At 43.4% G+C, this 144,179-nt stretch overlaps 5 protein-coding genes, 1 long non-coding RNA gene and 1 pseudogene across 11 annotated transcripts; all 7 read right to left on the minus strand.

The window, feature by feature from the left end:
* Positions 1 to 50,814: 50,814 nt before the first annotated feature.
* LOC139535218 (uncharacterized) lies at positions 50,815 to 59,243 on the minus strand. The gene is made up of 3 exons (XR_011667081.1): positions 59,047 to 59,243; positions 53,217 to 53,306; positions 50,815 to 51,065 (listed from the first exon to the last, which is right to left on the minus strand). It is a non-coding gene; the product is annotated as an uncharacterized lncRNA (long non-coding RNA).
* Positions 59,244 to 69,576: 10,333 nt separating this feature from the next.
* LOC139535496 (hyaluronidase-2-like) lies at positions 69,577 to 74,794 on the minus strand. The gene is made up of 4 exons (XM_071334938.1): positions 74,475 to 74,794; positions 73,005 to 73,986; positions 71,843 to 71,932; positions 69,577 to 70,800 (listed from the first exon to the last, which is right to left on the minus strand). Exons 2-4 carry the CDS (start codon positions 73,938 to 73,940, stop codon positions 70,408 to 70,410), a joined length of 1,419 nt encoding a protein of 472 aa, XP_071191039.1. The 5' UTR covers positions 73,941 to 73,986; positions 74,475 to 74,794; the 3' UTR covers positions 69,577 to 70,407.
* Positions 74,795 to 78,425: 3,631 nt separating this feature from the next.
* Positions 78,426 to 80,541, minus strand: LOC139535498 (tumor suppressor candidate 2-like). Of its 5 annotated transcripts, none has more exons than XM_071334944.1 (4): positions 80,306 to 80,541; positions 79,442 to 79,683; positions 79,053 to 79,173; positions 78,426 to 78,935 (listed from the first exon to the last, which is right to left on the minus strand). In XM_071334944.1, the coding sequence occupies exons 2-4, from the start codon at positions 79,588 to 79,590 to the stop codon at positions 78,870 to 78,872; spliced, it is 336 nt and encodes a 111-aa protein (XP_071191045.1). In that variant the 5' UTR covers positions 79,591 to 79,683; positions 80,306 to 80,541; the 3' UTR covers positions 78,426 to 78,869. The 5 variants fall into 5 exon arrangements, with proteins under 5 accessions (XP_071191045.1, XP_071191042.1, XP_071191044.1 ...); XM_071334941.1 differs by having other exon boundaries at positions 80,084 to 80,307; XM_071334943.1 differs by lacking the exon at positions 80,306 to 80,541 and adding an exon at positions 80,106 to 80,298.
* A 246-nt stretch (positions 80,542 to 80,787) lies between these two features.
* On the minus strand, positions 80,788 to 98,800 carry LOC139535497 (ras association domain-containing protein 1-like). 2 transcript variants are annotated; one of them, XM_071334940.1, is made up of 6 exons: positions 98,470 to 98,800; positions 91,835 to 91,959; positions 82,838 to 82,945; positions 82,366 to 82,657; positions 82,104 to 82,219; positions 80,794 to 82,003 (listed from the first exon to the last, which is right to left on the minus strand). In XM_071334940.1, exons 1-6 carry the CDS (start codon positions 98,783 to 98,785, stop codon positions 81,839 to 81,841), a joined length of 1,122 nt encoding a protein of 373 aa, XP_071191041.1. In that variant the 5' UTR covers positions 98,786 to 98,800; the 3' UTR covers positions 80,794 to 81,838. The 2 variants fall into 2 exon arrangements, with proteins under 2 accessions (XP_071191040.1, XP_071191041.1); XM_071334939.1 differs by lacking the exons at positions 91,835 to 91,959; positions 98,470 to 98,800 and adding an exon at positions 89,334 to 90,119 and having other exon boundaries at positions 80,788 to 82,003.
* Positions 98,801 to 99,980: 1,180 nt separating this feature from the next.
* On the minus strand, positions 99,981 to 110,175 carry zmynd10 (zinc finger, MYND-type containing 10). The gene is made up of 12 exons (XM_071334947.1): positions 109,998 to 110,175; positions 109,711 to 109,819; positions 109,448 to 109,564; positions 108,018 to 108,071; positions 107,744 to 107,896; positions 107,511 to 107,599; positions 107,299 to 107,393; positions 103,110 to 103,282; positions 101,701 to 101,826; positions 101,470 to 101,591; positions 101,193 to 101,318; positions 99,981 to 100,964 (listed from the first exon to the last, which is right to left on the minus strand). The coding sequence occupies exons 1-12, from the start codon at positions 110,084 to 110,086 to the stop codon at positions 100,829 to 100,831; spliced, it is 1,389 nt and encodes a 462-aa protein (XP_071191048.1). The 5' UTR covers positions 110,087 to 110,175; the 3' UTR covers positions 99,981 to 100,828.
* A 195-nt stretch (positions 110,176 to 110,370) lies between these two features.
* LOC139535500 (GATOR1 complex protein NPRL2-like) lies at positions 110,371 to 116,005 on the minus strand (annotated as a pseudogene).
* Positions 116,006 to 138,079: 22,074 nt separating this feature from the next.
* LOC139535504 (cytokine-inducible SH2-containing protein-like) lies at positions 138,080 to 142,393 on the minus strand. The gene is made up of 3 exons (XM_071334957.1): positions 141,846 to 142,393; positions 139,258 to 139,418; positions 138,080 to 139,082 (listed from the first exon to the last, which is right to left on the minus strand). Exons 1-3 carry the CDS (start codon positions 141,863 to 141,865, stop codon positions 138,586 to 138,588), a joined length of 678 nt encoding a protein of 225 aa, XP_071191058.1. The 5' UTR covers positions 141,866 to 142,393; the 3' UTR covers positions 138,080 to 138,585.
* Positions 142,394 to 144,179: the final 1,786 nt, after the last annotated feature.

The raw sequence follows: 144,179 nt of genomic DNA on the forward strand, positions 1-144,179 counted from the left end.
AAATGTTTTACATACAGATCTCATATTACTATATTGGATTTTTTTTATATATATTTTTTTTTTGGACTGTATAAAAGCTAGCAGAACTACTTATTTCTCTAAGAGTGAGGCAGATATACAGTACCAGTCAAAAGTTTTAACACACCTACTCATTCAAGGGTTTTTCTTCATTTTTACTATTTTCTACATTGTAGAATAAGAGTCAAGACATCAAAACTATGAAATAACACATATGGAATCATGTACAGTAGTAACCAAATCAAAATATACTTGATTTGATTTGAGATTCTTCAAAGGAGCCACCCTTTGACTTGATGACAGCTTTGCACACTCTTGGCATTATTGGTGTTAGAGGTGAATTCCAATTTAAGGCCAGCTGAACGCCAAGAGGCCAGAGCCTTTTGATTGGCTGGATTGAGGGAGAGGGTGGTCCTGTCTGTGCCTCCTCTTTCGACGCTATCCGTACGCAGAGTGAAAAGCGTGTCAGGCTCAGAGGCTCTTACCCGCCCTTCCATCACATTAAAGAGCATCTTAATTAGCATTAAAAACCAGTGATAAGGGCTTAATGAAGGAATTAATAGATAAGACAAAGTCTGGAGCTTATTATTCAACACAGTCAGATTCAGACAGACACGCAAACACGCACAGACATGCACACACTGACATCATAGTACATTCAGAAGTCATGTGGGAAAAGCCTGATTAGAGGCAAATGTACAGATATACAAAAATGACTTGGAATGAGCTCATGCTGAATAAAATGCAGATATAAACTGGAGGTTGGTACCCTTCTTTAGACGCTCTGCTCATAGCTTTAAACTCTCCAATCATTGTCGAATGATTTGCTGGTGGACATGGTAGCTATGTGTTTTATCCCACAGAAAAGTGATGTGCCTACAGGCTTTCGTGCGAGTCTGTCTCTGACACTGTGACAATGACACCCGGCATGCATCTTTCTCTTTCCCTCTGCAACCTAATCTCATAGTTTCACTTCGGGATTTGACGTAATTGGATGAACAACGATTTTTGACCCGTTAATCAGGTGTGGTTACATGGTTCATTCCGTGTGGTTACCGGGTTAGAACGGGAACAACTCAAAGGGTTAAGTTTATAGTATTCATTCCGAGTGGTTAAGGTTAGGGCTATGGTTTGAAAAAGCATAAAACAAAAAGTGAGCCCCAAGGACGGCATATATCAACGTTCTCAGGAACTTTTCAAACGGCCCGAAATCGATGTGTGTTTCTCGTGACCAGCCTGCCCTCTCTCTCACACACACCTGTCTCTCGTTGAAATGAAAATGAGGGGTCTGTTTCAGACTGGCTGTATGCTCTCACTGAGTTGATCTCGCTCTCTCTCATCACCGGTTTGAGCTTTTTTCAAAGGAATGTGTAGGACAGACAGAGGGGGGCAGATGTTTTCCTCCCAGAGGAGCCTGTCACACACGGGGAGAGTGACTGTGCTGGTCACATTAAACACACCATGTGCATTGTGTGAGCGCGTGTGCGCAGTGATTTACAAATGTTTATTTTTCTTCGTATACAAATCGACAACAAAATTGTATTTTATTAAAGTGTAGGAGCCTACATTTCGATAAAGAATCCCCCATTTTGCCAGGAGGTGCGCATTCATCATTTGGTCTTTACTGTGTGTCAGTCTGGACGTTTCAGCTCTCTGACTATGATACCATAGTTCCAGTTGTAATAACAATAGATCTTTCTGTTGATGGTGATTAATTATCTGTCAAACAGCCAGCAGTATGACAGGGTCTGCTGGACAAATGGAGCCATAAAATATAACGAAACCCAAGTGGAGATTGTGTCAGATTGTAGGCCACAATGCCTACCCCTTGACATATTGCACATTTTGTTGTGTTACAGCCTGAACTCAAAATTGATTAAAAAAAAGATTTGTTTTCTAACCCAAGACCCCATAAGTGAAAACATGTTGACAGTTTTTCGTGCAAATTTATTGAAAATTAAATACAGAAATATCTCATTTACATAAGTATTCACAACCCTGAATACATGTTAGAAGCACCTTTGGCCGCGATTACAGCTGTGAGTATTTCTGGGTAAGTCTCTAAGAGCTTTGCACACCTAGATTGTGCAACATTTGCCCATTATTCGTAAGCAACTCCAGTGTAGATTTGGCTTTGAGTTTTAGGTTATTGTCCTGCTGGAAGGGGAATTCATCTCCCAGTGTCTGGTGAAAAGCAGACTGAACCAGGTTTTCCTCAAAGGATTTTGCCTGTGCTTAGCTCTATTCCGTTTCTTTTGTATCCTGAAAAACTCCCCAGTCCTTAACGATTACACCAGTGGAGGCTGCTGAGGGGTGGATGGCTCATAATAATGGTCGGAATGGAGTGAATGGAATGGTATCAAACGGCCATTATTATGAGCCTTCCTCCCCTCAGCAGCCTCCACTGGATTATAAGCATACCCATAACATGATGCGGCCACTACTATGCTTGAAAATATGGAGAGGGGTACTCAGTGATGTGTTGTATTGGATTTGCCCCAAACATAACACTTTGTACTCAGGACAAAAAGTGAATTGCTTTGCCACATTCTTTGCAGCATTACTTTAGTTCCTTGCTGCAAACAGGATGTATGTTTTGAAATATTTTTATTCTGTACAGGCTTCCTTCTTTTCTCTCTGTCATTTAGGTTAGTATTGTGGAGTAACTACAATGTTGTTGATCCATCCCCAGCTTTCTCCTATCACAGCCATTAAACTCTGCAACTTTAAAGTCACCATTGGAATCATGGTGAAATCCCTGAGCGGTTTCCTTCCTCTCCGGCAACTGAGAGAGGAAAGACGCCTGTGTCTTTGTAGTGACTGGGTGTATTGATACACCATCCAAAATGTAATTAATAACTTTGCCATTCTCAATGGGATATTCAATGTCTGCTTTTTTATAAAAAAAACATTTTTTAAATCTACCAATAGGTACCCGTCTTTTCCGAAACATTGGAAAACTTCTCTGGTCTTTGTGGTTGAATCTGTGTTTGAAATTCACTGCTCGACTATGGGACCTTACTGATAATTGTATGTGTGGGGTAAAAGAGATGAGGTAGTCATTCAAAAATCTCATTAAACACTATTATTGCACACAGAGTCCATGCCAATTTCTACTCCTGAACTTATTTAGGCTTGCTATAACAAAGGGGTTGAATTGACTCAAGACATTTCAGCTCTTCATTTTTAATTAATTTGTCAAAAATTTGACAACATCATTTCACTTTGCCATATGGGGTATTGTGAGTAGGCCAGTGACAAAAAAAAATCTACATTTAATCCATTTTAAATTCAGGCTGTAACACATCAAAATGTGGAAAAAGTCAAGGGGTGTGAATACCTTCTGAAGGCACTGTATATCGCCTGTGGTCAGTCTGATGTTTTCACAGGCCTGGTTGTCTCTCACTCTCCATAGACAGCTACAGTGGGGAGAACAAGTATTTGATACACTGACAATTTTGCAGGTTTTCCTACTTACAAAGCATGTAGAGGTCTGTAATTTTTATCATAGGTACACTTCAACTGTGAGAGAAGGAATCTAAAACAAAAATCCAGAAAATCACATTGTATGATTTTTAAGTGATTCATTTGCATTTTATTGCATGACATAAGTATTTGATACGTCAGAAAAGCAGAACTTTATATTTGGTACAGAAACCTTTGTTTGCAATTACAGAGATCATACGTTTCCTGTAGTTCTTGACCAGGTTTGCACACACTGCAGCAGGGATTTTGGCCCACTCCTCCATACAGACCTTCTCCAGATCCTTCAGGTTTCGGGGCTGTCGCTGGGCAATACGGACTTTCAGCTCCCTCCAAAGATTTTCTATTGGGTTCAGGTCTGGAGACTGGCTAGGCCACTCCAGGACCTTGAGATGCTTCTTACGGAGCCACTCCTTAGTTGCCCTGGCTGTGTGTTTCAGGTCGTTGTCATTCTGAAAGACCCAGCCACGACCCATCTTCAATGCTCTTACTGAGGGAAGGAGGTTGTTGGCCAAGATCTCGCAATACATGGCCCCATCCATCCTCCCCTCAATACGGTGCAGTCGTCCTGTCCCCTTTGCAGAAAAGCATCCCCAAAGAATGATGTTTCCACCTCCATGCTTCACGGTTGGGATGGTGTTCTTGGGGTTGTACTCATCCTTCTATTCCTCCAAACACGGCGAGTGGAGTTTAGAGCAAAAAGCTCTATTTTTGTCTCATCAGACCACATGACCTTCTCCCATTCCTCCTCTGGATCATCCAGATGGTCATTGGCAAACTTCAGACGGGCCTGGACATGCGCTGGCTTGAGCAGGGGGACCTTGCGTGCGCTGCAGGATTTTAATCCATGACGGCGTAGTGTGTTACTAATGGTTTTCTTTGAGACTGTGGTCCCAGCTCTCTTCAGGTCATTGACCAGGTCCTGCCGTGTAGTTCTGGGCTGATCCCTCACATTCCTCATGATCATTGATGCCCCACGAGGTGAGATCTTGCATGGAGCCCCAGACCGAGGGTGATTGACCGTCATCTTGAACTTCTTCCATTTTCTAATAATTGTGCCAACAGTTGTTGCCTTCTCACCAAGCTGCTTGGCTATTGTCCTGTAGCCCATCCCAGCCTTGTACAGGTCTACAATTTATCCCTGATGTCCTTACACAGCTCTCTGGTCTTGGCCATTGTGGAGAGGTTGGAGTCTGTTTGATTGAGTGTGTGGACAGGTGTCTTTTATACAGGTAACGAGTTCAAACAGGTGCAGTTAATACAGGTAATGAGTGGAGAACAGGAGGGCTTCTTAAAGAAAAACTAACAGGTCTGTGAGAGCCGGAATTCTTACTGGTTGGTAGGTGATCAAATACTTATGTCATGCATTAAAATGCAAATTAATTACTTAAAAATCATACAATGTGATTTTCTGGATTTTTGTTTTAGATTCCGTCTCTCACAGTTGAAGTGTACCTATGATAAAAATGACAGACCTCTACATGCTTTGTAAGTAGGAAAACCTGCAAAATCGGCAGTGTATCAAATACTTGTTCTCCCCACTGTATGTGTGGACTGCAGGGCTGAGTTAGTCAGTATGTATCAGTTTACAGTGCTTATCTCAATTAAGCTAATGGGCCTATAATGAAGGCATCTGCACCAGCACACGTGTACTGTTTATCTACTGAAAACATCAGGCCTTTTCATTTTTGGAAAAACATCCAATTCTGATTGCCCCCACCATTACACAGCCCACTATCTCAGAGATATCAAGCCTCAGTCAACCAAATGTCTTGTTCATCTTAACTGACCAATCATAGCCTGCTGTACTGTATATTACTTAACTGGTTGGGAGGCGGGACTTCATTGCATAGATGCAGACTGGAGATTAAGACCTGAATCAAAAGCAGATTAAATTGTGTGTGTGTGTGTGTCTGGGGGGGGGGGGGGGGGTATTTGTGTGTATGTATACTACTATGTGATGTCAGACATTAATGCACTATGTATGCACACTAGTAACCATATACTGCTGTAAAATCATCCAATCTAAAATCCACTCTCCTCCAGTGTTGTACACATAAACGCATACACACATAAACACATGTTTACCCACTTAATAAGACATGTTTTCATCAAGAAATTAAACGTTCACACACACGCACACACACCGTGCAGAATAAATCCCACGCAAATAAGGCTTACATGTTTATTATGCCTGCTTTAGCTCATAGTCTAACAGCCCCTCTGAAGTGACATTCAAGCATCTCGGTGAAGATGAATCAACAGGTTCTGACAGACTGTGGTGTCAGAGGTGATCGTTTCAAGACAGACTTCCCACAACAATGAGAAGAAGGTGATTGTTGGGTAGCATCAGTCAGTCAGTGTGTTATCCCTGAGCAAGCCTCCTCCTGAGAGTGTGAATCCTTCTCACTTAGTTGAATTAGTGTGCCAACTCCGTATCCAAGAGCAGCACTCCTAATCATCTCCCGCTGATCAGCACAGAGATATCGTCAGGGAAACCTCCCCCGCAACAACCAGAAACAATCCTGCCACCGAGATGGAGCAATAGAGCATAAACAAAGAATCCCACCCAAGATGCCTTGGATAATATTCACCTCAACTCCATTCACTTGTGGGTGAATTGTGATTGGAAGCGGAGAGCTTATCACAAAGCCCCCTGTCTGAACCTAAATCTGTGCCCAGGGCAACAATGAACTGACTCCCACGGGTTATATTGTATTGGGAGAACAGGAGCACAACTCAAAAGGAACCAGAGTCATGAGAGGATTTATTCAATTCAAATAAACATCCTGCAATTAAAAAATATTGTTGTACCTTGGGGAGAGCACACAGGCAAAAATGTAATCCGAATGTTACTGAAAGTGTTTAGACTAACATTGGGTAGATCATCATAGCAGAGTCGTTTATCATATGCCTCTTAGCTTTTCCTTTCTGGCATCTCTCTGGACATCCCACTAGTCCAACCAGCAGAACCCGCCAGTCTTTTAGTCTGTGCCCACTCACAGCAGCTGAAAGTGTTTTTCTTGTGGTACCTGCTGCTGTGTTTGGGTTGTTGCTAAGCTCCCTTTATCGCATGCACTGACCGTAGATCATTCTAGATAATAGCAAGAACAGTCCTAATGTCAAATAGTGGCTGATGAATGGGCAGGATGTGGCTGCTGGGTGCAGATGGAGCTGAGATCGTATTGCTCAGGAGTGAGGGCCCCATCTTAGGCAGCATGGGAGAAAGGAAAGCATGAAATCATGATGAGAACTAAACCATGCTGAGTTAAAAATGGCTTGTCTTGTTCAGTGGGGTTGGGCATAGATTTTTTTTCATATTAAGTATTCTGCTACAACAATAAAATGGGTCCATGAATGATAGAATGAATTAGAATGATATCTGGGTGTTGTATCTTCCTGCCTGTTAATGTTGTAAATATTCTGTTTCAGTACAATGTGGTGAGATTGCGGAGCACTATCACAAACCCGGGCATTCACACAAACACACTGACACCCTCCCATGTATTAAACAAGAGGAAAATGAAGACACATACAGACATTATCCCGCTGTTTTGTCCTTGACTTATCCTGGGGGGGAGGGGAGATTTCGCCCTTGTTTGTTACCCTATGGACGATGCACAACGACTAGCTGTGGCAACAGCAGAATGTAAATCAGTAAATAAGGAGATAATGGGCTTTGAGCCCACTGTCATCTCCAGTCTAGTGTTCGCTATCACCCAGGATATTAGCAGATACATCTGAATGGCTTCCATCTGAAGGCAGCGCCACAATAGCTATTGATCACATACCCCCGGCCAGTAGGGAGAGAGGCGCAGAGTTTATTAATTAGGGATTGACAGCCAATTCCCTCCTCTTATTCAGAGACGGACAGCGACCTGAATCCTGATGAGGTATACCCTCTATGGTCTACTCGCCTGCCAACACTATCCAGGCCTGCAACAATACACCCACAGCCACAATGCAACCAAACACATTGAGTATTCAGCCCATGATGAGTCCTCTGTTCATAAACCTGCAGCGAAATCTGTCACTCTATAAAGTGTAAGTCGGCTAACTAAGCCCAACTTTTGTTGTTCACTCTTTTGCACTCTGATCATGATGTCTGATGTCTGGCCTATGTCCTTTATCTAGCTATTTATCTATGACTCGGGACTTTCCTGAAGAGATGTGACTCCCTACAATGACACCTTTACCTCACTGTTTTCTCTCCATCTTTCTCTTCGTCCCCAGCAGCCTCCCTCTCCCTCTCCCTGTCCCCACACATCCCCTGTCCGCTCTAATGAGCATATGAATGACTTTATTGCCTTTCTCCAACAGCACTGCTCCTTCTCCCCAAACTTGACTCTATTAGGATACAGGGCCCTTCCATTGATTGGGTTACTAGAGAATAAAATTGGCTCTTAACTGTACCTCAGTGCTGAGCGAAGCCTAATCCAGCCACTCTGGGCTGCCAGGCTCTCCCCCACTCTCCCACACGCTCCGATACGGATCTGATCCCCAACGCAATTTCATGCCTGCTTTGCCCCTCTTCTCCTGCAGCAAAGCATCAATTACCCTAATAAAACAAATTCTGCCCCCTTCAAACTCCTTCCTCCAAACTCCAAGCTCCCCCCCCACTCACACATCTCCACACAACTTCTCAACATCCAACACATTCTAAACTGAACTGTCGGCACAACTCCATGTCTTACACATGCACTGAGTGTACAAAACATCAGGAACACCTTCTCTTTCCATGACATACACTGACCAGGTGAATCCAGGTGAAAGCTATTGATGTCACCTGTTAAATCCACCTCAATCCGTGTAGATGAAGGGGAGGAGACAGATTAAAGGAGGATTTTTAAGCCTTGAGACAATTGAGACTTGGATTGTGTTTGTGTGCTGTTCTTAGGGTGAATGTGCGAGACAAAAGATGTAAGTGCCTTTGAACGGGATATGGTAGTAGGTGCCGGGCGCACTGGTTTGAGTGTAAAAAGAACTGCAAAGCTGCTTGGTTTTTCATGCTCAACAGTTTCCCGTGTGAATCAAGAATGGTCCACCACCCAAAAGACATCCAGCCAACTTGACACAACTGTGGGAAGCATTGGAGTCAACATGAGCCAGCATCCCTGAATGCTTTCCACTACTTGTAGAGTCCATGCCCGACAAATTGAGACTGTTCTGAGGGCAAAAGGGGATCCAATTCAATATTAGGAAGAGGTTCCTAATGTTTCGTATTACTCCTATTTGCATATTAGCCTTTATAACATAATGTGCCTTTCCTAAAATGTCAACAAAATCCCTTCTAATCTCATGTGCCATATCAAATCTGAGCAATATCACAACCCTCACCTTCCCTCATCTTTACAGATATCTTTCTAAAGCCTTTCTTGGCAAATACTCACAATAAGATACAGTATCAATCCAATCACACACATATTGAATCCTCACACACTCTCTCTTTCTCTCTCTGTCTCTGTCTCTCGCTCTCGCACACACACACACACACACACACACACACACACACACACACACACACACACACACACACACACACACACACACACACACACACACACACACACACACACACACACACACACACACACACACACACACACACACACACACACACACACACACACAAAGACCTTTTAGCCAAGGGGGAATTTCCATTTCATAAAGATTACAGGGAACCATTAAGTTTCAATTTCAGGATTGCTAATACCATCTTCTGCTGGCTGGGTGGCTCTCCATCCCTCTGACCTCTGACCCCTAGCTCTGCCAGGCTAATCCCAGGTTAATGACTGGGCCAGATCACACCTCAAGATTACAGAACACTCCTCTGAAACACAAACGCACGCCAGACACATGCACACACACACACTCCACCTTGGTCTCAGATTGTACTTCTCTCTGCTCCTTCTTCTCCATTCCACACAAAGTTCCTTCCCTGGATTTGAGGAACCATGCTTGTTTAAAAAAAAAATTGAATTACATTAACAGCTTTTCTAAGTAATGAGTCTAAGGGGAGAGGTGGAGCATATGAATAATACACAGCGTTCTTATCACGGCACTACAAAAAGGAGCAACGCTGCCAGACAGAGGACCTTTCCTGTGACCTACAGAGCCTCAGCAAGGAGGAAGAGAGTTGGGGCACTGAGGAAGAGAGGTGGGACACTGAGGAAGAGAGTTGGGGCACTGAGGAAGAGAGTTGGGGCACTGAGGAAGAGAGGTGGGACACTGAGGAAGAGAGGTGGGGCACTGAGGAAGAGAGGTGGGGCACTGAGGAAGAGAGTTGGGGCACTGAGGAAGAGAGTTGGGGCACTGAGGAAGAGAGGTGGGACACTGAGGAAGAGAGGTGGGGCACTGAGGAAGAGAGGTGGGGCACTGAGGAAGAGAGTTGGGGCACTGAGGAAGAGAGTTGGGGCACTGAGGAAGAGAGTTGGGGCACTGAGGAAGAGAGTTGGGGCACTGAGGAAGAGAGGTGGGACACTGAGGAAGAGAGTTGGGGCACTGAGGAAGAGAGTTGGGGCACTGAGGAAGAGAGTTGGGGCACTGAGGAAGAGAGGTGGGACACTGAGGAAGAGAGTTGGGGCACTGAGGAAGAGAGGTGGGGCACTGAGGAAGAGAGTTGGGGCACTGAGGAAGAGAGCTGGGGCACTGAGGAAGAGAGCTGGGGCACTGAGGAAGAGAGTTGGGGCACTGAGGAAGAGAGTTGGGGCACTGAGGAAGAGAGTTGGGGCACTGAGGAAGAGAGTTGGGGCACTGAGGAAGAGAGTTGGGGCACTGAGGAAGAGAGGTGGGACACTGAGTAAGAGAGCTGGGGCACTGAGGAAGAGAGTTGGGGCACTGAGGAAGAGAGTTGGGACACTGAGGAAGAGAGTTGGGGCACTGAGGAAGAGAGGTGGGACACTGAGTAAGAGAGCTGGGGCACTGAGGAAGAGAGTTGGGGCACTGAGGAAGAGAGTTGGGGCACTGAGGAAGAGAGTTGGGGCACTGAGGAAGAGAGTTGGGGCACTGAGGAAGAGAGTTGGGGCACTGAGGAAGAGAGTTGGGGCACTGAGGAAGAGAGGTGGGACACTGAGGAAGAGAGTTGTGGCACTGAGGAAGAGAGTTGGGGCACTGAGGAAGAGAGTTGGGGCACTGAGGAAGAGAGTTGGGGCACTGAGGAAGAGAGGTGGGACACTGAGGAAGAGAGGTGGGACACTGAGGGAGAGAGTTGGGACACTGAGGAAGAGAGGTGGGACACTGAGGAAGAGAGGTGGGGCACTGAGGAAGAGAGTTGGGGCACTGAGGAAGAGAGTTGGGACACTGAGGAAGAGAGGTGGGACACTGAGGAAGAGAGGTGGGACACTGAGGAAGAGAGGTGGGACACTGAGGAAGAGAGGTGGGACACTGAGGAAGAGAGTTGGGACACTGAGGAAGAGAGGTGGGACACTGAGGAAGAGAGGTGGGACACTGAGGAAGAGAGGTGGGACACTGAGGAAGAGAGGTGGGACACTGAGGAAGAGAGTTGGGGCACTGAGGAAGAGAGGTGGGACACTGAGGAAGAGAGTTGGGGCACTGAGGAAGAGAGGTGGGACACTGAGGAAGAGAGGTGGGACACTGAGGAAGAGAGTTGGGGCACTGAGGAAGAGAGTTGGGGCACTGAGGAAGAGATGTCGGACACTGAGGAAGAGAGGTGGGACACTGAGGAAGAGAGGTGGGACACTGAGGAAGAGAGTTGGGGCACTGAGGAAGAGAGTTGGGACACTGAGGAAGAGAGGTGGGACACTGAGGGAGGGACTGACCCGCTATTATTAACAATTTTGACTCAAGAATAAATATAACCTTTGAGAATGGTAATTATGGGGGCCAGTGGTTAGTGAGGGGTTCATGGATGCAAGTAATGGAGAGTAAGGTCTTTTTAAGAAAATTCCCGTAGAGTTATTAATTTAGCCTCATGCTGACGTATTTTAAAGAATGTATGTATGGCCATTTGTTTCTTCTTAATTGGATGGTAATGAATCTTTGAGAGGCTAGTTGAGTGGTTGATATGTCCTGATTTAGCCAAAGGCAGAAGTCATTTTCTATGTTAGCAATGTACTGTGTGTATCACGTTTAAGGTAAGACCCAGATTCAGACAACGTCGACGGAACAGCAGTTTAGTAAGCGAACAGGGGCAGGCAAAAGGCACATCAAGGTCAGTTTAATTGTACCGTTATTTAACTTGGCAAGTCAGTTAAGAACAAATTCTTATTTTCAATGACAGTCTAGGAACAGTGGATTGTTCAGGGGCAGAACAACAGATTTTTTTCCTTGTCAGCTCAGGGATTCGATCTTGCAACCTTTCAGTTACTAGTCCACTAGGCTACCTGCCGCCCCAGTAATCCAGATAGGTGGGGCAAAGGTACAGGACGGCAAGCAGGCTCAGGGTCAGGGCAGGCAGAATTGTCAACACCGGGAAAACTAGGAAACAGGAAAAATCGAGAGACAAGAGCAGAGGGAAAAACGCTGGTATGCTTGACAAAACAAAACGAACTGGCAACAGACAAACAGAGAACACAGTTATAAATACACATGGGGTAATGAGGAAGATGGGCGACACATGGAGGGGGGTTGAGACAATCACAAAGACAGGTGAAACAGATCAGGGTTTGAGAGTAAGTGTGTGTGTGTGTGTGTGTGTGTGTGTGTGTGTGTGTGTGTGTGTGTGTGTGTGTGTGTGTGTGTGTGTGTGTGTGTGTGTGTGTGTGTGTGTGTGTGTGTGTGTGTGTGTGTGTGTGTGTGTGTGTGTGTGTGTGTGTGTGTGTGTGTGTGTGTGTGTGTGTGTGTGCGTGTGTGTGCGTGTGCGTGTGTGCGTGTGTGTCTGTTTGCTCTCTTCTATCTTGTGATATGCTTAATCTGTTCACTCTCTCTTGAGAATTAATTACTGAGATATAACAAGTTAAATAATCAATTCCTTACATATTTAGATTGGGATTCAATCAAAAGAGATAGCGCTTAGAAATGAACAAGAATGTATTTTCAAAAGAGTCATTTAGTTGACATTCACTTTCATAATGACTTATTGAGTGCCTTCTCTCATCAGTTAATTAGAATTTGAATAGCAAAAGTCCCAACCTGTTTAGTAATGACCTAGTAATTGACAGGTCTTCAAGAAACAGTCATGTCCTTTTTGTTGAAGTCTGCAAGGATGCTCGGTATCCTTACTATGATTGTGTGATGTTGAAATAGTTAGGATGTGCGCTGTGTGTTAGCGTGTGAATTGTTAAACCTGAGTGTATTTATACTGTGTGTGTGTGTGTGTGTGTGTGTGTGTGTGTGTGTGTGTGTGTGTGTGTGTGTGTGTGTGTGTGTGTGTGTGTGTGTGTGTGTGTGTGTGTGTGTGTGTGTGTGTGTGTGTGTGTGTGTGTGTGTGTTTACCTTTGTGCGGGGTTGGCTTTATTTCCTCCCAGTCAAGCAGGCAGATGTCTAGAGGCAGGTGGACAGCATCTCTTGTGTAAAGTCAGCCTCTGATTTAAAGGAAACAATAGAACGCAAGGCATTTCAATCAATATCCACACACACACATTCCCTCTCAGTGACAACCCACCCCAACCCACACACAAACACACAAACACACACACGCACACACATTCTGCCAGTGTTGGTAAAGCTATTCTGAAAATATAGTTTACCAAGCTACCAATTACTTCACGCTGGAAGGAGTTAAACTACGCTAAATATACCCTTAAGAAAAATACAATTTACTTAACCAAAGTTACTTTGTAAAGGTAGTTCACCACATCCAAACATCTTCGTGATAAATGATCATCTCCCTGTAATGTGAAACCCCTGAAGTCAAACAAGACTATTTCAACACACAGATGGCATGTATAGCAGTGAGGTCTAAGGAGTGCCAACAGATCATGCACCTTCCATGATTGAAGACAAGTTGTTCCCTATAGGAAGAGATAAACAGGAAGCGTTTCCATAGTAGTTAAGCACCATGGTCTTATCAGCATGCACTCTGCATTATCTGCCCGAAATCCCAAGAACACTTGCTGGAAACGCCTCGAGATTTCAAAAGTTAATTACAGCTTCAAATTAAGTGCATGACAAGTGCCAACACGAGACCAGGGAAACGGTCTTTAATCCGTCCCTGCCCCCTGCTCCCCTCCTCTCAGCACCTCAAATGGCTGCACCACAGCCACTGTTTACCAAATAAAAAAATCCCAACTGTAGCAGGCAATCAACAAGCACATGGATTTACACAATTTCCTCCCCCTTGCTCGTTTGTTTGTGTATTGAAAGGGGGGGGGGGCTCATGATTGAATTGAACAGAGGCCCTTTTGCAGCCAGTTTAAGGGAGAAATGTGATTGCCGTTTTAATTAACAAACATAGCGTGCTCTTTCATTGGCACTAAGGATTACAATTATGAACACAATGCAGCAGCATCCATGTGGTGATTTGGTAATTTGTACTTGAGTGGAAGCTGTTCAGCTGGGCCTTTAAAAATGCTATTCGGGAGCAGTGGAAAGACGGCTGAGGTATGAATGAGGTGCTATCTGGCCTGTGTGAAGAGATGGCTGTTGTGTATCTATAGGCTTTAAAGGTTGCTGGGATGTTCATGGGGATGGTTTGCAAAGCTGTATCATGTTTTTATTTGTTTAGCTATTCATGTTGGTTAAACCATGACATCAAAATGTGTGGTCCACCATTCTCTTTCACACCCACACCCAACATTCCAAGTTTGATTTTAAAATGAACTTCTTTTAAAATGAACTTTTTCCTGTTTGGATATTTCACCATCTAACATTGTTGACCTCTGACCTCTGATCAGTTATAGAATTAATTTTAATTCTTCAAATTATTAGCCCACTGGATTATTTTAGAAAAAGAAGGAGCAGGATTGTAACAAACAGGTCTCAGAATATCTTTGTTTATCATCGTGAATATCTTTGTTTATCTTTGTCGTCAATGGTGAGAGGCCATCATAGGAAGGGACATGACAGGAATGGCCCTGTACAAAATCATAATGACGTCCTAAACCATCACCTCCTTCCTGTCCTGTTTAGCTGTGCCAGAAGTCTGCCTTTCATCAGTACACAGTCTGCTGGCTTGTTTGGCCATGTTTCTATCTGTCTCTGAGTCAGGCGAGAAAGGCTTGAATATCAACACAGGTGAACCAAATTAGCTCAGTCACACCACAGTCTCCTTCCTGAGCTATAGCCTTTGGAGGGGTTGGTTGGGCAGTTGAGCACTCACATCGCAGATGAAACCCACAGCAAGGATTCATGTTAACAAGCTTTCTCCACCTTTATCTTATCAGGCCCAAAGCTGACAATGAGCTCCCACCATAATTGAAACGGCCAGCCATCCGTACTCACTCTCTTTCTAACCCCTAACCCCTCTCTCTCTCTCTCTCTCTCTCTCTCTCTCTCTTTCTCTCTCTCTCTCTGGCTACTTTCTCTCTATTTGTCTCTCTCTCTCCATTTCTCTCTCTCCATTTGTCTCTCTCTCTCTCTCTCTCTCTCTCTCTCTCTCTCTCTCTCCCTACTCTCACACACTCTCTCTCGCTCTTCTCCTGCTTATCTTCAACGAAGAGAGGGAGTATGCTGTGATGACTTAAGAATAGAACTGGGTGGATAGTGGCCACTTACTTCTTAACAAGGTTCTTTATCTCATTATAATTCTATTGACTTGCTAGGATACGTTGAGAGTGCAATTACTCAAGTAAACACAACATAGCCAGATTGTGTTAGATACTGCAGTAGTGCTTCAGCTCAAATGGCCATTGTCAATATTCAGATAATACTGCTACAGCAGATGTACGGTACTGAACACTACGGTATAAAACGTTCACTTTAGTCACATTCACCCTCATTTCCTTGTGTACTAAACAGATACCTCGGTTATTTTTTAGCTCTAGCCAGGGCACTTAAACACGATTTTAAGAATCTCTTTGGTTGAGCAAAATAGCATCGCATAAATATATACAGTGCACTCGGAAAGTATTCAGACCCCTTGACTTTTTCCCACATTTTGTTACGTTACGGCCTTATTCTGTTTTTAATTTTTTTAAATGTCCTCATCAATCTATACACAATACCTCAAAATGACAGAGCAGATAAACACGATTTTAAGAATCTCTTTGGTGGAACAAAATGGCGTAGCATAAATATCATTCATTACTGTACGTTTTAGATGACTTATCACCCCCATTCAACAGATGAGTCAGGAGTCCATTATAATATGAATTGTTATAAGCACATCATAATTGTTTTCGAGGAAGTTGCGCTTGAGCACACACACACACACACACAGAGGAAGGAGACGAAGAAGCTCACGCACACAAACACACAAACAACACACAGACGTAGAGGACAAATGGTTTGTGTCAGCACACTGAGAGAACATCACCATGCTGCTTATTTTGGACCGGCACACCACTGTGAGGAGCAAGCTAATGCATGCCACCCACCGAACACACGCAGGCACGCACTCACACAGACACACACACACACACAGGCACGCACACACACCAACACACACACACCATATACAATGAAACGTAACACTTCAGAGACAGAGGTTGATAGATAGAGGCAGCCAGAGGGTCAACAGAATTTAGCTACAGATAATGATAAGATTCAAGTCAGGCTGGAATTGCCACCAGAAGACAGTTCTCATCTCAAACAAACACACTGCCCGACACATAGTAAACAAGTACACACACAAATATGCACACAATAATGTCGTCTCCCGCACAGTCCCACAGCCAGTTGCACACTCTCTCTCCAATTCTCTCTCTGTCTCTCTCCAACACACACTCATACAGCACAAGGCCCTGGTGACCATGTGGGTTTAATGGCATTACTGATGAGGTCAAAGAGAGAGGGGAGCCCGGGTTAATTGGGAGCTGCTGAGCAAATCTCAGGTTGAATTATGATTACAAATTCTCTGAATGTTAACAGGGAAAATATGATAAATATAGCTTCCAGCTGGGCTGAATGTGGAGCTGTGCAGGAGGAATCTTTTCCCCAGGAGAAAATAATGTGGTTATGATACCAGATAGAGGACAGGACAATTATCACATCTCCAAATCCAACAGGAGTTATAGGCACAGATAAGAGCCACTACAGCTTTGGCGTGAGTAAGCTGCTACGGCTTCCTCAGTTCTGACTCAGAGAATGTGTCCTGCTTATGCAACATGGTATCATAGGAAAACATCATCCTGTCATGTTTTAGCATATTAATGCTTATGTCAATTGGCCACGCTCCCAGCAGGCTTAGCGGTTCCAATGGGAAAAGATTGACGCTTATGTGAATACATCACAGCCAATGGGAAAAGATGAGTGTCACAGACAGACAGACAGACAGTCAGGCAGGCAGGCAGGCAGGCAGGCAGGCAGGCAGGCAGGCAGGCAGGCAGGCAGGCAGGCAGGCAGGACATCTCTCTCACTCTCTCTCTCTCATCACCGCTTTTCACCTCTCTCTCTTATCTCTGTCCCTCCCTCCGTCTCTCTCCTTTCTCTTTGCCTCGCTCTGTCTCTCTCTACCTCCTCTACATCCCCCTTGGTCACACTTTATTTGGAGACCCCGGATGGTCCATCTGTAGATGTTCTACAGATGGTCATACTATCAACAAACTACCTGTTGATAAGCAACAGATGGTCATACTATCAACAAACTACCTGTTGATAAGCAACAGATGGTCATACTATCAACAAACGACCTGTTGATAAGCAACAGATGGTCATACTATCAACAAACGACCTGTTGATAAGCAACAGATGGTCATACTATCAACAAACTACCTGTTGATAAGCAACAGATGGTCATACTATCAACAAACGACCTGTTGATAAGCAACAGATGGTCATACTATCAACAAACTACCTGTTGATAAGCAACTGCTTGCTAAGGTTACGGTTAGGGTTAGGTTTAGAATAATGGTGAGGGTAAGGGCTAAGTTTAGGGTAAGGGTTAAGGTTAGGGCTAGGGTAAGGGTTAGGTTTAGGGATAGAATAAGGGTTAAGGGTTATGGTTAGGGCTAGGGTTAGTAAATAGTTCGTTGAAATGTTACTGATAGTCTGTAGATCGGGGATGGGTAACTCTTTTAAAGGCCTTCGGATCAATTATTATAGTTATTTTTTTAGGAACTCAGTTGGAATAGTAGAATACACAAGGTGCAATATCAACATTTGGTCGTGCATTAGCAGTTTTTCTCTTGTTATGTCAGTCACTGATAGTCAGTCAATTAGCCCATGCCAGCTAAAAGTTAGTTTAGCGGCCAGCTATCTAAACTTGTTATCACGGTCGAATTACCGGCCTGGGGGCCCTCATTGACTTTGTTAGTCAGTCTCACTAAGATATCAGTGAGACTTGCAGACGTGTTGCTGTGCGTTTTGTTGCTAACCTTACTTTGCTACCTGACAACTTTACGGTTTTTACTTTTTAATTACCGTTTATATTTTTAGTTTTTCCCTCACAAATTTTTTTTTTCATTCAACTTTTTCACTCCGGACGCTTAATCTGGACACGGTTCGTCAGGACCTCCAACAGCCGAAGCTAAGTAGTAACATTAACATGATGCCTTCTAATTGCAGTCGCTGTACTCATAATATACAGGAGAACGATCGCCTTACGGCGAGGATAGCTGTGCTGCAAGCCCAGCTTCAGACGCAATCGTTAGGCAAGTGTAATTTCAGTGTAGGAAAGGATGAAACAGCGTCTGTGCCACCAGTAAGTACAGAGAGTAGTATAAATCCCCTCGCACAGTCCCCGCAGCCGGACAACTTTCTCATGGCTTCTGGAGGGAAATGCTGTAGGAATGCTCAACCGGTGTCGCTCATTCAGCCGACAGAAACTTTCAACCGGTTTTCCCCAATAAGCAGCGAGTCGGAGTCTGGGGCTGAGCCTTCTCTTGTCTCTACTCCTCCCGTTACGGGGTCTGAGACGCCGAAGCTTCCCACCATTGGCTCTGACAAATTGAAAACCCTAGTCATTGGCGACTCCATTACCCTCAGTATTAGACTTAAAACGAGTCATCCAGCGATCATACACTGTTTACCAGGGGGCAGGGCTACCGACGTTAAGGCTAATCTGAAGATGGTGCTGGCTAAAGCTAAAACTGGCGAGTGTAGAGAGTATAGAGATATTGTTATCCACACCAACGATGTTAGGATGAAACAGTCAGAGGTCACCAAGCGCAACATAGCTTCAGCATGCAAATCAGCTAGAAAGATGTGTCGGCATCGAGTAATTGTCTCTGGCCCCCTCCCAGTTAGGGGGAGTGATGAGCTCTACAGCAGAGTCTCACAACTCAATCGCTGGTTGAAAACTGTTTTCTGCCCCTCCCAAAAGATAGAATTTGTAGATAATTGGCCCCTCTTTCTGGGACTCACCCACAAACAGGACCAAGCCTGGCCTGCTGAGGAGTGACGGACTCCATCCTAGCTGGAGGGGTGCTCTCATCTTATCTACCAACATAGACAGGGCTCTAACTCCTCTAGCTCCACAATGAAATTGGGTGCAGGCCAGGCAGCAGGTTGTTAGCCAGCCTGCCAGCTTAGTGGAGTCTGCCACTAGCACAGTCAGTGTAGTCAGCTCAGCTATCCGCATTGAGACCGTGTCTGTGCCTCGACCTAGGTTGGGCAAAACTAAACATGGCGGTGTTCGCCTTAGCAATCTCACTAGGATAAAGACATCCTCCATTCCTGCCATTATTGAAAGAGATCGTGATACATCACATCTCAAAATAGGGCTACTTGATGTTAGATCCCTCACTTCAAAGGCAGTTATAGTCAATGAACTAATCACTGATCATAATCTTGATGTGATTGGCCTGACTGAAACATGGCTTAAGCCTGATGAATTTACTGTGTTAAATGAGGCCTCACCTCCTGGTTACACTAGAGACCATATCCCCCGTGCATCCCGCAAAGGCGGAGGTGTTGCTAACATTTACGACAGCAAATTCCAATTTACAAAAAAAATAAAATGTTTTCGTCTTTTGAGCTTCTAGTCATGAAATCTATGCAGCCTACTCAATCACTTTTTATATCTACTGTTTACAGGCCTCCTGGGCCATATACAGCGTTCCTCACTGAGTTCCCTGAATTCCTATCGGACCTTGTAGTCATAGCAGATATTATTCTAATTTTTGGTGATTTTAATATTCACATGGAAAAGTCCACAGACCCACTCGAAAAGGCTTTCGGAGCCATCATCGACTCAGTGGGTTTTGTCCAACATGTCTCTGGACCTACTCACTGCCACAATCATACTCTGGATCTCGTTTTGTCCCATGGAATAAATGTTGTAGATCTTAATGTTTTTCCTCATAACCCTGGACTATCAGACCACCATTTTATTACGTTTGCAATCGCAACAAATAATCTGCTCAGACCCCAACCAAGGAGCATCAAAAGTCAGACAACACAAAGATTCCTTGATGCCCTTCCAGACTCCCTCTGCCTACCCAAGGACGTCAGAGGACAAAAATCAGTTAACCACCTAACTGAGGAACTCAATTTAACCTTGCGCAATACCCTAGATGCAGTTGCACCCCTAAAAACTAAAAACATTTGTCATAAGATCATCATCATTTGTCACTAGCTCCCTGGTATACAGAAAATACCTGAGCTCTGAAGCAAGCTTCCAGAAAATTGGAACGGAAATGGCGCCACACCAAACTGGAAGTCTTCCGACTAGCTTGGAAAGACAGTAGCGTGCAGTATCGAAGACCCCTCACTGCTGCTCGATCATCCTATTTTTCCAACTTAATTGAGGAAAATAAGAACGATCAGAAATGTATTTTGGATACTGTCACAAAGCTAACTAAAAAGCAGCATTCCCCAAGTGAGGATGGCTTTCACTTCAGTAGTAATACATTCATGAACTTCTTTGAGGAAAAGATCATGATCATTAGAAAGCAAATTACGGACTCCTCTTTAAATCTGCATATTCCTCCAAAGCTCAGCTGTCCTGAGTCTGCACAACTCTGCCAGGACCTAGGATCAAGAGAGACACTCAAGTGTTTTAGTACTATATCTCTTGACACAATGATGAAAATAATCATGGCCTCTAAACCTTCAAGCTGCATACTGGACCCTATTCCAACTAAACTACTGAAAGAGCTGCTTCCTGTGCTTGGCCCTCCTATGTTGAACATAATAAACGGCTCTCTATCCACCGGATGTGTACCAAACTCACTAAAAGTGGCAGTAATAAAGCCTCTCTTGAAAAAGCCAAACCTTGACCCAGAAAATATAAAAAACTATTGGCCTATATTGAATCTTCCATTCCTCTCAAAAACAATTGAAAATGCTGTTGCGCAGCAACTCACTGCCTTCCTGAAGACAAACAATGTATACGAAATGCTTCAGTCTGGTTTTAGACCCCATCATTGCACTGAGACTGCACTTGTGAAGTTGGTAAATGACCTTTTAATGGCGTCAGACCGAGGCTTTGCATCTGTCCTCGTGCTCCTAGACCTTAGTGCTGCCTTTGATACCATCGATCACCACATTCTTTTGGAGAGATTGGAAACCCAAATTGGTCTACACGGACAAGTTCTGGCCTGGTTTAGATCTTATCTGTCGGAAAGATATCAGTTTGTCTCTGTGAATGGTATGTCCTCTGACAAATCAACTGTACATTTCGGTGTTCCTCAAGGTTCCGTTTTAGGACCACTATTGTTTTCACTATATATTTTACCTCTTGGGGATGTCATTCGAAAACATAATGTTAACTTTCACTGCTATGTGGACGACACACAGCTGTACATTTCAATGAAACATGGTGAAGCCCCAAAATTACCCTCGCTAGAAGCCGGTGTTTCAGACATAAGGAAGTGGATTGCTGAAAACGTTCTACTTTTAAACTCGGACAAAACAGAGATGCTTGTTCTAGGTCCCAAAAAACAAAGAGATCTTCTGTTGAATCTGACAATTAATCTTGATGGTTGTAAAGTCGTCTCAAATAAAACTGTGAAGGACCTCGGCGTTACTCTGGACCCTGATCTCTCTTTTGACAAACATATCAAGACTGTTTCAAGGACAGCTTTTTTCCATCTACGTAACATTGCAAAAATCTGAAACTTTCTGTCCAAAAATGTTGCAGAAAAATGTATCCATGCTTTTGTTACTTCTAGGTTAGACTACTGCAATGCTCTACTTTCCGGCTACCCAGATAAAGCACTAAATAAACTTCAGTTAGTGCTAAATACGGCTGCTAGAATCCTGACTAGAACCAAACAATTTGATCATATTACTCCAGTGCTAGCCTCCCTACACTGGGTTCCTGTTAAGGCAAGGGCTGATTTCAAGGTTTTACTGCTAACCTACAAAGCATTACATGGGCTTGCTCCTACCTATCTATCCGATTTGGTCCTGCCGTACATACCTACACGTACGCTACGGTCACAAGACGCAGGCCTCCTAATTGTCCCTAGAATTTCTAAGCAAACAGCTGGAGGCAGGGCTTTCTCCTATAGATCTCAATTTTTATGGAATGGTCTGCCTACCCATGTGAGAGACTCAGACTCGGTCTCAACTTTTAAGTCTTTACTGAAGACTCATCTCTTCAGTGGGTCATATGATTGAGTGTAGTCTGGCCCAGGAGTGTGAAGGTGAACGGAAAGGCTCTGGAGCAACGAACCGCCCTTGCTGTTTCTGCCTGGCCGGTTCCCCTCTCTCCACTGGGATTCACTGCCTCTAACCCTATTACAGGGGCTGAGTCACTGGCTTACTGGTGCTCCTTCATGCCGTCCCTAGGAGGGGTGCGTCACTTGAGTGGGTTGAGTCACTGACGTGATCTTCCTGTCTGGGTTGGCGCCCCCCCATTGGGTTGTGCCGTGGCAGAGATCTTTGTGGGCTATACTCGGCCTTGTCTCAGGATGGTAAGTTGGTGGTTGAAGATATCCCTCTAGTGGTGTGGGGGCTGTGCTTTGGCAAAGTGGGTGGGGTTATATCCTTCCTGTTTGGCCCTGTCCGGGGGTATCATCGGATGGGGCCACAGTGTCTCCTGACCCCTCCTGTCTCAGCCTCCAGTATTTATGCTGCAGTAGTTTGTGTCGGGGGGCTAGGGTCAGTCTGTTATATCTGGAGTACTTCTCCTGTCTTATCCGGTGTCCTGAGTGAATTTAAGTATGCTCTCTCTAATTCTCTCTTTCTCTCTTTCTTTCTCTCTCTCGGAGGACCTGAGCCCTAGCACCATGTCTCAGGACTACCTGGCATGATGACTCCTTGCTGTCCCCAGTCCACCTGGCCGTGCTGCTGCTCCAGTTTCAACTGTTCTGCCTGCGGCTATGGAACCCTGACCTGTTCACCGGACGTGCTACCTGTCCCAGACCTGCTGTTTTCAACTCTCTAGAGACCGCAGGAGCGGTAGAGATACTCTTAATGATCGGCTATGAAAAGCCAACTGACATTTACTCCTGAGGTGCTGACTTGCTGCACCCTCGACAACTACTGTGATTATTATTATTTGACCATTCTGGTCATTTATGAACATTTGAACATCTTGGCCATGTTCTGTTATAATCTCCACCCGGCACAGCCAGAAGAGGACTGGCCACCCCTCATAGCCTGGTTCCTCTCTAGGTTTCTTCCTAGGTTTTGGCCTTTCATGGGAGTTTTTCCTAGCCACCGTGCTTCTACACTTGCATTGCTTGCTTATTGGGGTTTTAGGCTGGGTTTCTGTACAGCACTTTGAGATATCAGCTGATGTAAGAAGGGCTATATAAATACATTTGATTTGATTTGATATCATGTAAAAAACTGCAAATATTTCTCTCCACCCTATGGCAAATGTGTAGAATTGCAAGAAATGAACTCAAAAACTTCAGAAATTGTATCCCCTCATGATGAGTTTAGATTGTTTTGTGGCCCCCACCCCCATCAAAGTTGCCCATCCCTGCACTAGATGGTTGAAAGTAATTTTGTTGGATGAAAGCAATAAGTAAATTCACACTGTGATAAGTATAATCTTTTACTCTTTTTAATCTAGTTCAGGGGGATAAACTGATGGCTTTACCTGGGTCACAGATATGAGGACAGCTGGACAACAATACAGAGGATACCTGGGAGAGAGAGATAGACAGAGAGAGAGAGAGAGAGAGAGAACCATGATCATTAGAGGAATCATTCTTTTATTTTGCAACAACAGAATATTCCAGTTCCCAGAGTGAAGTCCAGCCATGATGTAGAAGACTTACTTTCCCTCAGCCCTCTGGCAGTAATCTCTCATGGACAGACTATGAGAGTCTGACAAAATTCTTGCTCTAGATAAACCGAGATTACTCTGCCAGTAAACATATGATGAACCTGTAGATAGTCTGTAGAGCATTTACAGATGGACTACCCAAATCAAGTGTTACCCTCTTTTTCTCTCTCCTTCCCTCTCTCTCTCTCTTCTATCTCGCTCCCCTCCCTCCTCACTCTCCCCCTACCTCCTTTAACCCCCCTCTCCTCTTATCAATTCAATTCAAGAGGCTTTATTGGCATGGGGAACATATGTTAACATTGCCAAAGCAAGTGAAGTAGATAATAAACAAAAGTGAAATAAACAATAAAAATGGACAGTAAACGTTACGCTCACAGAAGTTCCCCCCCAAAAAAGACATTTCAAATGTCATATTATGCATATTTACAGTGTTGTAAAGATGTGCAAATGGTTAAAGTACAAAACATTAAAAAAACTAAAACATAAATATGGGTTGTATTTATAATGGCGTTTGTTCTTCACCATTTGCCCTTTTCTTGTGGTATTTTGCCCACACTGTGGTATTTCACCCAGTAGATATGGGAGTTTATCAAAATTGGGTTTGTTTTCAAATTATTTGTGGATCTGTGTAATCTGAGGGAAATATGTGTCTCTAATATGGTCATACATTTGGTAGGTTAGGAAGTGCAGCTCAGTTTCCACATCATTTTGTGGGCAGTGTGCACATAGCCTGTCTTCTCTTGAGAGCCAGGTCTGCCTACGGTGGCCTTTCTCAATAGCAAGGCTATGCTCACTGAGTCTGTACAGTCAAAGCTTTCCTTAAGTTTGGGTCAATCACAGTGGTCAAGTATTCCGCCACTGTATACTCTCTGTTTAGGGCCAAATAGCATTCTAGTTTGCTCTGTTATTTAGTGAATTCTTTCCAATGTGTCAAGTAATTATCTTTTTGTTTTCTCATGATTTGGTTGGGTCTAATTGTGTTGCTGTCCTGGGGCTCTGTGGGATCTGTTTGTGAACAGAGCCCCAGGACCAGCTTGCTTAGGGGACTCTTCTCCAGGTTAATCTCTCTGTAGTTGATGGCTTTGTTATGGAAGGTTTGGGAATCGCTTCCTTTTAGGTGGTTGTAGAATTTAATGGGTCTTTTCCGGATGTTGATCATTAGCGGGTATTAGCCTTTCTCTCGCCCCTCTCTCCCTCTTCTCTTTCTCTCCCTCTTCTCTCCCCCCCCTCCATTCTCTCTCCTTCCGTCCCCCCCCTCCCCGTCTCACTCTCCCGCCTCTTTCTCTCTCCTCTCTCCCACCTCCACAGACAGGATATTGACGCATAAGTCAATACATTACATTCAATGTAAAAAAGTTGGTGATACAGCTGCAATGGCTAAATTGGTGAACACCTCAGACAGACAGACAGACAGGCAGGCATGCATGCAGGCAAAAAGACAGGCAAACAGACACACAGACAGAAAGAAAGACACACAGACAGACAGAAAGACAGACAGACAGGCAGGCAGAGACAGGTTTCATTTTAAAGTCAATAAAAAATGACAATATCTCTTCAGAGTTCCTTCTAATTAGGCTCTTAGCTTTTAGGACTGCAATACCATTGTGTCCAATTGAGGTGAAAAATGCTTTAGGATCAATTGACTTCAAAGTTTCAACCTTTTTAACCCTTTGAAACTGCCCATAAGACCCCAAATTAAGTAACTTCCTGTAATTGCAGGAAGCTGAAATTCTCTGTACAGCCTCCTGGGGACACTGCCCTGAGTTTCAAGTCTTTACGTTAAGAATTGAGCTTTCTACAGAGGATGAAAGACAGTGTTTTTGTGTAGCTGCAGGGAGAGAATGAAGCACCATGTTGAGGATGAATTAAGCCATTTCCCGTTGCCACAGTAAGCTGAACCTCTACATAGGGCATCCCTATAAGGTCACGATGGGTTGTGTCGAAGGACGGTTAGCTAGCTCAATTGCAGTCCACGGGTGCGTCTTGATTATGTGAGGGCTGTAGGTAATGGTTTTTGAACGAGCCCATGCCTGAATTTTGTTTCTAGCCTCAACTGTTCAAAAGCACATTAACTCTAGGTCAGGCTTCATGTGTGACCTACCTTTCTGCAATGTAGTGGTGGATGGGGCGAATTATACAGAAAAAATATATGAATGCAACATGCAAAATTTTCAAAGATTTTACTGAGTTACAGTTCATATGAAATCAGTCAATTGAAATAAATTCATTAGTCCCTAATAATATGGATTTCACACTACTGGGAATACAGATATGCATCTGTTGGTCACAGATACATTTTTTGAAAATGGGCCTCACAATGGGCATCAGGAATTCGTCACAGTATTTCTGTACCTTCAAATTGCCATCGATAAAAATGCAATTGTGTTCGTTGTTTGTGGCTTTATCCCTGCCTGCCCATACATAACCCCAGAGCCACCATGAGGCACTCTGTTCACAACGTTGACGTCAGCAAACTGCTCGCCTTCATGACGCCATAAACATGGTCTGCAGTTGTGAGGCCGGTTGGATGTACTGCCAAATTCTCTAAAATTATGTTGGAGGTGGCTTATGGTAGAGAAATGAACATGGGCCGTTCTTAGGGTATTCTCCCTGTACACCAACTCTTAAAATATTCAATGATGTCATTTCTCAAAAACAGGTTATAGGCTACATGTGCACCATGTCAGAACAGTACGCTCATTTATGAAAAGAATAGGGAACACATTTTTAGGCAGAAGGGCTACTAACAGCTTCTGGCAAATTACATAATTTGTGCAGCAGCATACAAGACATTTTTGGACTTGCCTTTTTGTGCTGTGCTCACTTGAACAGTATGGTGGCGCAGGGGTCCTTCGTGGGCAAATTTTGTCATCAAACTTTGTCTTCAAAGTCTGCCATTCTCTGGATTTATGGTTCGTTCAAGACAACTGGGGAAAAAACAAGGTTGAATCGTGACGTCAGTGATCTTTAGGTCGCAGCTCTAGAAAGAGGCCCAAGTCCCCCACTTGGAATTCTGAGTTGGATGACCATTCAAAATGTACTTTCCCAGTCAAAGCTCGTTTTTTTTCAGAGTTCCCAGTTGTCTTGAACTCACTGAAGTCTGAGATTTTCCAGTTGTTTTGAAGATGGCAGAAGTCATGCTGGATTGACAGCATGGCCAATGTTGAATGTTGATCCTTTTAAGTTTGGGAAAGAGACACTTAAACCCAGACTTGGACCACACACCCACTGAAGAGCATGCTAGTGATTGATTTGCAATGCTTGCAGTTAGCCACTGATTCCTTCCAAACCACTCATTGTTGAATTAGAGATTTACAACTTGTTGTGTAATGTTTAAATCCAATGACACTGATACGTTTTTATCTATAATTTCTCTTCATAATTTCTCTACATATGACAAGGATTGAAAAGGATTTACCAGTAGATTTTCAACTTGATTCATGGTGATGACTGCTAGCTTGCTAGCTAAGATTTTGAAAGTATGATGTTGACAGTCCAATCAATGCAGTGCATTCGTAAAGTATTCAGACCCCTTTCCTATCTCCACATTTTGTCACGTTGCAGCCTTATTCTAAAATTGATTAATAACCTCTTGACGCTAGGGGTCAGATTTTTTTTTTTTTAATAACGTTCCCAAGGTAAACGGACTATTTCTCAGGTCCAGATCGTAGAATATGCATATAATTTACAGATTAGGATAGAAAACACTCCAAAGTTTCCAAAACTGTCAAAATATCGTCTGTGAGTATAACAAAACTGATTCTGCAGGCGAAAACCTGAGAAAATCTAACCATTCTTCCATTTAAAGGAGTATCAAGCAGATTCCTTTTCCAATGGCTTCCTCAGGCTGTGACCAGGCTTTAGACATAGTTTCAGGCTTTTATTTTGAAAAATGAGCGAGATTTTTAAAAAGTAGTCAGGTGTCCTCTGATTAGTTCCTGCGCGCGAGAGGGAAGCTCACCATTTTCTTTTTCTCTCTTATTGAATAGGTTATGGTCCGGTTGAAATATTATCGATTATGTTTGTTAAAAACAACCTGACGATTGATTATAAAAAACATTTGACATGTTTCTACGACCATTACGGATACTTTTTTGAATTTTCGTCGAACAGAACGAGGCTTTGGTTTTCTGAACACAACGCGCAACCCAAATTTTTGTTATAAAAGTAATATTTATCAAACAAAAATAACATTTGTTGTGTAACTGGAAGTCTCGTGAGTGCAAACATCCGAAGATTATCAAAGGTAAGCGATTAATTTATTGCCTTTCTGACTTTCGTGACCAAGCTAACCAAACTAATATAAAGCTAACTGTTCTAGCATCGATTGATACACTCACAAAAGCTTAGATTGCTTTGTTGCAAAGCATATTTTCAAAATCTGACACGGTAGGTGGATTAACAACAAGCTAAGCTGTGTTTTGGTATATTTCACTTGTGATTGCATGATTATAAATATTTTTAGTAATATTTTTGAATCTGATACGTTTGGGAATTTTCTTCTGCCTTTCAGGACCGGAACAAGGCTGTAGTTTTCTGAACATAACGCGCAACCCAAATGGCATTTTTTTGTGATAAAAGTAATATTTATCTAACAAAAATAACATTTATTGTGTAACTGGGAGTCTCGTGAGTGCAAACATCCGAAGATTATCAAAGGTAAGCGATTCATTTTATTGCTTTTCTGACTTTCGTGACCATGCTAATTTGGGGCTAGCTGTTCTAGCATTGATTGATACACTCACAAAAGCTTGGATTTCTTTCTCTGTAAAGCATATTTTCAAAATCTGACACGATAGGTGGATTAACAACAAGCTAAGCTGTGTTTTGGTATATTTCACTTGTGATTGCATGATTATAAATATTTTTAGTAATATTTTGCGCCCTGCAATTCAGCGGTTGTTTAGGAAAATGATCCCGTAAAAGGGATCCGTAGCGCAGAGAAGTTAAGTTAAGTCATCAATCTTCACACAACACCCCACAATGACAAAGCGAAAACAGGTTTGTAGAAATTTTAGCAAATGTATAAAAAATAAATAACAGAAATACCTTATTTACATAAATATTCAGACCATTTGCTATGAGACTTAAAATTGAGCTCAGGTGCTTCCTGTTTCCATTGATCATCCTTGAGATGTTTCTATAACTTGATTGGAGTCCACCTGTGGTCAATTCAATTGATGGACATGATTTGGAAAGGCACACACCTGTCTATAAAAGGTCCCACAGTTGACAGTGCATGTCAGAGCAAAAACTAAGCATGAGGTTGAAGAAATTGTCCGTAGAGCTCCGAGCCAGGATTGTGTCGAGGCACAGATGTGAGGAAGGGTACCAAAACATTTCTGCAGCATTGAAGGTCCCCAGGAACGCATTGGCCTCCACCATTCTAAAAATGGAAGAAGTTTGGAACCACCATGACTCTTCCTGGAGCAATCGGAGGAGAAGGGCCTTGGTCAGGGAGGAGACCAAGAACCATATGGTCATTCTGACAAAGCTCCAGAATTCCTCTGTGGAGATGGGAGAACCTTTCAGAAGGACAACCATCTCTGTAGCACTCCACCAATCAGCCCTTTATGGTAGAGTGGCCAGACGGAAGCCACTACTCAGTAAAAGGCACATGACAGCCCGCATGGAGTTTGCCAAAAGTCACTTAAAGGACTCCGAGACCATGAGAAACAAGATTATCTGGTCTGATGACACCAAGATTGAACTCTATGGCTTGAATGCCAAGCGTCATGTCTGGAGGAAACCTTTTACCATCCCTATGGTGAAGCATGGGAGAGGCAGCATCATGCCGTGGGGATGTTTTTCAGCGGCAGGGACAGGGAGACAAGCCCGAATCGAGGGACAGATGAACGAAGCAAAGTACAGAGAGATCTTTGATGAAAACCTGCTCCAGAGCGCTCAGGACCTCAGACTGGGGCGAAGGTTCACCTTCCAACAGGACAACGACCCTAAGCCCACAGCCAAGACAATGCAGGAGTGGCTTTGGGACAAGTCTCTGAATGTCCTTGAGTGGCCCAGCCAGAGCCCGGACTTGAACCCGATTGAACATCTCTGGAGAGACCTGAAAATAGCTTTGCAGCGACACTCCCCATTCAACCTGACAGAGCTTGAGAGAATCTACAGAGAAGAATTGGAGAAACTCCCCAAATACACGTGTGCCAACCTTGTAGCATCATACCCAAGAAGACTCGAGGCTGTAATCGCTTCCAAAGATGCTTCAACAAAGTACTGAGTAAAGGCTCTGAATACTTATGTAAATGTGTGATTTAGGTTTTTAAATCTTTATAAATTTGAAAAAAAATCTACAAACCTGTTTTTGCTTCGTCATTTGGGGGTATTGTGTGTGTTTTGATGAGGGAAAAAACTATTTAATCCATTTTATAATAAGGCTGTAACAAAATGTGGAAAAAGTCAAGGGGCTGAATACATGGAACCCAAATGCACTCGGCCATCGTTCATCCATATACTTATGTGTACATATTCTCATTCACCCCTTTAGATTTGTGTGCATTAGGTAGTTGTTGGGGAATTGTTTGATTACTTGTTAGATATTACTGCACTGTCGGAACTAGAAGCACAAGTATTTCGCTACACTCGCATTAACATCTGCTAACGATGTGTATGTGACCAATGAAATTTGATTTGATTAGATCTGGCAAAAGATAATACAAAGACAAAAACAGGCGTTTATAATTTAAAAAAATGTTTTACCATCATCTTTGAAATGCACGAGAAAGGGCATAATTCATAATTCCAGCCAAGGCGCAATTTAGATTTTGGCCACTAGATGGCAGCAGTGCATGTGCAACGTTTTAGACTGATCCAATGAACCATTGCATATATGTTCAAAATGTTGTATCAAGACTGCCCACACCGATCCCATAGAGGATGAAACAAAGATCATGTTAAACACTATTCATGCACACAGAGTGAGTCCATGCAACTTATTATGCGACTTGTTAAGCAAATATTACTCCTGAACTTATTTAAGCTTGCGATAACAAAGGAGTTGAATGTTTATTGACTGAAGGCATTTCAACTTTTCATTTTTATTAATTTCTTAAAATTCTATAAACATAATTTCACTGACATTATGGGGTATTGTGTATAACCAGTGTGTATTCGACAGGTATTGTGTATAAACCCTTTTTAATTCAGGCTGTAACACAACAGAATGTGGAATAAGTCCAGGGGGTTGTTAAATATTTATTTATGGTACTACTTTGAAAAATAATTTTCTCAATTAAACTAATTTTTTTGTGGATTTCCTGGTGATTTTACAGTATTTTATGACCAAAAACTACAACAAAAAAATACCTGTTGCCTCCCCCTGATGTAAACTAACCTAGGTGGCGTAAAACAAACGCCTAAGCGGGGTCCCCACATTCAGTTTTCAGGGGTGGTTGGTGAGAATTGATTGGCGAGTGAATAATCTGCCTTTACCATCCATCCTACTGGTGAACGTGCAATCACTGGAGAATAAACTGGATGAGCTCCGTCCGAGACTATCCTACCAACAGGACATAAAAAACTGCAATATACTATGTTTCACTGAGTCATGGCTGAACGAGGACATGGATAATATACAGTTTCGTGCATTGGCAAGACAGAACAGCAACCTCCGGTAAGACGAGGGGTGGTGGTCTGTGTCTATATGTCAACCACAGCTGGTGCGCAATCTCTAATATTAAGGAAATCTTGAGGTTTTGCTCACCTGAGGTAGAGTACCTCACGATAAGCTGTACACCACACTATTTACCTAGAGAGTTTTCATCTATATTTTTCGTAGTGGTCTATTTACCATCACAAACTGATGCAGGCACTAAGATCGCACTCAACGAGCTGTATAAGGCCATAAAAAAATCAAGAGAACGCTCACCCAGAAGCGGCACTCCTAGTGGCTGGGACTTTAATGCAGGAAAACTTAAATCCATTTTACCTCATTTCTACCCGCATGTCATGTGCAACCAGAGACAAAAAAACTCTAGACCACCTTTACTACACACACAGAGACATGTTCAAAGCCTCCATTTGTCAAATCTGGCCATAATTCTATCCTCCTGATTCCTGCTTACAAGCATAAACTCAAGCAGGAAGTAACAGTGACTCGCTCAATATGGAAGTGGTCTGATGAAGCGGGTTCTAAGCTACAGAACTGTTTTGCTAGCCTGGAAAATGTGTCTGTCTGTCTGCCTGCATATTTATGCGTCAATATCCTGTCTGTGGAGGTGGAAGAGAGGAGAAGAGAGAGGAGAGAGAGGGAGAGAGAGATGAGAACAGGGAGGGATGGAAAGAAAGAAAGAGGGAGAGAGAGAAGGGGAAGAGTAAAGGAGGGGGAGAGAGAAAGGGAGAGTGTGAAGGAGGGAGGAGGGAGAAAGAGAGAGATGCGAGGAGAGGAGAGGAGGAGGGATGGGAGAGAGAAAGGGAGAGAATGAGGGAGAGAGAAAGGGGAGAGGATGAAAGAAGAGGGAGGGAGAGAACAGAATGGGGGGATAAAGAGAAGGTAAAGAGAAAGAGGGAGGCAAAGAGAAGGAAAGAGGAGGGAGGGAGAGAGACAGAGATGAGGAGAGGGGCGATTAGAGATGACTGTGACTGTGATGTATTGACAACAAGTGTCAATTGGTTGGCATTCAACGTTTCCCATTGAATGCAATGTATTGACATAATCTTCAACAGGTGACACTTATATTTTACCATTGATTGCAATGTATTAGCATAAGGGTAAATTGGTTGACACTCATTTTTTCCCCCTGAATGCAATTTATTGACAAAAGGGTCATTTGTTTGACGCTTTTCTTTTCCCATTGACTGCAATGTATTGACATAAGCTTCAACCCTGTGACACTCATCTTTACCCATTGACTGCAATTTATTGACGTAAGCATCAATTTGTTGACGCTCATCTTTTCTCATTGACACTGCAAAGCCTGCTGGGAGCATGACCAGTTGACATAAGCGTCAATTGGTTGAAGCTTACCCTTTTGCAAAAACATGACAATGTGACGTTTTGATGCTCATAATGTTCTGGGTTAAAAGGTTATAAAGTGTACTAAGGAATGAGTATAGACACACATGCAGACACACACACACACACACAATACTGATGAGCGGAACAGATACAGTAGGCATTTAAATGAAACATATTGAAATGAAAGACCTTCTCCTTATATCAGCTGAATCCACTGACTGCTTCTGCAATTTAGCAAAATCATCCATATGATATTTTTCAACCTCCCTCTTCTCCTCCTGTGTGGATCTCTCTCTGCTGTGGTTCCGACATCAGAGAAACATCCAGAGGAAATGTGTGCAGAGCGCCCCAGTAGAGGCCTTATCAGTGAGAGGTGTTTGTGTGACAGCACTCGCTGGCAGGCACAAGGTTCCTCCGAGTCACTCTTTCTGGGACAAACAGAGAGAAGAAGAGAGAATTTAAAAAACAGAGGACAGGAGGACAGGGAATAGAGAACGTAAATAGAGTTTTGGGTGTGATCACACAGCGAGCTACCTCTGTGATTTTACAGGGGTTTTCTTTTCTGCTACTAATTCATAGACTGACAGAGGCCTGCCACACAAACCACACAAACCAATCATACTTTCAACCAAACAACATATCCATGTACTTATGTGCTGGAAAGAACCTGTGGAATCCCCTCAGAACACTGCTCCTCTCATTTTTCTCTGCCATTGCACACGCACGCACGCACGCACGCACGCACGCACGCACGCACGCACGCACGCACGCACGCACGCACGCACGCACGCACGCACGCACGCACGCACGCACGCACGCACACACACACACACACACACACACACACACACACACACACACACACACACACACACACACACACACACACCACACACACACACACACACACACACACACACACACACACACACACACACACACACACACACACACACACACAAATGTTAGAATTTGGAAAATAACCCCCCTCCTTTCCCTCCACTCTGAGATAGCAGGACATGTATAATTGCATTGTGCAACAGTGCGCACCTTAGAGGAAATAATTATCTACACAAAAAGAGCAATTACTAACCTGGCAGAGAGTTGTAGCGGATTTTAATGTGTCTGCCTGTAATATCTGCTCATACACTCCTCTTTGTTTATTTGTCTGGCTGATGGTCTCTTTTGAAGGATACATAACCATAGGGGAGAGGGGGGTAAGTTGAGCCATTTTTTACATTCGCCATCACTCTGTCAAGGGAAATATAGTATTCGTTCTAACAAAGATATTTACATATATTTCAGGATGTTGTGTATCTCTGTAAATAACCCGAATTCAGGCAAACATTACAGTTTTGAAAACACAGCTTGTCCAAAAAAAGTGACCTCCTGGCACAACCGTGGGTATGGCGTAAGTTGAGACACTGAACTACTGAACTAAATATGACCTTTTTAAAACCATGTGTATCTTTATTTCCTAAACACAATTCAACACAATCACAATCGCTTTTTTGCATTTGAATCATTTTACGAATCTTTTAACAGAGGCTTAACACGTAACACTTTGTACTTTTTAAAACACTTTTAACATTGGCCAGGCCCTGTTGTTACCTCATATCCCAGCGGTAATGCTCAGCTTGCCATTGGCTCAACTTACCCCAAGGCAAACATTTTGACTACAGTATATCAGCCCACACAGCTACAAGGATGCACTTTCATGTTAGGTTTAGGACCTCAAGCTTATAAAGACCCCAACTAATGTATAGAACAATCATAAATGACCTACTTTGGTTTAGATACAAGCATCATGGAACCTTGAAGAAAATAAATTCATTTGACATGGTGAATATAATTTTTGGGGATTAACTTGCTTACCACTTTTTCCATGTGGATTCATTCTTCACAATGATACATTTTGTGTATGGTTTCCTAGAAACAAGGGTGGCTCAACTTACCCCACTCTCCCCTACTTACAAATATCAACCTTTATTATGCCCATAGGTAATGGGGTGGTTCAGTGAACCACATTTATGTGTTGAGTAACCTTCACTGATACCTGGGGACTAACACCGTCTTAGAACCTGGTGAACACCGTCTTTGACCCTTTGAACCTGGTAAATCAGGGTCAATTCCAATCAGTCAGTAACAAACACTTAAAGACATACGACATACTGGCATAAGTCTACAGCAACAGAGTAACTGCTGCAAACATTCATGATGAAAGGGATTGAATTAAAAACTATTGTATGAAATAGTGTTAGAGCACAATATTGGAGTGAATGTATGGTGTTCCTAACCTTACACAAAAGCTTTATTATAATTCACAAATGACAGACGTCTGCTTCCTTTCAGTAGCTAATCTGCATTTTCTAATAGGTGATGTCATTTCAGTTCATTGAAGAGCTTGTGAATAAACGCTCTCCGATGTAATTCATTTTCATCTGAAACGTCATGAAAAAAGAATCATTTGAACGATATGGACGCGAGAGTCAATGGTTTTGTCATTTGCATTACAAGCGGTGGGTTCTGTGTCACGAGAAAATGAAAAGATGCATTAAGGTGCTTCGGGGTGTAAACTGTATCCAAGTCTTTGCCGATTCCGGGACATTGCTCTGTCAGAGAATTAATCACAATCTGCTCCATCCCTCCTTTTGAGAATATAGCCATCTATCAAAGCCTTCACTCATCCTGATCTCTCTCATATCACTCACTATTCGCGCTCACCACTGCGCTACTCTCCTTTAAAACTTCAAAAATGTGAATTTGCTTGATTGTGTGGGGAAATGATTGAAGATCATACTTTTCCATATTCTTTGTGGATATTTACAGGGCACTGTCCAACCTATCCAGTCTAAGCAACAATGAGGAGGATGACAACTTCTTAGAACTGTCAATGTTGCCTGTGCCTCATATACAAGGAGTTCTATGAATTTCGTTTTCCCCCTCTCTGTATCACTCTCAGTTCCACGTAGTACATAGGCTAAAGGGGAATGGGAAGAATACAGGCGGCATGGAAGAAGCCACTAAACCAGCGAGATCACACCAGATAGACTTCAGCATTCAACGTTTGTCCGGGTCCCCAGGACGTCGGGAGATGCCTTCAATTCAGTCCACTAGAGGCAACTTGAGCATGTATTACCATCTAGTAGGCTCGAGGCTTGCTAGGGCGTTTCGGCTCCGAGGATCGTGGGTTCAATCCCAGTGCTAGGCACTCATTAAAAATGTTTTCTGTTTTAACCTGATCCCTTACCTTAACTAGTCAGACTTAATGCCTAAACTCAACCGTCAAGCTTTTTATGCTTAACTGTCAAGTTTTGTCTGTTTTAACAACCTTACCCCTTACCTACTTTCACTTCCCCCATAGACGTTTATCCCCCTGGACAAATGTTGAATTCTGAAGTGACACTGTGAAATCCTGCTGACTAAACAGGCATCTGCATGCAGCAACGCCAACAACTGGTGCGTGCGTGGAACTGTCCATGTGGCCTTGGTGCTGAATCGTCTTCCGATCTTGCGGTGCTGTCCATGGTGCTGAATTGTTGTGTAGTGCACGCATGTGTTCCTAGTGCTGAATTGTGGTCCGACCTTCATATATATCACTGTGCATTGCTGTCAATGGTGCTGAAATGTTTATTGAATTTGGAGAACCTACAGGTTAGTGATAGCAACACATTGGCTACACGGAACAGCAGGCTAAGTCATGTTTCAAGACCTTGATGATTCATGGCCTGTGAAATGAAGATGAACATTTTTTATGATCTCATATTAACAGACTTGGAGTACAGTCATCCAAAAAGAACACAACAGCTGACCTCCTCTCTGTATGTCAATGTCTTTAATGCTCTGGGTTAAGTAGGGTCAATTATGTAATATGTTAGCATTGGATCATGAAATGGTCATGGATACATTGCACATGTTAAGTTTACATGTAACTCTTATCATTATCATTATTATTATTTATGATGTGAACTGGTACTTCACTAAATGATGTTGAGTGCAGTGGCAGTCAGTGCCGTCTAAGATCAGGGAGGACGATCATTTTTTTATGAGCTTGGCCTTATTTCTATTACAGCATATTGGACGACTCTCATTCATATTCCATTCACTCAGCTTAATGTCACATTGATAGGTTTAGGCTACTACATGATACTCAAACCTTCCCTGTATCCACCATGAGGTTGCTACAACCTAGCCTATGAATGAAAGTTTACAACGTAGGTGCACAGGTCGAGAGAAAAATATGAGTATTCAAGATGAAAGACAGTGACATATTCAGAACTGCCTTGCACACTCTTGCCTGCATCTAGCTGATCTAGGGTGTAATCATAAGTCCAACAGTAGCAAACGAGAGTTTCTATTGGACAAATTCAGGTATGTTTATCCCCATTTTGTTACGTTTGTTTCCGTTTAAGATTTGTTTTTCAACAGAATCGGCGGAATGAATACACCCCTGTCACACCCAACATAGTTCACTTTCACAGCAGCCACATACAAACAGCATGATCATTTTGCTCATTGTAGAATTCTTTCTCTCATCTACGCCCTCTCCTCCTCTTACCTTTTCCCTTCGCTTGTGGACTTCAGTGCACAACACATCAGCTGACTGTGACCATGCAAAAAAAACTTTCCAAGCCAAATCTTCATATCATAACCTCTAACCGCTACACATAGCCTACATTGCTGTCACCATATTAGCTAATGTCATAGTCAACATTGCTACTATGACTAACACGTTAGTAAACCTGCTACAATCGTGAGGTACAGTGTACAGTCAGCAAGCACTTTAGTAGTTACACCCGCAGGCCCCCGGTGCCAATAAACTAATAAAACATTCGCTAGCTAAGTGAAAGTGAAAGAGCAAAAAAATACAATGAAATATAGCTAGCTCTCTCTCTCTATCTATCTCTCTCTTGCTTCTCCGTAATTTGTACAGAAATTAATTTGCTCAAAACTGTTCAACTATTGTCTTTCTCTCTCTTTGAGTCAACTACTCACCACATGTTATGCGCTGCAGTGCTAGCTAGCTGTAGCTTATGCTTTCAGTACTAGATTCATTCTCTGATTCTTTGATTGGGTGGACAACATGTCAGTTCATGCTGCAAGAGCTCTGATAGGTTGGAGGACGTCCTCCGGAAGTTTTGATAATTACTGTGTAAGTCTATGGAAGGGGACTGGAACCATGAGCCTCCTAGGTTTTGTATTGAAGTCCCAGAAGAGGATGGAAACTAGCTGTCCTCCGGCAACACCTTGGCGCTACCCTACAGAGTGCTGTTGAGGCTACGGTAGACCTTCATTTCAGAACAGTGTGTTTTAATCAATTATTTGGTGACGTGAATATATTTAGTAAAGTCTTACTTAAAAAGGATACATTTTTTGTCTCACTATTTTTATTTTTATGAAATTCACTGAGGAGGATGGTCCTCCCCTTCCTCGGAGGAGGAGCCTCCACTGGTTGAGTACCACGTACATCCATCGCATTAAAAGTTTGACCTTTTAACAATGAAAAGCTGACTGTTTTATAGGTAATTCTTTCCATCTGAGCTGTGTTCATTTCCAGACATCATTAACCAAAATATGATTTTATCCAAAATAGATATCCCAAAATCTGATTTGTTGATTGCTGAGTACATGTATGCACTGTCTGAGTGCAAATGCTACAGTGGGGAGAACAAGTATTTGATACACTGCTGATTTTGCAGGTTTTACTACTTACAAAGCATGTAGAGGTCTGTAATTTTTATCATAGGTACACTTCAACTGTGAGAGACGGAATCTAAAACAAAAATCCAGAAAATCACATTGTATGATTTTTAAGTAATTAATTTGCATTTTATTGCATGACATAAGTATTTGATCACCTACCAACCAGTAAGAATTCCGGCTCTCACAGACCTGTTAGTTTTTCTTTAAGAAGCCCTCCTGTTCTCCACTCATTACCTGTATTAACTGCACCTGTTTGAACTCGTTACCTGTATAAAAGACACCTGTCCACACACTCAATCAAACAGACTCCAACCTCTCCACAATGGCCAAGACCAGAGAGCTGTGTAAGGACATCAGGGGTAAAATTGTAGACCTGCACAAGGCTGGGATGGGCTACAGGACAATAGGCAAGCAGCTTGGTGAGAAGGCAACAACTGTTGGCGCAATTATTAGAAAATGGAAGAAGTTGAAGATGACAGTCAATCACCCTCGGTCTGGGGCTCCATGCAAGATCTCACCTCGTGGGGCATCAATGATCATGAGGAAGGTGAGGGATCAGCCCAGAACTACACGGCAGGACCTGGTCAATGACCTGAAGAGAGCTGGGACCACAGTCTCAAAGAAAACCATTAGTAACACACTACGCCGTCATGGATTAAAATCCTGCAGCGCATGCAAGGTCCCCCTGCTCAAGCCAGCGCATGTCCAGGCCCGTCTGAAGTTTGCCAATGACCATCTGGATGATCCAGAGGAGGAATGGGAGAAGATCATGTGGTCTGATGAGACAAAAATAGAGCTTTTTGGTCTAAACTCCACTCGCCCTGTTTGGAGGAAGAAGAAGGATGAGTACAACCCCAAGAACACCATCCCAACCGTGAAGCATGGAGGTAGAAACATCATTCTCTGGGGATGCTTTTCTGCAAAGGGGACAGGACGACTGCACCGTATTGAGGGGAGGATGGATGGGGCCATGTATCGCGAGATCTTGGCCAACAACCTCCTTCCCTCAGTAAGAGCATTGAAGATGGGTCGTGGCTGGGTCTTCCAGCATGACAACGACACGAAGCACACAGCCATGGCAACTAAGGAGTGGCTCCGTAAGAAGCATCTCAAGGTCCTGGAGTGGCCTAGCCAGTCTCCAGACCTGAACCCAATAGAAAATCTTTGGAGGGAGCTGAACGTCCGTATTGCCCAGAGACAGTCCCGAAACCTGAAGGATCTGGAGAAGATCTGTAGGGAGGAGTGGGCCAAAATCCCTGCTGCAGTGTGTGCAAACCTAGTCAAGAACTACAGGAAACGTATGATCTCTGTAATTGCAAACCAAGGTTTCTGTACCAAATATGAAGTTCTGCTTTTCTGATGTATCAAATACTTATGTCATGCAATAAAATGCAAATTAATTACTTAAAAATCATACAATGTGATTTTCTGGATTTTTGTTTTAGATTCCGTCTCTCACAGTTGAAGTGTACCTATGATAAAAATTACAGACCTCTACATGCTTTGTAAGTAGTAAAACCTGCAAAATCGGCAGTGTATCAAATACTTGTTCTCCCCACTGTATATGCCTGAGTTATTGTGTCTGTGTGTATGCCTCCATGCCTGCTCCTTCCTAACTGGGTTTGCAGAGGTAAATTGAGTGTATGACTGCATATAATTTACTCGGAGAACAGACCCATTTCCCTCTGCCTGCCTGCTTGGTCAAACTAATTCAATGCAACAGTAGCAGCACAAAATCCATACCAGTACATTTCACATCAAGAAGGAAACTGGTTGCCTGGTAACCCAACACAGTTGGTTACCCCAACACACCTTAACCACATAACTAACCCCAACATGACTGTGGAGTCTAAGTCAAAATAACAACCAGGCTGGATAACACATAGCCAATGTGGCTAATGCCTGGGATAGCCATCTCATTTGGCCGGTAATGGCAGGACGACACACTGGCTGTCGCTGTGATGAATTCTGCTTATTTGATGTGAATCTCCAGCAGGGTCAGAGTTCACCGTTAGATCAGCCACAGCAGTTAGACCTCAATACTCTGATATGATCCATGCACCATTTCCAAAAGTAACAACCTGGCTTTAATATATAACAATCCCTTCACACACCATTAAACGGGCCTCAGTGTTCATGTCATTATCGATTCTCAAAGGCTACATGGGCTGTGAACGTTCCAGATGCCCTTCAGAGATAACAGTCCACATCAGTCTTATTATGGGCTGTGATGCTTAGAGAAGGCTTTCCTCTGTACAATGGTAAATCAACCATAATCATATTCATCTCATCCTACGTTTACAGTAACCAAAACGGAGTTTTAGCAATAACATACTTGTCATGTGACAACCTTCACAGCTAGTTGCTTAGGTTAAGTTTCAGTTGAGTTTATTCATGCTGTACATAATGGCAGCTAAGCACCGAATTGCTGTGCACAGTACTACCGTAATGTTTTAGCTAATACAGAGATGTAATTACACTATCCTTTAGATGGGACATCAGCCAAAGATTCTGTTGAAAAAACATTGGAGATCTAAGTAGTGAGGTACTTAAAGCTTAGTGCTCCGATTCGTCCTTCCCAGATCTAGTTTGGCGTTATTTCAGTATGGCATTAAAAGAGCTGTATATTTCAGCTTGGCCTTAAGAGCAGTATCAAGGTGCACATCAGGAGAGGGGAAGTGACAGAAATGCTGTGATCCTCATTAAAATTCACTGAAGAGACTAAGGTTTAGCAAAACATTATCACTGCTGATGAACTGCGGGTCACAGCGAGACTGGGGATTTTCCATGCGTTTTGGTCCCGTGTTTGATTTTACAAGCATGTTAACTCTAGATATGGTGTCTCGCTGAGGCAGTAATTATTGGTAATGAGTCTAATTGTGCGGAGTGAGGCTAATGGTTGTGTCTGACTCTACCATATCCTAACAACACTCCCCTGAACCAGTACCATAGTATTATGGTGGTGTAGCAGATGGCTAAGTTACCATCGTTACTGACTTCCTGAGACATGAAGTAGTGCTGCCCCTGATCGCTAACACATTGGCTTGTAAAGTATGTTCTGGCGTGGTGTGGGTTCGAATCCCAGGTCCGCGGGGGCTGGGTTGGACCGTATTATACATAAAGCCATAAGAGTTCCCTATAGGGTTATCTGATTCAAGGCCACTATAACAGGATTGCCCTCTGATAAGAGGGCTGTTGTTTCAGACCATATCAGTACCTTTGAGACATCAACAAACATCTTGGGGTCAGAGACATATACAGTTGAAGTCAGAAGTTTACATACACCTAGCCAAATACATTTAAACTCAGTTTTTCACAATTCCTGACATTTAATCCTAGTAAAAAATTCCCTGTCTTAGGTCAGTTAGGATCACCACTTTATTTTAAGAATGTGAAATAATAGTAGAGAGAATGATTTACTTCAGCTTTTATTTATTTCATCACATTCCCAGTGGGTTAGAAGTTTACATACACTAAATTAATATTTGGTAGCATTGCCTTTAAATTGTTTAACTTGTGTCAAACGTTTTGGGTAGCCTTCCACAAGCTTCCCACAATAAGTTGGGTGAATTTTGGCCCATGCCTCCTGACAGAGCTGGTGTAACTGAGTTAGGTTTGTAGGCCTCCTTGCTCGCACATGCTTTTTCAGTTCTGCCCACAAATGTTGTATAGGATTGAGGTCAGAGCTTCGTGATGGCCACTCCAATACCTTGACTTCGTTGTCCTTAAGCCATTTTGCCACAACTTTGGAAGTATGCTTGGGGTCATTGTCCATTTGGAAGACCCATTTGCGACCAAGCTTTAAGTTCATGACTGATGTCTTGAGATGTTGCTTCAATATGTCCACATCATTTTCCTTCCTCGTGATGCCATCTATTTTGTGAAGTGCACCAGTCCCTCCTGCAGCAAAGCACCCCCACAACATGATGCTGCCACCCCCATGCTTCACGGTTGGGATGGTGTTCTTCGGCTTGCAAGCCTTCCCCTTTTTCCTCCAAACACAACAATGGCCATTATGGCCAAACAGTTCTATTTTTGTTTCATCAGACCAGAGAACATTTCTCCAAAAAGTACAATCTTTGTCCCCATGTGCAGTTGCAAACCGTAGTCTGGGTTTTTTATGGCGGTTTTGGAGCAGTGGCTTCTTCCTTGCTGAGTGGCCTTTTAGGTTATGTCGATATGGGTCTCGTTCTACTGTGGATATAGATACTTTGTATCTGTTTCCTCCAGCATCTTCACAAGGTCCTTTGCTGTTGTTCTGGGATTGATTTGCACTTTTCGCACCAAAGTTCGCTCATCTCTAGGAGACAGAACGTGTCTCCTTCTTGAGTGGTATGATGGCTGCGTGGTCCCTTGGTGTTTATAGTTGTGTACAATTGTATGTACAGATGAACGCGGTACCTTCAGGCGTTTGGAAATTGCTCCCAAGGATGAACCAGACTTGTGGATGTCTAAAAATTTGGCTGATTTCTTTTGATTTTCCCAGGATGTCAAGCAAAGAGGCACTGCGTTTGAAGGTAGGCCTTGAAATACATCCACAGGTACACCTCCAATTTACTCAAATTATGTCAGTTAGCATATCAGAAACTTCTAAAGCCATGACATCATTTTCTGGAAATGTCCAAGCTGTTCAAAGGCACAGTCAACTTAGTGCATGTAAACTTTTGACCCACTGAAATGATGATACAGTGAATTATAAATGAAATAATCTGTCTGTAAACAATTGTTGGAAAAATTATTTGTGTCACGGACAAAGTAGATGTCCTAACCGAGTTGCAAAACTATAGTTTTAAGAAGAAATTTTTGGAGTAGTTGAAAAACTAGTTTTAATGACTCCAACCTAATTGTATGTAAACTTCCGACTTCAACTGTAGATATGTTATTATATGGCTCTACATGGGGTGTGTCAAGTTCAAAACATGAAACGCTTGATAGATGTGGCTGGTTAGAGATTCCAGAATTGGGCCTGGTCGCTAATCGACCAATAAACAGCATAAAGGGAGACGCTCCAGCCTCTAACTAATGTTTTTCTCCTGTTCCACTGACCAGAGTGATGCTCTGTTTGCCCTCATCACGCCTCAGCTCAAGTCCTGCCTGCCCATCGACATTATGGACAATTTCCCTTATAGATGTCCCACATTACTCTTGTGGGCAATGAGCCAACTAATAGTCAATGAAGGCATGTCATACAGATAATGGCCTCTCAGGGTATCACCAATAGGCTATTAGATAATACTAATATTACCTAGAACTACAAGACGAATGTCTGCAGATAGCTTCCAAAAGCTGGCGTTTGAGTCACAGCTAGGGCCAAAAGGAATTGTAGTTCAGTCAGTCAATACACTTCTAAGTCGATGGTGTGTGTGTGTGTGTGTGTGTGTGTGTGTGTGTGTGTGTGTGTGTGTGTGTGTGTGTGTGTGTGTGTGTGTGTGTGTGTGTGTGTGTGTGTGTGTGTGTGTGTGTGTGTGTGTGATGTAGCAAATTGTCCATTTGCGGTATATCCGATGGGCTCAGGGATATCATTAGTCACAGCGTGCTCCCTCTCATTAAATGGCCCAGTCGCCATGGCAGCCTCACAAAGGCCAGCCCCTCCCCCCAGCGCATGGAGAGTGACAGGCCAATTAGAGCAGGGCGCAGTGACATGCAGTCTGCCGTGATTACAGCTCTAAGGAGAGGAGAGCCACGCAGAGGAAAAGCACGCACCAGCATGCCTCTCTACAGATCCCTCTGTCTCCCTCCAAACAAGCACAGTGACTGTCGGTGTGCCGGCCAGACCCTGGAGGCTGGAGGTTATGTCTGCTGAGAGAGTAAGCAGGGCACCCTCATCCTTCTATTAACACTCCCCACCTGTCTGCTGCCATCAGGAGAGTTTAGCTAGGTTTCCTGCAGAGAGAGGGAGAGCAGTAATTAACTACAGTACTCAAAACACGCTGTGAAGCAGATCCTGTAGGTAAGTGGGTAACTGTCAAATTTTGGGAGAATTGTGGCTTTTGACGATAGAGGCACCAAATTTCACACACAGATAGGGAAAGTCCTTAGAAGTGTTTTAGCTATAGAGGCATGGCAGATTGTTAATATTACCCCCCTGGTGGCCATTTTTCTTTTTCTTTTTAAGGACTTCAGGAGATGTTTCCAGTGGTTCTGTGTTTCACCTGTGAGGTGGCCATTTTGTTGTGTCCATGGAGACAGACGAGGAGAGTGAAAAGACCCCTCGAATCAGACCAATGAGGAGATGATCACAGAGAATATTTCACATAGTCATTCATACTCATGCAGATTTTTCGTCTCACACACTGGACACTATAAAAACCGAAAACAGACACACCTACGCACTGACACGCCCACACATACACAGACAGCAGAGCAGAGGGCAGCTCCTCCGGGGCTATTCTGAAGCAAGCAGCAGAGTTAAACGGCACTTTAAGTTTTTTTTGGTGGGCCACAAAAGAGAAACGAGGAGAAAATAAAAGAACATTCTGTCTGGGTAGATGGAGCCATTGGTCTCTCTCTGCGTACATCTTTGTGTTTCTGGGTAAACGGATCACAATGCTCTGCTCACACTGACCCCAACACAAACAAGGATGCCGGACAAAAAGCTGGGAATTCATCTTACATTTGTACTGAGTGTTCCTTAAGAATAAAGCTGCATCCATTTGCCAATTCTTCTCTGTTACTTATAAGTAAAGAGGGGTATTATTTTCCCTTTACCCTGAGGATATGGGGGAGGGAGGGAGAGGAGATATGGAATGCAGTAACTGAGTAATGAGTTAATAGCTGGTAAATTATCTGTGCGGAGGGAGAGGGAGAAAAGAAACGGAAGTAAAGCTATAAGCAGTGTATTTATTTTCTGATAGTTATCTTTAGTCACACAACATTAACCCCAAAGAATGGGGGGGGGGGGGGGGGGGGGGGGGCGTAAAAATAATACACATAAACACTACACACACTTGCAAATAGAAACACACTTAACCACACACACAAGCACAAACACATCAACATAAAATAATCTGATACCAGACACAATGGCACCTGTGCTGCTTGTTGTAATTTCTGTCACGACTTGAGGAAAAACATCTTTCTCTCTTTCTCCCCCTCTGTTTGCATCTCTCTCTCTCTCTCTCTCTACCTCTGTATCTCTTTCGCTCTACCTCTGTAGCTCTCTCTCTGCATCTCTCTTCCTGTCTCTCTCTCTCTCTCTCTCTCTACCTCTGTATCTCTTTCGCTCTACCTCTGTAGCTCTCTCTCTCTGCATCTCTCTTCCTGTCTCTCTCTCTCTCTCTGGGCTCTATTTTAACAAACCTAACGCAATTGTAAATATTAGAGCTGGCGGTAGAGTTATAGGTTTTTTTCCTATTTTCACAACAGAAATTGTGAGAGCAGTAGCTGGCAGTGGCGCGAAAGGGCTGGGTTTTGAAGAATAAACAAGTTGGGGGTGTGTCGACTGTTGGCCCCCCATTGGCCAATCAGAACCTGCTCCATGGTTAAATAGGTGGTTGCTTCAAGTTGTGTATTTACAGTCTTTTGTGTATTGCATTGTCATCAACTCCAACTCGAATGTTAGTCCGTTATAGCCTAGTTCATTAAATAGCCTGCCCCATATTTGCTAAATACTGTATATTGAACAGTGTTCTAATTGAAAGAGAGAGGAGAAAGAGTGGGTTGAAGGGTAAGGGGTGAAGTTGTGACTGTATCAAAGCCACAAGAGCAGCAGAGAAAAGCTGTTAGCAGGAGCGCACTGTGCCTTAATCGATTGTGAACCGTGCTGCAGAGCACAACCAATCACAAGGGATCCCAGAGACTTCTCTGGGTTAAAGCACTTACACGCTGTCTGCCGCCCGATCAGGGAAAGGAGAGAAGGAGAAGAGTGAAAGAGACAGAGGCAGAAAAAACAAAGAGATGGAGAGAAAGAGGGCGAAGGAGAAGATTTAGGCTCAGCTATTCTATTTGAGTGACCTTGACTTGAGAGAGTTGGTTTGGGTTCCAAGCTCAGATTGTGTGTGTGTGTGTGTGTGTGTGTGTGTGTGTGTGTGTGTGTGTGTGTGTGTGTGTGTGTGTGTGTGTGTGTGTGTGTGTGTGTGTGTGTGTGTGCGTGTGCGTGCGTGCGTGCGTGCGTGCGTGCGTGCGTGCGTGCGTGCGTGCGTGCGCATGTGTGCGTGAGTGTGTGGGGGTTTTGTGCAGTCGGCATCAGAATAGTCCAACTCAGAGATTACCTCTGAGAAACCTCATGTCACACTGTCTAAAACCGAACCGGCTCATGAAAGTTCATTACATTGAATTCTAAACATGAAATAAGATAAAGGAGCGATCTGAAACCTACTGAGGCTATTTCTGGGTTGACAACCAATAGGCTATTAATGACAAGCAGCCAGCCTAAGAGCCAGACAGACAGCACTCAAACACAGCTGCAGAGCAGCGCCTTCAAAAACAAGACACTATCTTCTTCTGACACATGCCATTTACATTTCTCTGTCTCTTCCTCTCTATCCTGCTCCTTTCTAGTTGTAAAACCCAACATGGAGGTGGTTCTTCCTGACGGAGTAAAGTTGTGACACTGATGGGAGAAATCCCATTAGTCTTGCTCGACTGGGTTCACCTTTTAGAACCAGCCCAGTGTTGTTATGAGCGGGAAAGAAAAGATGGGATGCCAGATTAACACATCAGGCTCTGTGTTGATATTAGGAGAGAAGGCAAAGCGAGAGAGAGAGCTCCATAGGGAGATAGAAGAGGGTTTGAATATCCCCCAATGGCAATGTGATATACCTGTCATCTCAGAGAGGGTGTAGATTTCAACAAGTAATACCATGTATTGGTATACTGTCACGCACTTAAACAAACATGATTCCTGGTGAATGTAAAAAGCAATAGAGCCACAATAGGCATCTACCATCAATCATGGAGCGCACTCAGACAAGTTGGTTGATGCCAACTTGACGATAACACAGGGATAACCCTACCTCTTTGGCGAAGTATGCAGGGTATTTTTTACATGGAATGCCATGCTACGCTGCACCTTCCACAAGGATCTGAAGTGCCATAAAAAAGGGCCTAATCACAGCTTCAAGTGTGAGTGTGGTTCTGGTCAAGGGTATGCGGTCAATAAGCAGAACTGCCCATTTAAAATGGTTGTCGGTTGTCTAGGAAACAGGTGCAGAAATCAAGGATCTGTATGGTGGCTGGGTAGAGCAGCCTGTGAGGGAGCATTTAGCAGCAGCCCTTTAGAACAACAGCAAGGAGACAGAATGTTACATAGTCAAACACAGGAGCCCCCAACATAACAGTCTCTAGCAGAACCACTGCAGCACTGGTAACAAAATCCGACCGTTATAGAGATGTTTATGCTCCACATAAGAGACACCAGTGGGGTCAAACTGTAGAATGCAGTTCCTACATTTAAATATATATATCTTTTTTCAAACAAAACATTTTATCTCTGGGACCCTGAAGATGACAAATCAGAGCAAGATTACTGAATGTAGGTACATTATTTACCTTCAGAGGTGAATGTATCAAACCAGTTGCCGTGATAAAAGTGTTTTGTTGTTGTGCACTATCCTTAAACAATGGCTTGTTATTTTTGTTGTTGTAATCGCTAGGGTTAGGGACACCGATCCCATAGATGTTAAAAATGTTTGATTTTAAAAGTACATTGAAAACTAGATCTCTATTGAAATTATGAGGATAACCGTTCCAGGCTAAAACCTCTTTCTACCAATTCATCTGGTATATACTTCACAACATATAGTACGAGTAACATATGGCTGATCTTTGATTTTGGGTATTAACATCCGTTTTTGCTATGGGGCCATCAACAATTGTTTTTTAAATTGGAGTCTCAACTTACTGTTGAGAGTTAGAATAGTAGAATTCATGGGTTGCATGTTTCTTCACAATATTGTTTTTTATACGTTCGTTTTGGACTGATGCCCAATTGAGCATTCTGCTCAATGCATCGTCAATGAGCGCTGATGAAGATTTCATCAAAAGTGCATTACAGTGGCTTGGAAATACTATGACATTCAAAAGGAGGCAAATAATTAGTACGGAAAGCTTTTGTCATCATTTTGATGTTGCCAGATTGACTTTAGATGCAGTATAATGTTAGCTAGCTAGCTAAGATTGAGGGGAGGCCACCGTATTTTAGCTAGCTAACGTTAGCATTGCTAGCTACTGTATTTCTGGCGAACTTTGCTAGCTAATGACAATTTGCTAGCCATCTGTCCAAATCTCGCTTAGGGCCCCCAAAAAGCTAGGGCTGGCCCTAACAGGATGAGCATCAATACTAATGCTCCGACATTGCTTATCCTAATATTTCTTTGTTTCTTAATTCCACTCTTTTACCTTTTAGATTTGTGTGTATTGTTAGATATGAATGCACTGTTGGAGCTAGGAACACAAGCATTTCATTACACCCGCAATAACATCTGCTAAATATGTGTACGCGACCAATAACATTTGATTTGACTTGGAAGAAGAGGAAGAATACTTTATTGTACATCTTCTTAGAAGTACAAAGACGTTTTCGGAAGTGCTTTGATCGGTCATATAAGAAGCCTTTCTGGAGGCTGTCCATTTGGACTGACATCCATTTTGACACTTTTGACATGATGACAAAGCCAACATTTCACGGTATTTTCTGCACAATCCACAATACAAAATAGACTCAAAAACTATATCTGAGCTCTAAATATATGAACTAAATAAAATGTATAACAATCTTGATCCATGCGATAACATGTTGATGTATTGTGGGTATTTGAAAGACGAGGCGGCTAATAAATCACACAGCCATGACTGGCAACTAAAATGGCTGGAATAAATGTAAGTATGGACCTCGCCCACGCAGCACTACTGAGAGAGACTATCCACCTGCAGGAAACATCAGCACCCAGTTCTACCTGTTGGGTTACATTAACTACTACTGCCCTCTGGTGTGCAAATAGGAGTGGACTGAGATGTGTACCTGCTGGGATGGTGAACCTCAAGTAAGAATATGGAGAGAGAAAAAACCTTTCAAAGTCATAAGCATCATGTAAATTAAATAGAATGATAATCTCAGTCATCACTGATAAATTGACAGCGCTCGATATTTTTTTATGTTGAAGAATTACAAATAAATACTGTAGCACCAATTCTCCGTCATTAAATTGGAGCTTGAAGCTTCAACTGAACAGTTACAACAGAGCAATATTTTCATCCATCAATCACAACTTTCTGGCAGGGCTTTTGAGAGATGTTTTTTGGTTTTATTCTGACACTCACTTTCCTTCTGTAGACATATTGGCTTCAATGGGGAGACACACGTTCACGATAACGTTTTAGAAACGATAACGTTTAAATCTAAAACATGAATGTTTTATGACCCCCTAACTCGTTCATGGGAAAATAGAAAATGGCTGCTCACCCAGGAGGAACTTACATTATATTTACTGTACAGCTGAACTAACAGTTCTTCTATCTGGAAAAGGCTGACATTCCCCTGAGTTTCATGTCCCTGTAGTGACAGGGAGACATGTCAGCACTTCCAGAAATTACCCTGCTGCCTTCTCCATCCTCCCCATCCTCTCCCAACCCCGCTCTCACTCACACAGGTCAGCTATCACGAGGACGACAGTGAAACATCCATACTCAGGCCATTGCTAAGACTGTGGCAACGTCCCAGAACAATGTGTACCTTTCCGCCGACAACCTGGTCCCTCAACCTTCAAGATGACTCTTTTAACAATCTATCACTGGGAAAGAAGTAGGCTTTTGAGAAGCCTCTAGCATTCAACCTGCCTGAGGCTACATCTACTGCTAAGACCAGGATGTGTTAGCTAAGATTTCTAGTAACACTAATTGCATCCTTGTAGGCTAATGTCTCCCCCTCCTTCTCTCTCACACACACAGACGTACATGAATTGGATCTTGTATTCTCAAGGCAGCAACAGTAGATGAATTGAGTGCTGATGCTGTGCGAGAGATGCAGATGCACTGGGTCCGATCAGATCCTTGTAACTTTACAGAGTGGCGTGTGGTGTGGACGGCTTGCCGTAGCGCTGGTGTTGCTGATCTGTGAAGGGGAGATAGCCCATGGGCATGACATCGACGGGCACGTTTCAAATCCAATTGTGTCGCCATGATCCCGTCCCAGCCTGGCCTCGCTATCAGAGCAGATAACGTGCTCTAGTAAAGGTTACAATGTAACCGTGACATTTCTGTTGAGACTGAACAATAAGCATTCCTGGGATTCCTGGACTAATACTAAATGTATATAAGGATGTGTGTTCATGTGTGTATTGTGTGTGTGCAAGTGTGTGTGTTGAATTAAATTAAATAGTACATTTTGTACAATGTAAAATGTGTGTGTCAATGGTTACTGTACTCCATAAAAGTCATAATTACTATACAAGACATGTGGGGAATAGTCCATGAAAACCTAAACAGCTGTGCTCTCTGCTACTACAAAAAAAGCTTATTTGTTTTCTAAAAATTTATTTTTCTCTCAGAGTCATGTTTGGAGGGTCTTCAAGTTAATTAAAAGCACAAGGCCAGCTGAATCTCCAAGAAGGAAATCAGAAATATGATAAGACAGACAAAAAATTGTGTATAGAAGAGGATAGGTATAGAATGATGCAAATATTTTTTTTCCTAATCTCTCTCATCTTCTCTCTTCCTCTCTGTCCCTGGTTGGAGCTGGATCCGCTTGTGGGTTGAGATGAATGAGTTCTTTAAAAGACAGAGCATACGTATTATAGGAAGCAGGAGGGATGCTACAGAGCTGTTTACATGTTGGAAGCACATTTGGCAGCGATTACAGCTGTGAGTCCTTCTGGGTAAGCCTCTAAGAACTTTGCACACCTGGATTGTACAATATTTTCCCATTATTCTTTTCAACATTCTTCAAGCTCTGTCAAATTGGTTGGTAAAAATTGCTAGACAACCATTTTCAAGTCTTGCCATAGATTTTCAAGCTGATGTAAGCCAAAACTGCTGAAAGACGAATTCATCTGTCTGGTGGAAAGCAGTCTGAACAAGGTTTTCCTCTCTGTGCTTAGCTCCATTCCGTTTCTTTTTTATCCTGAAAAACGTCCCAGTCCTTAACAATTACAAGAATACCCATAACATGATGCAGCCACTACTATGCTTGAAAATATGGGGAGTGGTACTCAGTAATGTGTTGTATTAGATTTGCCCCAAACATAACACTTTGCATTCAAGACAAAAAGTTAATTGCTTTGCCACATTTTTTGCATTGTTACTTTAGTGCTTAATTTAGTGACTTGTTTCAAACAGGATGCATGTTTTGGAATATTTTTTATTCTGTACAGGCTTCCTTCTTTTCACTCTGTCAATTAGGTTAGTATTGTAGAGTAACTACAATGTTGTTGATCCATCCTCAGTTTTCTCCTATCACAGCCATTAAACTCTGTAACTGTTTTAGAGTCACCATTGGCCTCATGGTGAAATCCCTGAGCGGTTTCCTTCCTCTCCGGCAACTGAGTTAGGAAGGACGCCTGTATCTTTGTAGTGACTGGGTGTATTGATACACCATCCAAAGTGTAATTAATAACTTCACCATGCTCAAAGGGATTTCAGTGTCTGCCTTTTAATTTTTGTATGGTTGTGAGGTATTGTTTGTTTTTGACTGCCTACCTGTGTTTGACCTTCTCCTGCGACCACGATTCATGCCTTCTGTGAAGGCGAAATAAACATCTGCAGCGCTCTAGGTGTGAATCTACACCTTTTTCTCCCAGAAACATATTTTTTATAGTTTCTATGTGGAATTTAACACAGTTTCAAAGTATACATAGTTTGTGATTATGTTGAAATTAGATTGATGTAACAACCTGTTAGTCAGGTTAAGTCATTTTATTTAAGTTTAACCTTATTCAACCAGTGTGTGCCCAGTGGGGTAGATATTGCCATCTAAATGCTCCCAAAATTTGTCAGGTTGATAATAACGTTCAGAGACTGTTTTGAAAAAGAAACACAAAACACTTGGCAATGTCAGTCATCTGACAATTGTTTACATACGTGGCATTTTCAGGCCTATGTGACTGGATAGTGATGGTAAGATATCCACCACTCTATACTCTTCCAACTTTGTAGTAAATCACAAGCCATTATTATTATTCTTCACTGGCTCCCATCTAAAATCCAATCAGCATTTCCTTATGGTGAGATGACCAGCATGTCAGTCGTTTATATTGTGCCACCACCGAGAGCCTCCTCTCTTTACAAAAGCATTTCTCTTCTGAGATCCACTACATTACCCAGACTAATATGGAGAAAAATGTTTATTCAAATGAGCTTAGATCAAAATGCAGCAGGAAAATGATCTGCTTACAAAAATAAATTACATTTAAATTAATTACAAAATAAATGACTCTTTGGCTGAACGGCCAAAGGGTTAAATGAAGGCTTAAACTGGAGTTATTTTTTAAAATCATTTATTTACTTATATATGTATTTATTCACGCCATCCATTACTCACCTAGTGTCATCTGTTTGTGTCCATGGAAACCGTGTAATTACATTTTATGGAGAGCAACATTATAATGAGACCTTGTGTGAGCGATTGATTGGTGGTTGCTAAGAAGAGATGGCACATTGTGATCACTTGATTGGCCACTGCTAAGAGGAAAGGCTTTCTATTAGCAATTGATTGGCTGTTGTAATTTTCCACCTGAAGGAGTACCAGCCAGACACCGTAATTGTGTGACTTTAGTTGAAGCCACTTGTGTGTGTGTGTTTCTACAGATTGACATGGACTATTGACTATGAAATAGCTGGTTCCAATCCCTATCACCTCCTCCCTCCCCGAACTAATTGATAAAGACGCCCCAGAACTAGACACAAAAGGAAATGGACACTTACCTTCAAGGCGCCGTTCGACCGTGAACCTCTCCACGGACGGACATCTGACTCCTCGCTGCTCCACGACCGCTGTCCCTCTCTGCTGATTGCCTGTGGGAAAACTACTCTGTTACATTGCTCTCTATAGCACTACTAAAGGAGCGTGCTTATTTCTAATGTGTGAGTGTGATTCCAAGTTGTAGAGCAGTACATGCTTTAATTGTATGTTTGTTGTCCTCCACGTCTACAGAGGACACGGCCGACGCAGCTGTGAACAGCTATCTACGCTACAACTTGGACTCCCGGCATGGAGTCAAATGAAGCCAAATCAAATGTTACTTGTGCGGAATGCAACTGGTGTAGACTTAACCTTGACATGCTTGCAAGCCCTTCCCAACTATGCAGAGTTTAAAAATATAATGGCAACACGAGAAATAAAATAAAATACACAAGAATGGAGCTACAGTATATACAGGCAGTACCAGTACCAGATCAATGTGCAGCGGTACGAGGTCATTTGAGATAGATATGTACATGAAGGCAGGGTTAAAGTGACTAGGCATCCAGATAAATAATGATAAGAGTAAAATAAAGAACAGAATAGCAGCAGCAAATGATGAGTGGAAACGTGTGTGTAACGTGTTTGTTTTGTGTGTGTGTGCATATGTTGTGTGTATGTTTGGCGTGGGCGTGTCAATATAGTGTGTTTGAGTGTGTATATGGTGTGCATATTTAGTCTAGTGAGTGTGCGTAGGGTCAGTGCAAGAGAGTCAGTGCAGATAATCGGGTACCATGCATTTACTATTTAGCAGTCTTATGGCTTGGGGTAGCTCTCGGAGCCTGTTGGTCCGAGAGCCGATACTTCGGTACCATTTGCTGGAAGGTAGCAGAGTGAACAGTTTATGGCTTGGGTGGCTGGGGTCATTGGCAATTTTTCAGGCCTGGATGGCAGGGAGCTCGGCCCCAGTGATGTACTGGGCTGTCCGCACCACCCTCTGTAGCGCTTTGCAGTCAAGTGTGGTGCATCACCAAGCGGTGATGAAGCCAGTCAAGATCCTCTTGATGGTGCAGCTGTAGAACTTTTTGAGGATCCGAGGGCCAATGCCAAATCTTTCCAGCCTCCTGAGGGGGAAGAGGCACTGCCGTGCCCTCATCACGACTCTGCGGGGGGGGGGGGGGCTATGTTAAGTCCTTAGTGATGTGGACACCAAGGTCCTTGAAGTTCTTGACCTACGCCATCAGCACTGTCGATGTGGATGGGGGCGTGCTCTCCCCTCTTTCTCCTATAGTCCACGATCAGCTACTTGGTCTCACTGACATTGAGGGAGAGGTTGCTGTCCTGGCACCACTGCTAAGTCTCTGACCTCCTCTCTGTAGGCTGACTCATCGCTGTCTGTGACAAGCCTACTACATCATGTCGTCAACAAAACTTGATGATGGTGTTGGAATCGTGCATGGCCACGTAGTTGTGGGTGAACAGGGAGTACAGGAGGGGACTAAGCACACACCCCTGAGGAGCCTTGTTGACTACCCTCACCACCTGGGGCTGGCTTGGTGATGAGCTTGTAGTCTATGACCAGCATTCTCACATAGTTATTTCTCCTCTTGTCCAGGTGGGAGAGGGCAGTATGAAGTGTATTTGAGATTGCGTTATCTGTGGATCTGTTGGGGCGGTAAGTGAATTGAAGTGGGTCCAGGGTGTCTGGGATGATGGTGTTGATGTGAGTCATGACCAGCCTTTCAAAGCACTTCATAATTACAGATGTGTGTGCTACAGGGCGATAGTACTTTAGGCAAGTTACCTTGGAGCTCTTGGGAACAGGGACAATGGTGGTCAACTTGAAACATTTTGGGATTACAGACTGGGACAAGGAGAGATTGAAAATGTCTGTGAAGACAATTCCCAGCCACATACGATGAGCGTCAGGGCAGGTGTAATACGGCCCAGTACATCACTGGGGCCAAGCATCCAGGATCTCTATACTAGGCGGTGTCAGAGGAAGGCCCAAAATATTGTCAAAGACTCCAGCCACCCACATCATAGACTGCTTTCTCTTCTACCGCACGGCAAGCGGTACAGGAGTGCCAAGTCTAGGTCCAAAAGGCTCCTTAACAGCTTCTACCCCCAAGCCATAAGACTGCTGAACAATGAATCAAATGGCCACCCGGACAATTTTAATTGACCCCCCCCCCCCACCCACAGTACCCTCTGTATATAGCCTCGTTATTGATATTTATTGTGTTACTTTTTTATTTTGTTTATTTAGTAAATATTTTATTAACTCTTTTCTTAACTGCATTGTTGGTTAATTAAGGGCTTGTAAGTAAGCATTTCACAGTAAGGTGACACATACATTTTTATTTGATTTGAATAGGATTCCACCTTCCTCCTAAATTGTCCTTTCGCATGTTTGATGTGTCGTCGGAGGTTGTAGCGGGCTTTTTTGTATCCGTCCATGTCTGTGTCACTTTCCTCATAAGCGGTAGCATTAGCCCGGCGCGGATATTCATGGTTTTTGGTTTAGATATGTTCTTAGTCACTGGGGGGATGACATTTATGCACTTATTGATGAAGCCTGTGACTGTAGTGGTAAACTCCTCAGTGCTATCAGATGAATCCTGGAACATATCCCAGTCTGTACTAAGAAAACAGTCCTGTAGACTTGCGTCTGCTTCGTCCGACCACTTGCATATTGAGCGCGTCACTGGTACTTCCTGTTTGAGCTTTTGTTTCTAAACAGGAAGCAGGAGAATGGAGTCATGGTCAGGTTTGCCAAAGGGAGGATGAGGGAGGGCCTTGTATGTGTTTTTGTGTGTAGAATAAAAGTGATTGAGAGTTTTAGTGCCCCTAGTGGTGCAGGAGACGTGTTTGTAGAAGTGAGGTAGGACTGTTTTAATTCTCCCCTCGTTAAAGTCTTCACCCACCAGAAACGCTGATTCTGGGTGTGCAGTTTCTTGCTTGTTTATGGCGCTATACAGTTCATTGAGTGCCAAAGTGGTGATGGCTTGTGGAAGGATGTAGACATCAGTAATAATTACGGATGAGAACTCTGTTGGTAGATAAAAGGGTCTGCAGCTTACCATGAGATATTCTATATCAGGTGAGCAAAAGCTTGAGATTTTCTTCACTGCAAAGCAGCAAACCAGTTGTTATTTATAAAAAAAATAACAACTTGGGTTGAGCCGAGTGGGGACAGTAGAGCCCATCCATTGACTGCCAAATTAGCCATCGAGTACCATACCAGCCAGTGACTAACGAATCCCTGCTCAGGAAGTAGAGCCATATGAACCCTGCTTGGGTAGACCTGAACGAATGAACGAACATCAACCAACGCTCTGTGAGTGAACTAACTGTTGTGTTAGTCTTTTCCTGTGCTCATAGTATAGCTTATGGTCCTAACTCATAGTCTCCTTAAACAGTTCTAACTGGGCACTTAGTAGTTTAAAAACCCTTTCCTGCAGGCGAATGACCAAAGCACCCTCTGGTGGCCTCATGGGTGGAATGTTATTCTTTATAATTTCATAATCAACTTTTTCATTTTTTACACAGAAAATCCAGTGTTTCTATGTCAAAAGGTTTTGCTATATTTCAGTCTTCTGTAATGTATATAAAGTGTAATATTGGGATGCAAAATACATTTTTAAAAAGTCAACTCTATATCTGACATGGTACAGTTGTCGTCTTTTTATTAAAGCCCATAACCGTGTGTGAGGAGTGTAATTTTGTTTCAAAGTAGATTTGTTTAAGACTACCAAGAAACTCTGTGTGACGCTGATTTAGCCCACTGCAGTAAAAGGTTAGACAGAACTAATCAAACAAATGCTTTTTAAGATATTGTCACTATTGTACAATCTGAACTTGTTATAAAGAACCTTTGATTGTACTTTCTCTGTCTCTGTGGTTGTTTGCCGTGGGATCTTAAAATTCTGCTTTTGACATTTTGGCGTAGTCGGCAGGATCCCACCTGCAAACACACTGCTTGGACATTTGGAACAATCAAAAGTCAGTGACACCCCCAGGCTGTAGTTAGCCATATTTATACTACACAGGTAGTCATGCCTTGGTTCATGGTAGTCACTTGGGTCCCCAAGTTTGGAGACGAGCAAAAATGGTGGTTTGCGGGCTCAGGTGGAGGTAATGTTGTAAACACAAAGGCTTACATTACAGCACAGCAGCAGGTAGACTTTATTTGTACTGTCACGCCCTGACCTTAGAGATCCTTTTTATGTCTCTATTTTGGTTTGGTCAGGGCGTGAGTTGGGGTGGGCATTCTATGTTTTGTGTTCTATGTTTTCTATTTCTGTGTGTTTGGCCTGGTGTGGTTCTCAATCAGAGGCAGCTGTCTATCGTTGTCTCTGATTGAGACCCATACTAAGGTAGCCTTTTCCCACCTGTGTTTTGTGGGTAGTTGTTTTCTGTTTTGTGTCTGCACCAGACAGAACTGTTTCGGTTTCGTACGTTCTCGTTGTCGTTTTTGTTGTTCAGTTTTATGAATAAATCATGAACACTTACCACGCTGCGCTTTGGTCCACTTCTTCATGCAACGATGGCCGTTACAGAACTACCCACCACCAAAGGACCAAGCAGCGTGGCCAGGAGAGGCTTCCCCAATAATCTTTTTTTGGGGGGGGGGCACACGGGACGGTCGCCGGAGCCGAGGATGGAACCAGAGCCAGTCGGGGTGAAATTGGAGGTGAGCGAGGGGAGCGAAGCAGAGACAGTGAAGGAGTTGATGGGGAGGTTGGAGGAGTGAGCTATGAGAGAGCTGCTGTGTTGGTGCATGAGGCACGACATTCGCCCTACGGAGCGTGTCCTCGAGTTGATGTCACCTGAGTCAGCTCTCCATACTCGTCCTGAGGTGCGTGCTAGCCGTCTGGTGAAGACTGTGCCAGCCCCACGCACCAGGCCTCCTGTGCGCCTCCCCAGCCCTGCACGTCTTGTGCCAGCTTGGCGCTCCAGACCTCCAGTGCGCTGCCACAGCCAGGTGAGTCCTGCGCCGGCTCTAGGCACGGTTTCCCCAGTTCGCCAGGAGAACCCAGTGCGGCCTGTTCCAGCTCCCCGCACGTGCCGGGCTAAGGTGGTCATGCAGCCAAGAGGAGCGGTGCAAGTGCTAAGCACCAGAGCTCCAGTGCTCCCCCACAGCCCAGTTCGCCCTCCAGTCCGGAGCCTCCAGCGACGGCCTCCAGCCCGGAGCCTCCTGCGACGCCCTCCAGTCCGGAGCCTCCAGCGTCGCCCTCCAGTCAGGAGCTTCCAGCGACGCCCTCCTGTCCGGAGCTGCCAGAGTCGCCCTCCTGTCCGGAGCTGCCAGAGTCGCCCTCCTGTCCGGAGCTGCCAGAGTCGCCCTCCTGTCCGGAGCTGCCAGAGTCGCCCTCCTGTCCGGAGCTGCCAGAGTCGCCCTCCTGTCCGGAGCTGCCAGAGTCGCCCTCCTGTCCGCAGCTGCCAGAGACACTTAAAATCGTGGTCGGGACCATATTTCAAGGGGGGGGGGGGGTCACAAACTGACTCTTGCTAAAGTAGACTGTCATTCTGCCTTATATTTATATTATCAGCAGGTTTATTATATTACTTATCAGCATGTATTATTTGACCATCAACCCCTAATTTACAAGTGCCTTTCACTCATGTGTGCTGTGTTATGTGATTGCCTTCACTTAACTCCTTACATTCTCACGTGTGAAATTCAATTGAATTGCATGAACTATTTGCTCATTTTGGACGGTGTGCTGTGATTCTACAGATTGCCATGGACTTTGGACCATGAGCTGTTGCCAATCCCTATTACCTCCTCCCTCCCCGAACTAATTGCTAAACACGCTCCAGAACTAGACACAAAAGGAAATGGACACTTACCTTCCAGGGCGCCGTTCGACCGGGAACCTCTGCAGAGACAGACATCTGACTCCTCGCTGCTCCTCGACCCCTGTCTCTCTCCGCTGATCGCCTGTGGGAAAAAGACTCCATTACAACGCTCTCTATAGAACTCTAAAAGGAAAGTGCTCATTTCAAACGTGTGCTTGTGACTCCCATTGTAGATCAGTACATACTGTAATTGTATGTTTGTTGTCCCCCATGGCTACAGACATGGGGGACACGCCCAATGCAGCTGCGAGAGGCTATCTCCGATACAACACAGCCGGCACGGCTTGGAGTGGGGGAGAAGAGATCTCAGCAGCCTACCATGGACTACCAAACTAGTCATGGACTACCGTACCAGCCAGAGGTTGATAAACAAATCCCAGCTCGGGAAGAAGAGCCAAATTAACACTCCTCGGGTAGAGCCAAATGAATGAACGAACCCTGCTGGGGTAGAGCAAAACGAACAAGCATCAACCAACTCTCTGTGAGTGAAGCAGCTGCTGTGTTAGTTTTGCCCTGTGTCATAGTGTATGGTCCTAACTCCTAGTCTCCTTAAACATTTCTAACTGGGTACTTAGTAGTTTTAAACAGAACCAATCAAACAAATCATTTTTGAAGATATTGTCACTATTGTAAAATCTGAACTTGTAATAAAGAGCCTTTGTTTGTACTTTGCCTGTCTCTGTGGTTGCTGTGGGATCTTGGAATTCTGCTTTTGACGTGTGTGTGTGTGTGTGTGTGTGGTTTTCACTGTGCTCTAATGGGGTCTGGCAGGGTGGAGGGGTTGAACAGAGCTGCTCATCGGAGGATAAGTCACATGTGACAGTCTGTCAGGACACCTCTCATCAGGACACATACTGCAGAGACAGCAAATCCTCAACACACACACACACACACACACACACACACACACACACTCACACACACACACACACACACACACACACACACACACACACACACACACACACACACACACACACACACACACACACATATATATATATACACAACTACATACACAGACAGGCACACACACAAACCCATATGCACACACCTGCACGCAAAGAGATACACAGACGCCTCTCACATCAAACCCCAAAGAGGGCATTCATTTATCTTCATGAATAAAGAAAATGAATATCTTCAAACAGTCTGCATTTAGCCGTTGGGTTGATACGACATGCATAACAGCCGGATAGGATTTGTCTGCCATTCAGAGGGAGTCAGCTGTTAGAGTAACAGCTTTAGTGAAGGGAGCCCCATCTCAAAGAAATAGGACATTGTGACCTGTCCCACAACGCCCCCCCCCCCCCCCCCCTTTCACTGTCTCTCTCGCTCTCTAGGTCTCTGTTCTGATGTCATTTACTTACATTTCATGGATATATGAGATTGGAGTGTCTGTCAGAGAACATGTTGTGTGACAGTCTCCACAACTACCTCAGCCTGTGTTAAGGAAACGTGTACTATATCAGTGTACATAGGAACAGGTTTTGATTTTGTAAAACAATCACAAATAGTGCATAAGCCTACTGTGCAAATACAGTATCATTTTGAATGACATTCGCACAGATCATTGGAGCCAGTGTGGTCACAGTTGGTATACAGTGCAACCACATCAGACAGCTTCTGATTTCCCCTGCCCGCCCATGATGAAAATCAACGATCAATGGACAAAAACATAGACTTGCTCACTTATATATGGGACAACAAATCTTTGCAGCGATATAGAGGAACATCAGATATCTATGGAGCCTGATCAGAGTCTTGATTCTTTTGAGGGACACGGACAGAGAGTGTGACAAACCGCTTATTATACCAAGAGCCCCCGAGACAATCTCTAGACCAAGCGGCAGTGGAGGGGAGAGGAGGAAAGGGGAGATGTGACCACAGAGAGGTGACAGAGCGAGACATCAAAATGAGCAAACGTGGAGATGAGAGGATAGAGAGATGGAGAGCCAGGGCCCGGCTCACTGGAACTGGCAGACGGGTTAGTCAGTGGAAGAGAGAGGGCCACTTGTTTGGGGAGCTGTTTGCAGCAGGAACCAGATAAATGTTCACAGTGGCCAGTCATTATAGCTTATCTCCCTATGGGCTGCTCTATTCAGTCTTGGAGGAAGACATGATCAGAAAATATAACAGCCGCAAGTTGCATTGGCATTGTCATTATGACTGTTATAACATGAAGTAGTTCTCGTCTGTTTACCTATTTTTGTGTAATTACACAATATAATGTGTGTTTAAAGTCAGTGGTGTCTAAAACCACAGTCCTGGCGATTCTAAAGGTTCCTAGTTGAGCACAGTATCCATATATGGGAAAGAGATTGTGTGGAATCGGCAGCCTTTGTTTATCTCTCTCCTACTTTGATAAAATACCTCATATCTGTACCTCATTTCCCCCAATCCAGTCGGCTGTGATAAAGAGGGAAGTGGGACACAGTGGGCCTGATGGGAGTCTGTTTCTCCACTCCGCCCATCCTCCAGGGAGCAAGCCGAATTACAGCCAACCACACCGCTTCGGAGCAGCAGCTATCCGATGAGACAGTCTTACATGCTGCGTGAAAATCAACCAAGGTCATCAGGGTCGTCACGTGTTCCTAAAATGAGACTCAGACTGTGGCTGTCGGTGGCGGTTAGTTCAATACAGTGGATAAGCACAAACACGTAGCACTTTAAAACTGAGGCATGGAATTACCCATACATTGTTGTGGGCCAATTATCTTTAGTAAAGAGCCACTTAACCCACTCTGTGCTATAGTGGCCAGTACTAGCTGCAGTACATGTAAAGCCTTGTAAACTCTTGTTTTAATTGGATTATTCCATACTACCACCTTGTGGTCACAGACCTGCAATAGAATACCCAGAGAATCCTGTCAGGACTCAACCAAACTCCTCCTTTGTTAACAGCTCACATGCTGTGTTAAATGAGAATACAAATAACAATGTTTTTCTAAATGAGAGTGTAGGCACAAGGTATCCAAAATAGCTCCACTGTGATGAGAGATTGGGGTGTTACAAGCAGCTGTGCTGAAATGTTTTCAGGCCACATTCTATGGTGGTTTACATTTTTTTAAATATTGTACAGAAATGCATTCCCGCGAGATGTTTTAATTTGGGGGTGCTGTTGACTGGGTGTGGGAAGGGGGAGGATTGGGGTGCTGAGGAGAATTTTTTTTCGCTCATACATGAGTAATACATTTCCTAGTTTGTAAATTAAAAAATAAAACAAATTTGGTTTATTTGTTCAAATACACTGCCGGTCAAAAGTTTCAGAACACCTACTCATTCAAGGGTTTTTCTTTATTTTTACTATTTTCTACATTGTAGAATAATAGTGAAGACATATAAAAACTATGAAATAACACATGGAATCATGTAGTAACCAAAAAAGTGTTAAACAAATCAAAATACATTTTATATTTGAGATTCTTCAAATAGTCACCCTTTGCCTTGATGACAGCTTTACACACTCTTGGCATTCTCTCAACCAGCTTCATGAGGTAGTCACCTGGAATGCATTTCAATTAACAGGTGTGCCTTGTTAAAAGTTAATTTGTGGAATTTCTTTCCTTCTTAATGCGTTTGAGCCAATCAGTTTTGTTGTTACAAGGTAGGGGGGGTATACAGAAGGCCAAGTCCATATTATGGCAAGAACAGCTCAAATAAGCAAAGAGAAATGACAGTCCATCATTACTTTAAGACATGAAGGTCAGTCAATAAGGAACATTTCAAGAACTTTGAAAGTTTATTCAAGTGCAGTGATGAAACTGGCTCTCATGAGGACCGCCACAGGAATGGAAGACCCAGAGTTACCTCTGCTGCATAGGATAAGTTCATTTGAGTTACCAGACTCAGAAATTGCAGAGGAGACTGTGTGAATCAGGCCTTAACGATCGAATTGCTGCAAAGAAACCACTACTAAAGGACAACAATAATAAGAAGAGACTTGCTTGGGCCAAGAAACATGGGCAATGGACATTAGACCGGTGGAAATCTGTCCTTTGGTCTGATGAGTCCAAATTGGAGATTTTTGGTTCCAACCGCTGTGTCTTTGTGAGACGCAGAGTAGGTGAACGGATGATCTCTGCATGTGTGGTTCCCACCGTGCAGCATGGAGGAGGAGGTGTGATGGTGTGGGGGAACTTTGCAGGTGACACAGTCATCCCATCTGGTTTGCGCTTAGTGGGACTATCATTTGTTTTTCAACAGGACACTGACCCAACACACCTTCCGGCTGTGTAAGGGCTCTTAGTAGTGGTTTCTTTGCAGCAAGGCAATCATGAAGGCCTGATTCCCGCAGTCTCCTCTGAACGATTGATGTTGAGATGTGTCTGTTACTTGTGTCCAAACTTTTGACTGGTACTGCATATATATATTTTTTGATTTATCAGGAAGTGCTGCAGCACCCCTACTTCTTGCGCCTCAGCAGATATGGCAGTTCACTGAAAATATGCATACATCTTTTATTTAACATAAAAAACATCAACAATGAGGTTAAAGTATCTGGTAGACAATACATTCACCCATAGAGTCTCAATCATGAGTACATTGCATCACATTTGAGTCACGTACTGTAGACACTCACAGGGCTCTGGTAAATTGCTGAGTATAATTGTGGCACTCAACAATCACTTTGCCATTAGCTAACAGCTGAAATTGGCAGTCACTTCTCCAGTTGGTGCGGCTCTCCTTAGTTCTAATAGGCTTAAAAACTTAAAGCCCCGAAATGAAGCATTATTTTAAGCTTATACGCTGATTTTCTGTGAAATGTTTGAAACCAGTATGAATAATCCCAGGTCAAAAGCTGTAATTTAACGAAATGACATATCTACTTTTGTAAAATGGCTGGAAACTATTTTCTAAACAGTCATGTTGCTTATGCTATCAGTCCCGAGACTCCAGCAACATTTTTATTTTCATTGACCTGACTTTCATTTATCTGAATAAACAGCCCTTATATTTAGCCTCACAATGAAGTGTTTTACCATTTTACTTTCAAGACAACCAGGGCTACAAGTAGAACACAAAACAATTTGACATAAACATTTGCATTCATGAGTTTTACTGACAAAAGTCTGCAGCAGCAAAAAAAAAACTGATACAAATCAATGGATATGAATGCTGTAAGGATAGAACTTGTTTGCACAGTGGGAAATGAATACCCAACTAGTCAGTGTCAACTGTGTGGAATTTGCTGTGAGCTTTTTACAGTTTTATAGACACTATGTCCTGGGATTTCCTATGATCTTCTATGTAGAAGAACCCCTTACCTTCTATCGACTCTTGTGTAGCTTGTGAGTGTCATAGAGCAAACCATGTTACCTGTGCGTGTTCGTAATAGCTTTTAACAGTTTCAAACCATTCAGAGTCCACAGACGTTTTTGTGAAAAGACCCGGCCCGGGCCCCTTTGGGAATGTGCCCTTGTCTCACAAACACTGCTCTAGCTCAGCCCCCGTTAATCACACAGACTAATGGTGCAGAAGAAATAGATTCTTCCTATGGTACAACCCAGAAGTCTGTAGCTCAAACACAGCGGACTCATTGGGTTAAATGTCAAGGTCAACTGTGAATTATGTCTGGCTTTCACAATGATATACAAATAAACTGTTCATAATGTCATATAATAATATCTCATGACCATTTGTCCAAGTTATAATAGTAAGTACTATTATCCCCCCCGGAGGACACAGGTACGGAAGTATCTATATCCACAGTAAAACGAGTCCAATATCAACTTAACCTGAAGGGCCGCTCAGCAAGGAAGAAGCCACTGCTCAAAAACCGCAATAAAAAAGCCAGACTACGGTTTGCAACTGCACATGGGAACAAAGATCGTAGTTTCTGGAGAAATGTCCTTTGGTCTGATGAAACAAACATAGAACTGTTTGGCTATAATGACCATCGTTATGTTAGGAGGAAAAAGGGGGACAATGACCCCAAGCATACTTCCAAAGTTGTGGCAAAATGGCTTAAGGACAACAAAGTCAAGGCATTGGAGTGGCCATCACAAAGCCCTGACCTCAATCCCATAGAACATTTGTGGGCAGAACTGAAAAAGCGTGTGCGAGCAAGGAGGCCTACAAACCTGACTCAGTTACAGCAGCTCTGTCAGGAGTAATGGGCCAAAATTCACCCAACTTATTGTGGGAAGCTTGTGGAAGGCTACCCGAAACGTTTGACCCAAGTTAAACAATTTAAAGGCAATGCTACCAAATACTAATTGAGCATATGTAAACTTCTGACCCACTGGGAATGTGATGAAAGAAATAAAAGCTGAAATAAATCATTCTCTCTACTATTATTCTGACATTTCACATTCTTAAAATAAAGTGGTGATCCTAACTGACCTAAAACAGGGAATTTTTACTAGGATTAAATGTCAGGAATTGTTAAAAACTGAGTTTAAACGCATTTGGCTAAGGTGTATGTAAACTTCCGACTTCAACTGTAGTATGTCTTACATAGCACACTCCATCCTTACCTAACAGCAGTGGCTCTCTGTGTCAGCTGGGTTAGGGGACTCCGTGCTATGGAGGTGGGAGGGTGCACATAAGTAGTCAGCAAATTATGCAAATCATCAAGATATTGGCAGTCTCTTTTTATGTATCCTGCTGGGTCTATGTGATGTCATTCTGTCAGGTGTTGCCTGTACCTGGTCATGTGGTCATGTGGTCATGGAACCATAGAAGGTAGAACATCCAGGTAGAAATCTGGGTAGAGGGCAGAGGAGACGTTCCACAGCCAGAACAGAGCATCGTTCCTCCTCAACTCTATCTGGGGACACTCCCCTGTGTAGTTATCTGTTGTGTTTTTGTAGTCGTTATCGCAGGAGGGGAAACCATAAAATAGCCACATCCCTTTGGCCTCTCCTGGGCCCTTGGAAGTCTCTGCCGGGCATGTAGGTCTGGAGGATCTCAGCGGCAGACCTGAAATGCTCCAGCAGGTTGGCATTCTGTGGCACCCCACCGTTAACTGCCTCTGCTTGGTTGTATCCAGTTTAGTCTTGTAGAAGATGGTGATGTTGTCCCCCATGAAGCTCCGGTTCTAATTCTTCACTATGCTGAACACTCACAGGTCCAGGTCCACTCCCCATAGCGGGTCTTACACTGGGCTGTAGGCGCATTCCACACAGTGAGGAAGGGCACCTGGGCCAGTGTGGGGAGTGCTTCTGCTTCATGCTCCCTGCCAAGAACAATACTGGCCACAATCACGCATAGAAGAAGCGCCCCCCAGGTAAAATGCACGTTATACCTTCAGAAAAAGAGAACACAAAATGTAATATAGTATTTTGGCAAATTGACATTGTCAGAACATAAGGTTCCTGATTCTGGATAGGTTCTTTACTACTCTACTTTTTTTTATTGTGAAGTCACAGGACTTTGAGTGTGCTCCTCAAAAAGAGGACGACAAATGTATCTCGGAATCACCTTTGCGAATCAAATGGCTAGTGTGAAATGTCAAGCCTAGGAAAGCAAAGTTTCCTGTAGCCTAGTTACCTAGTGTAAATGAGAGGAGGGGCTGTGTATTATATAAATTATTACAAACTATTCCTCTCAGAATGGGTCTATACTTTCTAGAATAAATTAATTAATTAGATAATTAAAATATGCAGGCTGCAGCCATGAATTTACTTTTAAGCAGACCTGGCTATCTGCAATGTGTCTGAACACATATAACACTTAGGAACTATTGCTGTAGACTTCAAATTATCACAAATCATTTTGCCTCAAGGCAACCTATAATTATGGAAAGGAGGGCCATTAAAGTTTTATTTGACCCCAAAGCCTATAGCCCACCAATTTGGATGTAAAAACTCAAAACAGTTTTTCAAAAGATAAATACAGTGCATTCGGAAAGTATTCAAACCCCTTGACTTTTCCACATTTTGTTATGTTACAGCCTTATTCTTCAATGGATTTAAAAAAGTAAAATTCTCATCAATACACACAATACCCCATTATGACAAAGCAAAAACAGGTTTTTATTTATTACAAATAAAAAACAGAAATACCTTAAATTGAATTCAGGTGCATCCTCTTTCCATTGATCATCCTTCAAATGTTTCTACAACTGGAGTCCACCTGTGGTAATTTCAATTGACTGGACATGATTTGGAAAGGCACATACCTGTCTATATAAGTTCCCTACAGTTGACAGTACATTTCAGAGCAAAAACCAGGCCATGAGGTCGAAGGAATTGTCCGTAGAGCTCCGAGACAGGATCGCGTCAAGGCACAGATCTGGGGAAGGGTACTAAACAATTTCTGCAGCATCGAAGGTCCCCAAGAACACAGTGGCCTCCATCATTCTTATAAGGAAGAAGTTTGGAATCACCAAGACTCTTCCTAGAGCTGGCTGCCCGGCCAAACTGAGCAATCAGGGGAGAAGGGCCTTGGTCAGGGAGGTGACCAAGAACCAGATGGTCACTCTGCAGAGCTCCAGAGCTTCCTCTGTGGAGATGGGAGAACCTTCCAGAAGGACAACCATCTCTGAAGCTCTCCACCAATCAGGCCTTTATGGCCAGATGGATGCCACTCCTCAGTAAAAGGCACACGACAGCCCGCTTGGAGTTTTCCAAAAGTCACCTAAAGGACTCTCAGACCCTGAGAAACAAGATTCTCTGGTCTGATGAAACCAAGATTGAACTCTTTGGCCTGAATGCCAATCGTTACGTCTAGAGGAAACCTGGCACCATCCCTATGGTGAAGCATGGTGGTGGCATCATCATGCTGTGGTGATGTTTTTCAGCAGCAGCAACTGGGAGACTAGTCAGGATCGGGGGAAAGATGAACGGAGCAAAGTACAGAGAGATCCATGATGAAAACCTGCTCCAGAGCGCTCAAGACCTCAGACTGGGGAGAAGGTTCACCTTCCAACAGGACAATGACTTTAAGTACACAGCCAAGACAACGCATGAGTGGCTTTGGGACAAGTCTCTGAATGTCCTAGAGTGGCCCAGCCAGAGTCCGGACTTGAACCCGATCGAACATCTCTGGGGAGACCTGAAAATAGCTGTGCAGCAACGCTCCCCATCCAACCTGACAGCGCTTGAGAGGATCTGCAGAGAAGAATGGGAGAAACTCCCCAAATACAGGTGTGCCAAACTTAGCGTCATACCCAAGAAGGCGTGAGGCTGTAATCACTGCCAAACGTGCTTCAACAAAGTACTGAGTAAAGGGTCTGAATACTTATGTAAATGTGATGTTTCATTTTTTTTGCTTTGTCATTATGGGGTATTGTGTGTAGATCGTTTTTCCCCCCTCATCAATTTAATACATTTTAGAATAAGGCTGTAACATAACAAAATGTGGAAAAAGTCAAGGGGTCTGAATACGTTCCCGAATGCACTGTACATCTGTGGAGATTTGCCCTGAGAGAGTTCTATGAGGATGCACCGTCTTTCTACAATGTTAGGTAATGTGTCTGCTTCCTGGAAACTTGTATTGCTGAAAACTTGAAATAACCTTTGGCTGGCAGCACCCAACAATTATAGGGGGGAAGGGGTAGTCCTTAAGAAGCATTTTGTACCAGACAAACCTCTTGAAAGCAGCCACTCTCAAAACTTTTGGCCCACTGCCACTATGTGTACATTGTGATTGTTGAATCGATCAGGAACCGAGGAGAGACAGATAATTGTATAATTAATACAAACACTGATACACAAGTGATCATCACACTGAGAAATCCATTTGTGGACACTGTACTGTGATAGTATTGGATGATGTTATACAACCGATGGGTCTAATCCTGGATGCTGATTGGTTAAAACCACATTCCAGCCGGTGTCTATTCGACAAGTTACCACCGGTTAAATCTATGATGTTGAAATGTCTCGTTGTTCCATCTCACTGCGCAAACCACTGTCTCATCAACTCAGCCAGGCAATTTACATACTAGGTCTACATCTACACATTATCTCCCATTTCCTTCACACTAGCATTTGGTTTTCAACAACAGAGATTTGTAGTAAACTTGCTGTCGGTCTCCGACATTTGCAACATTATTGAAATTCGATCTCCAGCTGTCCTATGGTAATTAACGTGTCGATAGTCGGGACGAGACAGACAGGCTGGCAGCTTTTCTCAGCCAGTCGAAATCATGAATCAGCATCATTTTTATGGATATATACAAAGAAATGTCAATAGAAAAACAGGAAATACAGCTAGTTTGCTGTCATTCCAGCTTCAGTTTATCGTGATTGTGTTAGCTGTGTAGTTGGCTATCTCTTCTGAACAGTGGCCTGGTGAGAGAGCAAATGTCCTATGCCAGGCGAAATCGCACATAATTAGTTCATTGCTATGGATGTATCCCCCCAACAATCATTAGAAAACAGCTTTAACAAACGTAAATGCAGCCACTTTGCTGATATTTTGGCTACACTGTTTGACGTGACTGTTAGCCAAAGTTGGCTAGCAAGGGATAAGAATGATGCCAGAAAGAACGAACGACCAGGCGGCTTGGGAAGCAACCATAGATTTGTGTCGGTACTATATCTCGTGGAAGGATGAAATAGTATGAATAAATTAATCTAAATAACGTTTTTAATTAAAATATGTCAATCATTATTTGAATATGTTGGTAACCCGTTGTATAAAAGTGATAATGTGCTCGAAGCTGGTGTTTGGAGGATATATTGGCACGGTTTGCAGGCCCTTGATGAAACAACACCTGTGCCAATATATCCTCCAAACACCGGCTTCTCTGGCAGTATCACTTAATTACAGCTTTGATTTATTTTGAGTGATTGAAACATTGTACACAGTAAGAGAGACGCACAATTTTGGAACGAAAATAGTAGTCTTGTTTTTGCCATAAAATAACAAAAGCTTTTTAACAAACGTGAAAATACATTAATATAAATATTGAAAACTAAAGATAAAAATGTCAGAGGTCAGGCAATAAGAACTGTTTTGTGCTATTCCAAGAATCAAGTGCATCGGCCCCATTTTGGCTCACACATAACACAAAACTGTACATACATCAGAAGCACAACACACATTTCCACACAAAAACATAAACTTTGGGATCATGAGAAAATGACACCTTGAAAGAGGGGGGAAGGGTTGAGAGAGATAAATTGTGGGAAGGAGACTGAGAAAGAGATCAATGTAAACAAAGTTATTTCCAGCGAGCCCTCCAATGTATGGGAAACAAATCAACACACAAACAACCACATAACTCAGTGTTCCACATAGATCCACCAACCTTACAGCAATCTGGACCACAGTGAATACATTTGCCCCAAAGTGTATTTATATAATGTTTGCGCATGTGTGTAGATAATGTCATGTGTATACCAGTACACGTTCAATTATTTGAATGTAGCTGTATGCCTGTGTATGTACTGTTTGCACTCAGAGCAGGAGTGTGATGAGTAGCAGGAGCAAACAGTGCACCCATGACGCCATGATTGGAGCTGCGATGCCTCGTTGTTGTTGGGGGTCTCTCTGGCCACAGCCCTCTCCCTGGTAGCCACTATAGCACTGGCACTGGAACTCCCTCTGAAAGCCCAATATGTCGTCTTCCCCAAGCTGACCTTGAACCTTGAGTTTTCCATTTGCCAGGGCCTCTATTCTGTGGGTGCGTGTGCTGAGGTGCAGGTAGGCATCAGTGTCAGGGTGTTTACGCAAGCAGCGTCCAAGGGAATCGCACAGCGTCTGGCTGCATAGCTCTGCTGCCGTGGTAACGTTGAGCAGGTACCGGCCCAGCGGACCCCGCAGGTACTCATTCAGACTAGAGCAACTGGCCTGGAGGGACACACACACACACAGAGTTTAAAGGGTGGCTGAACTTCCTGTTTTGGTCTCGTTTCAGATTTAGTTCATTAAGAAATGACTGAATTCAAATGTGAGTTGGTTTCGAGGTGTGGTTTGATGTGGGTGTCTCTTGTGTGTGTTCGCAGGTGGGAAGAGTTAGCCCAATTATTTAGCCAATTAGCTTCAGCCAGCTGGTGTGCAACCGTGGCAATTATGGTTTGACTTTGGATAGCCTATCTCCGGAGCTAGCTAGGGACAATATTTGAGACAATATAAATAAGACAATATTTTCATGTTGCACACCTTTTAGTTTTCTCATGAAATGCTTTCAATATTTGAATATGAATTTCTACAATTTATAGTTGTTTTGAGGTTCTGGACCTACTGGAATTTTTACATATTGTCCCATGTAAATTGTGTAATTTACCAATGGTTCCTAACTAGCCCCATAGGGATATCCAAAGGCAACCCAAATTCACCACAGGCATTACGATCGGGTCGCATGCAGCTGCAATCCAAATTGATGATTACTTATGTACCACCAGCTGTGGGCAGGATTGAAACAAACCCAACCTTAATTTACATTGTGATGCAGTCATGACCACAAGTCTCACAAAACTGTTTTGGACGAGACTGACTTTATGACCAAAGTTTTCCTATTTACCCTTTGTAGTCAATTTTGACAGTGGAATAAATGTTTCTGACTCATATCAATGCCACATAGGCTGTTTTCTAAATGAGAAGTAGTTTTTTTGGGGCAGTTGCTCTTTAAAGGTAGATTTACATCAATGTCATTCCTGCGTCTCCTCAATTTAAATTAAGCTTAAGATCCACTACAAACACTTTCAAATCATAATAACAAATGGGATATGAAGAGGGGCTGCTACAAAAACACAACTGATAATCAAGTGAATGAATGAGTGTGACTGACTATGACTCCGTGACGTGCAGTGAGGTCCTGTGAGTTGGTCATTCAGTGATCACGTGATTTGTTGTGATTTTATGAGACTTGTGTAATTGCGCGGACACTTGCCTTGCTGCTGGCATAAGCGTGGTCTCCCCAGAGGATGATGCCTGCGGCCCCAAGAGCCACACTCTCCCCGATGGTGGAGACCAGGTCCGTCTGCAGGGAGAATCATTCAAAATCTTGACCAAAGAAGACGTACAGATTCATCACAAAGCCGATTTGCACAGTCAGCACAAATCAGCCAATGAAAATACAACCAAAATGACACCATGTACAATTGTTAAGTGTTGTTCAATTGTTGTTCAATTGTTGTGTGTGAGTGGGGGGGGGGGGGGGGGCACTGGACTATATAGACTTTGTGTATGTGACCACCTCTTATCTGCTCACGCCCTCGTAAGGAAATGTACTATGGGGTGTTAGCGAGTAACATGACCAACACCCATCCTGCTCACACATATACACACAAAAGAGAGGGAGTATTTGGGGTATGTGCTGATTAGAGCAGGAAAGGGCTGCAGCCACAGATAAGGACAGAGGATCATGGTCATGGGTAGAGAGATTGAGCTTGATCTGTGAATCAGGGTCTATCAACACAGCACACACAAACAGAAAAAAAGAGTGGTTATAAAACACACCCATTGATTAAACAGAGATTATTGCACTCTGATATAGAGCATTATTCTCCTAAAAATAATTCATAGAAATCTCAAAACATTAAGTGAATTGAAATCATCATTCACATCTTGATGAAGATTGTATTAGGGTAGGTTTATAGTCTAGATATCTTTCACATCAATTATTCTTACAACTCCCAGATTTCTTTGCACCATTTTCTTGTTTTAAAAATGGACGGATAGCCAGAGGCACACTCCAATGCTCACACATTGTTTACAAAAGATGTATTTGTGTTTAGTGAGTCCGCATGACCATAGGCAGTAGGGATGACCACGTGTTCTCTTGGTAAGTGCATGAATTTCACAATTTTCCTGTACTTTGAGTTGTCAGATAAAATGTATGGAGTAAAAAGTACAATATTTTCTTCAGGAATGTAGTGAAGTAAAAGTAGAAGTTGTCAAAATGTAAATAGTAAAGTAAACTACAGATACCTCAAAAAACGACTTAAGTAGTACTTTAAAGTATTTTCACTTTAGTACTTTACACCACTGTCAAATGGTCTATAAGTTCTCCTGGTTAGTACTATGTGACGGTCAGAGAAATGTCCCTTCACCTCTGTCAGCAGCTCCAGTACGTTGGCATAGGTGGGCCGGGCGTACACAAAGACAGGACGTGCCAGCCCGTCTCCCCCTGACGCCAGACGCATCCCCTCCTTCACCCGGTTCCGGACAAACTGGCGCCCCGAGGGCGAAGAGCGCAGCACCGTGCCCATGTAGACCGAAGGGAAGAGGGCTGTGCTCTCCATCCACAGCCATTTGAGCATTTCATTCCGGGCCACCTCCACGTCAGGGCAGCGGCCCGTGTAGTTCTCCAGAGTGTTCCTGTAGTCGTGGTTGTAGCAGTCTGGGAACAAGTAGAACCCCCACAGCTGGTTGGGCCGCAGGCTCTTGGCCAGCCTCAGGGTCTCCAGCATGAACTTCCGGGCTGACATCTCAAACTCCTGCTGGGCCACCTTAGCCACACGCTCTGCGGGCCAGGCTGGGTTCTTCTGGGCCACCAGCTGCCTTGACTGGTTGCGGTACACATTCTTGACGTCCCAGTTGCGGATCCACAGTGGTCTCCACTCCTCCCAGTCAATAACTGCCAGTCCCTTGGCCCCTGCTTCGCGTATGTAATACTGAATACCCTCCGGCATCTTCTCCAGGTGCTGAGTGAGACTGGCAACCTGCGGGAGCCCACCGTTCATGACAGTACCATCATGCTCATTATAATAGGGGTACAACCCCAAGCGGTCCTTGTAAAAGATGGTGAGGTTTTGGCGGACAAAGCCCTTGCTGGGCGACGCCACAATCTGGAACTGCTCCAGCTGAAAGTGAATACCGTGCCGTGGGCCGCAGTCCTCCGTCGGAGCATTCCAGGCCATGACCAGAGGCTTTTGGAGATACAGTGGCCATCTCGTGGGCTTCAGTTCCTCAGCAGAGAGGTAGTCCCATAGAAGAGTCACCAACAGCAATACTTTCCAATCAGGCAGTACAGTCCAGGACAACATGACTTTTGTGGTGAATTAATGTATTTTTACACTCTGCTCTCCTGTCCTGTAAAGAGAATTGAGCGAACATCAACATGAATATTTTGATTTCTAATCAATAGATTCAGATATGACAGTAACTTTAATTACTCTGGTACTACACCTCTATGACCAGAAAAGTTTCAATATAGGGCGGGCTCACTTTCACCAAACAGGTTCCAGACATACAATAGGTTTATGAACAGTTCAGCTGGTTTAATTCATTCTATCCAGCATGAAAGCCTCTATGAAAAATGCATTAAGATCAAGCATCCTACTCTATATGACAACCCTAGAAACAATACCACTTCTCATGAAGATGATCAACTTAATATTGAGTTCAAGTTATAGGCTACTGAAAGTAATGAGTTTAGTGGGGAAACAGTTTTAGCAACAGTATACTTGAAGCAGTAGAAGCTTGTGTTGGCACGTTTGATGTGTGTGTGTATAACACCCACCTTTTGCCCATGAGTAAGTTTTCATTCGTGGAAAAGGAAATATAAAAACATATCTTACCTTGTACAGCAGAATGAGGAAGCATACCCAAATACTAGAAACCCCTATATTCCAATTAAGCCACGTTTGTCTTTCAAGATGGAGAAAGGTGATTGAAACAAACTTCTCCCAATAACTACCTGGTTAAGTGATCCCTGCAACAATAGGTAAAAACACTGGTACTTCATTTGTCACTGGAATGTATTATTACTGTACTTTACAACTTGAACCGACAGTGAATGTACCGTACCCCCTGTACTGGTGTCAGTTCAGTTGCACCCAACGCCTATTCCTACCCTAGTGGGTTAATTATAAAAAAAATCCTCCCTAGTGCGAGTCGGGACTACTTCAGGATGTTCCATTCAACATAAAAAAAGGGGGGAGTGGCGAAATAAACTGTACCTTGTAGGCGCGTCAAAGTGGTTCTCAATATTGTATTACACCTAAATTATTGTATGAATCTTCGGCTATAGACTAAATATTTAAAATGTTGTTTATTTTCTGTTTTAACTGAATATGCAGTAGTTTGTTTAATTTGTCAGTTATACACTTAGAATGAGTCCGTCCAAAAAGTTTGCTACTAGTCATTGAAAACAGATGAATGTTGCAATATCTAGATGTAGGAGCCGCTGACAGCATAGAGGCAACATACATACTGGGAAATGAAAGGGGATACCTAGTCAGTTGTACAACTGAATGCATTCAACTGAAACGTGTCTTCCGCAATTAACCCAACCCCTCTGAATCAGAGAGGTGCGGGGGTCTGCCTATCGACATGAGCATGCCATGACATGCCCATCCTAAAAAGAAAATAAAAAACAGTATAAATGAACGTTGTCTTGTCTTCTGTAGTTCAGATTATTACGATTTTTTTTGCAAGCAGTTAAATGACAAGCACAACATTTCAACCAATGTGTTAGGCATATAACTGTTGAATACATATTTATAAACTATCTATAGACTAATAATGAACAGTTGAAACCCCTTTATAAATAATTTTAAGTAGGCTCCACCATAATGTCAAGTGTTAACAAATAGCCTATAGTTTAACTCCATGTAAGCATGGTATATCTAGGACCAGTAGCATTTCAACTTTGTCCAGTCAAAGGCATCTGGCATGCAGACTTCACTGCTCAAGGTACATGATGGCAGCCATTGGCACAATGACCCAAACAAGTACCACATGTTGTCATGTTGCCAACGTCATGGATAGATTCAGAGCATGCTGTAGTTGAAAGCTTTGAAATGAATAGTTAGAAGCAAAGGCCAACAAAACATAAGCCTAAAGGGTGCATGTGACGTGGAGGATCTGAGAGCACATAATACACAAAAATCCCTGGAAGTGAGGCCTCATCCTGTGAGGGTCACTCAGTTGACTCTGTTCTGCTGTTCGTTCTCCGAGCTCTACTGACTCACCTGCGTGTGTCTGAATGAGACAGAGATTGTGAATTCCAAGCCACCACCTCGCCCCTGCCAAATCACTCGGAGAGCCCTCCGTTATACATGTTGCTGACAAAATTCCGAAGGTGACTTCTAGAGTGGAGATGGGATCAATAAGCCCATCAACTTTGGGACACACTCCTGAAATGAATGATGCAATTCATGTTCCACTTTTAAAACTGCAATGTGTGAGTTATGTGATTTATAGATCTGTAATTCTCATTGAAAGCAATCTAAGAAGTGGTAGATCTGTTCAATCTGCGCAATTTCTATGCTTCCCCTTGTTACGTTTCGTTTTTGCGCCTTCCACTTTAGTTTTTTACACCAGCTTCAGACAGCTAAAAATACAATATTTTTGGTTATTGAAAATATATTTCACATCGGTTTAGATGGTACACTGATTCTCTACCACAAAATGAAATTAGGGGAACTATTAGAATTTTTGCAACCTTTAAATAATAAAACGAGCATGTAATTCAAACGAACAAATCCCACTGTCGTTGTACAATATATAAACCCCAGTAACTGTTAAACATTTAATTTGGGAGGTATTTCAAGTTACATTTGTCAAGTCTCGACATCAGACATAAACAAATGCACGTGTCATATAATTAGGCATGCTCTCCATTCTTTTGTATGAAATTGTGCAAATTCCAAACATATCGCAGTGCGTGTTGGGATAGCACTTCGCTCTGACTCCTGCAGCCTTGGTCGAAGTGGCTGTGGGTCTAATTAGCTCCATACAACGTCAATAATTTTCACTTTCGAGACACGTGCAAATCGAGGGCTGAGCGAAATTGGGTGATTCAGCCAGAGTGAGGGAAGAGATGTGTGGTTTCCCTCCATCTTGTGTGCTTCCCTTTGACCCATATATCTTGGACATTACATCATTAACCTTCAGGCACCACTAGGAAACGATAACAATGTGGGGAACTGGAAACACACACCATCACCTCAATCACAATCACTTTAGAAGAGGGACCATAGGGATGTACTGTATAATTGTATCTAACCCACACAGGCTACAATTTGAAATGCAGATCGTGAGAAATTGCTTTATAAAATGATATTTAATTTCTGAGATGTATGAAAATCTATTTTTACTCAAACAAACCCATTCATTCACATACTTCACACAAACTGCCTATAGCAGTCCAAAGTGTGCCAGATCAAGGTCTCACTTGGGAAAGCATTCTTCTGAACTCAATAGGACTTCCTGGTTAAATAAAATGTAATGATGTAACAGCGCATATTATATGTACATATTTACATCCACACCCATATGTACACCCTCACACCTTTTTCCATCACACATTGTACAATACTTACAGTTCTATATTCTGCTCTAATACTTCCCTATATTGTTATGCACGCTTATCTCCCTCACTAGCTTTAAGCACCAGCTGTCAGAGCAGCTCAGATTACTGCACCTGTACATAGCCCATCTATAATTTAGCCCAAACAACTACCTCTTCCCCTACTGTATTTATTTATTTTGCTCCTTTGCACCCCATTATTTCTATTTCTACTTTGCACATTCTTCCACTGCAAATCTACCATTCCAGTGTTTTGCTATACTTTACCTTGCCACCATGGCCTTTTTTTGCCTTTACCTCCCTTATCTCACCTCATTTGCTCACATTGTGTATAGACTTATTTTTCTACTGTATTATTGACTGTATGTTTTGTTTATTCCATGTGTAACTCTGTGTTGTTGTATGTGTCGAATTGCTATGCTTCATCTTGGCCAGGTCGCAGTTGCAAATGAGAACTTGTTCTCAACTAGCCTACCTGGTTAAATAAAGGTAACATTTTAAAAAATCGGTGAAGCTTAAACACAAAAACACACCGTATGCATTTATGGTCATATACAAGCCTCACCCATTTTAGAGTAACTTATCTTCAGATGAAGTCGCTCAGCAGAACAAAGGAAGCAAGGAGGAAATACATAAAAAGTGTCTGACCTCTAGCCCAGAAACACATCAAACCACATCCCACACAATTACAGGGGCCAGACATGCCTGTTGCCTACCGTATGCTATTGGAGAGCAATAAAACAACACTGAAACTGACCATATAATCATGCTCGTGGACCATTAGATACTGTCCAAATGGATTACCATTAGAACATTGTCACTGGACCTTCAAAATATGTCTATAAATAAATGACTGGATCATAAAAAAACTAGACATGTCATAAGTCATGTCATAATGATTCAAAGTAAATTGGCAACATTGATGATTGACCCAAAAACATTAAGAGAATCAAACATATAAGACCCACATGTACAAGAGCATTGCACCCTGGTGATAAAACGGAGGTACAGCAGAAAAACACAATTCACCAAAAACAGCTTCCCAGGATTGTGATAACTACAAATGGAAAAAGGCTTTTGAATGGACCAGTAAATGATGTTAGTCTGAGTCATGAAAACCTCATTACTGTGACCACATTGTTATGGAACAACACTCTTCATCAGAATGTGAAACATATGTGGACTGGATAATAAAGGGGAATGCCTCAATACAGTCTTTCAGCCTGGTAAACCATTTATTCAAGTATTTCCAACTCAGACAGCTTTTGTATAATTTTTTTTTTTTTTTACATTAAAAAAGTTGACTAGTGCAGGTCTGGCCTCCAATCATAGAGGCAGACTTAGATATGATAACATTACAACATGAAAATGGTCAACATATACAGTACAGTGGGAATTCCTAAACCTTCCCCTGATCTTGCTACCTTTCTTTCACACACACACTTCTCTACATCACAGAAGGCAGAACGTTTTACTCTATCTACTCCTCCCTTCCATTTCGTCCGCAACATAGCTCCGGTGGTCTGTCCACAGCTTCTGAGTGTAGTCAGACATCCCACCCATTTTCTCAGAGGAACACTAGCGTTCAGGATGGAGCGGTTGTAGTGATGGTCAGACTGACATGTGTCTTTTCCACGTTGGACCACCCCCCCAGTGGGATTCACACCTCAAAGAGGATGACAGGGAAATCTACATGGATCCGGGGGTGGTTTAGCTTCACAATTCCCTGCAAACAGATAACAATATCCACTCTATTAATTATAAACAACATCCATGGGTAACTGGAAACATTTCCAACACTGTCAGTCTGAGACTTTCACAAGTGTACATCCAATCAGCTCACCTGAGGTATGAGGTTCTTCTGAATCCTCTTCAGCTTGGACCTCTTCCGGCCATTTTTTGTCACTACAGTCTCTTCATAGAACTCATGAGCCAGGTCCCCATCCTCATCATAGTAGAGAGAGCTATCAACACAAATAAAAAATGAGCGGAATGGAAAGCATTTGACTCATTTAAGGATCTACACACATATTTTACCTTTATTTAACTAGGCAAGTCAGTTAAGAACAAGTTCTTATTTTCAATGACGGTCTAGGAACAGTGGGTTAACTGCCTTGTTCGGGGGCAGAACGACAGATGTTTACCTTGTCGGCTCGGGGATTCGATCTTGCAAACATTCGGTTACTAGAACCACTAGGCGTACATTTTATTACATTTACCACACATTATTACCTCCTCCTTGTGAAAATAAATGGGGTTTTTCTGGTCCCTTTGAGTCGGGCAACAGAGTGATCTTCTTGCCCCTCACTGCCTGAATCCCCTCCAGCTCCCGAACCAGCAAATGGCCAAGCACCTTTCACCTTGGATCCACTGCCTCCCATCTTCAGTGGTGGGACATTATCCCTTGTCACAGAAAACTCCTAGGCAACGATTATATGAGCTGGCCAACCAGTCAGTTTTCTACTGGTTTGGATCTGAAAGCAAGAAGCCATAGGTACTGTTGCTTTAGCTAGCCTAATAACGCTACCATACTGACCAAACGTTGCAAACAATATCTAGTTACTAAGCAAGCTAAATAGATAGGTTACCTAACTAGCTCCAAAAGGTAACTTAGCTAACTACGTTAGCAAACGAGGTTGCCCTAGATGGCTAACGTCAAGTAGCTTGCTAGCTAACACTGTTCACTGCAGTTAGCCAGTTTGATAAATATTGCAAATATATTTAGTAGAGCTTTCAAACTGCTAACGTTATCAACCACAACTAGCTAGCTGTCCCTACAGTCCACTGGCTGTTAGCTAAACTTCGCGCGCATAATAAACTGTTAGCTAGCAAGCTAAACTAGCTTACGTTAGCTAGCTCAATTTTCCAGCTAACCATTTATAGTGACAGCATTTACAGAAACAGATTTCTTCTTTTAGCGACGTGACTTCTATCCAGGATTCAGTGCTCACTTGGATTCCTCCCTCCTTTGCGTAACGTTACGGTAGTGTTTTATCAAATATAGCCAATATGTCTAGCTAGCTAGCCACAGACACCAAACAACAAGTACACACTGTGACTCTGGTCCGAAAGAACGGAAACGGTTGGTCAGCTCACCTTGCACATGAGTCACAGCAATAATGTAGCTAGCAGTACAGAGAGGAATGATGTAGCTAGTTGTTTGCTTGACCGAGCATAGGTATTTCTGTCTTTCACACAGCATCCTTTACTGCACACCACTGTGATTTTTATATATATCAGTAGCACACCATCCCAAGGACATTAATAGGGACTTTCTCTGTGTTAACTCCTCCTATCCACAGTGCTTGACTTGGACTGAAATAGGTGCCTGCATCCATTTTGGGTGCCGGTACTTTTTACATTTAAGTGCAGGAGCACCACAATACTTTTGAGCTAATATTCTAAAAGAGGAACAGGAGCTCAAGTAGTAGAATATTTTAGATGCTGGTACTCAGCTCCTGCCCAAGTCATTCACTCCCCATCCATAACTGCCAAGTGGGGAAATAATTCCCATAAATATCATTGTTTAGCTAATGAATATCATCCCAATAGCATACCCCCACTATCAAGAGACATACTTTTGTGAAGGAACTTGTTTAATGTTGACAGTGCAAATCTATTATTATTTAAACAAATATTTGACACTGGACATATGTAACATAAAAATGTTGAAATTGAAAAGGGGATAGTCAAGGACAGTCAAATTATTATTTCAAGAGATATAGACATATGCTGATAATATGAAACAAATTCTCAGTTGTATTATTTTGTTGTTTTAACAGAGTTTTAGAACATCACAAAGAACATACAAATATAGACAATACAAACATTCCATAAAAAGCAACAGCTTCCTGTTCAGTGTTCAAAGTTTCAGGACAATTCCCCTATCAATTAAATCGACCTGGGGATTGTCCTCTCAATTGACAATCACAGTGCTCCCAACACACGGGGCACTCCCACTCAGCCTCATAAAGGGAAAGCAAAAAAGAGTAACATCCATCATAGTATGGATGTGCAGGAGGTATATGGCAGACATTGGGGTCAAATGGAAACCTGGAGTACCTGGCCCACTTATTATTCTGACTAGCATTAAGGCCTGGAGATACTGAAGCAGACGGTATCTGAATTTGTTCAACATTTGTCTGAGCTAATAGGTTGACTTCCCTTGTATTGCTTGGCAGTAAGGGAGAGAAACAGGCCTATTGATTTGTTACCCAAAAGCTATAAATAATAGAATCTATGGACCCCGCTGCCAGCAAGAATAACAGGTGATGAACATTACGAGTCAGGTAGCTTACCCAGGATAGTCAAATGGCACCTCCATAATGAGAGGAAGTACTGGACAAAGCCAGTCTCTCATCAGCCACAGTTTCACATACTCTCTCTCAACTCTCATTCTCTCTCAGGCACAACAGACTCTCTCCAGTTGTATGGCACTTCTGATTCTCTCACACTCACACGCGCTTGCCGCTCGCTCTCATGCGCCCGCTCGCTCTCATTCGCTCTTTCATTCTCCTCCTTTGAGGGAGGTGTCGAGTTGTGTTCTCTGGGATCTTTGGATGCAGTGACTGGTCATCTTCTGATGATTGTCAGTCAGAGGTGCAGGTAGTCCCGTAGGGAAGCAGTTTCTCAGCCAGGGGTGGAACCACCAGGGGTGGGACTAGCAGCTTGGGCCTCCTGCATCCTGGTGCGGGCTAGTGCGTAGCGCTGCACTATCTGCTTGACATGCTCCTCCTCCTCACGCTGTAACATGCGAACAAAGTTCTTGAGCTCTGGCATAGAGAAGGCATCCCACTGGACAGAGAGAGGAGGGAGATGGAACATTAGTGTAAGCTGCACAATGTGAAATGACCATGTTGGTTTGAGAATGAATGCACGATGAACGCTCACTCACGTTGACCTCTCCAGTCTCATTCTCTTTCAAGACCAAACTGAGGGCTTTGTCATTGGGTCCAGCACACAGACGCAGGTGGAGTGGACGCTCGTCGTCAGGCAGCTTACGCAGGAATACTGAAATACAGGAAGAGGAAGGGAGACACTGGAATTAAAACAACAGTATGGCACCTCTTAATATTTATCAATGAGATGTCAGTGCAGAAAAAGATAAGTCGTGCTGCTGCAAAACCACAGACAAGAGGTTACAGAGGCGGGCTTACCTTGGTCATGGCGCTTTGTGCGCTCAAACAAAGCAAACTTTCCAGGGTTGTCCACCACGGTGAACTTCTTCAACAAGGCTTCGATGACCTCACGAGCACATGTGCGGGAGCTGATATGTAGGTGTTTGGACGTATCCTTGGGCAGGTAAAAAGAGGTGCGACGCTTAACTCCCCCAGTCTTCTTGCCTGCACCATCCTGTGTTGCAGTACCCTTTCTTGGTGGGGGAACTGACACGGGTCGTAGCAGCTTGAACTGGACCTTTATGAAGCCAGTGTAGGAGCCATCTTTGTTCTGTTGAAAAGAATGAAAACATTTAGGAATTCATACTCACAAAACGTATTCACATTAACACAATTCAACATGTTGAATTGTGCAGTTATGGAGTTGAACAATAACAACATGGTAATGCAGACAGTGTTAGAGTAATTGCAATGTTACTACAATGGTATAAGAGCAATTGTTACTACTCACCAGGTTCATGAACAAGTTGCTGTTGATTTGAGCATTGTACTCCTTCACCTTCTGCTGGATCTCTGTGACTGACAGATCCTGCTGCTTCCCCCATTCAACCTGTTCATCCTGACCAGAGAGAAGGGAGCCAATATTTCAATTAGCCACTCATTGTTTACTCATTCGTCTTCTTAAGCTGACAGTGCAAGACAAAAAAGGGAAACATTGGTGTTCTACCACCGTGTGTCAGCAGAGAGCCAAGGTTGAACGTTTTGCATGTCAAATTATGACGTTAGAAATGTGTGATGTGGGCCTATCTAAATAAACAATCCACAACATTTTGGGTCACAGAGGGGAAATTAGATATCAGGAGTCTTGGGGAGTCAGGTTCACAGGGGTCAGAGTTCAATAGAGCAGAGGACTAGATTGGGTTTGGTGAGAAAAGGAAGCACTAGACTGGTGTAAATCAAAATTGTCTTGAATGAGAAACAGCATTCCTACTTGTTGCTTATATAATAAATGTGCTAAAAAATAAATTACTTATATTATTTTGCAGACTGTAGCAGCCTATGCTTCACAGTGCTAACTTCCTGTAAGCTCCACCCCTTCTTTCACAAAGTTATCGCTGGTTGCATCAGATTCCAAACTTCCTGTCAACGTAGCCATAGCCTATGATAGGGAAGCAGTGGACCACAATGATGTCAGCACTGACCAATCCCAGTTCCTCAATTCCTCCTATCTCTGTAGAGGAACTTGCAGCTGTTTGTAATGTCTGCAAAGGCTTTGGATTGCATTCCTTAAAGCTGTGTTCATGTAAAAATAGCTGCCCCCCTCAGGCAACACCCCCCCCCCCCCGAGAGTCAGACACAAAGCCTTCCTCTGTTTTACAGGCATATCCTGTGGAGTCAGCTGCCTAATCCTCACATAATCTCAGTCATCTTTTAGCAATTCACATTTAGCCTCCAGCATCTACAAGATATTTAAATGTCTCCTATGGACACAGTAACCACCACAACTATGCGCTTCCTGTGTCTAATGGTCTGTCCTCGCTTCCTGTGTGAGAATGTCATTCAAGACATGTGATGCACATAACTCTTCTTCCTGTATCAATTAGAGGACCAGCTAGCCCAAAATTGTCCTGTTGACAGTAGCTGCTTTTCAAATCAAATCCAATTTTATTGGTCACATACACATGGTTAGCAGATGTTATTGCGAGTTTAGCGAAATGCTTGTCGTGGGGGGGAAGGATCCATAGATCAATACTCATAAATCCTCCTGGCAGGCATTAGCATCAGCACCAACATGATCTGTCCTCTGGGACAAAGTCTCAAACTCTCATTCTACCCACAACTACATAAATCAATGTTAAGTTGTGCAAAATCAGATCAATAACCTGAATCCCAATGCAGATAGAAAGGGTGTTAAAGAGATTCTCCTGTACTTTTGTATACTTTTTAGTCCGTAGTTCTGAAAGTAGTGCTCACAGACCAAAAGTGGTCCCCGAAAATTGCGTACTACGTCACGTGCAGATACTGTATGTGCACCACGTCATCGCTCTTTCTCTGCTGTGTGTGCATGATATGCCTCTTGCTAGCTGTCACTCATATGGTTGAACTTGCTAGGGGGCTGGCCCATGTAGGGGACATTCGAGGGAAAATGGCGCAGCACAGCCAGGCACATCAGTTGGGTATGCGCAAGCCCAAAAATGTGAAAGTGGGCTAAAATAATTACCATCCCGATTAAAATGCCACAGCTGTTTAGCATACTGGTTGGCTGACTTTAGAACCATACAGAGCATCACTTCAGAGAGAGAAGCTGCCAGCCTGAACACCTTTCTCTCAGAGAGCAGAAACAGTGCCAGACCGTTCATATTATACACTATATACAAAGTATGTGGACAGCCCTTCAAATTAGTGGATTCGGCTATTTCAGCTACACCCGTTACTAACAGGTGTATAAAATCGAGCACACAGCCATGCAATCTCCATAGACAAACATTGGCAGTAGAATGGCCTTACTGAAGAACTCAGTGACTTTCAATGTGGCACCGTGATGGGATGCCACCTTTCCAACAAGTCAGTTCGGCAAATTTCTGCCCTGATAAAGCTGCCCTGGTCAACTGTAAGTGCCGTTATTGTGAAGTGGAAACGTCTAGGAGCAACAATGGCTCAGCCACGAAGTGGTGAATGCCAGTAGAACGCTACCTGCCTGAATGCATAGTGCCAACTGTAAAGTTTGGTGGAGGAGAAATAATTGGACAATCAAAAGCTTCCCCCTAAAGTAAATTTAATGCTTTATAATTACTCATGCCTATACATAAATAAATACAAATCATTCAAAACACTACACCAGAGAGCATGATTTGGCCAGAGAGGATCGTTAGCTTCTTTTAAAAATGTGCTGTGGATTGTTTGAAGCGCGCAATTTGGTCAGCGCGCGGCGAATAGACTACCAGATAGCTGACTGTTGAGTTGCATCGGTTAGTGAAAAGCAGTTAAATAGGCCTATCGCAATATTTCAAAAAACAATTGTAGGAAAAACATACTTTAGAACGCGAATGGCTATTGCGGAAAAGACAAAGAAAAGATTGATCTGTCTCTAGTCTATTCTCAACTCCCAATGGAGCGAACAGTCGCCTATCTTATTGGCACCCGTGGAGAACATCCCCATATTCCCGGTGAGTGCGCACATATTCACTGGCTTTATCATTGGATCAGTACCACTGGAAAGTTTTTGGGGGATAAGTAATTTGATTATAAAAGGCCACATTTTTCCAGAGAAAAGAAAGGATTAGGCCTACTCTGTCACTACACACTCAGTACTGTGCATTATTCAGTACTGTCTGTTTTGCTAACAGTGATTGAGTTATATTATTAGCCTAAATTATGACTATACAATCTATTCGTCACAGGAATATTAGCCTCTTTTACATTAGTCTGCAGAGTTGTGGACTTGAGTCACATGACTTAAGTTACAAACTTGATGACTTGAAACTCAACTTGATAGAAAATAAAATAACTTGAGACTTGACTTTAAATTATCTGGCCATGTTTTGTAACGTTTTGTCACTAATTTTGTGGCGCCGAGTCCGTTGTATTACTCTCCACGCAGCCAGCGACAGTAGCCGCAACATCGTGCCTTGCAACAACTAGTGAAACGTACACTCGGCCCTCTGATTGGACCAGCAAACCTACAATCAACACAGGTCGGTTGAGCTAACGAACAGTTTGCTGATTTTCTTTACAGCTATAGGATCGGGTGCAGCGCAAATGTAAAATTCTAGGGAGAGTGGATTGCCATAATAAGTAAATATGCAGCTCCAAATAACAGTGGAGATCAAGAATATTAACTGTTTACTTAGCAAGCACACCGGCAATGGGGCATCAAGGAAAATTAGCATAGGCTTACTGGTCTTTTGGTATGTCAAAATTGCTTGAAATTTATAATTTACTGATGAGGTTTGCATTTGGAATTTGTTTTAAAAAGATTATTATTACTGTGGCGAAAACCCCCGTGTCTCTCCACTTGTACTCGCCATACTCCCGACAGTGGAGAGAGCTTGTTCTCTTGTTGAAATGCTTTCTGTTGCTTTCTTTCACACATTTAAATGCACATGTGGTAAATCTATATTCCATCTAACCCTACAATAATTGCTAACGTTTCATCATTCCATCCCTGTAACGTTATTTCAACACTTAGACATTTCTTTTTCATGTTTGATAAGATACATTTTCATTTAGCCTACCATTTCTTAACCTCGGAGTGGGCGCGATATTTATTGTGCACATAAACGTTCAAGACTCACAAGGTAGAAGTACTGTTTGTTTAATTCAATGTATGGTTTGCATTGTTCATATTTCCCGGGTTATGTCGGAGTTCCGTGTGTCTGTGTCCAATGTCTCTGTCTGGTTGTGCGTATTAGGAGCTTGCAAGCTTCAGTATGCACAGAAATGGGCTATGTGGCTTACACGCCACGCTTTTGAGTCAGTACGTTGAATAAGAGAAAATGATTGTTCCATGTACGAATGGTGATGAAATATCATTAAGTGTAATTAAGACAAATGTATGTACCAATGTAACAATGGATGTGGAAATTGCCTTTTACATTGTAGAACCAGTTTATTGGTTCAGGGTTCGTACAGACAGTTGCAAAATTCAGGGACTTAAGTACTTTTCCCAAGCACTAATATTTATTTTCAAGGACCGTCAATTTGTAATAGTTCATATTATGCAATTGTTTCTAGTTGCCACCGGATGGCAGTATATCACCACAACCCCGTGAAAAAAAAGAAAGGCAAATCCAGGGGAGCAGGCGGACATAACAAGCATACATGAATCATTCATGCTTCCACTTGTTCGCAGAAGTAGGCACGATTAGAACTCCGATCAAGAAGCCTTCACAGTGTTGATCAACGCTGGGAACGCAATAATAAGTGGGTAAAATATAATTAATCAAATAAAAAGGTGCGCAAACAGCGTTTACCCTCTACTACATACCCGGTTGGGTCTGGCAAAACCCATTCATAAACATCAATATGCTGCCAGGCAGTATTGGATCTACATTTGCCCAGCATTTTAGCTATCGATGTGACATTTGGCGGCGCCTAATCAGTGGCGCCTAATCAGTCAGTTCTGTACCTGCATGACTGAGTGGCAGTGTGGGTGGAATGAGCGAGCTAGCCTGGCAACCAGAGCGTGAGACACGTGAGGAAATAAAACTCGGTAGTCTGCCTGGAAATTAATTTGCATGACCAATACATTTTTCAAGTATTTTTCATATTAACATATTTGATCATTTTCTGTTCTCCTCTCTTTTGAAGTACCAACTTGAGAAAATGTCAGACTTTCAAGGTATTCCAGTAGTTGAATTTCAGAGCGCCAAATTCAAGTACTTTAAGCACCTTGTGCGACCCCTGTTGGTTGTAATTGCCAATTGGGTAATCGTATGGTCCTGGGTGGGGCCGAGTGCTTACATGTACCAGTTTGAGGTCCTGTTAGACAGATTTCATTTGGTTTCTCAAGGGGAGGCTGTTTAGTCTTGCCATCTACCTGTGTCCATTCAGATAGGACATGTTAAGCTTAATAAAAAGGCTATTTCTTTTGGCCAATTGCCCGTGTACATTTGGTAAATGTTATATGATATGGCAACTTCAACATTGAATCACAAAGACCAGTAAATAAATCTACACTGAGCACATCAACCTGCCTTGTCGTCTGCTGATGTCATGCCCTTACCACTGCTACAAGGTCCCTATTTTACAATGGCATCATCAAAATGTGTTGTAGACAAAATAATGAAAGGGGTTGTTTGTAGTTGAACAAGTCATTGTATGTATAGATTTTACTTAACTTGAAAAAACATGCGACTAGACTTGCTCTTAGAATGCACAACTTGGACTTGACTCGAGACTCGGACCTTGTGACTTGATACTTGCTTGTGATTGGAATAATAGTGACTTGGTCCCACCTCTGTTAGTCTGCAAATGCAATGCATTATAAAAAGGTGCAATATTTTTTTTTTTTTGATTCTTCCCCAAACTCGAAACTCCACACGCCTATGGATATCAGCCATGTTGTGACTTAATAGCGTGTATTATGCATCCTTCCACACCCCCTTTAGGTTTAACTGAACTCATACCACTGAGCACAGCTTCCAGAAAAACAATTGCTTTCAAACTGGGATTTCGTGGCTAATTGAGGTTAAACAAGAATTATTCTGCTCATAGATTATGCATGTATGAACTACACATTGACACATCCAGCCCAAAGCGGGAGGTTTGAAAAACGTAGTATTCGCCAACGTTCCAGAGCATCTAATGTCCTGCAACTAGTAAATAGGCAATCACAAAATGGAAGCCAGAACAGTCAACTAAGGAGTCACCCATTTTTTACTGTGCTGTTATTACCGTTTTTACTCAACTGTGTATAACATTATCTAATGTATTCATTCAAGATGCTGTAGAAATATGAGTTAATGAAACATAATCAAATGTTGTCATTCCCCTTATGTCTAGTAGGCTACTCATTCAAACCCTCCAGAGATGTCTGTGCAGGCTTGTGTGTGCAAGTTTTGCAAGTGTGAAGCAATGTGAGTGAAGTAATTTGTTTCTGAATGGTCCAGAGAAGATGACTTGTGTGAGTTGTGAAACTTGAGGGGTTATCGTGGGTGTGTCACTAAACTCTTGAGCGGTTCTCAGCATCGGGATGTATGAGTCATCATTGTAATATGAGAGAAACAGTAGATTCCAATTAACGTTTTAATACGAGTGGTCATCATAGTTACTACTACATCAAATATGACAACTTCAGATGACAATTTTCGTGGATATGTTATTTGAAATACTCTAGTTTATGCCTATATCACGTCATAACTACTAGAACGTATAATATAAAGGAAGCTACACACAAGATAGTCTAACCTATTATGCATGAACATCAGTGAAGGCGAAGGAATGAATAGCCAACATCTTATTCAATAACTCTTATTCAACTGCTTGACAAATTGTTCTCCTCTCACCTTCTCCTTCTTGGGTTTGTGAAGGAATGATGTGCGAGCAGTGAAGTACTGCTCGAACTCTGAATCGGAGTCCCCACTGTAGTATCCGCTGCTAGTCGAGCTGCCCCACGTCTTCTCGAAGGACAGGCTTTTATCCGAACCGCTGACCGTGTCTGTCATTATCAAACTGTTACAATGTAACCAACCGTCTAGAGCGATGTTGTGTTTAGAATTCGCCAAAATGTGTCAGGTAGTTATCTAATTCGGCTTGGATATGAGCGCTGATAGGTGTCGTTTCCTGTTTAATAAGACAAGTTCTATCTACAATTGTAGTATCCCACTGCAATCAACGTGTAACTACAGAAACGTTAAAACAGATAGAGTGTAAAGTAATACGGACTGCTAGTATAGTTAGTATATCTCTGTAAACTTCGACAATGTTGTTCTAAAGCGCGTTTCTGTCGGTTTCCTGTTCAATCTGGCCACGTTTTGGCTTCTCACAACTAGCTGAGAACTGGATGATGGACCAGCCCCCGCGTTTCCATCGCTCTCCTGGTTTTGACTAGATGGGATACAGTTTTTGTCAAATTTCACTTTTCGTAGCAGGCTAGGACAATTTACGCAGCAGGTTATGATAATTTACGCAGCAGGTTAGGATAATTAGGTTAAGGTTGGAAAATGGGTTGGGTTATTGGGTTAGCTAAAAACAACAACTTTTGACGTAAATTTGACAAAAACTGTATCCCTTCTAGCCCCTACCTTCCCTCCCCCGGCCCGCAGAGGCTCCACCCAGGCGGTTGAGATTAGAAAATACACAAAACCAGCGCAACAGGCTATGATTGGGCGCTGAGGGGAAATTCCAACTCCCTAATGACATCATACCACTCCCTACCCTGTCTGCCAACAATAAGGCGATTTGAGAAGATGAAAATCATGTGACGATTCACATGTTAACAGAGCGTAGAGTACTCATATGATAACAGAGTTTAGAATATTCACATGGCAAATGCATGACATAAGTAGACATGTAGGCTCAGGGGTTTACAAAGAACCGCACCACTTTAGAGAAAAATATATACACTACCCTATGTATTTCATTGGACCGTGTTGCTAACACTTTTTATTTGGCTCTATACTCCAGCATTTTTGGATTTGAGATCAAATGTTTCATATGAGGCGACAGACAGTAAAGAACGTCAACTTCTATTTGAGGGTATTTTCATAGATATCTGTAAGGTGTATTTGGAGAAATACACTTAAATGTGTAGTAAAGTAGTCAAATGTTTAGTATTTGGTCCCATATTCTTAGCACGCAATGACTACATCAAGGTTTTGACTTTACAAATTTATTGGATGCATTTGCAGTTTGTCTTGGTTGTGTTTCAGATTACATTGTGCCCAATAGAAATGACTGGTAGATTTTATATTGTGTAATTTGGAGTCACTTTTACTGTAAACAAGAATAGAATATCTTTTCTGAACACTCCTGCATTAATATGGATGCTACCATGATTACAGATAATCATGAACAATGATAAGTGAGAAAGTTACCGAGGCATAAAATCATACCCACAACACATGCTAACTTCTCACCAGTACCAATAAAAGGGGAGGTTAGCATTTTTTGGGGGGTATGATCTTTATGCCTCCAACTTTCTTACTCATCATTATTCAAGATTCATTCATTAGCCATAATCATGGCAGCATTCACATTAATGTAGAAGTGTTCAGGAACATCTACTCTTATTTACAATAAAAGTGACTCCAAAATGACACAATACATTATTCACCATTCAGTTCCTATTGGGCAAAACATAATCCGAAACACAATCAAAACAAACTGCAATTGCACAATCTTGATGTAGTCATTGTGTGCTAGAAATATGGGGCCAAATACTAAACTTTTGACTACTTTAATACACTATATGGGAATTTGTCCAAAAACTTATGAAAAATGAACTTTTTCAAAATGGGTGGACAAGATAAAGTGCTTTAACAATAAAACATACCCTCAAATAAAAGGTGATATTCTGTACTGTCTCATACACAACATTTGATCACAAATCCTAAATGCTGGAGAATAGGGACAAATGTACTCATTTTAGCATCACTGTCCAAATAAATACGGAGGGTAGTGTAGATCCAACAAGAACAACTAAAAGTGATGCCCATGCTACTGTATCTAAAGGAAATGGTGAGAGAGGACCTGAACTGAAAGGACCTAATGCATTATTTCCAGGGGGATGGGATAGAAAGGAAGAGGCGTGTTTACAAGTGAGTATGTAGACACCATGTCACCACAGTGTGGCCTAGAAGATAGATAGTGGTCATGACACATGACATGGCCGGTGAATTATTTTTTTATATTTTTTTTAGGCCGTCATTGTAAATAAGAATTTGTTCTTAACTGACTTGCCTAGTTAAATAAAGGTGAAATAAAATGGCCGGTGAATGAGGGTTTGAGTACAGAGAACACATAATGACATGCATATACAGTCTGTATCAGATCATGAGGTTCTTACCACATTTGTATCGGTCTCCATAGTGTGTTCCATAACACATGTTTGTTCAACTATGGAGCTACCATCCAAACGGCAATCTAATTGGATACGAGCTCGACATCTGTAGTGACACGTGAATCTGCAATCTGTGAGAAAAGAGAGGTGAATGAAAAACAGGATTTAATAGAATAGATCATGGGTTGCAATTAAAGCTGGGCCTCGTCCACCAGGGTCTACATTTTGTAAGGCCACGGTCTACGATCAGCCATGATGACACACAGATGTAAGGAAAGATTGACTATTAAAAAAAGTGTCACCCACTGGCTCAGAAACCTCCATTTCGTAGTTTTGGGTCATCCCTCCCGTTCCATCCCTCCAGCTTTGGATTTCTAAATTGTCTGCTGTCCTCCACTGGCCAGAGTGAGTCATTACATGTTTGTCAGAGAACAAAACTTGTCACTGACATATTTGACTTCAATTTGGTCACAAACAGGACATTATTAGAAAAGTATTGCTAGAACGTAGAGTGATTATTGTACAAATAAAACAGCTGTATATTAATGTAAGGAGATTCATGTAAAGGAGAGATTTTACCAGCATATTCCGATACGCTTCAGACATTTATCTCCCCACAAATCTAATGGTCACACATTACAATACAAAGGATGGAGGACTGGTTGTGATGAAATGCCTGGTAGTGAAGCATTGACATCCTGCCTGAATGTAATTGGTGTCATATAGCCAACTGCAGGTGTGAGTTGTTGCCCAAGGGCTCTTACAGCTTAGCTCTAGTTAGATCCCTGTATGGCCAGAGGAAAGGAAGCTCATAGTGAAACTTTGAAGACTATGCAAGAGGAAAGCGGTGCAGGATACCAACAAACCGACAGCACCTATACAAAAAGACAACAAACCACTAGAACCATCTCAACGTCCTCATAAATAGACTGCCGCCAACTGCTGATTGAATCTGGGAGTCTTGTTTTGACAAATACCACAGAGCTAAAACTGGGTCTGGGATTTCCAGGCAAGCGGTTTGGTTCTCAGCTGGTTCTTTGCTGCTGGAAATGGTAATGTACCTATTTGCAATGACTCTAAAGCCTATTCAGGTCTAATGAATACTGTGTCCTGTGAATGGAGCCAGTCTCACAAAAAGCCCATTTAGTTCAGCTGAGAAACAATGAACCAAAGCTATACAGCCTGGCACATACATAAACAAACACAAATATGGCCTATGCACAAACAGGCTATATAATACCTTGAAAGACATTCTCATAGCCCTAGTTAAACCTTACAACACTCACACACATACACTTTCAGAAAAAAGGATACGGTTAGGGTTGTTCCCTGCATTACACAAATATCAAAATACACATTATATACCTTCAGAGGTATACATTGGATCTCACATGGTACTGTTTGGTACCTTTTAGGGTAAATGTGCAGATAATCTAGTATAATGGTAAAATTTTTTACATAATATTTGGAAATAAAGGTACGATCATAAGCTTAGTGGGGGCATAACATTCAGTTAGTTGTTTTTGGCCACCCGTGAGTTGAAGTTTTGTACCAGTTTAAGTGAGCTGTGGTTATGTTAGTTAAAGGTTGAGTATGTCCATTGCCACTTCTAAAGTCTTAATAAAATGCTTACATAAGAGCATGTGACAATAAAGATCTGTAATTAATATTTTAGCAATCTTAAAGATACATTCCGGAGTATCGAAAACAACCTCTTTATTTTCTTAAACGTCCTGTTTTGGACTCGACGAGTCAGTGTATGGCTCATACATGCATAGTAAACCATTTGCAGTTGTTACATTCTAACCTGCCATTATCTAGTCCACAAGATACGTGCTCGTTCATGTCATGTAGTGAGTGCACGATCTGAAGCGAGTAGGATTGCCTGGCTACTTAGACCTTACCATGAGTTATTTTCATAAGGGAAAATACATAGAATACATCAATCAAATCCTTGCATCCTAAATTAGAAAACATTAAAAAAATAGATCTATTAGATGCCGGTTGTAGTTTCATTTCTCTTTTTCAATAAGCTACATTTCTCTGAAGTAAGCAGAAAATTATGTGCGCTAAAGATGGCTTTGTAGCCAGACAAATACATTAGAAGACAATTGTCAACCTGATCAGAAACTTTATGCTCACCACATGAACCTCCTAAATTATATCCCTGGTGTATTTTCTTAGTCTTTTGAGCGATATATAAAAACATTCTAAGGTTTTAACCAGGCGCGAATCACGGACACAACACACAGTTTATGCGCTAGAGAAATGTATACGGAAACTTTCACCCGTTTCCCTTTTAGTTAATAAAATGTAGCCCGACCTTTCTGTTGTTTCAACCATCCATCCCAATCAAATCGTTTCATATATACAGTGGGGAGAACAAGTATTTGATACACTGCCGATTTTGCAGGTTTTCCTACTTACAAAGCATGTAGAGGTCTGTAATTTTTATCATAGGTACACTTCAACTGTGAGAGACGGAATCTAAAACAAAAATCCAGAAAATCACATTGTATGATTTTTAAGTAATTCATTTGCATTTTATTGCATGACATAAGTATTTGATCACCTACCAACCAGTAAGAATTCCGGCTCTCACAGACCTGTTAGTTTTTCTTTAAGAAGCCCTCCTGTTCTCCACTCATTACCTGTATTAACTGCACCTGTTTGAACTCGTTACCTGTATAAAAGACACCTGTCCACACACTCAATCAAACAGACTCCAACCTCTCCACAATGGCCAAGACCAGAGAGCTGTGTAAGGACATCAGGGATAAAATTGTAGACCTGCACAAGGCTGGGATGGGCTACAGGACAATAGGCAAGCAGCTTGGTGAGAAGGCAACAACTGTTGGCGCAATTATTAGAAAATAGAAGAAAATAGAAGAAGTTCAAGATGATGGTCAATCACCCTCGGTCTGGGGCTCCATGCAAGATCTCACCTCGTGGGGCATCAATGATCATGAGGAAGGTGAGGGATCAGCCCAGAACTACACGGCAGGACCTGGTCAATGACCTGAAGAGAGCTGGGACCACAGTCTCAAAGAAAACCATTAGTAACACACTACGCCGTCATGGATTAAAATCCTGCAGCGCACACAAGGTCCCCCTGCTCAAGCAGGCGCATGTCCAGGCCCGTCTGAAGTTTGCCAATGACCATCTGGATGATCCAGAGGAGGAATGGGAGAAGGTCATGTGGTCTGATGATTCAAAAATAGAGCTTTTTGGTCTAAACTCCACTCGCCGTGTTTGGAGGAAGAAGAAGGATGAGTACAACCCCAAGAACACCATCCCAACCGTGAAGCATGGAGGTGGAAACATCATTCTTTGGGGATGCTTTTCTGCAAAGGGGACAGGACGACTGCACCGTATTGAGGGGAGGATGGATGGGGCCATGTATTGCGAGATCTTAGCCAACAACCTCCTTCCCTCAGTAAGAGCATTGATGATGGGTCGTGGCTGGGTCTTCCAGTATGACAACGACCCGAAACACACAGCCAGGGCAACTAAGGAGTGGCTCCGTAAGAAGTATCTCAAGGTCCTGGAGTGGCCTAGCCAGTCTCCAGACCTGAACCCAATAGAAAATCTTTGGAGGGAGCTGAAAGTCCGTATTGCCCAGCGACAGCCCCGAAACCTGAAGGATCTGGAGAAGGTCTGTATGGAGGAGTGGGCCAAAATCCCTGCTGCAGTGTGTGCAAACCTGGTCAAGAACTACAGGAAACGTATGATCTCTGTAATTGCAAACAAACGATTCTGTACCAAATATTAAGTTCTGCTTTTCTGATGTATCAAATACTTATGTCATGCAATAAAATGCTAATTAATTACTTAAAAATCATACAATGTGATTTTCGGGATTTTTGTTTTAGATTCCGTCTCTCACAGTTGAAGTGTACCTATGATAAAAATTACAGACCTCTACATGCTTTTTAAGTAGGAAAATCTGCAAAATCGGCAGTGTATCAAATACTTGTTCTCCCCACTGTATGTCTGTCCACCGTTTGTCCTTATATGTGCACACATCAGGTATTCCATGATATGGGATAAATCTAAAACTGCAGTTGGTTGCCAGCTATCATTATTCATCACGTAGACAAATACTGGCCTATATATAATAATTAAATGACTTTAAAGGTGTAGGTCATTTGATGCAAACATATACTGTAAGTAGGTTATAACTTTTCCATTGTATAAATTATATTATCACAATCGCTTGCTTGTCATACTAGTCTGTACAACAACGGGAATTAGCCACAGCCAAGCTCCAGGGACAATGTTGATTGGCAGGTGGAATTATGTCCAATGAGGTTTAAAGTAGGAGGTGGGATCAGATCGGCACAGCATTGTGCAATGAGGTTGTGGGGTGAGGCCAAGAATGTGCACAGCTCCTGAACACCCATAGTTAAAAAAATTTTTTTTATCTTGTACATGCTACAGAGGCTCGAGGACAATGACGTGGTAACGAAGTATACAACTTTCGGGGACCAATTTTGGCTTGTGAGCGCTAATTTCAGAACTACTGGCTAAAAAGTATACAAAAGTATAGGAGAATCTCTTTAACCCAACACTGAGCGGCCTTGTCAAGAAGTGCGGACCTCTTGACGTAATGGTTAAGGAGTTGGCTTGACAGTTACTGGACCCAGGATCAAGACTTGGTCGGGGCTACCCCCAAATTTGCTACATTGGTGTCAGAAGTGGGAATGGCGGAGAGAAGTGAACACATGAGGCACTTGGTATAGAGAAGAGGTACATTTTGGCCACTTAAAAGGAACAAATGGCCTTGTCACTGTGGTGGTACACAAAAAAAAGTGTATGTTTACCTTTTGGCTCTTTTAAAAGGTACAAACTGCAAGGGTACAATTATGTACCTATAACTAATGGTACAATCAATGGACGTACCTTACAGGGTACCACTACATTGACAAGAGTTTGTACCCTTTTAAGTACAATTCTGTAGCTTTATTCCGAGAGTATAGGCCTACAGACATGTATGCAGACATGCAACTGTAAAGCACATCAAGTTGCTTGCTTAGTGAGTACCACTTTCTCCTGATTCGGTCCATACCTGGTGTGAACTCGGGACATCTGCCTCATAAACACACGTGACCGTCCTCCCTCAAACGTCTTAGCCGATCGTGCCACCTCAAAAGCTAGCTAATGAGTCGAGCGGATTAAGGCTGAGGAGTACAGTAAATTGCACGTGCTACACAATCACGACATGCACTCACACATACATACATGTCAGTGGAGGCTCCTCAGAGGAGGAAGGGGAGGACCATCCTTCTCAGTGAATTTCATAAAAATAGTCAACAATTAAAAAACGTTATCCTTTTTAGATAAAACTATACTAAATATATTCACGTCACCATATAATTGATTAAAACACACTGTTTTGCAATGAAGGTCTACAGTAGCCTCAACATCACTCTGTAGGGTAGCGCCAAGGTGTTGCCGGAGGACAGCTAGCTTCTGTCCTCCTCTGGGTACATTGACTTCAATACAAAACCTTGGAGGCTCATGGTTCTCACCCCCTTCCATAGAATTACAAAGTAATTATGACAACTTCCCGGAGAGCGTCCTCCAACCTATCAGAGCTCTTGCAGCATGAACTGACATGTTGTCCACCCAATCAAAATATCAGAGAATTAATCCAGTACTGAAAGCATAAGCTACAGCTAGCTAGCACTGCAGTGCATAAAATATGGTGAGTAGTTGACTCAGAGAGAGAGAAACACAATAGTTGAACGGTTTTGAACAAATTAATTTCTTCCAAAATTAAGGAGAAGCAAGTGAGATAGTTATATATTTTTTACTTTCACTTAGCTAGCAAATGCAGCTAGCTAGTTTAGCCTACTCAAACACCTGGCTCAAACAGAGAGGGATGCTATGTTAGCTAGCTGGCTATGGCTAACACTGAAACTCTTCCAAGTCAAGGTAAGCTTTTCGTATAAATTTATTGCCACTGGGGCCACCGGTGTAACTGCTAAACTGCTCTCTGACTGTACACTGTATTGTATGACTGTAGCGGGTTTACAAATGCGTTAGTTCTAGTAGCTATGTTGACTATGACGTGACAATGACGTAGGCTGTGTGTAGTGGTTAGCGGTCATGATATGAAGGTTTGGCTTGGAAAGTTTTTTTTGCCTGGTCACAGACAGCTGTTGTGTTGTGCACTAGCGCAGGGAAAAGGTGGGAGGAGCAGAGCGCGTAGATAGTTGCGAGAAGGAATTATTTATACAACGAGCAAAGTGATCATGCTGTTTTTATATGGCTGCTATGAAAGTTAACTGTGTTTGCATGTGATCAGGGGTGTTTTCATTCCACCAATTCTGATTACACCCTAGATCAGCTAGATGTTGTAAATGTTCATTCATAGGCTAGGTTGTAGCAACCTCATGATGGGTACAGGGGAACATTTTAGTATCATGTAGTAGCCTAAACCTAAATCGATGTTACATTGAGCTGGGTGAATGGAATATGAATGGCAGTCATCCAATACTCTGTAATAGAAATAAGGCCATGCTCATTAAAAAAATGATCCTCCTCCCTCATCTTAGAAGTCACCGACCGCCACTAATACATGCAATCATAATCATGCACTCACACACAAGTAAATCCTGTGCAGCAGGCAGACTCACTGGCACAGCGCAGGCTCTGTTTGTACAGTCCCCAGATGAAGTCTCCACACAGGTCACACCAGGTGGGCTGGGCATGGCTGCAGGGCTGGAAGTCATGTCCCTTTCCCCTCTTATCTGTGAGCAGTGGGTCCAGGCTATCCCCCACCAGTCTGATGATGCCCACCCGGCTGAGCAGCTCTGGGACCTTCCCTGTGCTGATCCGCAGAGCATTGGCCCGCTCCAGGCGAGGTGGTGAGCGAGGCACCTCGCAGCTGGTCAGCTCTATCGGGTCATGTAGCCTCAGCTCACGGAGCTCAATGAACTCACCCCAAGACATCCTGTCAGTCACAGCTTCAGTTCCTTCTTCACACAAAGGCAATCACACCTGTGACCAAAACAAAAAATGTTTTAACCTTTATTTAACCAGGTAGGCCAGTGGAGAACAAGTTCTCATTTACAACTGCGACCTGGCCAAGATAAAGCAAAGCAGTGCGACACAAACTACACAGAGTTACACATGGGATAAACAAACGTACAGCCAATAACACAATAGAAAAGTCTATATACAGTGTGTGCAAATGTAGTAAGATTAGGGAGGTAAGGCAATTAATAGGCCATAGTGGCGAAATGCACAACCTCAATCCAAGATCACCCATAATGAAGCACCAACTCAAGGACATAAGCCTACACTACAGTAGTTTTATCCGTAAATTGTGGAGAACTTCCCATACAGCTATGTATTCCTTCACTATTATTAAAACCATGGTTTGAACAAAATACTTTAGCTTATTGTGTACTGAGTATGAATGAATGAAGTCTGTTTCTCGACATCAATTGTCAGTTTTCCTCAAAATACACCAATAAAGTGGTCTACTCGGCAATAAAAATAGAACTTTGAGTTTATTAAACCAATCTGTGCTTCAGAGTAAATGTGTTTCCTTCATTTTCTAAACGGGACGTTTTTTTGTTTGTTGAAGAAGCCCCTTTACCATTTACTATCTCCAAGGCAATTAAAAGTAAACTTTCATCCCATCAAATGTAAAATTACATGGTTTTAAAGTCTATGATTGGAATAAGTCACCAACATTCAAGGCTTTAAACATATCGTAAATAATAATTGTAAACTGCAGGCAGGTTGTTGAGCATCCCAGAATGATTGACGACGCGAGTTAACATAGAAACACGAGAATTGCACCGACTCGAGCCTATTTCAAAATTATGACTGGTTAAGTTTATGTTAATAATAATTCGATAAAAAGTGCTATATGTTATTTTGAAAGTATAACAACTTACCAAAACATGGATCCACCCCTGCAGCAGCCGATGCTTCATCTCCAACGTTCTTCTATTTTACAACATTTCCATAGAAGTTATTACGAATAACGGAGCGGAGGTGTACAGCTTCGCATCTGGAAACAATGCATCATCGGCTACATAACGGAAATACCACTCTTCCGAAAAACACGACTATCAGCAGCATGTTTACTTTGTAACCATCCCGTCACCCAATTCTGACACTCCAACATACGATGCAGCAGTAACAATTTAATAACAGAAAGAAAAGAAAGTGAAGAGCAGTCCACTGTTCTTGACATGCGGAATTTTTTCACATAGGGGGTGCTTCTGAGTCTTGAAGAGTAGAGCAGGAGTGATGGGTGTGGGAAATCCTCAACCCAGTGACATTCAAATAAAAACCACCTTATGGATATTCATTTGCTAATCAGCCATTGACAGCTTATGTAATTAACGGTTTGTGAACTTCGTGAACAACAGTACGAGTTAAAGACATGGCAGGCACACCTTTTTAAAAGTGGTGTGCAAAGTCTAAACAATCTAGTGGATAAAGTTACTTTGAAACACAACCCTGTGAAATGGATACCTTTGCTGTTACCCGGACAATAGGCAGATTCTGATCCCAGGATCACTGACCAAGGTGATGAGACAAAACACCCGCAGCCAAAAACTTAGGCTATTCTTGTACTTACACATTTTTTCTCTCAATATAACAGAAGCATAGACCTATTTAATTGTTATAACTGTCAAAAAAAAAAAAAGCTACAACAGAGAGCTGATTATTAAAAGTCTTGAGTTCTGCCCCCTCCCAAATTCAACCTGTGAGTTCCACTCAGTATCAGGTCTGAGATCAAAGGGATAGCAAAGGCTTAGCAGTTCATTACCTAAATTAACCCTTCTAATCACGACTTAGATTTTCATTGTAATTCATCAAATCTAGAAGTTGGAATTGAATCTAGACAAATCTCAAAAGGTTGACATTAAACAGTCCAAAAACAACTGCATTCGAATCCCATCCCAAATGGCATTTAGGTAGAGAACTGTCCATTGACTTGTCACCTTGTTAGCCCTTTCTCTCTCCCATCACTCAGTCCAATATGTCAGTTATGTCTGCCTCTCTCTCTGTAGGCGTTACGGCCAGGTCCTTCTGGAGCGTCTCTGTGCCTTCAGCCATCAGCTGGCAGGCAACCTTGTGTTTGGACCAATGCTTCACCTGGCATCCCCTACAAGGACAGAGCAACAACACGTATAATCTCATTCAGCTGTACAATGTAGAACCTCCTGAACCAAGGGGTGCTAATAAAACCAATGGCTTTTTCATTGTCTTTTGAGTACATCTTTTGTTGCAAGACTAGTAAGAGATTCACAATAAAAGTGGCAGCACCATTCTCTTGATATTTATTTAAGGAGGTGCATTTCCCTGTCTAGTGTTTCACTGTAACCAGTCTTACCTCTGGCAGTACCATTCTCTCTGGCAGCGGGAGCATCTCTTAGAAGCCTCGGCCCCACAGGCTCCACACTTGGGCTTCTCAGGGATCAAACTCTCCATCACATCCAGGTTATAGGTCTGGGCCAGTCTAGACAAAGATGATTCAAAAACAGTATAGATTGTAACAGAGACAGAAAGGTCCACATTTGTATGTCTCAACCCCATCCAATGTTAAATTCTCCCTTAAAGACTTTGGTCTCATTCAGTCTCTTTACTAATAACACCAGGCTGAGTATTACCTGAGTGCTTGCTGTCTCAGGTCTTTCTCCGAGGGGTTGAACGTTTCCTTCACTTGGTACTTGGCAATGGCCTTCCACTTCCCCGTATTGTCCCGCATAATGTTGTTCCACATCTCTGGAATCTACCAGTAAAAGGACGGTATTTATTTGTATGACAGCAATTCATTGTGTTCCCGTGTGCACATGTTCCTGTGTGTGCGCGTGCGTGTTCCTTGTGTGTGTGTTCCTCACCTGTTCCAAGATGAGGTCTTTCTTTGGAGGGGCAGGGTCTGTGACAGTGAGGTGACTGAGGAAGCGCTGGAGCTCCACCAGGTTGGGCAGCTGGTCAATTAACACCTCCGTCAGGAAACCTCGTAACTACACACAAAATATAATGGGTAATTTTCTGACATTTCATAGTTTAAGTTTCAGTTTGAGTTGGACTTTTATTGTACTCCGGTCTGCATGGTGGTCTGCTTGATAGACCACCTACGCTATCCTGCACAGAGTTCTCAGAGATCACAATGCTATCCTCACATACAGTCAAGGAGATACAATCATGGTAATAACAGTAATAGGAAACACCTGAGTCAAAACAGCAGCTGGATACCTCATCTATCTCCTAATCGGAGGGGAGATCAGATACGATTTGAGTCACTGACGTGATCTTCCTGTCCGGGTTGGCGCTCCCATTGGGTTCGTGCCGTGGGGGAGATCTTCATGGGCTATACTCAGCCTTGTCTCAGGGTTGTAAGTTGGTGGTCTGTTGATATCCCTCTAGTGGTGTGGTGGCTGTGCTTTGGCAAAGTGGGTGGGGTTATATCCTGCCTGGTTGGCCCTGTCCAGGGGTATCGTTGGACGGAGCCACAGTGTCTTCCGACCCCTCCTGTCTCAGCCTCCAGTATTTATGCTGCAATATTTTGTGTCAGGGGGCTAGGGTCAGTCTGTTATATCTGGAGTATTTCTCCTGTCTTATCCGGTGTCCTGTGTGAATTTAAGCATGCTCCCTCTAATTCTCTCCCTTTCCCTCTCCCTCCCAGAGGACCTGAGCCCTGGGACCATGCTTCAGGACTACTTGGCCTGATGACTCCTTGTTGTCCCCAGTCCACCTGGTCGTGCTGCTGCTCCAGTTTCAACTGTTCTGCCTGCTGCTATGGAACTCTCACTCTCTCTACTGCAACGGCTGTCTCTAACTCTGAATGTTCGGCTATGAAAAGCCAACTGACATTTACTCCTGAGATGCTGACCTGTTGAACCCTCTACAACCACTGTGATTATTATTATTTGACCCTGCTGGTCATCTATGAACGTTTGAACATCTTGGCCATGTACTGTTATAATCTCCACCCGGCACAGTCAGAAGAGGACTGGCCAGCCCTCAGAGCCGGGTTCCTGTCTAGGTTTCTTCCTAGGTTCCTGCTTTCTAGGGAGTTTTTCCTAGCCACTGTGCTTCTACATCTGGATTGCTTGCTATTTGAGGTTTTAGGCTGGGTTTCTGTATAGCACTTGGCTGATGTAAAAAGGGCTTTATAAATACATTTGATTAATTTATTAAAGGATAATGATCTGGCACAGACATTTTTCCTGAGCTATAGATTTGACCATTAGGTTTTAGAAGCCACTATAGTCAGAAGTGCCAGTACTGGTTGAGGCTACTGTACCTTTAAGAGCTGGTTCTTGTTGAAGTTATTGAAGTCATATTTCCTTTGGCAGTCTTCCTTCAGCACCAGGTTGTACAGAGCAATCCAGACTTGGCCGTCCAATTTAGTCATCTTTAGACGGTCTTCAGATGGAACTTTCTGCCATTTTCCATTCATGTACTTCTCCATCGCACCTGTAGAGGGAGACAAAGGACAGGTAATGAGGGATAGGTTGGGCTACTTACTACATTTTACATTTTAGTAGACACTCTTATCCAGACCAACTTACAGTAGTGAGTGCATACAGTTTCATACTTTTTCGTACTGGTCACCAGTGGGAATCGAACACACAACCCTGGCGTTGCAAGCGCCATGCTCTACCAACTGAGCCACACAGGACCTAGCAATGGTCATCATAGTGGTTAAAAGGTTTTACTTTTTTAATTTTTTTTATGCAACAGTTGGACAATGAATGAAGACATTCCAAACGTTTAAAATGTTTATAATCCGCAGATATTGACTGAATTATAGCGCATAAAACATTATACTGGCACGGACAAATAATGAAATGGAGTTCAGTGATTTTGGTGGGAATTATTTCTTAGAATGCACTCATATACACAGTACCAATGAGTAGGTGTGTCCAAACTTTTGACTGGTACTGTACATTTAATTATTGTATTAGGTATTTTAATTTAATTTTGTGTTAAAATAAATAAAAGTATATGTGCCTCATTTGCATAAACACATAGTGTGAACTTAGCATATATGAATAAATTAACATAAAGGGGAGGGCCAGAGCTGCAACCACCATACACTTGCTCTGTCTACCCTACCAGCACTGACCTGCTCGGTCTACCCTACCAGCACTGACCTGCTCCGTCTACCCTACCAGCACTGACCTGCTCCGTCTACCCTACCAGCACTCACCTGCTCCGTCTACCCTACCAGCACTCACCTGCTCCGTCTACCCTACCAGCACTCACCTGCTCCGTCTACCCTACCAGCACTCACCTGCTCCGTCTACCCTACCAGCACTCACCTGCTCCGTCTACCCTACCAGCACTCACCTGCTCCGTCTACCCTACCAGCACTCACCTGCTCCGTCTACCCTACCAGCACTCACCTGCTCCGTCTACCCTACCAGCACTCACCTGCTCCGTCTACCCTACCAGCACTCACCTGCTCGGTCTACCCTACCAGCACTCACCTGATCCGTCTACCCTACCAGCACTCACCTGCTCCGTCTACCCTACCAGCACTCACCTGCTCGGTCTACCCTACCAGCACTCACCTGCTCTGTCTACCCTACCAGCACTCACCTGCTCTGTCTACCCTACCAGCACTCACCTGATCCGTCTACCCTACCAGCACTCACCTGATCCGTCTACCCTACCAGCACTCACCTGATCCGTCTACCCTACCAGCACTCACCTGCTCCGTCTACCCTACCAGCACTCACCTGCTCTGTCCACCCTACCAGCACTCACCTGCTCTGTCTACCCTACCAGCACTGACCTGCTCGGTCTACCCTACCAGCACTCACCTGCTCCGTCTACCCTACCAGCACTCACCTGCTCCGTCTACCCTACCAGCACTCACCTGCTCCGTCTACCCTACCAGCACTCACCTGCTCCGTCTACCCTACCAGCACTCACCTGCTCCGTCTACCCTACCAGCACTCACCTGCTCCGTCTACCCTACCAGCACTCACCTGCTCCGTCTACCCTACCAGCACTCACCTGCTCCGTCTACCCTACCAGCACTCACCTGCTCCGTCTACCCTACCAGCACTCACCTGCTCCGTCTACCCTACCAGCACTCACCTGCTCCGTCTACCCTACCAGCACTCACCTGCTCCGTCTACCCTACCAGCACTCACCTGCTCCGTCTACCCTACCAGCACTCACCTGCTCGGTCTACCCTACCAGCACTCACCTGATCCGTCTACCCTACCAGCACTCACCTGCTCCGTCTACCCTACCAGCACTCACCTGCTCCGTCTACCCTACCAGCACTCACCTGCTCCGTCTACCCTACCAGCACTCACCTGCTCCGTCTACCCTACCAGCACTCACCTGCTCCGTCTACCCTACCAGCACTCACCTGCTCCGTCTACCCTACCAGCACTCACCTGCTCCGTCTACCCTACCAGCACTCACCTGCTCGGTCTACCCTACCAGCACTCACCTGATCCGTCTACCCTACCAGCACTCACCTGCTCCGTCTACCCTACCAGCACTCACCTGCTCGGTCTACCCTACCAGCACTCACCTGCTCTGTCTACCCTACCAGCACTCACCTGCTCTGTCTACCCTACCAGCACTCACCTGATCCGTCTACCCTACCAGCACTCACCTGATCCGTCTACCCTACCAGCACTCACCTGCTCCGTCTACCCTACCAGCACTCACCTGCTCTGTCCACCCTACCAGCACTCACCTGCTCTGTCTACCCTACCAGCACAGCACTCACCTGCTCTGTCCACCCTACCAGCACTCACCTGCTCTGTCCACCCTACCAGCACTCACCTGCTCTGTCTACCCTACCAGCACTCACCTGCTCTGTCTACCCTACCAGCACTCACCTGCTCCGTCTACCCTACCAGCACTCACCTGCTCCGTCTACCCTACCAGCACTCACCTGCTCCGTCTACCCTACCAGCACTCACCTGCTCTGTCCACCCTACCAGCACTCACCTGCTCTGTCTACCCTACCAGCACAGCACTCACCTGCTCTGTCCACCCTACCAGCACTCACCTGCTCTGTCTACCCTACCAGCACAGCACTCACCTGCTCTGTCTACCCTACCAGCACTCACCTGCTCTGTCTACCCTACCAGCACTCACCTGCTCCGTCTACCCTACCAGCACTCACCTGCTCCGTCTACCCTACCAGCACTCACCTGCTCCGTCTACCCTACCAGCACTCACCTGCTCCGTCTACCCTACCAGCACTCACCTGCTCCGTCTACCCTACCAGCACTCACCTGCTCCGTCTACCCTACCAGCACTCACCTGCTCTGTCCACCCTACCAGCACTCACCTGCTCTGTCTACCCTACCAGCACAGCACTCACCTGCTCTGTCTACCCTACCAGCACTCACCTGCTCTGTCTACCCTACCAGCACTCACCTGCTCTGTCTACCCTACCAGCACAGCACTCACCTGCTCTGTCTACCCTACCAGCACTCACCTGCTCTGTCTACCCTACCAGCACTCACCTGCTCTGTCTACCCTACCAGCACTCACCTGCTCTGTCTACCCTACCAGCACAGCACTCACCTGCTCTGTCTACCCTACCAGCACAGCACTCACCTGCTCTGTCTACCCTACCAGCACAGCACTCACCTGCTTTGTCTACCCTACCAGCACAGCACTCACCTGCTCTGTCTACCCTACCAGCACAGCACTCACCTGCTCTGTCTACCCTACCAGCACAGCACTCACCTGCTCTGTTTACCCTACCAGCACAGCACTCACCTGCTCTGTCTACCCTACCAGCACAGCACTCACCTGCTCCGTCTACCCTACCAGCACTCACCTGATCTGTCTAGACTGCTTCATTGTTGTCAAGTTCTCTTGCATAATTCAACAAGTGTGTCAATAGCAAGATACACTCAAGATTAAAAATCAACATACTTGGCTCTAGATTATACAAAACATACACTATTTGCGAAATCAGACATAATATCACTATAATCCAAGTGTTCATTTTCTGAAGTTGCTTTCATTTCAACGCATCTATTTTGTAAAAATGTCAACTGTATTCAATTATTATTCAACTCCACAAAAAATGAACACTCATCAAAATAAAGTGATCTTTCTTCTCTTTCTCGTGATGTAAGTGTGGAGACGGTGTGTTAAAACCCAGACTAAGCTTTAGCCTTCTTATAGATTCAACAGAAATCCAATGTCTCCCATTGAGCCCATTTCAGCCATTACCAGGGTGTGCTTGACAGGTCTTTACAAACATTTAAGAGACAAGTGGATTTTGCACCCCTCAAACACAGGAAATATATGGCTGAAAAATACAGATCCTCAGGTGGGCGGGGCACGTACATTACTACTACTACACTGTAACAACTAGGCTATGTAGGTAAAAAGATGGCCATTGTTTTGATATAATCATATTATCCCATAGAGGGGGTTATGTGGAAATTGTATGATCCATTTTGTCCATTTGCATGAATACACGTTCAGTGACCAACCTGCAGAATAGCGACTCCAGGGACTGTGCTGTACCAGCTGTACCAGCACGCAGGGCAGGTTATGGGTGCACAGCATCCTATTGATCACACTGATACTGTGTGTGAGAGAGAAATCACAAACAATACATTTCACCACATGACAGAATTGCTTCTTTTTTTTTTATAGCATGTAAGGTATTTGAAAAATGATATGTGAATGCTAAATGTCCCACCTGTCAGTATGGTCAGTGATGTAGCGCAGGACAGACAGAGCCTTGAGGGAAATTTCAAACTCTAATGCTGCATTCTGACCCTGCAAATCCTGCATCAGACACACAGCACAACAGAACATTTACAATCCACACCACTGACCAAAGTAAATCCACCATCCTGACTTGCAATGGCCTGACTCTAATGTTGTAGCTGGAATCCAGACAGCTCCTGTAAAGAGGAATCCACCCTGTACCTGTATAGAGGATGAGTCTCCACTCTCTGTGTGACTGAGTCGGTCTTGGGTTGGGGTGTCATCCCTGGATGCTCTGCTGGCCAGAAGGGTTAGTTTGCGGTGGCAGTAGTCCACCAGGTCCAGGACTGAGTCGTCTGCTGCCTCACAGGAGTCCTGTAACCAACACATACAGAAACTAAATATATTTAGGACATACTGTAGCCTATGTGATATCTGAAACAGACATTGCATACATTGTGCTGGTACTGAGGCAAGTGTTCAAATAAGTTCTCACCTTGTGAAACATAATTGTCTCAAGCAGGTTGATGATTGTAGCCTCATGGTGAATCTGTAGATGAGAAGGGAGAGGCTGAAATGAGATGGAAACTTCTAGGGGGTGTACAGTAGGGTGACCATTGTGCAGGACAGTCCCACATTTTGGCCCTTTGCCCCGCGACCAAACAAATATGTCCCACATTTCATTAACAACTTAAAACACCACTAAATTCATCCCGTATTTCAGTCAGACTTCCTATTCATTTGATGAGAATTGACACGTCTTTTGCAGTCACATTGTAAAACAGTTAGGAAGGGAGATTTATCTCAGGATTGTTTGAAGCAGCAGTGAAAATGTTGAATGAGCAACTAATGAGCATGGAGTCTCATAATTTTAATGAAATGACCTTATATATTTCAGTCTAATAAGGCTATTTACTTACTTTTGTAAGACTTCGTTAGAAGCACCCTTTTTGTAAGTAGTTAAACTTGAAGAAGAGGACAGTTAGCTGGAATTTAGCCAGAAAGAATGACAAATGTGATTGGTTGAGGATATAACATTGGCCTACATCAAGATATAGGCTATGTGATGTGGTAAACACTTCTCCAATGGTTGTTGAGATCTGATATTCTTCGCAGCTCAAGATGAGACGTAGGCCAATGTCATATCGTCAACCAATCACATGTCAAATCCTTTCGGCCAAAAATTCTAGCTAAACTTGAAGAGACCGCTTGGTGCAGTGGGATTTTGGTGCTGCACATTTTTTTTTATTCTTCTAGGTTACACTGTTCTGCAAAATCCTCCCATTGTCCAGATTTGGGTATTTCAAATATGGTCACCCTTGTGTATATGCACTGCTGTTGTACCTTGTACATGTTGTACCTGTACAGTGCATTCGGAAAGTATTCAGATCCCTTGACTTTTCCACATTTTGTTACATTACAGCCTTATTCTAAAATTGATTAAATAATTTCCCCCCTCATCAATCTACACACAATACCCCGTAATGACAAAGCGAAAACAGGTTATTAAGCATTTTTACAAATTGATAAAAAAAATCAAAAAAACAGAAACACCTTACTTACATAAGTATTCAGACCATTTACTCAGTACTTTGTTGAAAAACCTTTGCCAGCGATGGGGTCTGAATATTTTTGTCAGAGCGGATGGTCGGGGGACGGAACATAATTATAATAATTTGTACACTGAAAATTGACCACAACTAAGTCCAAACAGAGATTGTATTTTAAAATAAATAATTTCATACCTTATTTACTGTACATTGAGGCACGATCACATCTCTTTTTTATTCGTGGGAATACTTTAGAACAGATTTCCTAAATTAAACAAATGTTTTGCTGAATTCCTGGACATTTCTGTATTATTATTTTTTTTAACCCAAAACGAAATATCTCCCCTCTTACATCCCCCATGGTATTTGCACTCACCACCATGTACAGAGGAAAGGTGCTCTTCGGATTGAAGTCTTGGAGTTGACAGAAAATAGGAAACACCTTCTGTTTCCAAAGCTCTACTAGAATCATCTCATGGACCAGGGTGGGAATCTAGGGTGAAAAAAGGTGTTCAATCAATTACCTGTTTACATGTGCAGTAACCTGTGCAGTATATTTTGGTCCATAAAAAAACGGAGACGACATAACACACCTGTACAGGTGAAAGCTAACCTAGCGTTATAGAAGACGGTTATTACCTTTCCCAGTGACACAAGGAGCTCCTTGACGAACTCGTCCTGAGTGGCTGAAGCGTTCAATATCGCCTGCATGTTGAGTTTCTCTATGTACTCGTGTTGTCTGAACCACCTGTCAATTAAATAAAAAGCAATGAATGGAATATCGCAGCCACGAATCTGAAAAAGCGCGAGATAGACTGCAACTTTTGTCTAGCTGGCATTATCATCAGAGATGGTCTTTGCTATTAGCTAGCTAGCTAGTACAGTAAGTTATCTAACGTAGCTCCTACTATTAAGACATACTGCACCTTGGAGAGCCAATGTCCCTGAGTGAGAATGTTTCCAGATTTTGGACATATCCTTCTGCCTCTCCGGGAAAAATAACAGAGGTTTCCATATCCTCGACAATAAATGTTTGTACCAAAAAAAGGCTGAGTTGAGAGAAAGTGTGGAGACTGAGGCAGCTTGACGCGCTAACTCACTTTACATGCCGATACCAAAAGGTTGGCATGGTTACTGGATACATACGCATGCGCATTACAGACAGCATGACCACAACAGACAGAGCAGTACAAAAATATCCCCAAAGTAAGCCTAGGCAGAGAGGAAGAGGCGAAGGTGGGCAATAATAATCTTTAGACTAGGTGGTAAGGTGTGCAAGATAAACAGTCAGACAGTGGGTGACGACGAAATTGCATCTTTATTATTGCAAGGAGTGGGTATATACAGTAGTTTTTGCACAATGAATAAATAAGTATACTGTTCTTCGTTTTGTGGTCTTTATGACTTCTTCCATTCATTGTTCTGAATTAAACTATCCCACAACAATGATTGCTTCAAGAGTCTGGATGGAAAAACCTGAAGATAAGTGAGCTTGGTGGCATACTGGTAGTATAAAAATATCTACATGTCTTAGCCTTTGAATACACATATATTTTCCAGAAGATTTCCAGTGATAGGAAGAAGTCACTTTATGGCATCTTTGGCCGCGGTTGCTTTACTTGGTCTCTCCTGGACAGCAGCCTTTCGTGTGCATCAGATGGGAGACGAGCAAGAGGCTCATGTTTTAGTACAATGGGACCTCATGTGGCTCTGTCTGTCTTTGTTTGAGAGGGGGCTTGCTCTATCTGCATCAAAGTCTGTGAAGTTGGGTATCACTTCCAGCACACAATGATGTTTGGGTCATTCTCCAAACGCTCGTCCAGCTCTTTGTAGCTCATTCCTGCAGAGACAGTAAAGGGTACTGCCATGAGAGACCACAGAGTATAGACATATTTATCAAAATACTTATCCAGTCCCCTGTAATGATTCATCCTCCTAGACACACTCGTCATGACTATAAAACCATTCATCTTGTGTCCAGCCATCAGAAATGCCTTCAAAATGTACCTGTCTTGCAGCAGATTTCGTCGTAACTATGGAAACCAGTGTAAAGGCGTGGTGGGCGGCTCCTTTCGTCTCAGGTCACCTTAACAGGATACTTCTGCAGCCGGCGAATTAGAGCCCTCATCAGCCCATACTGAATCAGCCTCCTGTTGAGCATCACATGATATCAACAACAACACTATTCTGTGCACTTCTCTGCATAAATATGCATACCATACTTCGTGGTCCATATCACCCACATAAACATCATGAGATAACATGGAGGATTGATGGCTCACCACTCATCTACCCTCTGCACCTGCTGCGAGTAGCGGGAGCAAAGATCGCGAACTGTGGTGCCTGGAGTCAGACCGCAGTACAGCTGGAACACATCCCTTAAACAGGCTCTCTTCTGTCCTGAAACATAAACAGCATAAGTTATCATACACTGACTGTAACAAATTCAAACTCTTTCTGACTACAACTTCCCAAACTGATTGTTACCTTGCTTGGTGACATAGCTGAGACACTCCGCCTGAATGGACCTGTCATCTATCAGGCTCTGGAGTTTAGGGGTTGTGCAGTACACGTTGGAGTACTGGAAAGAAAGCATACTATGAGTCAACAGGACTGTACACACAAACACATGAAGAAGACACATTATGTAAAGAAGGTATCATTGCTGAGGGTTTTAATACCTGAAATATTGACACCAAGGTTACAACACCATAATACCTGTAAAAGGAAAACTTGTAGAATCTATTCCATGGTTTCATAAGGAAATGTTTCATTTTCTGTTGCATCATATTACCAGTTTCAAACTACTCACAGTAAATTCTGTACGGCGAACCGGACTAGATTAAGTTCAACATCCGCTTCTGCAGATATCATCTGGATATGCCTGAACCTATGAACGTAGGCCAGGATCTACAATAAAATTCAACACATTTTTAACCAAATCGTCATCAGTGCTTTAATCGGAGACAGTTTCATGATGACATTACACAAAGTATAGACAGACCATTGTTTCTCTGAAACCCTTGATGTGATGTCAGCCACACTCGTTACTGTAGGTATGCTCTCAGGTTAGACCATGACTCTCAGTTCCATTACACTACACATAAAAGTTATTGGACGAAGGCATCGACTGTAAGGGGGGAGTTTTGTTAAGAGCGCGATGCTCGGTCTGAACATTAGCATAAGCATGAGGGCCTTATCTTTCGTATCAGCGTGAAATAATTGTAAAATAACAAAATGTTAAATTGATACACACCTTTATAAGGAAAGGGTTCCCACATGGCCATATTTTCATTTTACAGCCCTTGTTTACGGAAAAAAGCGGAAGAAAGAGTAGACTACCTGTGCTAATTAGCCATCTGCATCTCCTAACACCTGTGTGTAAACGGAAAACAGACGCCGCAAACATGATGTCACTGAAAAATACTGTTGGCTACAAATGTGTTAAAAACGGTTAAAACAGTGTACAGTAAGTGTGTATTTTGCATTTGTGAAATTATTTAGAAGTGATATGAAAGTAGAGCGATTTATGTTTCTTGAACAGTACCTCAATTGAGAATCGATTCACGTTTTGATGGAGTATTTGGCTGTTTTGGCTTCCAGAGCCAATTCGCCCTTCAAACAGAGCCTGTAAGGTCCTTGGACTAAGAAGTAACGTTAGGCTCCTTTAGTCCAATATTGGGCTAGCTTTCACTATGGATGGGTGTATCTGTGTGAGCTGCTATCAGTGTGGTGGTAGGCCTACCTGTTGAGTGGTGAGATCCCACTGAGATTTGATGAAGTGGTCTTTGCACTGAGTGAAGACTGGCACATTACATTTACATTTAAGTCATTTAGCAGACGCTCTTATCCAGAGCGACTTACAAATTGGTGCATTCACCTTATGATATCCAGTGGAACAACCACTTTACAATAGTGCATCTAACTCTTTTAAGGGGGGGGGGTTAGAAGGATTACTTTATCCTATCCTAGGTATTCCTTAAAGAGGTGGGGTTTCAGGTGTCTCCGGAAGGTGGTGATTGACTCCGCTGACCTGGCGTCGTGAGGGAGTTTGTTCCACCATTGGGGTGCCAGAGCAGCGAACAGTTTTGACTGGGCTGAGCGGGAACTGTACTTCCTCAGAGGTAGGGAGGCGAGCAGGCCAGAGGTGGATGAACGCAGTGCCCTTGTTTGGGTGTAGGGCCTGATCAGAGCCTGAAGGTACGGAGGTGCCGTTCCCCTCACAGCTCCGTAGGCAAGCACCATGGTCTTGTAGCGGATGCGAGCTTCAACTGGAAGCCAGTGGAGAGAGCGGAGGAGCGGGGTGACGTGAGAGAACTTGGGAAAGTTGAACACCAGACGGGCTGCGGCGTTCTGGATGAGTTGTAGGGGTTTAATGGCACAGGCAGGGAGCCCAGCCAACAGCGAGTTGCAGTAATCCAGACGGGAGATGACAAGTGCCTGGATTAGGACCTGCGCCGCTTCCTGCGTGAGGCAGGGTCGTACTCTGCGAATGTTGTAGAGCATGAACCTACAGGAACGGGTCACCGCCTTGATGTTAGTTGAGAACGACAGGGTGTTGTCCAGGATCACGCCAAGGTTCTTAGCACTCTGGGAGGAGGACACAATGGAGTTGTCAACCGTGATGGCGAGATCATGGAACGGGCAGTCCTTCCCCGGGAGGAAGAGCAGCTCCGTCTTGCCGAGGTTCAGCTTGAGGTGGTGATCCATCATCCACACTGATATGTCTGCCAGACATGCAGAGATGCGATTCACCACCTGGTTATCAGAGGGGGGAAAGGAGAAGATTAATTGTGTGTCGTCTGCATAGCAATGATAGGAGAGACCATGTGAGGATATGACAGAGCCAAGTGACTTGGTATATAGCGAGAATAGGAGAGGGCCTAGAACAGAGCCCTGGGGGACACCAGTGGTGAGAGCACGTGGTGCGGAGACAGATTCTCGCCACGCCACCTGGTAGGAGCGACCTGTCAGGTAGGACGCAATCCAAGCGTGGGCCGCGCCGGAGATGCCCAGCTCGGAGAGGGTGGAGAGGAGGATCTGATGGTTCACAGTATCAAAGGCAGCCGATAGGTCTAGAAGGATGAGAGCAGAGGAGAGAGAGTTAGCTTTAGCAGTGCGGAGTGCCTCCGTGACACAGAGAAGAGCAGTCTCAGTTGAATGACTAGTCTTGAAACCTGACTGATTTGGATCAAGAAGGTCATTCTGAGAGAGATAGCAGGAGAGCTGGCCAAGGACGGCACGTTCAAGAGTTTTGGAGAGAAAAGAAAGAAGGGATACTGGTCTGTAGTTGTTGACATCGGAGGGATCGAGTGTAGGTTTTTTCAGAAGGGGTGCAACTCTCGCTCTCTTGAAGACGGAAGGGACGTAGCCAGCGGTCAAGGATGAGTTGATGAGCGAGGTGAGGTAAGGGAGAAGGTCTCCGGAAATGGTCTGGAGAAGAGAGGAGGGGATAGGGTCAAGCGGGCAGGTTGTTGGGCGGCCGGCCGTCACAAGACGCGAGATTTCATCTGTGGTGTTGGCACATCGTACCCCTGCACGATCAGAGGGTCCCTGCGCTGCTCAATCAGCTTCAGGTTGATTGTATTGGACTCACCTGAATAAGAGGGAGGGAAGAAGCATGTGTGAGACTGAGATATCGGGATTTGACCTTTAAACGATTGTCTCACAAATTGCAAATGCAAACACATACCGATGGGTAAGGTGTAGGCTCCGGTAGCATTGAGCTCCTCTAACAGCGTGGACATAATGGGTAGCAGTTTCTGTTAGCTCTCCTCATTCGATATGAACCCACTCTCCAGCTGCAAAATAAATAGAAACATCAATACTTTGTTCTATATATATCCTATATGACATTCAGACCTAATAATGTTTTAGAAAATAGCACTAGCCTCCAGGGAGACACTAACCTCCAGTGTTGTGAGGTACCCAGAGAGCTTCTTAACAATCGGCTCAAGAGCACAGGTCTTGGTCCGTGCGTCACACACAAGTCCGAGGTTAAAGAGTAGAGCATTGCGGCTGTACTTCTTGTGCTCAATGCACACTGGACAACCAATTAACTTCTCCATGGCTGTTCTACACCAATCAACGAGGAGAGATAAGAGACCTTAATCATAAAAGTGCAGGAACAACAAGCATACAAAAGAAGCAGAGTGGATAAAAAATAAGACGTGCGCTTAAAACGGGTCCATTTATGAGGAAATAATGTAATTGTCCAAGTGTACATACAAAGTTATGAGTTTGTTCTGCAGTTCTGGTTTGGTAATGATGTACACCTGTTCTGTGTCAAAGTACTCCTCTGGAACCTGGGGAGGATAGAACACAGCACAAAGATGTGACTGAGGTCAAAGTGGCTGGACGCTCATTGCAAAACCTGTCAACAAAACATACTGTACAGTGTACACCCACCCACCTGGTAGGTAATCTTTGGTCCCAGTGTCGGGTGAAACTCACTAAAAAATATACAATCTATTCGACTCATCCCCATGAAGACGTGGTTGCTAACAGCACTTTAAACTTTAGCTATCTAGCTGCAGTAGTAAACAAAGAAGGAAAGCAACTCCAAATGCTTGAATCTCTCGGGAAACCCGGAACATGTGAATGCTCAAGTGAAGATAAGGGTTGTTGTTGTTTACAGTCTACAGTACTCTAGCCAGCTATCTCTCGCTGACTTAACACTTGATGAAATGTAAAGCCTAAAACTGAGTCATCTTGTATTTCCTTGCAAATGACGACCCATCTGTTCAAATGTCATTCCAAAAATATATCAAAGCGTAGAAAGTACCAACTACATATAATTGAACAAATGGTATGCTAGCTATGTGGTTATTCATGACACGTTGACAAGCTAGTCGGAACTAGGAAACTCGGAAATGTCTTACTTGGTAACAACAACCTTAACCAGAGAGGACGAGAGAGACCGAACTCGATGGAAAATCTGTCTCTCTCCAGCAGGTGGCGTTTTTTCCGTTGTTTCAACCACCAAGCAAGGAGTTTTTGTATTTTATTAACAACAAATCAATACAGAAAATACATGGGGGAATAAGTATATGTAAATAATATACAAAGGACAATTGGGCTAGGGGATACAATATCACATTACACAAGGACCTTAAGGGACATACATACACGTATAATTCCAACAGCCTTTTTGTTAGTAAAGTATTTTATTGTCTTAAAATATAGTTCAATTTCTTTTTGTAAGGTAAGAACGTGGTGTTTTGTTTGTAAATGTACATTTGTGAATATGAAATTTGGCCAAAAGAATAATGAAATTAATTACATAAAATTGTTTCAACTTATTTCTATCATAGGTAAAGAATCCAAGCAGTACATCTCTCCACAATAGTGTAAAATCTTCATAAATGTGTTAAATTATAAATCTACCACTGTTTCCTTACATGAATGCAATGCCAAAAAATATGCAACACCGTTTCTGGGTGGTCATTGCAAAAGGTACAATTTGAGTTTGTTTTTCTTAAACTTCTTCATATAGTGGTTCCAGGATAATATTTATGAATAATTTTAAAGGAAACTTCCTTAATTTTGTTAACAAGTAGGTATGTGTATGGCAACATTCAAACTTTTTTCCAACAGATATTATCAATAAAACCATTCCAATAAGGCATGAAATAAGGTTTGTATCGCTCAGTTGTTGAATGGACCAAAAGAGAAACAAATCTTTCCTACTGATGAGTCAACATGGTTAATGGAAGGTAGGTTCTGAGGGTCAGGTCTTTACACGTTCCTGAATAATAAAGCAACACCTGAGGGAATGGCATCTAAAACAATTGCAAAATCTTTAGGTGTTACAGGTATCTTGTAAAGTGATAATGATTCCTTATAACTAAGTAAAAAACCTTCTGCATTTACAAGTTGGCTCCCCAAAAGGATATTATTTCGGAACCAATATTCTAAAAACAAAAAAGTATTCTTATACAATATATCCCGATTATTCCATATATAATATCTGTGTGGAGAAAAATTATGCTTATAAATTAAGGACCATGACAAGAAAACCTGCCGATGAAAAGCAGAGTTTCACTGGAACTTTGTCAATATTATAATTGCAAACCAACATGAAGTAAAGGCCACCAAAAGTAGAGAAGACATGATGAGGAATAAAATTCCACATAGAAGTGGGTCTTCTTAGGAATTGTTTTATCAAATTGATCATAAAAGTATTATTTAAGGTAGTAAAGTCCAGAAAATTCAGCCCACCATACTCATAAGTGTTCATTACTATAACGTTTCAGGTAAGAACCAAATGCAGACTGTGTTGAAGTAACAATGTTTTTTACAGCAACAGGGGCAGGCAAATGACAGGTCAAGGCAGGCAGGGGTCGATAATCCAGAGTGGTGGGGCAAAGGTACAGGACGGCAGGCAGGCTCAGGGTCAGGTCAGGCAGAGGTCGGTAATCCAGAGTAGGGGCAAAGTAACAGGACGGAAGGCAGGCACAGGGTCAGGGGCAAGCAGAGTGGTCAGGCAGAGTCGGGACAGGCAAGGGTCAAAACCAGGGGGGGTGAGAAAAAGAGAGACTAGGGAAAAGCAGGAGCTGAGACAAAACGCTGATTGGCTTGACAAATAAGACGAACTTGCAACAAACAGAGAACACAGGTATAAATACACAGGGGATAATGGGGAAGATGGGCGACACCTGGAGGGAGGTGAAGACAATCCCAAGGACAGGTGAAACAGATCAGGGCGTGACAATTACAACAGTTTTCCTAATGTAATGGGTACGGTTTCTCAACAGAAAGTTGAAAAGCATCTGGTCTATCTGCTTGCATATTTTACCGTCAAAATTAAAAGATTGAGCACCATATATTAGTCAAGAGATACATTTAGCCTTAGTTATTAGGACTCTTCCTTTTAAAGATAAGTCCCTCTGTAGCCATTGATTTAGCTTATTCTGGTTTTTTTTAATAAGAGGGTTAATTGAATAAGCCTCTAGACTTCTGATCCTTAGTAATGGTTATACCTAAATATGTTAAGTCCTTCTTTCATTGGAATACCATAATATGAAGGTGTCACACAATCTTTGACAGCCATGAGTTCACATTTATTCATGTTAAGATATAGACCAGATGCTTTGGAAAAGGATTGTATCACATTGATTGATATGGGACTTTGGTTAACGTCTTTCAGAAAAAGTGTAGTATTGTCAGCCAGCTGGCTTATAATAATTTCTTTACCAACTATGGAAATACCTTGTACAAGACAATTATTTAAATAATTTGTAAGAAGTTGGGTGATTAATAAAAACAGATACGGAGAGATAGGACGACCTTGCCTAATTCCTCTCTTTAACTCAAATGTAGGTGAGGTGCCATGTTTCAGTTTGATAGAGTTGTTACCATTTGTATAGAGAGTCTTAATAGCCGTACAGAAAAAAATCCCCAAAGCCAAATTTCTCAAGGGGGTGGAAGAGGAACTGATGCTAAACTGTTTCAAATGCTTTATAAAAAATAAAAATAAAAATTACGCTCTCCTCGGTTATTAGGTCTGAGTAGTCAAGTATGTCTAATACTAGTCTGATATTGTTAGAAATATGTTTGTTCCACATAAAGCCAAACTGTGTTTCATCAACAGTTCATCAACAGCTCTTCAACCAATCGCTGCCCGCACCCGCTCGCCTGACTAGCATCACTACTCTGGATGGTTCTGACTTAGAATATGTGTACAAGTACAAATACCTAGGTGTCTGGTTATACTGTAAACTCTCCTTCCAGACTCACATTAAGCATCTCCAATCCAAAATTAAATCTAGAATCGGCTTCCTATTTCACAACAAAGCCTCCTTCACTCATGCTGCCAAACATACCCTCGTAAAACTGACTATCCTACTGATCCTTGACTTCGGCGATGTCATTTACAAAATAGCCTCCAACACTACTCAGCAAATTGGATGCAGTCTCTCACAGTGCCATCCGTTTTGTTACCAAATCATCTTATACCACCCACCACTGCGACTTGTATGCTCTAGTCGGCTGGCCCTCGCTACATATTCGTCGCCAGACCCACTGGCTCCAGGTTATCTATAAATCTATGCTAGGTAAAGCTCCGCCTTATCTCAGCTCACTGGTCACGATAACAACACCCACCCATAGCATATTTCCCTCACCAACTTTAAACATCAGCTATCTGAGCAGCTAACCAATCGCTGCAGCTGTACATAGTCCATCTGTAAATAGCCCACCCAATCTACCTACCTCATCCCCATACTGTTTTTATTTACTAATTTACAGATTAGGATAGAAAACACTCCAAAGTTTCCAAAACTGTCAAAATATTGTCTGTGAGTATAAACAAAACTGATTCTGCAGGCGAAAACCTGAGGAAATCTAACCCGGAAGTTATTTTTTTAATCTGTGTTTCCTTGCCTTCTTTCTTCCATTTAAAGGGGTATCAACCAGATTCCTTTTCCAATGGCTTCCTTCCTGCACGCGAGAGGGGTAGCTCTCCATTTTCTTTCTCTCTTTTATTGAATAGGTTACGGTCCGGTTGAAATATTATCGATTATGTTTGTTAAAAACAACCTGAGGATTGATTATAAAAAACATTTGACATGTTTCTACAAACATTACGGATACGTTTTGGAATTTTTGTCGAACGGAACGAGGCTTTGGTTTTCTGAACATAACGCGCAACCCAAATGGCGTTTTTTTGTTATAAAAGTAATATTTATCTAACAAAAATAACATTTATTGTGTAACTGGGAGTCTCGTGAGTGCAAACATCCGAAGATTATCAAAGGTAAGCGATTAATTTTATTGCTTTTCTGACTTTCGTGACCATGCTAATTTTGGGCTAGCTGTTCTAGCATTGATTGATACACTCACAAAAGCTTAGATTGCTTTCGCTGCAAAGCATATTTTCAAAATCTGACACGATAGGTGGATTAACAACAAGCTAAGCTGTGTTTTGATATATTTCACTTGTGATTGCATGATTATAAATATTTTTAGTAATATTTTGCGCCCTGCAATTCAGTGGTTGTTTAGGAAAATGATCCCGCTAAAGGGATCCGTAGCACAGAGAAGTTAACTTGGCTTTCGAAGATTTTAGATAGGCAGGGCAGGATGGATATAGGTCTGTAACAGTTTGGGTCTAGGGTGTCACCCCCTTTGAAGAGGGGGATGACCGCGGCAGCTTTCCAATATTTAGGGATCTCGGACGATACGAAAGAGAGGTTGAACAGGCTGGTAATAGGGGTTGCAACAATGGCGGAGGATAGTTTTAGAAAGAGAGGGTCCAGACTGTCTAGCCCAGCTGATCTGTACGGGTCCAGGTTTTGCAGCTCTTTCAGAACATCTGCTATCTGGATTTGGGTGAAGGAGAAGCTGGGGAGGCTCGGGCGAGTAGCTGCTGTTTCCCGGGGTTGGAGTAGCCAGGAGGAAGGCATGGCCAGCCATAGAGAAATGCTTATTGAAATTTTTGATTATCATGGATTTATCGGTGGTGACCGTGTTACCTAGCCTCAGTGCAGTGGGCAGCTGGGAGGAGGTGCTCTAGTTCTCCATGGACTTTACAGTGTCCCAAAACCTTTTGGAGTTAGAGTTACAGGATGCAAATTTCTGCTTGAAAAAGCTAGCCTTTGCTTTCCTGACTGCGTGTATTGGTTCCTGACTTCCCTGAACAGTTGCATATCGCGGGGACTATTCGATGCTATTGCAGTTCGCCACAGGATGTTTTTGTGCTGGTCAAGGGCAGTCAGGTCTGGAGTGAACCAAGGGCTATATCTGTTCTTAGTTCTGCATTTTTTGAAAGGGGCACGCTTATCTAAGATGGTGAGGAAATTACTTTTAAAGAACGACCAGGCATCCTCGACTGACGGGATGAGGTCAATATCCTTCCAGGATACCCGGGCCAGGTCGATTAGAAAGGCCTGCTCGCAGAAGTGTTTTAGGGAGCGTTTGACAGTGATGAGGGGTGGTCGTTTGACCGCGGACCCATAGCGGATACAGGCAATGAGGCAGTGATCGCTGAGATCCTGATTGAAAACAGCAGAGGTGTATTTGGAGGGCAAGTTGGTCATGATAATGTCTATGAGGGTGCCCATGTTTACAGATTTAGGTTTGTACCTAGTGGGTTCCTTGATGATTTGTGTGAGATTGAGTGCATCTAGCTTAGATTGTAGGACTGCCGGGGTGTTAAGCATATCCCAGTTTAGGTCACCTAACAGAACGAACTCTGAAGCTAGATGGGGGAGATCAATTCACATATGGTGTTCAGGGCATAGCTGGGAGCGGAGGGGGGTCGATAGCAGGCGGCAACAGTGAGAGACTTATTTCTGGAGAGATTAATTTTTAAAATTAGAAGTTCGAACTGTTTGGGTATAGACCTGGAAAGTATGACAGAACTTTACAGGCTATCTCTGCAGTAGATTGCAACTCCTCCCCTTTGGCAGTTCTATCTTGACGGAAAATGCTGTAATTTTTGGTGGCCTTCCTAAGCCAGGATTCAGACACGGCAAGGACATCAGGGTTGGCGGAGTGTGCTAAAGCATTGAGTGAAACAAACTTAGGGAGGAGGCTTCTGATGTTAACATGTTCGTCGTAGTGAGGAGACCAAGGCGCAGCGTGATTTGAATACATTCTTCCTTTATTAACGAAGAACACTTAAACAAACTAACAAAATAACAAAACGACCGTGAAGCTAATCAAACGAGTGCTGACATGCAACTACACATAGACAATAACCCACAAAACCTAAATGGAAAATGGCAACCTAAATAGGATCCCCAATCAGAGACAACGATAAACAGCTGCCTCTGATTGGGAACGAATTTAGGACACCATAGACCTACAATAACCTAGACTTACAAAAAACCCATAGATCTACAAAATACGCATACCCACCCACGTCACACCCTGACCTGACCAAAATAATACAGAAAACATATATAACTAAGGTCAGGGAGTGACAACATGCATGAAACCAAGGCTTTTCGATCACAGAAGTCGACAAATGAGGGTGCCTCAGACGTAGTAGTGGCTAACAATGACCAAATAGCTTGTAGCTAATTAGCAAGTTAGCTTCTGATGACTAGGTGGTTCTGGATATAAGGTCTAAAAAGAAAAAATAATAGCGGTTCCGTATCACATTGGGTGAGGCAGGTTACCGGAAGGTATAATTGAATGAAAATGGAAAAGAGATTGAAAATAAAATTGAAATATATACAAAAAAGGACGAAAAAATACAAAAGTACACGAGAGGACGAACAAAACACGTCTGCACTGCTACGCCATCTTGGACAAAAAAAGCTCAAAATAAAGATGAAATAAATAAAAAAATTTAAGTGATTGCATCCAGGAATTCTTTAATTATTTTTGCAAGTAGTAAGGCTAATATCTTATAGTAATTATTAAGAAGACAAATTGGACGCCAGTTATCGATGAGCAGCACTTATTTTTTAGGCTTAGGTATCAGTGTTATTAACCCCCGATTCATTGTAGGAGGGAGAACATTGTTTTTAATACTCTCTTCAAGTAGGAAGGGAGCTACTTGTTCAGAAAATAATTTGTAAAATTCTGACGTAATTCCATCAACACCTTGGGATTTATTGTTCTTTAGATGTTTGATAGACTATAATCTCTTCAAATTTGATGGGTTCATCACACGCTTTAGATTCTCTATCACTGATAGATGGAAACATTCTACAGTGAGTCAAAAATCATATCTGTGGATTCCTGAGAGTACGTAGAGCTATACAATTTCCTGTACATTTCCTACAGTATTTAGCGATGGATTTCTGTTAATCTGTAATAACACCATCAGTGTTTAACTTATGGATAGTGTTATTTGTAGAGTGACATTTCTCAAGTCTAAAGAAGTAGGATGAATTCTGTTCATACTAATCTATACATATTATCCAGTTTATTTCATCTATGTATACAGTTGAAGTCGGAAGTTAAACTCGTTTTTCAACCACTCCACAAATTTCTTGTTAACAAACTATAGTTTTGGCAAGTCGGTTACGACATCTACTTTGTGCATGACACAAGTCATTTTTCCAACAATTGTTTACAGACAGATTATTTCCTTATAATTCACTGTATCACAATTCCAGTGGTCAGAAGTTTACATACACTAAGTTGACTGTGCCTTTAAACAGCTTGGAAAATTCCAGAAAATGATGTCATTGTCACGCCCTGGCCATAGAGAGGCTTTTATTCTCTATTTTGGTTAGGCCAGGGTGTGACTAGGGTGGGCATTCTTGTTTCTTTATTTCTATGTTTTTCTATTTCTTTGTGTTTGGCCGGGTGTGGTTCTCAATCAGAGGCAGCTGTCTATCGTTGTCTCTGATTGGGAATCATACTTAGGCAGCCTTTTCCCACCTGTGTTTTGTGGGTAGTTGTTTTCTGTATAGTTTAGTATCCTTACAGAACTGTTCGTTTTTCTCTTTGTTATTTTTGTTCTTGTCACGGCCGTCGTTAAAGGAAGACCAAAGTGCAGCGTGGTGAGCGTACATTTTCCTTTTATTTAAATGACGCCAACAAAACAATAAACAATACAAAACGACCGTGAAGCTTAAGGGCTATAGTGCCACAAACAAAGACAAATACCCACCACGAAAGGAGGGAAAACGGGCTACCTAAGTATGGTTCCCAATCAGAGACAACGATAGACAGCTGTCCCTGATTGGGAACCATACCCGGCCAAAACATAGAAACACAAAATCATAGAAAACAAAACATAGAATGCCCACCCCACATCACACCCTGACCTAACCAAATAGAGAAATAAAACGGCTCTCTAAGGTCAGGGCGTGACAGTTCTAGTGTTCTGATTTAATAAAATATCATGAACACGTACCACGCTGAGCTTTGGTCCACTCCTTCTTCATCAGACGAGTGTGACAGAACTACCCACCACAAATGGACCAAGCAGTGTGGTAAGGAGGAGCAGCGTTTTTTGGACTCATGGACTTGGGAGGAAATCCTGGACGGTAAGGGACCCTGGAGGCAGGCTGGGGAATATCGCCGTCCTAAGGAGGAATTAAATGCAGCGAAGGAGGAGCGGCGACGGTATGAGGAGGCAAGTCATCGAAGCAGGCACGTGAGGCAGCCCCCCCAAAACAGGCACACGGGGAGATAGGCGGAGTCAGGTTATAGACCTGAGCCAACTCCCCGTGCTTACCGCGGGGAGCGAGTGACCGGGCAGGCACCGTGTTATGTGGGAAAGCGCACAGTGTCTCCGGTGCGCATGCACAGCCCGGTGCGCTCGGAGCCAGCTCTCCGTAAGTACCACGCTAGAGTGGGCATCCAGCCAGGGCGGATTGTGCCAGCTCAGCGCTCTTGGTCTCCGGTGTGCCGTTTTGGCCCAGGGTATCCTGCGCCATCTCTGCGCACTGTGTCTCCGGTGCGCTGTGACTGCTCAGTGCGTCCTATGCCTGGGTTCCGCCCGTGCCGGGCTAAAGTGGGCATTCAGCCAAGAGGAGAGGTGCAAGTGGTTAGCACCAGATCTCCAGTGCTCCCCCACAGCCCGGTTCGACCTGTGCCTGCGCTCTGGAGGTGCCGGGCTAAAGTGGGCATTCAGCCGGGAAGAGTGGTGCCAGGGATACGCACCAGATCTCCAGTGCTTCCCTACAGCCCGGTCCATCTAGTGCCTCCTCCAAGGACCAATACGCTCCAAAATGTGGTGTGGTTCAATGATAACCCTGACATTTTGCGAAGGCGGAGCTGAATCAAATCAAATGTTATTTGTCACATGCGACGAATACAACAAGTGTGGACCTTACAGTGAAATGCTTACTTACAAGCCCTTAACCAACAATGCAGTTTAGAGAAAAATACCTAAAAAATAAATAAATAAAAGAAACAAATAATTAAAGAGCAGCAGTAAAATAACAATAGTGAGGCTATATACAATGGGTCCCGGTACAGAGTCATTGTGCGGCCACACCGGCTAGTCGGGGTTATTGAGGTAATATGTACATGTAGGTAGAGTTATTAAAGTGACTATCCATAGATAATAACAGGGGGGGGGGGGCAATGCAAATAGTCTGGGTAGCCATTTGATTAGATGTTCAGGAGTCTTATGGCTTGGGGGTAGAAAAAGTTTAGAAGCCTCTTGGAACTAGACTTGGCACTCCGGTACCGCTTGCCGTGCGGTAGCAGAGAGAATAGTCTATGACTAGGGTGGCTGGAGTCTTTAACAATTTTTAGGGCCTTCCTCTGACACCGCCTGGTATAGAGGTCCTGGATGGCAGGAAGCTTGGCCCCAGTGATGTACTGGACTGTACGCATTACCCTCTGTAGTGCCTTGCGGTCGGAGGCCGAGCAGTTGCCATACCAGGCAGCGATGCAACCCGTCAGGATGCTCTCGATGGTGCAGCTGTAGAACCTTTTGAGGATCTGAGGACCTATGCCAAATCTATTCAGTCTCCTGAGGGGGAATAGGTTTTGTCGTGCCCTCTTCACGACTGTCTTGGTGTGCTTGCACCATGTTAGTTTGTTGGTGATGTGGACGCCAAGGAACTTGAAGCTCTCAACCTGCTCGACTACAGCCCCGTCTATGAGGATGGGGGCGTGCTCGGTCCTCCTTTTCCTGTAGTCCACAATCATTTCCTTTGTCTTGATCACATTGAGGGAGAGGTTGTTATCCTTGCACCACACGGTCAGGTCTCTGACCTCCTCCCTATAGGCTGTCTTGTCGTAGTTGGTGATCAGGCCTACCACTGTTGTGTCACCGGCAAACTTAATGATGGTGTTGGAAGAAAACTTAATGTCGTGCCTGGCTGTGCAGTCATGAGTGAACAGGGAGTACAGGAGGGGACTGAGCACGCACCCCTGAGGTTCCCCCGTGTTGAGGATCAGCGTGGCGGATGTGTTGTTACCTACCCTTACCACCTGGGAGCGGCCCGTCAGAAAGTCCAGGATCCATTTGCAGAGGAAGGTGTTTAGTCCCAGGGTCCTTAGCTAAGTGATGAGCTTTGAGGGCACTATGGTGTTGAACACTGAGCTTTTGTCACGAATATCACCGAAGGTGGCTCCCATTCCCGTTCGGGTCTACTAGCTGCCACCGATCCCTCTTTTCCCTTTTCGTTTGGTTTTGTCTAATTGTTTTCACCTGTTCCTTGTTGGGGTTTTTGGGTTGGGGTTATTTAAGTTAGGTTAGCCCGCTTGTGTTTTGTGCGGGCTTGTTAATGTTTATGTTAGAGGTGTACTCTGATTATTGTTGGGTTTTCGCTGTCCGGATTTACCAGTTGCACTTGGGTTTGGTATGTTACGCCTGTATTCGGCGTCACCCACTGTACGTGTTCCTGTTTTGGACATTAAAGTGTTTTCCCCCAGATACTTCTGCTCTCTGCGCCTGACTCCACACCCATCCTCTTCGAGCGTTACAGCTTTGTCAATGAATAGCATTCTCACATAGGTGTTCCTTTTGTCCAGGTGTGAAAGTGCAGTGTGGAGTGCAATAGTGATTGAATCATCTGTGGATCTGTTGGGCGGTATGCAAATTAGAGTGGATCTAGGGTTTCTGGGATAATGGTGTTGATGTGAGCCATGACAAGCCTTTCAAAGCACTTCATGGCTACAGACGTGAGTGCTACGGGTCGGTAGTCATTTAGGCAGGTTACCTTAGTGTTCTTGAGTGGCCGAGACTGATACAGGTGCGAACAGCTGTGTTGGCTATGCATCAATTCAGGTTACTAGACTTTTCAGGTCATAACACTTTTTGATGTTTCATAAGTGATGTCTCTTTGCATTTAACAAATGACACTGTTAGGATGCCGGAATTGTTTTAGTAGTAGTTGGAAAAGGAATAGTAACTGAAGTCTGGACACTGACTATAGGTCTCACATGTAGCCTATTATAATAATAACTCTGAATTGTGTTCCTCGCAGTAAAATTATAGACCAATTGTTAATTTTGTCTTGGGAACAGGAGTGGAGAAATATTATGCCTTTCTTTCAGTATTTTGAGAATGCGATTGTGCGCTTTTTGTCCTGTCAAACATGTAGCATAAACGTGCAATTTCTTTCAAGCTGAGAGTATTCCATTTTCAACCAGAAAATATGCATCCAACACCAACTGAAATACTATCAGAAACATGTTGGATCGTTTTCACAGCTTTTCATTTCCTTTAAACCAGTCACTGATATCATTTGGAAATCTCCCTGGTCCTTAAACGTCCTCGCTCCATGAGAGAAGCAGAAATGAAAGAGAAAACTTTACCGATGTCAACTAGATTGTTGATGATGCGTTGATCATTCTATCGATTTATGACATATTCTGGTGAGCAAGGCTTTTCTTAGTGTTCAAGGCGAACATCAAGTAATGACAGAAGAGAAGCTGCATGCATCTAATTATAGACAGGTTGTCTAACACTTTACCGATGTCAACTAGATTGTTGATGATGCGTTGATCATTCTATCTATTTATGACATATTCTGGTGAGCAAGGCTTTTCTTAGTGTTCAAGGCGAACATCAAGTAATGACAGAAGAGAAGCTGCATGCATCTAATTATAGACAGGTTGTCTAACACTTTACCGATGTCAACTAGATTGTTGATGATGCGTTGATCATTCTATCTATTTATGACATATTCTGGTGAGCAAGGCTTTTCTTAGTGTTCAAGGCGAACATCAAGTAATGACAGAAGAGAAGCTGCATGCATCTAATTATAGACAGGTTGTCTAACACTTTACCGATGTCAACTAGATTGTTGATGATGCGTTGATCATTCTATCTATTTATGACATATTCTGGTGAGCAAGGCTTTTCTTAGTGTTCAAGGCGAACATCAAGTAATGACAGAAGAGAAGCTGCATGCATCTAATTATAGACAGGTTGTCTAACAAATAGCCAACCAAATGTCGGAAATAATAAGCAGAGAAATATCTAAATGAGGCTTAAAACTTTTACCATACCCCCTGTCGTTGAGCCGGCCTTGAGTATTGTGTGCAGGTAGCCTACATGAGGCTTTTGAAGTAATTGTTTGGAAGCATCATCATGACTGATTGTGTTTATACCCCATTGAAAGGTAGACCCACACATAAATCAAATCAAACTTTATTTGTCACATGCGCCGAATGGAATAAATGGGAGGTCCTATACTGGGAATAAATTAAATCTACTTTGACCACTGGTTATGGTTAAGGTGAGGGCAAAGGTTAAGGGTTTAAATGGAATGGAATGGAGTCAAACATGTGGTTTCCATTTTTGAGTTTGACACCGTTCCATGAATTCCATTCCAGCCATTACAATGAGCCCATCCTCCTATACCTCCTCCCACCAGCCTCCTGTGGGTTGGAGAGCAACCGTACTGTCGGTTTTCACTATACCCTAATCTAGCACACCAGATTCTAATAATTAGCTGGTTGATAAATTGAATCAGGTTAGTTACAACTGGGGTTGGAGCGAAAAACTAAAGGAGGGTAGTTCTCCAGGAACAGGGTTGGCAACCCATGCTTTAGCCTTACTGCAAATGTCCCCATTGAAATGAGCAGGATGCAAGACAGCCAAATACACTATCTACGCATGTGCACAGGTTTTGTTCATGCTGTTCACAGTGTGGTAACCAGGGCACCAAAACAGTGGAGAAGTTGAGCCTCGTGCTTCAATGCACTTAGTTGCAGCGGAAATTGACCCAACATGCTTACGTTCTGCATCTACGTCATATCGCTGACCAGTGGCACCTGTTTTGCATGTTATTTTAGCATTAATACGTGTCACATATCAGTTTGCAAACAATGTAAAAAAAAAAATGTAATCGTTGAGTTAATAAAGCTGCATGCATTGGTCTCTTTTTTGCTTTCTTGAGAAAGGCTTCTCCAAAATCTAGGTGTTTCAGCCTAGCCACAGATAAAATGACATCAAATCATGCTATATATACAGTAGCTTTGATTGGACTGATCATGTCAACATCATACTTTCAAAATCTTATCTAGCACGCTAGCAGTCATCAACATGAATTAAGTAGACAATCTACTGGCAAATCCTTTTCAATCCTTGTCATATGAAGAGAAATAATGAAGAGAAATTATAAATAAAACATTACACAACAAGTTGGAAATCGCAAATTCAACAATGAGTGATTTGGAAGAAATCAGTGGCTAACTGCAAGCATTGCAAAGTAATCATCTTGGCCATGTTCTGTTATAATCTCCACCCGGCACAGCCAGAAGAGGACTGGCCACCCCTCATAGCCTGGTTCCTCTCTAGGTTTCTTCCTAGGTTTTGGCCTTTCTAGTGAGTTTTTCCAAGCCACCGTGCTTCTACACCTGCATTGCTTGCTGTTTGGGGTTTTAGGCTGGGTTTCTGTACAGCACTTTGAGATATCAGCTGATGTAAGAAGGGCTATATCAATAAATTTGATTTGATTTGATTAATCACTAGCCTGCTATTCAGTGGAGTGGGTGTGTGGTCCCAAGTCTGGGTTTAAGGGTCTCTTTTCCTAGCTTAAAAGGAAAAACATTCAACATTGGCCATGCTGTCAATCCAGCATGACTTCTGCCACGCTCAAAACAACTGGAAACTCTGAACTGGCAAATCTGACTTCAGTGAATGCAAGACAACTGGGAACTCTGAAAAAAACGAGCTCCGACTGGGAAAATGCGTTTTGAAAGGTCATCCAACTCGGAATTGCAAGTCAGGAACTCAGGCCTCTTTCTAGAGCTCTGACGTGAAGATCACTGATATCATCATGATTCGACCTTGTTTGTCTTGAAAGCACCATACATCCAGAGGATGCCAGACTTTGATGACAAAGTTTGATGACAGAATTTGCCCACGAAGGAACGCCGCGCCACCTTCCTGTCCAAGTGAGCACAGCACAACAAGGGGAGTCCAAAAATGTCCTCTATGCTGCTGCATAAATTATGCAATATGCCAGGAAGATATGTATACTGTCTGCAGCTAAGAAAGTAATATTAAGTGTATGTTGTGTAGTAAGCTGTTAGTAGCCCATGTGCCTCACCCTATAATTTGGTCACATTTCACCTCATAATTTCATCTACTGTTCTGACTTGGTGGTGCACATGTAGGGTGCACATGTAGCCTGTAGCCTGTTTTAGAGAAATGTAATCATTGAATGTTGTAAGAGCTTTCATTGTCTGCTTATATGCTCTTTTTATTTATCCTATGGTTCTGGCTTGGTTTACAGAGAGAACACTGTAAGAATTCAGTAATCGTGTTCTGAATTCTGTCGCTGTACATTTCAAAAGTGCTGAACAAATAGTTATATTGATTACGTCCGTCCTAGCTCGCTCATTAATGTCTTAATCGAAATTACGATTGCCTCTTATCCGCTCGTCCCTCCCTTATGCCATAGTTTGTACATCTCAATTGTCAGTAGAAACCACTTTTGTTTAAGCAAGTCAGCCATGTCAGCTATGTTTTTTTAAATGCAGTAAATGAGGTTGAATGAACTGTTTCGCTGTCAGACAAGGCTCCGCTGTCACGTTCTGAACTTAGTCCCTTTTGTATGTCTTTGTGTTAGACTACCCACCCCAACTCACGCCCCGACCAAACCTATGTTCTTTTTTCTATGTTGTTATATTTCTGTGTTTGGCTTGGTATGGTTCTCAATCAGAGGCAGCTGTCGATCGTTGTCTCTGATTGAGAATCATACTTAGGTAGCCTGTTTTCCCCATTTTGGTTGTGGGTGTTTATTTTCTGTGTAGTGTCTGTTCACCTTGCAGAACTGTTTAGTTTTCTCCTCGTTGTTATTTTGTGTAGTGTTCAGTTTTCAATTAAATTATGACGAACACTTACCACGCTGCATTTTGGTCCTCTTCTCCTTCACCAGACGAGAATCGTTACATCCGCTGATATCCAGGTGTAGCAGTGGTAAATTATTGGGACTGCTGTTGAGACTCTGCTGTTGGGACAGCTTTATGTGTAGGCCCTAACAGTTTGTGGGCACCCTTTGTCACCGTTATATTGCAATTCATGTATTGTTTGGTGTTGTGTATTTGCTTTGCTGGCATGCATCTAAACAATTTTCTGTGGAGTTTGCCCCACCAAGATCTACATGCTGAAATCGCCACTGTCGCCCGACTCTACCTTTAAAGTTGTTGTTCTTTTGTACAGTCAAAACTTAGTTAGCCAATATTTATCTGGTTCCACACAAATATTATAGACAATAGCTACATTTTTAACCTTCCTTATGTCAACTGCTGCACGTGTTGATCTTGTGTCAAGTGGAATATCATGTAGATGAGGTTAAGAATATGCCTATTGAATGGGGTTTATAACTGTTTTGACCCACTAAAATACTGGTTTATTTGACACAAGGTAAATTAAGATTAGCCTAGAAAGTGTCGCACGTGGATTGCAGGGGAGAGGTAGTTGTTTATAACTGGTGATGGGAAACCGAGGCTTTCTGAAGCCTCCCCATACAAAAAAAGATTTCAGTTTTGAAACTGCAATAAAAGTGCAGTAACTGCAGTCGACTGTGGTATTTTGGACGCAGTAATTGCAGAATAACTGCAGTGCACTGCAGTTGAACTGCAGTTATACTGCACTGTAACTGCAGTTACACTGTAAAAGTACTACAGTAAAAAGACAGTGTTATTTTGGACACAGTATTTGTAGCGTACTGCAGTTATACTGCACTCTAACTACAGTTATTCTGCACTCTGACTGCAATATTTTTTCGTAAGGGCTTTGGGGATTTCCCCAATTTGTGCTCAAAGTGGTTCATTATTCAGAGCTTTTAACACAATACACATCAGTAACATCTGCTGGTCAGCAATAGAAATCTCAGCGATTAGTCGTGGGCGGTAGTAATGCTTTGAAAACTGTATTGGAGCTCCGGTATCAATCGGCCCGTCACTATTTATAACCATGACTATAATGAATGAAGGGTATTGAATAACAATAATATAACCTGTTAATATTCACTGATTTCAATATGAGTGTTTATTTTATGAAGTGTCTCTCAATCAATTCAATTCAAAGCGCTTTATTGACATGGGAAACATATGTTCACATTGCCAAAGCAAGTGAATATTAAACTCACAAAAGTTTCAAAGGAATAGAGACATTTAAAATGTTACATTATGGCTATATATAGTGCTGTAATGACGTGTAAATAGTTCGAATAAAAAAGGGAAAATAAATATATAAATATGGGTTGTTTGTTCTTCACTGGTTGCCCTTTTCTTGTGGCAACAGGTCTCTCTCTCTCTCCCTCTTATCGCTCTCTCTCTCTTTCTCTCTCATCAGGGGCTGTGCACAACAGAAAACACACTTCTTTGAACAGGGAAATCATAACGAGTAAATAGGACACACATGAGCGTCGTTCATGTCTCTAGGACAGTGTCTGCCATCCTCTGGTGACAGGTGAAACCATGACAGTATCCCCCCATCTAGGAGCGGCTCCAGCCGCGGAGCCAGGGCGACCACCATATAGTTGGTTGAAGTCCCAAACTAGTTCTGGATCCAGGATGTCCCGGGCAGGCACCCACGCCCGCTCCTCGGGGCCGTATCCCTCTCAGTCCACCAGGTACTGCAGGGTGCCTCGGACCGGACGAACCTCCAATGGACGCCGGACAGTGTAGGCCGGGCGACCATCAACAAGTCGAGGGGGCATAGGGGCAGGTGTGGGTTGAGAGATGGGACTGGTCCTTACCAGCTTGAGATGGGAGACATGGAAGGATGGACAGGCCCACATAGACCTGGGAAGCTAGAGACGATAGGATCTTGAATGGTCCACCTTTAACAGTAGATCACAGATGGGCAGCCACACCCGTTGACCCGGTTGGAGGAGCTGAAGAGGCCTTCGGTGCCAGTTTGCCTGGTGTTGGTGTCGGGCAGAGGAGCGGAGCAAGGAGGATCGCACTCTGAGCCAGGTGCGGCGACATCGTCAAATGAACGCCTTGGCTGATGGCACCCCCGCTTCGGCCTCTTGTTCAGCAAACGGGGGGGGAACCCAAACTGATACTCCAACTGCCCAGACGAGGAACTATCTCCAGTTGCTGGCCTGGGTGGAGACAAAACAGTGGAGGAATTTCTCCAGCTCCTGGTTGGCCCTCTCCGTTTGCCCGTTCTACTGTGGGTGGAACCCCAAGGAGAGACTCACCAACACCCCCAACAGGGAGCAGAAGGCTTTCCAATACCGTATGACAAACTGGGGCCCACGATCCGAGACAGTGTCCTGGGGAAGTCTGTGTCGTCGAAAGACATGGGTAATCATGAGATCAGCGGTCTCCTTCTCAGAGGGAAACTTGGGTAAGGCTATGGAATGGGCTGCCTTGGAAAACCAATTGGCGACCACCAGGATAGTGGTAAGCCCTTGGGATGGGGGTAACCCTGTGATAAAGTCTATGGACAGGTGGGACGAGGTCCGGCTGGGGATGGGCAGAGGTTGAAGCAACCCAGCCGGTCGTTGTCGTGAGGACTTGCTTTGGGCAGAGGTGGAGCAGGCCGTAATGAAGGATCTCACATCCTCAATCATGTTGGGCCACCAGAATTTCCCGCCTCAGGAACTCCAGTGTCCGATTAACCCCTGGATGCCCAGTTAATTTAGAGGAGTGTCCCCATTGTAGAACTCGGGAATGGACTGATCGCGGAACATAAAGTCTGTTAGTGGGACCCACACCGAGGTCAGGTTCTCAGGTCTGGGCTTGTCGCACCGCGGTCTCAATACTCCATATCACAGGGGACACAATGTGGGAGCTGGGGATGATGGTCTCGGAGTCCCTCTGCTTGGTAGAGACATTGTGTTGGCGGGACAAGGCATCTGCTTTCTGATTCTTGAATCCTGGGCGATAGGCTAGTGTGAAGTTGAATCTGTTAAAGAACAGAGCCCACCTAGCCTGGCGAGCGTTCAACCACTTGGCTTCTTGAATGGAGACCAAGTTCTAATTGTCTGTCCAGATCACGAAAGGATTAGGTGCCCCCTCCAACCAGTGTCTCCACCCCTCAAGGTCCCACTTAACTGCTCCCAGTTGCCTGCAACGTAGTTGTGGCAAGAACCGCATGGAGAAGAAGGCACATGGGTGCAGTTTCTTGTTCTCCTCATTCCGCTGTGAAAGGACCAGAGGTGAAACATCCCTTGAGCTCCCCGAATGCCCTGTCAGCCTCGGCGGCCCAGCAAAAACGGTTCTGGGACTTGCGGGTTAGGGTCGTGAGAGGCGCTGCCACCGCAACAAAATTGCATTTAAAACGCCTGTAAAAATTGGCAAACCCGAGGAACCACTGGACTTGTTTGAGTAAGGCCGGACGGGGCCAGTCGGTGACCACCCTCACCTTTATGGGGTCCATTTGGATGCCGGAGGTAGAGATCATGTGGCCCAGGAAAGAAACTTGGGATACATGGAACTCACACTTTTCTGTCTTGATGTATAGTTGACTCTGCAGGAGGAGTCTCAGGACACGGCGGACGTGCAGGATATTTTTCTGGAAGGATCTTGGAGAAGATCAGGATGTCATCGAGGTAAGCAAAGACGAACCGATTCAACATATCCCTAAGCGTGTCCTTGACCAATGCTTGGAAGGCTGCCGGTGAGTTCGATAATTCGAAGGGCATGACTAAATATTCATATTGTAAACTTTGCGGAGGTCCAGTTTGGTGAAGATTTGGGCCTTATGGTCAAACTCCAAGGCGGCGGATCTCAAGGTTAGGAGGTAATGAAATCCTGTTCAGCCCTCTGTAATCGATGCAGGGACGCAGACCTCCACTCTTCTTTCCCACAAAGGAGAAGTCTGCACCAGCTGGGGATGTAAAAGAGTGAATGAAACCTGCCTCCAGCGACTCCCGGATGTAATTGTCCATAACTACTGCTTCAGGGGTCGAGAGGGAGTACAGACGACCACGGGGAGGGATGGAGCCGGGTCGGAGTTCTATGGCACAGTCGTATGGACGATGAGGAGGGAGGGTGGTGGATTGCCTCTTACTGAAGGCCTCCCGGAGGTCGAAGTCCTTGGGAGGGAGAGCGGAAAAGTCTTGGTCTTCAATGGATGCCGGGTAACACAGCGAGGCTCTTGATGGTGGTCTTAGACATTTAGTCTGGCAGTTCTTACCCCAGTCTAGTAGGTGTCCCGTAGATCAGGAGAATAGTGGGTTATGTAGCACTAGCCAGGGGTACCCTAGGATAAGGGGGTTCTCGGGAGCAGTGATCAAAAGAAAACTAAGAGTCACTGAGTGGTTCACCCCAACCTGCAGTAGAATTGGCTTGGTCTGATATTCCACCTAACCGTAGCCGATGGGGCGTCGATCGAGGGCTTGAATCTGCAGAGGGATGGGACATTTCATGCAGGGGATTTGTAATCCTCTGGCGAAGTCTTGGTCAATGAAATTATCCACGGCCCCGGAGTCCACGAAGGGTTGAATGTGGTGCTGATGGTTGTCCCAATGTAGTGGCAGACGGTGACCGGGTAGATGGAGTGTAACTGCTCGGCTCGTCAGGGTCTCCCCTTGTCCTAGCGAGTCCCGGCGTTTCCCGTCAACTCTGGGCAGGTAGAACGGAGATGGCCGAGACCTCCGCAGTAGAGGCAGCAGCCGTCGCGCATGCGCCTGTCACGTTCCTGTGGGCTCAGACGTGTGTGTCCCAGCTGACTGGGCTCCTCAATGCTGGGCTTGGATTCCCGGTGTAGGTTCCCTGGAGGAACTACGGCAACGCCGAAAAGACTTGGGCATGGGCTCCTCCTGGGTTAGGTATGGGCCGTGGTTGAAAGGAATCAGTAAGTGCCCGGAGGGTCTCTGATATCCCCAGCAGTGCTCCTTGTTGGGTTATAGTATTCTGGATCTGGGTGATCTCTGCTGGGTCCATGTTGAGGCAGAAGCTTGCTGTGATGTGCTGAGGTTGGACACAAGTGCAGAGAAGCCCCACCTGCCCTGAATGGCGGGTCGCCACTAGGGTTAGTGTTCTCACACGGCCATATCTCCATGTTAGAGCGTTTGTTTACAGAAGACAGACTGCAGCCAGAGGCGACCATCGGTGCTAATTAGCCATCTAGTGTGCTCAAACACCTGTGTGTAAGCGTAACCTGTGTGTACGCGTGTAGGTGAAGTGGAGCTCGTCGGCTGCAGGCACACAGCCGTATGGATCTGTGCAAACCTTCTACGGGAAGCGTATCTTTTTTATTTGAAATATTCTTTCTCGCTGATATGAAAGAGAAGTTCCATATGTTTCGAAAACCGTATCGCAAGTGATGATTATTGAAGTTTCTGGGTTGTAATACACATGGTCCCTCCGGCAAGCAGTGCTTATAGCTGAGAACATTTGGGATAAGGCAGAATGCATTGTTAAGGCCTTGGGTTCTCGAGAGCAATCTGTGTCCCACAGAGGGAATTGTCCTTCCATCTCACTCTCAACCTCTCTCCTCCCAATTAGAGAGATTTGGATAGGACAGGCTGGCTGGCTGAATTCCTGACACTTGAACAGAGACAGCCAACATGGAAGCTCTGTACCAGACGTCTTACCAGGTACACATGTTAGGCTTAACATGATACTGTCAGTAAAGGTGCACTTGACCTGTTCTTCTGTCTCTGTGGAAGGCTACGAATTCCATTGCATAACGTAGCCTACATTGTGTGAACATCTGAAATGTGCTGTGTGTTCAGAATGCCAGTGCAGTATGTTATTGAAGAGTGGAATATCAGAGATCTGACATTGAAGATGTCCCCCAGCCTGAAACTGAGGTGCGGGAGAATAAACACAGACACACACACACATTCTTTCATTCTGTGACATCAGAATTCCCAGTTCAGGGACATGACGTTGTATCAAGCTATGATTGCACGTCTGTCTGTGCAGGAGCTGGTTGGCTTAGTGCTTACAGATCTCCTGGAGTAAGTGAGGATACCCATTTCTGTGGTATTGGATCCCACAGAAATTGGGGAGAAAAAGGGATAAAAAAAAAAGAGCAAGGCAGTTAACTCCTAACACCTGTTCCCCAGGCGCCGATGACGTCGATTAAGGCAGCCCCCCGGCACCTCTCTGATTCAGAGGGGTGGGGTTAAATGCGGAAGACACATTTCGATTGAATGCATTCAGTTGTGCAACTGACTAGGTACCTCCCCTTTCCCTTTCATCCAGCAGTGGGTAGAGGGAAGTGTAGAAGGGTTACACCATGTGCACATGCATCATGACACCACCAACAGTTCAGGAGTAAATCAAAGACTGCTATATCTTTGTTAGATACCTCCATTTACAAAATCTGGATCGAGGAACGTATTCACATGAAATCCCCGATTCATATTCTCTCTGGTACCTTACAGGCCTCGTTTCTGCATTTTTCAAAAAAGGGAGTGCGACAAAGATAAAGACCGGGACCAGCGTCCTGTTCCACTGGCCTCAGGCCAGGCTGCTACAGCCTTAACAACCCCCCCACCACCACCACGCCACATACTCACACACTAAACCCCACAAAAGTTCAAATTCACCAACCCTCCCAAATACATATCATAGATACATACATTTATACCTGGGACACTAATACCTGGGACACTAATGTGGGTACTAATGTGTGTTTGCATGGCGAGTGAGTGTGATAGTCAGAGTGAGCAGTAGGCTGAAGGCAATTACTGAGAGGCTTTTCTTAGAACCCTCCCTCTCAGAATTTCACCCTCCCAGGAAGCATGCAATAGTTCTAGGAATTAAGTGATTCCCATTCTCCTCCCTCGCTGACTCGCCCACTGACTCAGATTCAGTCTGACACGTTCAATCCAGCCAGCCTGTTCTGCCTCGGAGATCGGCTGGGTACACACCAGTGGAGGAGCTATAGGAGGACGGGCTCATTGTAATGGCTGGAACGGATTAAATGGAACGGTGTCAAACACATCAAATCACATTTGACTCCGTTCCACTGATTCCATTCCAGCGAATACAATGAGCCCGTCCTCCTATAGCTCCTCCCACCAGCCTCCTCTGGTACGTACTTAAACCAGAGGGGGGTGGGGGGTTAGTCGCTTTCTGTTATAAAGGTAACTTTAGACGTTGATGTTGCGTAACAACCAAGATTTTTTCTGTGGATGTAGGCCTATAAAGCTCCTTGTGGCCATTGACCCACCAAAAGAGAACAGGACATTGAAGACAGAAGCAGTATGACTCATGTTGAATATTATTTTTTATAGAAAAAGGAATATGTACAGAGTTGGGGGGTAAAAAATGACCAAAATAAAACATTGAAAATGCATCTCACTGGAAAACAATTCACTGCCACAGCACGAGGGTGGGGGGCATATCCCCCACAGCACGAGGGTGGGGAGCATATCCCCCATAGCACGAGGGTGGGGAGCATATCCCCCATAGCACGGGGATACACTACAGTTCGCACCACGTTTTGTTTTCCAATGAGTCTCATGCGGCGGGGTTCGCAGAACTCCACTTCCCCCTCTGAGAAATACAAAAACGAGACACCATTTTCTGAAAGGTTCTTTCCCAGACATGGTCTCATGACCAACCATGTGTCCGATGTGGCTTTATTACTGACCAGTGCAGTAATGTGGTTTCCAGCTGCCAGGGACCAATTTCTGACAGCGCTCCTCGAGATTTAGTTGAACGGTTTAGTTTAATTCAGCTATGCCCTCCATAGGGGTGTAGATCACAGGACCCTCATACCTGGAAGGGGTAGTCCTGCAGGAAGCGCACCAGTGGGCGTGGCAGCGGCAGTTGGTCAGGACAGTCTGTGCTGCAGTTGATGGTGAGGCGTGCAAGGTGCTGTAGGGAGGGGAAGGCCTGGGGCTTGTGCAGGGCCCGCTTGAGCTTCAGCAGTACTGTGCTCTCCTGAACTGTCCTCTGGGCAGGCTTGCCACCATGAGTTTCCTCCACCTTCCCCTGCTGCACCTTCCTCCCTGGTCCCACATAATACTGCACCATGCTAGGCACATCAGGGAAGGACAGAAGGCTGGGTCGGGCTGGCGAGCTGGAGTCTAGCAGAAACCGGGCTCCACTGTACTGGATGCGTATACTGGTAGGGCCACGGGCAGTCCTAACAGACAGGGTCAGCATGTACAGGGGATGGCTGCTGTCTCGAATCAGAAAGGCCCCTTCTGACGCTGCCTGCAGAGCTGCATGGGCCTGACCTGCTGTGATGGCTCCCCAGTACCAGCCTGCAGAGATGGGTCAAAGGTTATTCACTTATTCAATGGTTTAGATTTGAGTGATAAGCCTGTAGTAAACAGTTGGCTGGATGAATTGAAACGCAATTATGAAAAACATTAAAACAAGAAACAATGATGGGGTTTCAGACTGAGTTCACATTTTGAATATTGCATTTTGCATTACCTGAGGTATCAAGGTAGAATGTGTTGTTGGCGATGGTGCGCAGGTCTTTTGTGGGGTCCCACTGCGGAGAGGTGCTGTGAATGCAGTGAGGGGAGGAGACGCTCCCTGTCCGCATTCCTAGGTGTCCCTCTGTGGGTGTACCAGACAGCAGTGGTCTAGGGCTGTAAACAAGAGACCACAATAATAAGCACGGGACAAGTGTAGGAAACAGTAGGGGGACACTGGTCTATCTAACACATTTAACCTTCCATTTAATTTCCCACTACTCTGTTATAGGATAGTCCTAACACGAGGATAGTCCTAACACGAGGATAGTCCTAACACGAGGATAGTCCTAACACGAGGATAGTCCTAACACTAAATGTTTGTTTTTGTATCGCTTTTGCACGCACAAAGTTCATCATTTGGGAATGGTGGCTTTGGAAAACCTAAATTCTCTACATTAAATCTCGGACAGCTGCCTGCCTCCCTCCCTTGAACATTGGCAAGACAAAAGAGCCCACACATCAAGCAGTCACAGACTGTGAGTGTGAATTGACTGAGATGCTCCGTAACAGGTGTTAAGACTGTTAAAATTTGTAGTATTATAATATGAATCCCCATATGTACATTTTCAAGCCTACATAAAACAACTTCAAATGAGAATACCACAAATAGCCATGCACACTTTCTAGATGGGTAGTTCTTGAAATGTGGTGGCATTTGCATCCCTTTGCAACCATAATATATAATATATGCCATTTAGCAGACGCTTTAATCCAAAGCGACTTACAGTCGTGTGCATACATTTTACATATGGGTGGCACAGGGAATCAACCCACAACTCTGGCCTTGCCAACGCCATGCTCTACCAACTGAGCCACACAGGAAAAACACTTTATATTGTTTATATTGAACTGTTGATCAATGATAAAACATATTGCAAATCCTTAATACTGCAAAACCTTATGTTTATGCATTGTTTAAAGTACTTAGTGTTGGCAAATTGGCTTGTCCCAGTAGTGATGTGTAGAGTTGTAGTGACATGTTTTGGGGATTTCGAGATATCTATCTATTATTTTGAATGCTAGACAGTGAACGGGAGTATTTCATATATTCTACAGATCAATAAAAACAAAGAAGGCTATAAAAATAACAAACAAAAAAATGTATTTACTAGTACAATGTCTGTCCCTCAATATTATGTCATTGGTGTTAGCGCCTTGAACATCACTGATTACCAAGATATACAAGGACCTTGAGCATTCTCTCCAGTGGCAAACTTTTATCCGGGGAGGAGTTTTAGTCCAGTCTCCTTTTCAGCTAATTTATCACCTGATTTACTTAACAAAAGACAGATCTCAATAGGCAGTCCAGGTGTCCTCTGACATGGCACAAGTGGGAGTGGGGGGAAAGGCCGATGACATCAGAAGGCACCTCTTTGTATCTCTTTGAACGGCCTACTCCATGAAGTTTGCAGTTGTGCCTAAAAAAAACACTATTTTGCTGAAAACACATTTGTTTACCCTTAAGTGTGTGTACATTACTGTATTTGTACATGAGACATTGTTTTTCAACAGGAAAATAATCCCAAAAAAGCTGGGGTGCTTCTTTAATGAAAATATTAGCTCTCACATCCTTTGAGCAGGCCTATGTCATACGTTTGAGGATTTCATAAGTGCTGGTGGGTCTAAATCTAATGTGTTACATGGTGTTAGTCAATTAAATGAAGGGAACTAACATTGTGAACAAAGTTATTACTAAGATCACTTTAGTAAATGATTTGTAAAGGATTGATAACCTTAGATTTGAGCATTTGAGGCGTCTATTTCAGAAAATCCTAATGAATCTAAAATGTTTCATTTGTTCTCATGAGGTTTCCATACAATTGGAAACACATTTTCATGTGAATATTCTAAAATGCGCATAAAGAAAAGATGCGCATTTTCCCACCAGTGGTGTGTTTCCACCCGAATTCCCGACCCAACAAGGTCGAAAATCTGTCCATGTGTAACCCTAATTGCCTCTGTAAATCGCTCTTGATAAGAGCGTCTGCTAAATGACTCAAATGTAAAAAGCGTTTCTACCGACATTTCTCGCATAATTAATTTTCCAAACAGAAAAGATCCCACCATGTCAAGCGTATTTTGTTTTGTCGACATTTGGAAAGTTCACCGACACATTTTCTGTTTCCATCTGGCCTATCGTGACATTTGTTATCCAACATGTAGACTACTTTACGCGCATAAAAAGGTTGGATGGAAACATAGTTATTGTTACCATCATTGGTGTTAATACTCCTACTGTTAAAACAATATTTGAAAACATTACGCTAACATATTTAATATTAGTATTAGTTTATTGATAATGGGAAAAAGTACCCTACCCAAATATTTTTTTTCTTAGAAAATGCCACCATAATTGAAGAACGACCCACATGAATCTTATTCGACAATATTCTGTATGTTTTCTGTTTTCTAGCCATAAATTATTTTAGATCATATTATGTCGAAGATAAACACTTTTGCCTTTGCCTTTTGGTTTTGAATATCAACATCTAAGCATGGTGTAATTTTCCATCAAACAGGGACAAAATAATGTGAACTTACCCCTGAACACAAAGAATCATGATGGTGAGTCTTCAATATCCCATACTAGTCTAATTCCACAGCGGTTTAACGAAAATAAGCCGGTCGAAACAAAGGAATGTGTTCATTTTGTTCTGAATGTCCCACGCATCTGTTCAGTGAATAGAGAAGTTGCGTCCGAATATCCCATATGTTAATAGACTGTCTGTAATTAACTAATTCAAAAGCAATATAATAAATGTATAATTTAGACAAAGAGAATACAGAGCAGCAGTGCAATGAGTGTTGCCACTAGAATGGGTTCTACGCGTGTGAAGGAAAGACTGCGGGTTTGGCTTATAAAATTCGCCAATTCCAAGAATTGTATTCTGAGAACTGTTCAGCACACCCGCGCCTCTGACGTCATGCGGAGCTGCCACCGACCCTGTTATAGTTTGTAAACTCCAGTCCAAACCTTCACATTTTATTTTTTGAAATATGTTACAGTGAATGCCAGTGTAAAAAACAAAAACAAATTGATCATTCCTAGTGACGAGTCTAAATTCCCCATAGTCATGTCATAGCCTTGCGGTATTGCTGCGCTTGTTGCTCTGCTCTCCCAGGAATCGGACTGCACCTTCCCCCTACTTTCCAAGAATCATGGTGCGCTTATCTCCGCCCACTAGGCCTGCTGCAGCCTGCCCTCTACTCATTCTGAGAATTGAGTAATGGGTATGCGGAACTATTGGGCTATTTCAATTAATATACACGGAACAAAAATATAAACGCAACATGCAACAATTTCAATTATTTTACAGATCATATAAGGAAATCAGTCAATTGAAATACATTTATTAAACCCTAATCTATGAATTTCACATGACTGGGAATACAGATATGCATCTGTTGGTCACAGATGCCTTAAAAAATTGAATAACTGGGACCTTTCCAGCCTCCAGGAATTGTGTACAGATCCTTGCGACATGGGGCTGTGCATTATCATGCTGAAACATGAGGTGATGGTGGCGGATGAATGGCACGACAATGGGCCTCAGGATCTCGTCAAGGTATCTCTGTGCATTTAAATTGCCATCGATAAAATGCAATTGTATTCGTTGCCCGTAACTTACGCCTGCCCATACCATAACCCCACCGCCACCATGGGGCACTCTGTTCACAACGTTGACATCAGCAAACCGCTCTGCCCAGTATAGTTGAAACCGGCATTCATCCATCAATCAATCAGTCAAATGTATTTATAAAGCCCTTCTTACATCAGCTGATGTCACAAAGTGCTGTACAGAAACCCAGCCTAAAACCCCAAACAGCAAGCAATGCAGGTGTAGAAGCACGGTGGCTAGGAAAAACTCCCTAGAAAGGCCAGAACCTAGGAAGAAACCTAGAGAGGAACCAGGCTATGAGGGGTGGCCAGTCCTCTTCTGGCTATGCCGGGTGGAGATTATAACAGAACAAATGTTCATAGATGACCAGCAGGGTCAAATAATAATAATCACAGTGGTTGTCAAGGGTGCAACAGGTCAGCACCTCAGGAGTAAATGTCAGTTGGATTTTCATAGCCGATCATTCAGAGTATCTCTACCGCTCCTGCTGTCTCTATCCATGAAGAGCACACTTCTCTAGCATGCCAGTGGCCATCAAAGGTGAGCATTTGCCCACTGAAGTCGGTTACAACGCCGAACTGCAGTCAGATCAAGACCCTGGTGAGGACGACGAGCACACAGATGAGCTTCCATGAGACGGTTTCTGACAGCTTGTGCAGAAATTCTTCGGTTGTGAAAATCCACAATTTCATCAGCTGTCCAGGTGGCTGGTCTCAGATGTCCCACAGGTGAAGAAGCCGGATGTGGAGGTCCTGGGCTGGCGTGGTTACACGTGGTCTGCGGTTGTGAGGCCGGTTGGACTTACTTCCAAATTCTCCAAAATGACATTGAAGGCAGCTTATGGTAGAACAATTAACATTCAATTCTCTGGCAACAGCTGGTGGACATTCCTGCAGTCAGCATGCCAATTGCACGCTCCCTCAAAACCTAGGACATTCTGTGGCATTGTGTTGTGTGACAAAAAACTGCACATTTTAGAGTGGCCTTTTATTGTCCCCAGCACAAGGTGCACCTGTGTAATGATCATGCTGTTTAATCAGCTTCTTGATATGCCACACCTGTCAGGTGGATGGATTATCTTGGCAAAGGAGAAATTCTCACTAACAGGGATGTAAACAAATTTCTGGGATATTTTATTTCAGCTCATGAAACATGGGACTAACACTGAACATGTGTTTCTATTTTTGTTCAGTGTAGATCAGGGATGGGCAACATTGATGGAGGTGGGGGCCACAAGAAATATGAACTCATCACG

The sequence above is a fragment of the Salvelinus alpinus genome, chromosome 12 (genome assembly GCF_045679555.1).
Source record: "Salvelinus alpinus chromosome 12, SLU_Salpinus.1, whole genome shotgun sequence".
NCBI lineage: Eukaryota > Metazoa > Chordata > Actinopteri > Salmoniformes > Salmonidae > Salvelinus > Salvelinus alpinus.

Bases quoted from the DNA above. Each gene is read 5' to 3' on its own strand.
- LOC139535496 (XM_071334938.1), bottom strand. From the start codon at position 73,940: ATGTTGTCCTGGACTGTACTGCCTGATTGGAAAGTATTGCTGTTGGTG. The intron at 71,933-73,004 runs GTGAAGGGACAT...TTCTCCCTGCAG, and splicing joins TACTGGAGCTGCTGACAGAG to ACGGACCTGGTCTCCACCAT. The intron at 70,801-71,842 runs GCAAGTGTCCGC...GTGTCCCTCCAG, and splicing joins ACGCTTATGCCAGCAGCAAG to GCCAGTTGCTCTAGTCTGAA.
- LOC139535498 (XM_071334944.1), bottom strand. From the start codon at position 79,590: ATGGGAGGCAGTGGATCCAAGGTGAAAGGTGCTTGGCCATTTGCTGGT. The intron at 79,174-79,441 runs GTAATAATGTGT...TTGTGTTGATAG, and splicing joins TTTATTTTCACAAGGAGGAG to CTCTCTCTACTATGATGAGG. The intron at 78,936-79,052 runs GTGAGCTGATTG...ATCTGTTTGCAG, and splicing joins AGAAGAACCTCATACCTCAG to GGAATTGTGAAGCTAAACCA.
- LOC139535497 (XM_071334940.1), bottom strand. From the start codon at position 98,785: ATGTCTTGGGGTGAGTTCATTGAGCTCCGTGAGCTGAGGCTACATGAC. The intron at 91,960-98,469 runs GTGAGTCTGCCT...CTTTTCTCACAG, and splicing joins ACAGAGCCTGCGCTGTGCCA to ATTGCAGATTCACGTGTCAC. The intron at 82,658-82,837 runs GTGAGTAGTAAC...TCTTTTCAACAG, and splicing joins GCAACTTGTTCATGAACCTG to AACAAAGATGGCTCCTACAC.
- zmynd10 (XM_071334947.1), bottom strand. From the start codon at position 110,086: ATGGAAACCTCTGTTATTTTTCCCGGAGAGGCAGAAGGATATGTCCAA. The intron at 108,072-109,447 runs GTGAGTGCAAAT...TCTCATCTACAG, and splicing joins CCTTTCCTCTGTACATGGTG to ATTCACCATGAGGCTACAAT. The intron at 101,319-101,469 runs GTAATACTCAGC...ATCTTTGTCTAG, and splicing joins CTGAGACAGCAAGCACTCAG to ACTGGCCCAGACCTATAACC.
- LOC139535504 (XM_071334957.1), bottom strand. From the start codon at position 141,865: ATGATTCTTTGTGTTCAGGG. The intron at 139,419-141,845 runs GTAAGTTCACAT...TCTTGTTTACAG, and splicing joins ATGATTCTTTGTGTTCAGGG to CCCTAGACCACTGCTGTCTG. The intron at 139,083-139,257 runs GTAATGCAAAAT...CCATCTCTGCAG, and splicing joins ATTCTACCTTGATACCTCAG to GCTGGTACTGGGGAGCCATC.